This window comes from Gekko japonicus, unplaced genomic scaffold, assembly GCF_001447785.1.
Source record: "Gekko japonicus isolate JY-2015 unplaced genomic scaffold, Gekko_japonicus_V1.1 scaffold280, whole genome shotgun sequence".
Classification (NCBI taxonomy): domain Eukaryota; kingdom Metazoa; phylum Chordata; class Lepidosauria; order Squamata; family Gekkonidae; genus Gekko; species Gekko japonicus.
Window position 1 is genome coordinate 1,274,843 of NW_015173130.1, and position 102,909 is coordinate 1,377,751.

At 42.6% G+C, this 102,909-nt stretch overlaps 3 protein-coding genes across 3 annotated transcripts; 1 reads left to right on the forward strand and 2 right to left on the reverse strand.

Annotated features, from left to right (window-relative positions):
- Positions 1-14,757: 14,757 nt before the first annotated feature.
- Positions 14,758-30,235, forward strand: CHPT1 (choline phosphotransferase 1). Its single transcript, XM_015422100.1, has 8 exons — positions 14,758-15,128; positions 20,763-20,910; positions 22,611-22,752; positions 23,794-23,878; positions 26,490-26,621; positions 26,877-27,035; positions 28,709-28,834; positions 30,058-30,235. The coding sequence occupies exons 1-8, from the start codon at positions 14,886-14,888 to the stop codon at positions 30,187-30,189; spliced, it is 1,167 nt and encodes a 388-aa protein (XP_015277586.1). The 5' UTR covers positions 14,758-14,885; the 3' UTR covers positions 30,190-30,235.
- A 5,681-nt stretch (positions 30,236-35,916) lies between these two features.
- Positions 35,917-47,748, reverse strand: SYCP3 (synaptonemal complex protein 3). Its single transcript, XM_015422101.1, has 9 exons — positions 47,713-47,748; positions 45,640-45,782; positions 43,700-43,778; positions 42,566-42,600; positions 40,087-40,204; positions 38,938-39,037; positions 37,796-37,894; positions 36,811-36,915; positions 35,917-36,714 (listed from the first exon to the last, which is right to left on the reverse strand). Exons 2-9 carry the CDS (start codon positions 45,770-45,772, stop codon positions 36,661-36,663), a joined length of 723 nt encoding a protein of 240 aa, XP_015277587.1. The 5' UTR covers positions 45,773-45,782; positions 47,713-47,748; the 3' UTR covers positions 35,917-36,660.
- A 2,092-nt stretch (positions 47,749-49,840) lies between these two features.
- Positions 49,841-100,587, reverse strand: LOC107119577 (N-acetylglucosamine-1-phosphotransferase subunits alpha/beta-like; the record flags this gene model as incomplete). The annotated part of the gene is made up of 18 exons (XM_015422087.1): positions 49,841-51,222; positions 54,288-54,378; positions 54,820-54,987; positions 64,370-64,468; positions 65,843-65,928; positions 67,323-67,436; positions 69,807-70,026; positions 71,226-71,425; positions 74,153-75,282; positions 76,038-76,241; positions 78,338-78,461; positions 81,223-81,393; positions 82,546-82,725; positions 85,219-85,380; positions 95,244-95,378; positions 97,858-97,922; positions 99,195-99,400; positions 100,546-100,587. Coding segments are annotated over 18 exons (3,475 nt in total), but the record flags the coding sequence as incomplete, so codon positions are not given.
- Between the last annotated feature and the right edge of the window lie 2,322 nt (positions 100,588-102,909).

Consider the following 102,909-nt stretch of genomic DNA (forward strand, 5'->3'; position numbering starts at 1 on the left):
TGAACCACAGGAATTGTAAGTAGTTGCGGTGGTCTTCTCTGATGAGGAAGGAGTAAAACATATGCTGGATGTCTGCCATGACAGTTATAGCTTCCTTCCTGAAGCGGATGAGCACTCCAAGTAGGCTGTTCATCAAGTCTGGTCCTGTGAAGAGGGCCCTGTTCAGTGAAAGACCTTGAAACTGTGCACTGGCGTCGAAGACCACTTGGATCTGACCTGGCTTCTGTGGATGGTATACTCCAAAGAATGGGAGATACCAGCATTCCTCACCTTCCTTCAGAGGAGGTGCAAGTTTTGCATGCTTGTTCTGAAGCATTTTGTCCATGAATTCCACAAAATGCACCTTCTAGGGTCCTGCGCAAGGTGCTGAGTCGAGACAAGGCCTGTCTGCGGTTGTTGGGTAGACGCTGCCTAGGCACTCGGAAAGGAAGCGGAGCCACCCAGCTTCCAGATTGTTCTTGCCTAAGCCCTTCGTCCATCAGCCGCAGGAACTGCTTGTCTTCTAGAGATGGAGCAGGTTTGTTGTCATCCTTCATAGTCTGGAACACTGTCGGAGTCTCTTTCAATCAGGGTGAAGTGATCTGAACATGGCTTCAGGTGGGAGGGTCGCCCATTGTCTAGGATGCTTGTGGCAAAGACGCTCATCCGAATTGGCATCTGCAGGCGATCTATGCACACGTTCCCCACGATGATCCATCCCAGCTCTAGTCTCTGAGCATGCGGCATGCCAGGGGGTCCTCTGAGCAGATCGTGACTGGCCAATAGGTCAGGGATGTCTGTTCCCAACAGGAGCAGGACCTTCGCGTTGGGATCCAGGGGAGGAAGTTGGCTTGCAATAGGTGCTAAATGAGGATGGTGGAGTGCGACGTCTGGCGTGGGAATCTGATCACGGTCGTCTGGTAGAGCATCACATTCCAACAATGATGGCAGGGGGAACTGAGTTTTGCCATCGAGTGATTCTATCTGGAACCCGACGGCTGTCCTCCCCGCTGTGCGCTGAACCCCAGCACACGTCTTCAGAGTATATTGGAGTTCTTCACCCTGAATATTGAAGAGCTCAAAGAAAGCCGGACTGGCTAAGGACTGGTTGCTCTGCCCGTCTAAGATGACGTACATCTTCGCGGTCTTTTCCGGTAGGGAAAACCTTAGCGAGACATATCTGATGGCAGGACCATTGAGTCTTCGCGGCGCCACAAACCTGAGTACAATGGGTGTCAACCTGCTGAGTGGGAGTACTCGATGCTTCTGCCGAAGTTGTCGTGGTGGAGGAGTCAGGCGTGGGTTGCTGTGGTGTATCAGAGTCCGGATGCAGGGCGCCAGGGTGCTTGGGGCTGCCACACACATGACACTTGATAGCAGCTGTGCAGTCCTTAGATCTGTGCTCCTTGGACTCACAGCACCTGAAGCATAACTGGTACTCCTTGATCAAAGCCTTCCACTCCTCCAACAGCTTTGTTCTGAACTTCCTGCACTTGTTCAGAGGGTGCGGTTTCTTGTGAAACTGACAAAACGGCTCTGGCGTCTCCTTCAGCGTCGTTGCCTTCCATGGAGATATGCCCTTTTCCATATTTCTCTGGGAGGGAAAAGTCTAGAGGCTTACTTTGTTTTAAATGAAAGGTGGGAATTGAGAGAATTGACTAAGCCTATTGGTACAATGCTCTAGTGATAGATCAATATTTTAGTGCCATTAAAAAAACTCACCTTGCAGGGGGGGGGGGAGAGGGAGTCATTTGATCATGACAGTACAATCATCTAAAGGTGGGCTGGAGGTGGATGGGACAAAGAAAACTGACAGAAACATTATGCATAAAGAAAAAGGCAGCTCAAAATTGACTTCCAGGAAAACATCAGGGTAAAAGTGGTCTCAAAAGAACCAGGGAAAAAACACAGGAAAAAAGCACCCCAAGTGAAAACTAGAGGTACAAAAATGTATATGGAAACTGGGATAAGCCAAAGCAGTATGAAGCCAGAGCCCATTAAAAACCCCAAGCAGAACAGCCCATTGCCTCCAGGAACAAAGCCACAATGCCAGCTGCTCATTACAATCTGCAGACTTGGGCTGTCCATCATGCCCAGCCTCTTTTTCTCCCATACACACCCCTTCTCATTTAACCTCCAACCTGGAGAAAATTTTCCATTAATTTGAAAGCTTGCTCATTTTATGTTTTCGTTGGTTGTATTAAAGGTTATTGCCCTTCTGGTGCTTCTGGCTATAGGAGACTTTTGCACTGCCTCACCAAACAGATCCTTTCAGGAGAAGATGCAGCTCAGGCATCAGATCTTCAGTGGTGGGATGGCTGAGGAAGAACAGGCAGAAAATGAATCCAGGGACTGGATCCAGGGAGGTTCTGCGGCTGGGTGGTGGGGATTCAGGATTGGAGACCCAACTTCCCACTCTTGATGGTGCACCTCTAATACCAGCACAAGCTGTCAAGAGTTTGGGTGTGGTCTTGGATACCTCCTTGTCTATGGAGGCCCAGGTCATGAAAGTTGCCAAGCTGGCGTTCTTCCAACTGCATCAGGCAAGGCAACGGGCCCCCTTTCCTGTCTCACTCTGACCTAGCCACAGTAATCCACCCAACAGTCACCTCCAGACTGGATTACTGTAACTCGATTTACACTGGCCTACCCTTGAGACTGATCCAGAAACTCCAACTGGCTCATAATGTGGCGGCACAGGTCCTGACAAGAACACCATGGACCACACACATTCAACCTGTGCTGTACCAGCTACACTGGCTTCCAGTTGAGTACCGTGTCATATTTAAGGTCATGAGCAGTCTGGGACCCAAGTATCTCTGGGATCGCCTTCTCTGGTATGTCCCCTGAAGAGCTTTACACTCTGCTGAGAACTTACTGGTGATCCCTAGCCCTAAGGAAGTCCAGCTGTCCTTGACCAGAGCCAGGGCCTTTTCAGCCTTGGTTCCCACCTGGTGGAACTCTCCGCCAAGCAACATGCATGTCCCGCGGGGCCTTATGCAGTTCTGCAGGGCATGTAAGACAGAGATGTTCCACCAGGCCTACTGGTTGAGGACAGCAACAGGTACTATCTTACCTGGCACTCCCTTCCCCCACCTTGCCTTTCCCGCTTACTGCAAGACAGCAATGCATATTGTCTGTTTACTTGGCACCATTCTGATGTTATTTTACCTGCTTTCACTCCTGGATTTTAACTTGTATAGCTATGTTGTTAACTGCCCTGAGCTCTGAGAATTCAGAGAAGAGCAGTATATAAATCCAAACTTCTCCAGGAAATTCCTGGAGACCCAATCCAAGTTATCTACCAAGGAAGTTGGGTGGTTCTGGCTGTGCGTAAGTTCTATACCAGTCTATACAGAGGTCAGATGGCCAATGAGACGCTCGCTATATCCCAGGAAGTGAGACAACACGCTAGGATTAAGAATAAATGTTGTCTTTACTAAAGGTTTCTGCAGTCATACAAAATCAGAATCACACACACAGTTATACAAGCTCCTTAGTTACAATAGTACATCAGAACAATTACAGCATAGAAAATAACAAAAGCATCAAAATGGGGATGACACAATGGGGCACAGCTATACTCATCTGAGGTCCAGCTGAGGAAGAACTCTCCTCCTTGGAAGGATGGGCAGCCGAAAAGCAGCAGCTTGTGAACTCCAAGGCACACAGGTAGGACCAGCCAAACCACGTGTGAGCTCTCTGGGTCGCGACTCCCGGAGAACTTAGGTATTAGAGTCACTTGTAGCACCTTTGTGCACTGCTATGGGGAAGGTGGGTTAACCAGAGAGACAAAGGAGAGTTTCTCCTTAAATAAACTCTTTTTGGGGCATGTGCTATCCAGCCATAAACTATCAAATCCGTCCCCTAAACTATCACTACTGGATGAGGGGGAGGTTGACGAGGGGATGACGCTCTACTAAGGGGTGGTGGCAATATGCAGATCCTATCCCTACATCAAAGGTGCCTTTTGGCGAGGTGTGAATCTTCCGTTCCCATGGACACCTCTTGACTTGCAGATCTGGTGCCTGCTCCAAGGCCATAAATGCTATTGTCTTCAGATCTCCAAACCAGATTAGGTGCAGAGGGTTACGTGATTCCTGGCATTCCGGTGATGTCGGGGTTCGCTGGGGGATTTTCCATAACTCTCCAAGTGGGTGCAATGGCGCGGTGTCTCCTCTATCCCGATGCAGGACGGGATATCTTCTCCAGGGAAGCACATGGTCCGTATGTGCAAGGCAGCCCCAGGCCAGCCTATCGGAGCAGACAGGAAGTGCGAGGTCTCTTTTAATCAGAGAGCCCACGCCTCCGCCAGGATAAAGCTGCCGCCTGCTGCTTGCTCTGCCCTGACGGAGTGTACCGTATTCTTCTTAATAAGACATCCCCTGAAAATAAGACCTAGTGCATCTTTGGGAGCAAAAATTAATATAAGACACTGTCTTATTTTCGGGGAAACACGGTAGCTGGAAAACTTTCTGTAGGGGAAATGAAGTGCTGTGGCTGGGGAACACGGTGATTTCTGAAGAAGAAGAAGAAGAGATTGGATTTATACCCCGCCCTTCATAACCCAAAGGTGTCTCAGAGCAGCTTACAAACTCCTTTCCCTTCCCCTCCCCACAACAGACACCCTGTGAGGTAGGTGAGGCTGAGAGAGCTCTTGAAAGAAACTGCTCTTTTTCAAGAACAGCTCTTATCAGAACTACGACTTGCCCAAGGTCATCCAGCCAGGTGCAAGTGGAGGAGTGGGGAATCAAACCCGGTTCTCCCAGATTAGAGTCCACGCACTTAACCACTACACCAAACTGGCTCTGGGAGATCTCCAGGCCCCACAGGGAGATTGGCAACTCCAGTGACCAGTTAAGGGAAGGTATGGGATATGTTAGAGGCAAAGGCCAATCAGGCCACATATGCAACCTCTGTGTTCCGGCTGGCTATTGGGGGAACAGCAAACTGCTTAGAATATTGGAGGCGAGACTCAGGCAACGCAGCCAGCGGATAGGGACAGCTTCTGAGTGACAGATCAGGGAGCCAACTGATCTGGGAGCGTGTGGAATGTTCAGGAGAGTCCACGACCAAAACAGAATTATTATATAGAGAGATGTGTCAAAGGACATCTTACAAATTACTCCTACAGCCCAGTCTTGAACCTGTTACTTGATGCAAGTCCTACAGGTTTTGACAGAGTTTGTTTTCATCTCATGGTCCAATTTAGGGGGAAACAGGCTTGCCTAAAGGTCATCTGTTTGTCTCTACTGACTCAGAGAGCCAGTTTGGTGTAGTGGTTAAAAGCGCAGACTCTAATCTGGGAGAGCTGGGTTTAATTCCCCACTTCTCCACATGCAGCCAACTGGTGTGACCTTGGTTCAGTCATAAATTCTTTCAGAGCTGTTCTCTCAAGAGCAGTTCTCAAAAGAGCTCTCTCAGCCCCACCTACCTCACAGGATGTCTGTCGTGGGGAGGGGAAGGGAAAGGAGATTGTAAGCTACTCTGAGACATCTTCGGGTAGTGAAAGGTGGGGTATAAATCCAATTTCTCTTCTTCTCTACTTCCCATGACCCCAGGGATCAGGTTTGCCAGACTCCAGGTGGTGGCTGGAAACCTTCCGGAATTACAACTGATCCCCGGGTTACAGAGATCAATTTCCTTGGAGATAATGGCTGCTTTGGAAGGGGGGCTCTATGGCATTTACTGAGGTCCCTCCCCTCCCCATACCCTATCCTCCCCAGGCTCCGCCCCCCAAATCTCCAGAAATTTCCCAATACAGTCGGCAGCCCTACCAGGGCGGTATTTAAGAACATAAGAGAAGCCAATGTTGGATCAGGCCAAAGGCCCATCCAGCCCAACACTCTGTGTCACACAGTGGCCAGAAATACCAGTGCCATCAGGAGGTCCACCAGTGGGGCCAGGACATTAGAAGCCCTCCCACTGTTGATCCCCCCCAAGCACCAAGAAGACAGAGCATCACTTGCCCTAGAGTCCCTATCTATACCTTGTGGCTAATAACCAGTGATGGACCTCTGCTCCATATGCTTATCTAATTCCCTTTTGAAGCCGTCCATGCTTGTAGCTGCCACCGCTTCCTGTGGCAGTGAATTCCAAGTGTTAATCACTCTTTGGGTGAAGAAGTACTTCCTTTTATCAGTTCTAACCCGACCACTCAGCAATTTCATTGAGTGCTCATGAGTTCCTGTATTGTGAGAAAGGGAGAAAAGTACTTCTTTCTCTACCTGCTCTATCCCATGCATAATCTTATAAACCTCAATCATGTCTCCCCTCAGTCGTCGTTTCTCCAAGCTAAAGAGCCCTAAGGGCTTTTGTGTAGCAAATTTGTGTAGCAAATGCTGAAAGACACAGAACCTACATGGATTTTTCCAACTCCTGGAATCCCCCCCCCCAACAAGAAAGCAATATGTATGGCCAGCTTGGTTCATGTGGGATGGTCTCTGTATGACTATGCCCAAATATACCTTTTAGATATGTTACACAGATACACTCTGTGAAATTTGCAGCTGAATCATGTACCCAGTGTAAGTCAACCATGAATTTGCAGCTTAATCCATGACTATGCATGTTACTACTACAGCAACACCTTTCAGAAAAGAAGGGCCCTACTGGATCAGAACAGAGGCCTATCTAGTCCAGCATCCCGTTTCATACTGTTGCCTTTTGGCACTGGTATTCAGAGGTTTTCTGCCTCTGAATGTGGAAACTGCCTTTAGTCACCATGGGTCATAGCCATAGATGGACCCATCCTTCGTAAGTCCATACAACTCCACCCTTAAAGCCTTCTATACTTGTAGTACCACTACATACACTGGTAGTGAATTCAGCAATGGGAATTACTCAATGGGTAAAGAAGTATTTCTTTTTGTTTGTCCCGAATATTGCATTCTGCACATCTACAGTCAAATTGCAGTTTTCACCTTGAGAAGTTCACAGCACTCTTGCACTGCAATCTTGAAAATACATTTCAAAATCCACTGAAATCTCGTTCATGGCCTTCTACTAAGCAGTAGTATTTTATTTGGTATTAATCAAATGCCACAACAAATAAAACTACATCAATACATGCACTTTGCATTAAATATAAAAACAGTACTTCTAAGTTAACACAACACTAGCAAAGCATCAGAGAGAAAATTAACAATCACCACTGGCAACAGGACAAGCATCCAAAAACAGCAACCCAAAAAAGCTTTCATGAATTTAAACTACTGTGAGAGCTGGAGTTTCTAAGTACTGTTTCTCCATTGTTCGCTGTTAAGGTGAAGCTGCTGAGCATCCGAGCGGGAAAAATCCATGTTCAGTGGACAGATCATCAATACAAGTTAGTAAGGCACCAAAAGTTAAAAACATCAATAATTATAGACAAAAGCAGAGGTCATTTCGGGGGGGAACGCGGGGGAACGCAGTTCCCCTGGGTGAGGTACGGAGGGCGGGGCACATGATGAAGCCCCACCCCCTGCTTCCGGCCGCCCCGCTTCCGGCCCTCATTCAGCCAGGAGGAGGCAGGAGAAGAGGGAGGGTAAGTTACTTCCTCCCTGCCTCTCCCCACCCCTGCCTGCCTGGGGCCAGGGAGGGCCTTCGCGGGGCTTCCTTGCACTCCCGACCAGCCTTGCAGGTCCACCGCTGGGCCCCTCATGGGGCTTGGCAGTGGAGCTGCAAGGCCGGCACCGGCGGCCGGGACCGTTGGGGGCAGGTTGTGTGGCCTTATGACACACTTCCGGTGATGTCAGGGGGTGTGGCATATGCTAATGAGTTATGCTAATGAGTTCCCCTAGCTCTTTTTCTACGAAATGACCCCTGGACAAAAGTACACGTTTATTTCAAAAACAGATAATAACCTTGTAGGAGTCCAAGTAAAGCCTCATAATGTAATCACCTTATCAGGGCCAATGTAACATCAATATGTAGCATGTTACATGATAAGGTGATTGTACTTGTAATCTTGGGACCTAAATTGGCAATATTACTTTCTCCATTATATGTAACTGCCACTGACACAAGGCCAGATACATTTGTGGCCTCACATATCTTTTTGTGTCAATCAATTCGAAATTGAAACATTCCTGTTTGGGTCATATAGCAATTGTTTACTGCCTTACAGTGTAACAGGAGCTTTGTTGTATCTTGCATTCTGTACCATTTGACCTCTAAAAACTGCTCTTGACACGATTGAGGTTTATAAGATTATGCATGGGAAAGAGCAGGTAGAGAAAGAGGTACTTTTCTCCCTTTCTCACAATACAAGAACTCATGGGCACTCAATGAAATTGCTGAGCGGTCGGGTTAGAATGGATAAAAGGAAGTACTTCTTCACCCAAAGAGTGATTAACACTTGGAATTCACTGCCACAGGAAGTGGTGGCGGCTACAAGGGAATTAGATAAGCATATGGAGCAGAAGTCCATCAGTGGCTATTAGCCACAAGGTATAGATAGGGGCTCTGGGGCAAGTGATACTCTGTCTTCTTGGTACTTGGGGGGGGGGGTCAACAGTGGGAGGGCTTCTAATGTCCTGGCTCCACTAGTGGACCTCCTGATGGCACTGGTATTTCTGGCCACTGTGTGATACAGAATGTTGGACTGGGTGGGCCTTTGGCCTGATCCAACATTGGCATTTCTTATGTTCTTATGTTCTCTTTTGGGCCAAAACGCGTCAAGTTCCTTTTGGTTCCTTTTGTGCATTTGTCACTTTCATTACTTTATGAGGTTTCACTTGGGCCCTACAAGGGGTTTAACTGTTTTTAAATAAACACGTGTACTTTTGGCTATAATTATTGATGTTTTTAACTTTTGCCCCCTTACTAGTTTTCACTTCCTTTGGAGGTTTTGGCTCTTTCTTGCTTGGTTTAGTTTCTCTTCCCCTTTTTTTCATGCCTCAGATCATCAATACACCACAGAAGGAGGCCTCATCTATGGCCAAAGATGAGGCTGTTAGTTCTCATAGAGTATTCATAGAGTTCATACATAAACATTATGGCCACACATAGAAACGCTAACAATCTACATAACCTCTCTGAAGAGTAAGATGGGAGGCTTATCAGTGTAGGGAAACATAGGGTTGGATCCACCCAGCTTTTTTCTTTCAGTTAATATTGGTTTCATCCGGTTTCATCTGCAGCGTATTTCTACTGAGTCAGCTTTAAAATTTCTACAAGTCAGCTTTAAAATCATCAAAAGCTTTAAATGTCATTAAAAAAAAACAGTAGTAGAGTGCTGGATTAAATGGGTGATCATGAAGCTGCAGGCAAATGTTACATATCCAGCTTGAAAACCAGCATAATGGATTGCTGAGAAACACAAAGTCCCTCTACCAGCTTCTTGGGGGGGCACAATTTGAAAGGCAATGCAGTACAGAGGGTTAAAATGCTCTACCCCATAATATGCTCCCAGATGGAGCAGGACTCAGAAATGCAACAGAAGGGTGTGTGTGAGGATGCTTGCTTCCTTTTTTCCAGGGCAGGTGATATGCACGAATTCTCAGACCCTCAGAAGAGTGCATGTGCAGCAGACCTTAGCACTTGCTCCTATGCTGAAGGAGAGATGGGTACTTCAAAGGCTATCTCTTGCCTTTCCCTCCACAACTGCAGTGGTAGATTCGAGCTTATGGTCCCTTGGGTGCAAACCCAAGCTGAGTGTTGGCATATTTACAAGTTGCCTCCACTTCAGTCATTATAGAGCTAACTGTTGTTAGTAAACAGGATATTGCATATCTTAACTTAGAAGTAGACATGAGTTAGAAGTAGACATGGGAAAAATTGTGGGAGTTAGCTTAGGGAAATAAAGCAGTCTGTGACCTCTCTATGGGATGTCTATAGATTGATTAGGTGCTTTGATCTTGCATGTATCTATTTGAAATTTTTATTACAGGTCTTCCGTGGGGTTTTTTTGGAGGAGGAGCAGCAGCAGCAGCAGCCATTAAGCTTTTACCCTTTACTTTTATTTTTTCCAAAGTTCCCCTCTCTTTTGCTTTCAGTAGACTTAGAACTGTTTTACCTTTAAACCTATACATGGTGTGTGGCTCTTAAAATCATAGAATCACAGAGCTGGAAGGGACCTCCAGGGTCATCTAGTCCAACCCCTTACACAATGCAGGAAATTCACAAATACCTCCTCACACACGCACAGTGATCCTTGCTCCATGCCCAGAAGATTGGGGGGGACCCTCCAGGATCCCTGGCCAAACTGGCCTGGAGAAAAATTGCTTTCTGACCCCAAAGTGGCCATCAGCATTTCCCTGGGTGTGTAAGAAAGGGCCACAAGAACTAAGCAATGAGGCAACCCTTCCTGCCCTTCCTCTCATGATCTGCCTAAGTTCACACAATCAGCATTGCTGTCAGATGGCCATCTAGCCTCTGTTTGAGAACCTCCAATGAAGGAGAGCCTCCTGAGGAAGCCTGTTCCACTGAGGAACCACTCTAACTGTCAGGAAATTCTTCCTGAAGTTTAGGCAAAAACTCTTCTGATTTAATTTCAACCTGTTGGTTCTGGTCTGACCTTCTGGGGCCACAGAAAACAACTCCACACCATCCTCTATATGACAGCCCTTCAAGTATTTGAAGATGGTCATCATATCACCTCTCAGTTGTCTCCTCTCCAGGGTAAACATACCCAGCTCCTTCAACCTTTCCTCAGAGGACTTAGTCTCCAGACCCTTCACAATCTTTGTTGCCCTCCTCTGGACATGTTCCAGCATGTCTATATATTTCTTAAATTGTGGTGCCCAAAACTGAACACAGTACTCTAGGTGAGGTCTAACCAGAGCAGAGTAAAATGGTACCATCACTTTGCGTGATCTGTACACTATACTTCTGTTGATACAGCCCAAAATTGCATTTGCTTTTTTAGCAACCACATCACACTGCTGACTCATGTTCAGTGTATTGTTCTACTAAGACCCCTAGGTCCTTTTCACATATACTACTGCCAAGACAAGTCTCCCCCAACCTATAATTATGCATTTGATTTCTCCTACCTAAATGCATAACTTTATATTTATTCCCATTGAAATTCATTTTATTTGTTTTAGCCCATTTTTCCAGCCTGTCAAGATTATCCTGTATCCTGACTCTGTCTTCTACCATATTCGCTACCCCTCCCAATTTAGTATCATCTGCAAATTTAATAAGCATTCCCTCTATCCCTTCATCCAAATTATTGATAAAGATGTTGAACAAAACAGGTCCCAGGACAGATCTTTGAGGCACTCCACTTGTCACTCCTCTCCAAGAAGATGAGGAACCATTCACAAGCCCTCTTTGGGTGCGATCTATCAACCAGTTACTGATCCACCTAACAGTCATAACATTCAAACCACATTTTACCAATTTGTCAACAAGAATATAATGTGGAACCTTATCAAAAGTGTTGGATCGCGCTAACAAAGGATCGGAGAATGATTTCAGCTCAGTGATTCAGCTTTATTTGAAGTAGCAAGCAAACACTCAAACGCATTCCAAAACCAGAACAAGAAAACAGTGGGAGCTATGCTCCTTTTAAACATTACCGGGCTAATATAGCCACACCTATTTACATTTAACAACCAATAAGATTGATGAGTTAAAGACCAATGGGAGTCTTTCCCTCCCAGGGAATAGTACCGTTCTGATTGGTCGCTGTTACAAAGCGACCAATAGGAAGTTCGTTCAGAGGAGCCCTAGCTTGGCGCGAAGCTTAACATGGGAGTCTAATGAGGTGATTCATGTAATTGTTCCAATACATTACAAAAAGCCTTACTGAAATCAAGATAAACTATGTTTACAGCATTCCCCCGATGCAGCAAGGTAGTAACTTTCTAAAAAAAAAAAAAAAAACATAAGGTTAGTCTAACATAACTTGTTATTGAGAAACCCATGCTGGCTCTTAGTAATCACAGATGTTTTTATCCAGTTTGTATTTTAAAGGCTAAACCTAACACTGAGCTATAGACTTCTTTCTTGGGTCACTATGGAGTAGTAACTTTCTAAAAAAAAAAAAAAGACATAAGGTTAGTCTAACATAACTTGTTATTGAGAAACCCATGCTGGCTCTTAGTAATCACAGATGTTTTTATCCAGTTTGTATTTTAAAGGCTAAACCTAACACTGAGCTATAGACTTCTTTCTTGGGTCACTATGGATCAAGATGCATGGATAATGTCAACAGTGCATAACTGGAGGATGAGTCATGGCCCCACACCTCTAACTCCATCCATGTTCAGTCAAAAATCAAACCCCACTGGTTTCAACAATATCTGTTCCCAAGTAGGTTTGCATATACTGTCTTTTACTTTCTTAGATCCTTAAATAGGTAAATTCAAGTTCTACCCTTGCAGACAACTCAGAACCTCCACTGGGTGCAAAGCACCACAACTGGATCACTTTTGGGAGCAAGGCAGAGTATGCATGTGTGTGTCTGCGCACATTGCCACCAAGTTGCTTCTGACTTCCGGTGACCCTATGAATTCATGTCCACCAAAACATCCTATTGTGAACAGCCATTCCCAGGTCTTGCAAACTGAGGGCCCTGGCTTCCTTCATTGAGTCAGTCCATCTCTTGCATATGACACCTCTCTTCTGTAGTTGTTCCACTGGTTACCCTTTACTTCCCAGATTCAACATAGGTAATGCCCCTGTACAGATCTATGGTGCAGCCTCATTTCGAATACTGCGTACAGTTCTGGTCACCAAAAGGACATTGCAGAGCTGGGGAAAGTACAGAGGGCATCCAATGAAACGGAGTGATTAAAATGTGGAATTAGCTGCCAGGGGATGTAGTAATGGCCGCAGGAATAAACAGCTTTAAAGGGGGATGATAGATTCATAGATGATAATCTGTCTGGGGTTACTAGCCATAGTGACTGAAAGGGGAGCCTCCACATTCAGAGGCACTAAGCCTCTGAATCCCAGAGCCAGGAAGCAACATCACCTGAAGGCCTTGGTCTGGCCTCTATGCCCTGTTGTTGGCTCTGGCAGTCCAGAGGATCTGGTTGGCCACTGTGTGACTGAACGTCTTTTTCAACCATCCTAATGAAAAAGAAGAAAGCTTTTTACAGATTTTTTACAGATTTTTTACAAAAACCGGAATTGTTGAAGACACCTGATTACAATACAACAATAAACACAATTGTTTGAATGTACATGATATTGGATGCTGTGACTCTTTAACAGCAATAGGCACACTGTTTTGGCATGATTACACTTAGATGAATAGAGGAACAAATGCTCAAGTACTTTGGGTTTGTTGGTAAGGTGGCTCCTCCAGCATTCTATATCATGCGACTGTTTTGGAATGATTGTACTTAGATGAATAGATGAAAAATGTTCAAGTACTTTAGGTTTGCTGGTAAGGTGGCCCCTCCAGCATCCAATATCATGTGACCTGGGAGTTTGTCCTGATGATTCTTTAACAGCAAATAGGTACACTGCTTTGGCATGATTGCACTTAGATGAATAGAGGAATAATGTTCTAGTACTTTAAGTTTGTTGGTAAGGTGGCTCCTCCAGTATCCAATATCATGAGACCTGGTTAATAGGATATAAGGAACTAGTTTGAACCTGTATGTTTAAGATTTGCTATCCGAATAAAATGCTGTAAAGATTTGGGAGCTGCTCTCAGCCAGTTTAGGCAAGAGAAATTTAAATAAGTAATTTTATATGAAGGGATTGAGGTTATGCTTTAAACAAACATGTAAGCTATAATAAGGTTATGTGATTTTTGTTTGTAGATAACGTGTACCTTTAATGGAAACATGAAGTAAAGAATAGTACTACAAACTGTATGTATATTCAAACAATTGGGTTTTATTGTATGTACATTCAAACAATTGTGTTTATTGTTGTATTGTAATCAGGTGTCTTCAACAATTCCGGTTTTTGTAAAAAATCTGTAAAAAGCTTTCCTCTTTTTCATTAGGATGGTTGAAAAAGACATTCAGTCGAAACGTTCCATCCTTAACATCCTCCATCCTTAACATCCTTGGCACTGTGACTGGGCTTCTGTCTTCGGATGAAGTTCACCTAGTAAAATCAAGTAGAAATTTATATGACTTGTTAATGTGTCTTTAACAGTTTGAACTTGTACAGTAATTCTTTCCTGTGTCATTGACTTTACAAATTACTGGGTCTACTTGTGTTGTTCTGGCCACTGTGTGAGACAGGATGCTGGACTGGATGGACTATTGGTCAGATCCAGCAGGACTCTCTTCTTATGCTCTTATGACGATCTTGGCCTCGCTCTCTGCCCTGTTGTTGGCCGTCCAGAGGATCTGGTTGGCCACTGTGTGAGACAGGATGCTGGGCTAGATGGACCCTCACTGGTCTAATCCAGCAGGTCTCTCTTATGTTCTTATTCGTCATCTCACGTTGTGACGACTTCCACAGATGTGCGCCGTTGTACATCAGAAGAGCTGCTATCCACAGGAGTGTAGGCAAAACGTCCAGAGGCGCACATTCGCGAGCGTCCATCATTTCCACGCCAATTTCTCCTTCTGCAAAGAAGCTTCGTGGCTACTGCCCTCTATTCCTTACGCCTCCGTTTGCTTAGGCCGAGAGAGGGAGCCAGGGAGGACGGCAGGCGGGCGCCGCTCGGCTCTCAGCCAGTCACACGTGCGCAAAAGCGCTGCTGGTCGCCCTGCGGCGCAAGCGGAGGGAGCCACGGCGAGAGACGCCCCGCACGTCTCTTTCCCACGCCTAAGCTGGGCTGGACGGGCTGCTGCAACCGCCTCCTCCTCCTCCCCGCAGGCAGCCTCCAACTTCCTGCTTGCCTCCCTCCGGAGCAGCTTCAGCGGCTCTCGCAAGTCCTTCCCTCTTCGCCGTCCCCGCCCCGCCCAGCTCGGCCTCTCCTCTTGCCGCGCTTGCGGGCCGGCAGTGCCGGGCTCCGGAGCAGACAGGCAGGGCGAGGTCGGCCGGGGGTTGGGAGACGCGTCATGGGCTGGCGGTGGGCGCTGCCGGAGCCCCTGAGCGGGGCGCAGCTGAGGCGCCTGGAGCAGCACCGCTATAGCGCGTCGGGGCGCTCGCTGCTGGAGCCGCCGCTGCAGCTCTACTGGGCCTGGCTGGTGGAGCGCGCGCCCGCCTGGCTGGCCCCCAACGCCATCACCCTGGCCGGCTTCGTCGTCAACCTCATCCCCAACCTCCTGGTCTTCGCCTACTGCCCCAGCGCCACCGAGGAGGCTCCTTCTTGGGTACTCTTTTCGGGGGGGACGGGCCGCTGCCAAGAGCGCGTCGGGCCCTGGGCGGGCGGGCTGCTTGCTTTGTCGCTCGGGGCGGGGCTGAGCAGCTGTCGGAGCTTTCGAGAGGTGGGGCGCTTTCGAGAGGGGCAGAAACTTTGGGGAGAGAAAAGCCTTGAGTAAACCAACGCTTTCCAAACTTGCCCAGGTGGGTAGCCGTGCCACTGCACCCCAGTTGTTGGTCTTAAACGTGCCACCGGACACAAACTTTGTTCAAACTTACCCAAGTAACTTGTGCTGACTCCAGCAGGACTTAGTCCCTTCTAGTAAGAGGTTATAGGTGTTGCAGCCAGAGAGGCCTGCGGTAGAGCTGGGGCAGTAGAGTTATGGAAGACCAAATAAAAAAGGCTGGTATCTCTCTTGTGTAGTTAAGTTCTCTCTCACAGTCAGTGCGAGGAGATGTTGCAGTGGGGCACGTATTTTCCGAGCAGAAGATGCAGTTTTTGCACTTGGATGCTGGAAAGTTGACTTTTGTGTATAAACACTTGTGCCCCAAGAAGTTCGTGCGTCAATTTTGTCGATTGCTCAAGACCGTTGAAATGCAGCTAGAGGAGTGTCAGGAGGCTCTGCTGAAGAGTGCCCGCTGAGGTGAGAGGGAGGTGGCTTGCTTTGCCAGAGCTCCCTTAATGTCCTCTTTGATTGATAATCCAGTTTGATACTTGCCTGTTTTGACCTACTTTGAGGCTGAAGTGCCTGTGACATCAGGCCAGTGACACAGCACACCTTCCCTCCTCCTGCCGGGGCTGCTGGGTTAGAGTTTCTACTTTTCTTTAAAAGATACTGTTTATGGCTGTGCAAACACAGTGCTGGAGTGTTTCTGCAGGGGCAAGTTTTGTCATAGGGACTCCCACAATGTGCAGAAGGTGGAAAGAGAGGCTACAATTCCTCCTTAATCCCCCATGGTCTTCCACCCGCATGGGCTCCACCATCAACCAAAAGGGAGACTGCAACCAAGAAATCAGGAGGCAGCCATGAAGGAGGCAGCATTGCTGGTGGTGACCAAAATGATGATGAAGAAGAGATTGGATTTATACCCCGCCCTTCACTCTGAGCGGCTTACAAACTCCTTTCCCTTCCCCTCCCCACATCAGACACCCTGTGAGGTAGGTGGGGCTGAGAGAGCTCTTTCGAGGACTGCCCCTGAGAGAACAGCTCTGAGAGAACTTGTGACTGATCCAAGGTCACATCAGCAGCCGCACGTGGAGGAGCGGGGGAATCAAACCCGGTTCTCCCAGATAAGAGTCCACCACCATTACACCAAATTGGCTCTCAAGATCAAGATAATTCACCCCATAGTATTCTCCATTACTATGTATAGATGTGAAAGTCAGATAAGGAAAGAAAGCTGACAGGAAGAAAGTTGATTCATTTGAAATGTGGTGTTGGAGGAGAGTTTTATGGATAACATGGACCACCAAAAAGGCAAATAAGTGGGTTCTAGATCAAATCAAGCCTGAATTCTCCCCAGAAGCTAAAATGACTAAAGTGGTACAGCCTCATAACGGATCCACTTGTTAGTTATTTCTGGTTGCTTTCCTTTCTGTGTTTTCCTGCATTAAACAAGTTGCAGGCAGTTCAGGGAAGTGATACGTTGTTTTCAGCAATATTTGCAGTTGGGTTCCTTCCGCCTGTGAGTATCTCTTCTTTGCCTGGTTTCACTTCACTCTTCCTGTCTGTATCCATTCTCTTTCCTTCCTCCCATACATACAGGCTTATTTGCTTTGTGCACACCAGTATTTAACACTGGAGATTCTTGCAACACGCATATAATATACTCCTCTGTTGTGCTGAGTGCCAATTGGCAGCAGCCTCCCTTAGTTGAAGAGGTGTTACTTGTTAGTGGAGATGTATGTGTCAGTTTTTCATGTTTGTAAAAGGTGTGTATCAGAGGGGTGGGTTGGTCACAGGTCTGAGAATGTTAAATCCATAGCAGCTAAAGCTAGTGAAACTGAAGATTTATTGTCCTGAATCTGAAGAAACCTGCCACTTTTTTTCTTATTGGCTCTGTTTACTGTGCCACAGCTCTTAATAGCATTTAATCAACTTTTCACATGCCAGGACATGGAAGTGATCATCAGAAAGTGTGCATCACGGATCAGTTTTTTCTTATTGGTAACTGGACTGTAGATATTCAAGGATCAGGTTTTCCAAAATGTGGGTTGCAGCTCCACAGGAATTGCCAAAAGAGGTGCCATGTTCTTGGCCCTTATGGGTACATCTGAGTGCCATCAGGGGAGCCCGTCTCGGCGGGATACAAATCAAATAACTAAATAAATAAATTATAATAATGACATGATATAAGAAAGGAGAGTGCCATTTGAGAAACAGCTGTTAAAGTATTTCTTCCCAAAGTGGAAGTTGTTTGGAAAGGCTTGCTCATTGAATCTTTTGTCTTGTTTGGACTGACCACTATTCTTAATTATACTTGGTAAGTAGTTAAACATTAACTTGTTATTAAGACTGTGTCAAAGAGGCCACATGTAATTAGTCAGATAGCTAGTAGTGACCTTTGGTCATTCCTCACAGTTGTGATTGAGGAAGGAATCAAGGTAGCAAATGCTTTTGGTTTTGTTTCCAGGGTCACTACAGGCTATTTGCATAATTTTGATTGGTCCTAATAAAATGTATTAACATGGATTGTGCTTTATTTCCTCTTTGGTCAGTTAAAGACAGAGAGAGGGAACTGTTTCAGAATTGGATTATATTTCTGCCATGCTTTAAAGAGAGCCAGCATGGTGTAGTGGTTAAGAGCGGTGGACGATAATTCAAAGAACTGTGTTTGATTCACCACTATTCCATGTGAAGGCTGCTGGGTGATCTTTGGACAGTCACAGTTCTCTGAGAGCTCTCTCAGCCTCACCTACCTCACAGGATATCTGTTGTGGGGAGAGGAAGGGGAGGCAATTGCAAGCGGCTTTGAGACTTCTTAGAGTAAAGAAAAGTGGGTTATAAAAACTAACTCTTCTTCTAAAGATGAAAGTACAAGAACTGGGTACACATCTTTTTCAGGCGCTCCAGAAGATAAGTCACATTTGCACACGTGATTTTTTTATTGTTATTATTTACAGAATTTATATCCAGCCTTTCTGCCCTTACAAGGGCTGCCAAGGTGGCTAACAATTTAAAACATACATTATAAAACCATTAAAATCAACCCCTCTCCCAAACATACATTATTAAAACAATTTTAGAAACAGTTAAAATATACACAGAACAGTTAAAATACATACAAAATGGGGTGAGATGTAGCATAAACACTTAAGATGTAGGGCAATTTTATGCTCAGTTTGACCACGAGCATAGCAAAGTGTTGTGTTGGGCCCTGACCTGGATAGGCCATTCAAACCTGATCTCGTCAGATCTTGGAAGCTAAGAAGGGCTGACCCTGCCTAGTATTTGGTTGTGAGACCTCCAAAGAATACCAAGGCCAAGAGGCAGGCTATTAAGCCACTTCTCTGAACGTCCTCCATGCCCCAAGAGGAGTCGCCAGAGGTTGCCATGCCTTCCAGGCACACACAAATGCAAAAATACTAAAAAAACCGACAGTGTTGTGGGTCTCACAAATGTCCTGAAGGGACCAACAAATTGGCTATGTTCCTTGTCATTTAACATTTAGACCTTTCAGCAACTTGCTTAACAAAGTAGATTGCAGAGAGAAAATTCTCACACAGTTAACTCGGTCCTCTGTGCTAGCTGCCTCTCAAAAGAAGGAGCCTTGGCTCTCTCCTTTTCCCATCAGGAGGAGGAATGGCCCCTGACTGAGAAGGGAGAGCTGGCGACAGTTTGCTTCGGGAGTCTGATATCAGGAGCTTTATTCTCTCTCCCTTGCTGTTTACAGATTGTTACCATGTATGGGTGAGAACTTGCAGCTAGACACATGATTGTGTGAACAAGGCTTGCTTTCCTACTTTCCTCTAGGTCCAAATTTCCTCTAGGGGAGCCAAAGGTTATGGAAGAAACTGCCGTCCGGTTGTTCTTTCCCTCCTGTGCTAAAAGAGACACAAACAACTAAGGGATCATTTAACAAAGTAATGAAGATTCTAGGCCAGCCTGGAAAAAAAAGTAGTGAGAAACTGGGTATAGTGAAAACAGAGAGGTTTTGTTGAGAGCAATAGTAATATACTCATGATAATGTCAAGCGTGCTAAAATGTCACCAAACACTAAAATGCCCAAAATGCAGTGCAGATACTTCATATGCTCCCACATGCTTGTGCAGTGCACAGGGAGGCAGGGGCTAATGAGGAAGAGCGAGAGGGAAGACTTGTGGCTAGCTGTCAGCACAGATAACCAAGTAAAGGTTTCTTCAGGTGAGGGTCCTGGCCATCTAGACAGCCAATCATGTCAAAGGGAATTTTGGAACAACACAAGCTGGATTTCTGTTCAGAGCTGACCAGAGGAGTACTTGCCAGGGTAAGGGGCAGAGTTCCTTCCTAGCAAACAAATCCAAGTGTAGGTCCAAGGGGGCTGAAGATCAAGAGACACACATGTGGAGTCTGCCATGCACAGCAAAACTGAGAAGAGCAAGGGAGTTGAGACACAGGGCACAGTGGGCAGAACACAGCAGGATCTGAACACCAATGACATTTTGGGGAAGCTTTTTGGTAGCAGTGATAGGACTTGGAATTTAATCGGATGCATAATATAGGATTTTTCCTAGGCTTGGGAAAGGGGAGCAAAATCCAGATGACCTTAAAGGACGCTCCTTGATTGGCAGGTGTGACAAAGAGGCTTTCCACAATAAGGATAGTGAGGGAAGGCAGGGAGGCAGTCTTGGTTGCCTGACTGGAATGTGGAGCATCAGAGGGTAGCACTTAGTAGTTGACACTGACCATGCAAATAAAAGGCCTTATTAGCTTTTTTTATTAAAAAAAACAACAACACCCCAAACCCATGGATGTAACTGGAGTCTTTGATAGAAAGGAACACCAGTGCAAGAAGAAGTTTTGTTTAGAAATGCAGTTTAATTGTTAAATAATTCTGAATAGTGGCCTAAAACCCTTGGAGCCAAGTAGGTCCATATATCTGTGGGCTCTCATTGTGCTTCCAGTGAATTATGATAACCTCACAGTGGTTGTATCCCCCTCCTGCAAGTTCTCTTTATGTTATTAATGATCTGAAACTGTTTTCTTTTCTGGCAGAGTTAAGCTAAGCAGAGCTTAGGGTATGGTCTGAGAGCACCTGATACAGCAGGGTTTGATCTGGTCTGAATGAGAGACATCCTTGGACTCCTATGTAACCTCCCTTGAATTCTGTGATGGAAGAAAGACTATAAACGAAGTAAATAAATAACATCCCTCAAGCCTATCAACACAACTTGCATTATGTTCCAGTTAGAAAAATCAATACAGTTCAGAGTATATTGCCTCTCTGGATGATGACGGTGATTATCACTATTGCTCAACTGAATACTGCTGGCAACCTTTCAGGTTTGCCTGACCCTATGGCTCAATGAATTCAGTTGTGTGAGCTTTGTTTTCAAAGGGCTATTCTGCACATGCTGCTAGCCAAACATAGTTAACGTTTCAGCAGCTGGCTTGATAGTGCCAGAATGGATTCTCTTTTTGTATTTGTTTCAGGCTCCTTCTTGGGTACTCTTTTCGTGTGCATTAGGACTCTTTATTTACCAGTCACTGGATGCTATTGATGGGAAGCAAGCTAGAAGAACCAACAGCAGCTCTCCTTTGGGTGAACTCTTTGACCATGGCTGTGACTCTATTTCCATAGGTAATGTCAAAACAATTGTTTCTATTAATGCAGGGGGGACAGGTGTGCGGAAAATAGCCATAAGTGCACATTCGCAAAGACCATTACAAGTCAGAAGAATATTTTTAAAAATATGCTTTTTAAGGATGTTGACAAGTTTAATGCTGCATATGTAACATCAGGGGTGTTGGATAGGTTCAATTTAGTTATCTTCCCAAGTGTACTACCATAGGAAGTTTTAGCCCTTCATTTTCAGCAAATTATATATTAGCTTCTTCCAAGTTAACTGTCAAACGTTTGTTTTTCTCAGACTATCTGAAGTTGCTCTTTGCCACCTGTTGCTCTTGGGAGCCATTTTTCATACATCACTAAATAAATAAGAAATTTATTTATTTATGGGCTAAGCAATGTACTGCCATGCCCATATGCCCTTGGGACTAGAGTTGTAAAATTTTGGGACGTTTGGAAGCTATTGGAGTGGGGTTAGGGGAATAATAAAATTGGGGGGGGGGGACTGAAATATATGTAATACTTCCTTATTAAACCTAGTTATGTTTTGCTTTAATTGCATGAAGTGCACAATTTATACCTTAATTAAGATACAAAATTGTGGATTGCATATTTATGGAAATGCTTTAGTTGTCTTATATGCAGAACTGTGACTATACCCAATAGAGAGCTGTACCCTGTAGTACCTTGGCATATGTCTTTGCTGAGAGGAAGCAAAAATAATAATAATAGAAAAAATAGACAAGTAAAGAAAGAAAGTCTCATACTGTAATGGTAGGACTACCAGCACATTTGGATATCAAGTTGACAACACTGAATTCTTCAGTAGCACTATACATTTGACCAATTAAAATCTTTAAAAAATCATTGCAATAGAGAAAATACTTCATAGGAGTTTTTCGTGTGTTCCCCAATTTTCATTTTTTTTTCATAGAGAAAATGGGGGGGGGGGGACAGCAGATCCATGGGAAAATTTCCCCCAATTCCCCCCCCCAAAAAAAACCCCTTCACATTTCTTCTTGGGACCTCATGCCTAAGTATGTTTGCTAAAGTGAGACATTTGCTTTTAGCTGTCTTTCTGTTTATTGGTAGGAAATCGGCTAAATATAACCAACCACGTATCTTTCTCACAAATAGGCACAGTGGAGAGAAGCTAGAAATGTAGCAACAAGGAAAGGAGATGTTGACCAATGAGTATAGCACTACAAGTTCTTGGGAAAGGGTTATCTCACAACTGAGCCAGTTTCATAGCTAAATGGGATTTTAATCTGAGTCTCCCTGGCTGTAATCTGGTATTGAACCATGGCATCACAGCACATGCAAGAGAGTATTTGTGACTATGTCTGGCAGATACGTGTGATGTTGTCAAGGACTATCTCAGCACACAGGGTAAATACACAGTAAAGTATTTTGGATGTTACAGCCTTTGCATGGAACTACTGCCAGGCGCAAAAGCATTTCCAACAGATTCGTGTATCTGATATATGCTGTTGTGTAATTTATAGGTTTGATCTGTTAATTCAGCAGTAGTAGTGAAAGAATTCATTAAAGTATGGGCAGGGTTATTCTGGCAAAAGGGTTGCATGATTATCTCACCTTGAGCATAGCTTTCCTTTCAATCCATTTATTGCACCATCATAAAGTGGCACTTGTTTACATGTTTGCAAGTTTGGATATTTAGATAACTAACCAAAACCACTTGGATTTTTCAGTTTTAATTGGTACTGCAGCCTGCTCAGCAATTCGGCTAGGAACGAATCCAGACTGGCTGTTTTTCTGTTGCGTTATTGGAAGTTTCCTGTTTTACTGTGCTCACTGGCAAACCTATGTATCAGGCATGCTAAAGTTTGGGAAGTAAGTGGATCTTTGCATGAATTGTTTGTGAGTGATGCTTGAAAGATATTGGCTCTGGCCCTAAAACTTGAGTATTGGATTTAATTGGGACATGGGGAAATACATTTTGTTTTGTGAGCTAAGGCCCAAAACAGGCATGGTACTTGATACTGAAAGATGGAGACTGTTAGGCAGTGTTAGTGGAGAAAAAGTTAAGTGGCCAGTGCCACAGCTGCTCTTTAGTCAGCCAAGACTGACTAAACCAAGGGTCCCCAACCTTTTTGAACCTGTGGACACCCGGGAATTCTGGCATAGTGAGTGGAGTGCAGCCACAAAATGGTTGCCGCAAGAGGTGGGGCCAAGCCAACCACAAAATGTCAGGGAGTGAAGCCATACCTAAGTCCAATGGTAACTCTTCAACACTTCAGGCAGAAGCTCTGTTTAACAGGGTGCCTTTTAAAATAAACGTATTGCTTTAAAATATTTTCCTGCATACGCACAGCTTATTTTCAGTCATACAATGAACATCCTTGTGCCATGGTGGCAGCCGCTGCTCAAGCAACTTTTTTAAAAAATCTGCACAGCCAGTCAGAAGCCCTGCTGAGCAAAGGCCCCATCTGGCTTCACTCACTTTCGAAAAACTAAACCGGGAGGCCGAGGGTGAAAGTGTCCATTATTTCCTAGTACTTGATGTTTTAGGACCATAAATATTTTAATCAAGAATTCTGCAGTGCTTCACAAACTTAATTATTTTATCCAGAGTCCAATATACCCAGGTTGTAGCCCTCTAACAGTGCAATCCTTTGTAGAGTTACTCTGGTCTAAGGCCGTTGAAATCAGTGGGTTTGTTTTGGCAAGATTAAATGTATCCATAGTAGAAACATTAATGATTGCTTTTGGGGAGGGAAATGCTTTTGCTGCTTTTTGTTGTATCTGTCGAGGCCGTGCAACTTTTGCTGCCTGAAGGGGGTTGATGCTTAGTTTGAGTATGCTTTTGATGTCTCATATGTACAGGACATGAAATTATTGATATGGACCAATCGTATCTCTTTTTCACTCTAGACTTGATGTAACTGAAGTACAGATAGGCATCATGATAGTCTTTTTGTTATCCGCATTTGGTGGAACAACAATGTGGGACGCAAAGGTAACTGAATAGCAGTCTGCATTAAATACTGTACAGCATACCTATGCATAAATATTTAGTAGTTTCTTCTGATCCTTTGTATTTAGCACATATTATCCACGTACCAGGTCCTGGGCCTGTGTTTACTGTAGGGTACCTTTTCCCGTGTAGTTCTAGTACTCTTCCCTCAGTGTCGTAATGTGCCATCCTGTGCATGAGTTTAGAATTCCACAAAGGAAAAAGAACCCATCTGCCATAAGCTATCTTTGTCTTGAATCACTCAAGTCTTCTTAACCTACCACAGTCTAGGCACAGACAATTCGATTTCATAATATTCTAAATTCTGTATTTTACTGATTTATCCCATGTAACGGTGCATAACACGCTGTAATCCTACAGCAGCCCTTAAAGGTTGTATTTTTGATCAGCCAACAGAATATGGCTCTTAATTTAGCAAAATCTGAGTTATTTATACTGGTCTGTGCTGTGCCTTCAAGGCCTCACTGCTTTATGCTTGTTCTGTAGAATCCAGAATTGCACTGTAGAAGCTTCAGAACAAAGCCAGTGGCACCTTTAAGACTTAACACTGTAAACCCTTTAATGGGGTAGGAAGCCACCTGGTGTCTCAATTTTTTTGATTTTATTAATCGCTTTCCCCACAAGTGGGCTCAAAGTGATTTACAGTTACACTTTTAGACAGGGGACTAACAATGTTCATAGGGGATAGGAAAGACAACATATAATTTATTTTTAATTGCACATGCCGTAACTGCACGGTGGAAACGTCTTCTGGCTTGGATCAGTCATGTCCCGAACGGCTGCGTCAACCGGCTTGATGACGTTGGGGCTTCAGGACCCGTATGTCGTATCGCCACGCTGCCACCGCCTGGCCGGAGCATCCCACTGCAGGGATTTTAGTAGCCGAGTAGTTTCTTCCGCCTTTCCGATCCTGGAACAGGACGTCCCAACCGACAGCTAACACCTTTCCACAGGGGAGTTGGTGTGCCCACCCTCTCTAAGGAGTGGTTCCCATTTTATCTACTCGCCGAGGCTTTCGAATCGCTGGGTGGACGATGAGCTGGGGACAACAGGCTGGCTGCTCACACCAGCGCGGGGCTCAAACTGACACAGTTCGGATGTTAAGACAGTGCGATATGCAGCATTAAGCCGCCCTGAGCCTGCATTGCGGGGAGGGCGGGGTATAAATTGAATAAAATAAATAAATAAATAATACCCACTATGCCACCGCTCCTCTCACACTATGTGCCAGTTGCCTCTCTTCTGCAGCTGCTCAGATATCCAGAGTAATGGAGAAATATAACACTAAATTGAAACCACATGGTTGGAGGCTATCGGCAATCCACTCACCATCTGTTGACTGACAATTCACTATACACTCTGATTGCAGTTGCTGTGTAGTTCACAGTTGCCTGCATTGACCCTTGGAATTAAATCAAAATATTCTGCCATGCTAGAATAATTGCATACTCATGAAATTAAAATACACTGAAGTTTTTTCCAAAAGAAGGGATGAAAGGAAGAGAGTCTCCTTTGGACGTACAGTTGTCCTCTGTAATAATAAGCACTCTCTGTGTACAGATGTAGTCAGCTGTCTTGTATGCTTGGTAATCATGGCTAATAGCAGAATTGCTTGAGTTAATATTACACAGATCCCTTAAAATTCAATTTATGCAGCCTGATTGTTCTGTTCAGCTGCAGTGAAGCAAGAAAAAGCTTGAGGAGCTGCAGTTGTATTAGTGCCCTATGGTGAAGCTATTGCTTCTATGCTCCTCTTGCCTTAAGACTCCTTTACATCCCTTAATTGTGGCCTCTTCTTCCCCATCCCATCTCCAGCTTCTTGTATGGTACCACTGTACCATACAGGAACATTCTTGGAACACTCAAGTGCTGATGCCTATTATTCAGCCGTATGAGATATTGCAGCATTAAGCAAGAGGACAAAGGGTACCCTTTGTGCTATCTTTGGGCCTTGAGGGCAATAAAGCAGCAACTTTTGTTATTCTGTAGAGGGGAAAAATATCTGCTTTAATTATAACCTTTTCTTCTTGCAATACTTGTGTTCTGTTCTGGAACTACTACAGATCTTTAGGCAAGTCTGTCTTCTAAAACATAACTTGGTGGGTTACAGCCAATTCATTTTTTACTCTTCTTTTCAATCCTCTGCTGCCTTTTGGAAGTTTCCTTGAAACTGCACTTGAGTTATAAAGGTAAATAGTTTTGCTGATTAGCTGGATAATATGAATAGTGCCATTTCATAGCATGATGGAATCTCAACCAAGCAGGCAGATGGTGTTTGCATTTCCTGTCGTGCTACTGTTGTGCTGACCAGTGTATCTGGAGGAACTATCCATTTTAAGAGTTATAACTGATCGCAAATAAATTTGGAAATAAAATAATTGTTTAGAGATGCTTGACTCTGAATTGTAAATGCATTAAGCTTTTGTCCTTCTAAGATAATCAAATTACTATTTTCGTGGCATGAGTTGTTGACTGCGTTTTATCCAAGTCTAGTAAAAAAATGGATAGTTCAAAAATAAACTTAAAAACCTTTCAGTATCTTATAATTATATTAATTAGTATCTTTATCTTTACATCTTTTTTTCCTTGAAAGGTTTCTGTACTGGACATAAGACTGAAGATGATTCCTGTGGCTGCAATGGTATTTGGAGCAATAAATTCCAGTTATCACTATTTCAGAGTAATCTTTGGGGGAGGAGTTGGGAAGAATGGGTCCACAATCGCAGTAAGCTATAGAACACATCTTGTATGTTTCCCTGTTTCATTGGTTTAAATAAAAACTCGACTTGTATGCCAGATATTTTTAGCATGTCCCATCTTACAGCTGTGGTTAACCCTGAGCTGTAATAATATCTTTGTTTAAGAAATTACTGTTTCAAGTAAAATTAGTAAATAATATAGTATTGTAGAATTACTGCCATGAGCATTCAAACCTATAGTATAAGAAAGCTTTGCTGAGTATTTTCTTTATACCTTTCAGGGAACAAGTGTTTTGTCACCAGGACTCCATATAGGATTAATTATTACTTTGGCAATAATGATCTATAAGAAGTCTACAACACACATTTTTGAAAAGCATCCTTGTCTCTATGCCTTAACATTTGGATTTGTGAGTGCCAAGATCACACAAAAACTGGTGGTAAGGAGATCTCAGCATTTAATATGTACTGAATAAACTGTCATAGCAAGATAATATTGTATATGAATCACTGTGAACATTCCAAGAGTCATACAAGTGTTTAGTTATTTGGTAATTAATAAAGATCTTTGTGGGCACTGTGTAAGCGAAGGCTGTCATTTTATAATGTGAATCAAGGCTGCTGTTTAGTTCAAGATTAGTTATTGATTAAAGTGAATACCATGAACAGTTTCAGAGTACACTTTTGCTAGTGCCATTCAGAATACTAGGAAAAGATTTAAGTATGAAACTCTAGCCTTTAGACTTTTTTTAAAGCCTTCCCTGTGTATTCACCTTTTATTTCAGTACATTAATAACCAGCAATGAGTGCTTTTGAAACTACACAAATCTGCTTAACCTTAAAGTTGTTAGTAATAACATAACAGCCTTCATCTTTCCAGAGCAGAAAGTGAGATTTCTTTGAATAAATTCCTTGTGGTGGACATAAATATTGACTAAGATGAAGATGGGTAGCCGTGTTAGTCTGTAGCAGCAGAAAAGAGCAAGAGCAGTTAATACTGATGAATTGCAACTGATAACGAAGCTCAAGACAATGCATCCACCTGGACTGAATTGAGACCTAGGTTTCCTGTCTCATTACAAGTGCTGATTTCTCCACGCCTGCTACCTCTCTGCATATCACACCTAATCCAATCACTGTTATTTACATTGCCTGCTAATGTTATTTGGCATCTGAAATCATTCCATTTTCCAATATATAGGACAGATGGACTCACATTCTAGCTGTATCTGAAGAAGTGAGAAGTGATTCATGAAGGCTCATACCTTACCAGGGGTCGTTTCGTAGAAAAAGAGCTAGGGGAACTCATTAGCATAACTCATTAGCATATTCCACACACCCTGACATCACCGGAAGTGTGTCATAAGGCCACACACCCCGCCCCCAACGGTCCCGGCCGCCACTGGTGGCCTTGCAGCTCCACTGTCGAGCCCCATGAGGGGCCCGGCGGTGGACCTGCAAGGCCGGCAGGAGTGCAAGGAAGCCCCGCAAAGGCCCTCCCTGGCCCCAGGCAGGCAGGAGTGGGGAGAGGCAGGGAGGAAGCAACTTACCCTCCCTCTTCTCCTGCCTCCTCCTGGCTGAATGGGGCGGCCGGAAGCAGGGGGCGGGGCTTCGTCATGTGCCCCACCCCCCCGTACCTCACCCGGGGGAACTGCGATTCCCCGCGATCCCCCCCGAAATGACCTCTGTATCTTACCACAAATTTTGTTAGTCTTTAAGGTGCTACTGGATTCTTACTCTTTTCTATAAATATTAACTGTTAAAGTGGTGACGGAATATTTAAATTGTAAGCAACAGAATTAAAATGTTGTAGTGTTTAAGTGTGCAAACTCTAATCTGGGAGAACCAGGTTTGATTCCCCACTTCTCCATTTGCAGATGCTGGGTGACAACGGGCAAGCCATAGTTCTGTCAGAGGTGTTCTTGAAAAGAGCAGTTTCTGTCAGAGCTCTCTCAGCCCCACCTACCTCACAGGGTGTGTGTTGTGGGGAGGGGAAGGGAAAGGAGTTTGTAAGCCGCTCTGAGACTCCAAGTGAAGGGCGGGGTATAAATCCAATCTCTTCTTCTTCTTCTGAACAATGTGCATGAAACTTAGTCCAATATTTGTTTTACAGATAGCACACATGACAAAAAGTGAAATCTTCCTGCAAGACACTGCATTTATTGGACCAGGCCTCCTATTTCTAGACCAGTATTTCAACAGTTTTATTGATGAATATATAATTCTGTGGATAGCAATGGTGAGCCATTTTCTTCATATTTTACATTGGTTATATAAAACAAGGGAATTGTGATTTTCTAGAGACTTTCTCTATTTGAATCATTCCCCTCTGCTTTATGCGCTCTAGAGTAATGCTGCAATCCTCAGCACAGAACTGGAAGCACTTAACTAATTGGCTTGCTTCTGATATCATGCCCAAACTGTGGTTTGACCGTTTCAGGCTTGCGTTCTCCAGTTCCCTCTATTACTACTTATTTCATGATACAGTAACCATCATTTGCCATGATGCTAGAATAGGAAACCTATGCTTACTGTAAACCAGCAAATGTAAAGAGAGTGGAGGAAGATGTCCGAGGGACCACACTAGATAGGTTCAATTATCACAGCAGTGTTTGGTTTGTGCCATAATAAGTATACTCACAAAACCAAGCTGCTGAACATAAGCTCAATAGCCTATTTCTGAGGAGGAATATTTATCTTGTGCCTGACATAGGTAGTAGGTCACCCCCCTCCCCAAAGGAGTGGTATCCAGAGGTATTAGGTACTGTGCATTTCTAAAAAGATTTTAATGTGTTGTGTTAATGGGTTTTTGTCAGCTGTCCTGAAAGTGCCTGTACCCTTCTGTTTCCGTCTTCCACCAGGGGGTGAATAGGGGTTTTTTTTGGCTTTCCCTCATTGATCCCTCCTTCCTGCCCAATGTTTTAATTTTTTTAAAATTTAGCTCCATTTTTAATTGTTTTAATGTGTGTGTTTTGGGGAAATGACTTTAATCATGTATGCTTTAATTTTTTAGCCACCTTGATGGCCCTTATGATGGCAAAAAGGCAGGATAAAATTTTGTAAAGTAAATAAATGCTGTTAGGGTTGCCAGAATGTAAGTCAGAGATTATTCCTAGAGCTGAATTCTCCACTGAATTCCCACTCCACAATTCCCACCCATTTCATCGCTCCTCAGCCTGTAATGAGTACACTTAGAACACTGCTCATTATAGGTGTGATAAGTAGATAAAAGGAATTGGTGTGGGGAGGAGCAAAAGAGGTTTGCATCTAATTCAGCATATTTAAAAAAGGGACATGGTATCTCTAAGTTAAAATCAGACAACCTAACTTCAGTGCTAATTTCTGGTACAGAAAATTTCTAACTGTAACTACTGAGTATAAAATAGAATTTAAGCACACCAGAATTAATTTGTACAATGCTGATCTCAATTTCTCAACTTCTTTTCCCCCTACTGTCTTTAGTTCATATCTTTGCTTGATTTGCTGAGATATTCAACTGGGCTGTGCATACAGATTGCTGCTCACCTTCGCATACACGTCTTCAAAATCCCACCTCATCAAGCTCCTGAACAGGTTCAAAACCATAATGAGTGACTTGTAGCTTTTTTTTGAAATCCCCGGAGGGATATTTTTTATTATTTAAGACTACAAAACTACAAAGAAAATATAAGGGAAGGGGGCTACATCTAAGGATAAAGGATAGATAACCACACAATACTAAAAACCCAAGAGGAGGAGATACGTGTTAATCTAAGTGTTATTAATAAAAGTGTTAGTACAACAGTATACTTGTAGAGTTCTTGTTTGCCTCGGCTTCAATGTTAGTATGTTAGTTGTTGTGAGAGAACATTCTGAACATCTTCTTATTATTTGCTTCAAAAGGCAATTTTCAGAGTACTTTTGCCTTTACTTTGGTTTTCTGTCTCTGAAATCATATGTAACTTTCATTGCGCCTGCACCCGTTTCTACAGCAGAGTCCTCATCCGTTCCAGAGGTAGCGGAGTCACTTGATTTCGATTCTTCCTCTTTGGATTCTTCCTCCGGTCCCAACTGACGTCTCAAAAATTCTTTGGCTTTAAAAATGGAGTTAATCTTTTCTCTTTTGTCATTGATTTTAAAGATGACACCCTCTGGGATCGCCCACCTGTACGAAATTCCATTGGTTTGAAGAAAAGAAATTAAGTCCTTATAGCTTTTCCTCTTTTGGCAAATTTCAAATGGAATATCTTTTAAGGTTTTAATTTTTGTATTCCCCAGTTTCAGTGAAGTTGCTGAAGTCGCTTTTAAAATAGTATCTCTGGTCTGTCTTCTTGAGAATCTGTCCACAATTTCTCCAGGCAGGCTATTTTTTTTAATATAATTGGAGTATGCCCTATAAGCAGTCTCCATCTCTTTTACTACTTCATCGCTGTTGAGCCTATTGCTGGGGCAATGATCTCGCTGAGAAACTTCCTCAGATCTTCCTTTTCTGATTCAGGAACTCCCTGGAATCTGAGAATCATATTGGCTTTTTCCATTTGTAGCTGTAACAAATGGTTTTCTTGGAAGTTTTGTTTTGCTTCAACTTCCCCCATTCTTTTCTTCATTTTCTTATTTGTGGTGTCTATCTCTTTAATTCTCTCAGTCGTATGCTCCACCTTCTTCGCCGTTTCTGCCAGTTGGAGCTGCTGGGATGCGAAGTTTTGATTCAGGGAAGTCAGTTGCTGGTTAATACCATCGAGTTGCTCCATCACCGGCTTGAGCATATCTGCTAACATTTTCATGACATCTGCTCCCTCTTCCGGTTTTGGGCTCTGACTACCCACTGGTTTCGTTTTAAACTTTCTTTGCAAGGCAGCCATTTTATACGATTGTTTACCATTCCAAACCGCTTCTCGCGGACTTGAAAAATCGTTGCCTCAATTTCAGCGCTCAAGTAAGTCTCTCAAAACAAAATTGCTGCTTGTTTCCCCCTCCGCCCCTTCGTTACGTTTATCTGTCCATTCGCATAAGAGGCGTCCCTCTTTGCGCTCCACTTTTCCCACCGGGGGGGGGATAAATTCGCTTTTAAAATATTCCGTTTATTTTGAACTCACGTTAATTGTCGGTTATTTTTCTGACCTCGCTCACAGTAATTGATATTCTGCTCGATCTCCACGCTTGTCCCAGTCGAATCAGCTTGTGCCCGAGGGCCACACAGCGGCAGGACCGTCAGGGCGGAGGGAAGCCTCAATTCTCCGGCATTTAGCCGTCGAAGAGGCTGCCCCTCAAAAGCCCTCTGGCCTGGAGCCTATCACAAAGGTTCCGTGTGAGTGCTACTTGAGGTAGCACCTCCTCCATACCGCTGGTGTGCGGGCCGCTCCCCCAAGGTCCGGGGAGAACGACCGCCATCGCTGATCCACAAACCGGAAGCTCGTGTGACTTGTAGCTGAAGGTGAAGAGGAAGAGCAGTTAGGGAGAAATGTTGTATTATGGAAAGTAACTTAATTCAGGAATACAGATGTACAAACTTGTGGAAAAAATTAAATCCAAGGGAGGCCATTAAATTTGCTTCCTAAGTCAAGATTTCTTACCTGCACAATGCAGCTGTCCTATGAGGACGCAAAATAATTTAGAGGGACTTCTGCCAAGTAACTTCTCCTTGACTAACAGATTTCTTATGTCTCCTGAAGATAGAAATGCTTGAAAGCAATATATATTAGGCAGCTAACAGAACTTTAAGATACAGGTCCTTGGACAACTGTTTCTTGGAGGGTAACTCAACGCCAATTCATTATAGAAGCAGTATTGCACAACATACTGCTTAAAACATCCATTCCACAGCTTGTTTTTAGCAAAAAATGGTCAGTGAAGATAAGTGCCTCTTCCCTTTTTTGGGACTTTAATTTCCTGGGCCCGTGCACTTTTACATTACTCTAAGTAATACAGTGCACAGAACATTACATAATGGCCAATGTACCAATTACATTTAATTTTTCTCTAGTGTTTGTAACAAACTGCAGATGCTGTAATCTGTAGCAGGATACGAATGTGAGAAAGGGAGAGGGGATGATTTAGCCACTTTTCTTCTGGTGGTTTTTTAATTTCAAAATGTCTCCTAAACTGCCTCCTTCCCCGAGGAAAAATATGGATAAAAAAACCACTGGCAGGGAAACTTCTCCTAACTGTCTTCTGCTACAGGTAAGCAGCCCTTGTAGCTGCATTTTTGTACAAGAATAAGTACCAAGGAAAAATTACATGCGGTTGTCATGGGTAGTTTGGCCCTTAAATTAAACAAACCAACCAACCTAGTAATCATAAGATTACCCATTGGGTTAGATCTACCAGAGGATTTCCACAGACATAAGGTGAGGGGAATGATTTCCCCCCCCCCTGCTGATTTCTCACTCCTGTTGCAGACCTCTGGCTCCTCCTTCATGCTGTTCCTTGGTGTGTGTGTGTGTGTTCCCCCTTCTCAAGGAACAGGAGTTCAGGGGGCATTTAGAGCTGCAGCAGAATGCGGGAAGCGAGCAAGTCATGCTCTGCCGGCAGAAATCCATGCCATCCCCTGAAATCTTCCAGTGGATGCAATTCATTGTTCCGGGGGGGGTCTTTAACACTAGAATGTGAAGCCACTCAAAAAAATTAATAATGAAGTAGAATTGGGTCCTCTATACATTCCAAGTACTGGAAGGTTCTTTGTTTCATTTGCTAGAATGAAATGTAGAGATTTTATAGCTATTGTTTTTGTATAATATTTAGTGACTGTGTCCAGAAAACGTTTTGTTCAGCAAACAGTTTGCATAGAGGTGGGCCTTGGTGAGGGAAGGATAAGCGTTCTTCCTTCATTTGTTCTCCTCAGATCTTGTAATGTTTAGTGAGGCCAGAAAAAAAGAACCACAATTCTTTACTACCAATTAAGCTGCATCGTTACTTGATTTCACACTCTCCTTCTGTATAAGAAAGAAATTTGCCAACCCTCAGTGTAGGCCTACTGTGAATAAGTTGACTCCTAGTTTCATACACGGTCATACTTAATGTTTACAGCTTTTCATGAAGTATTAGTGAAGTTTTTTGTTTAAGCACCTTAAACATGAGTGGTCCAGTGACTGAGCTGACTTCATTATACAGGAAAATAACCTACATTCAGTAATCAGAACAGTTTAAGCCAAATTGAACTGCAGGGTCTAGTTGAACATCTTGCTCTTTATGTAATTAACCATTTGTAGGTACAGCCATCTGACAAGCTGGGCTGACCGCTTTCAAAGTAGTCAAGAGAGAATGTGTTTTGTCTTGTGATTACTTAAAGCTGTTTCACAAAAAATTAGTTCCCTCATGCAAGTAAACCTTTGTAGTTCTTGGTAATGCATTTGCATGGATGGAGTATGAACTATGTGATCATGAATAAAGGCAGCATCAGTTTCCCATAACTGTGGTGGATGGGAAGAAATTGCTGCAATGAACTTGAATTTATGACAGCTCTGTTTAGCCCAGTATATGCTTATTGTTTGTACACACTGATGTGTGCCAAAGACTCCTTTGGCTAAAACCACTTGTGTGAACTGACCCTAGAGACCATGAAATGTACTTGAAGAATGAACTCTGTGTTTGAAGTTGATAGTCACCAAAGATTCATATGGTTTGGGAATTTGGCATTCTGACATTTAAGTCAAGTACTATTTGTGCTAATATTTAAGTACTGACAAGGTGACTTTGACTCAAGCTCAATCATGGCTGTCTTCCCAGAAGTTCTATGTAAAGAACCTGTCAGGTTTTCGCCATTAAATAGGAGATCAAGGGTTATTTTTAACCATTTCGCTCTGATCTCAATTTTTAAAAGACCAAGAACTACTTCAATCATGTTTCCATAGCTGAAAATAGTGCAACAATACATAGCTAAAATGATATCCTTCAGAATACAACAGTCAGAAAAGTAAGGACTTCTAAATCATGTAATTGCATTCTAAGATAAATGCTGATTAATAACTAATCTGATGCAGAAAATCTTCTTGAAGTGGCATTAGGACAGTTAATGGTGGCAAACTTAAATGAACAGAATTTTGTATCTCAAGAGCATATCTAGAAAAACTGGAAGAAAACCAAACACATAAATGTCCTTTTTTGGTCTGCAGCAGTTATGATTATTTTTAAAGCATATAACTGTACTTTAAAAAGTCTTAAAAGGGATGGATGCCAGAATGTAATGACCAAATGAATTTTTGTTGCCTTTCAACAGTTAAGTAATTCAGTAATTGTAAGATGCTGTTACAAAGATGGTGTGTTTCATAGACATGAAAATGTTATTACATTTGTAATGTTTGAATTTATTTGTATTAAATATATGACCATTTAGAGCATTTTTAAAAGCCTACCCAAACTGATGCTTTGCTGTTTCAGAAAAATCTAGGCTAATCTTCCAGTTGCAGTTTTTGGAGAGAGGTCCTTAATTATTGTTGTTGTTCAGTCGCACAGTCGAGTCCGACTCTTTGCGACCCCATGGACAAGATCACGCCAGGCCCTCCTGTCTTCCGCCATCCGTTGTATCTGACACTGTCTAACCATCTCATCCTTTGCCGTCCCCGTCTTCAGTCTTTCCCAGCATCAGGGTCTTCTCCAGTGAGTGCTCCCTTCTCATTTGGTGGCCAAAGTATTTGAGCTTCAGTTTCATTATTTGGCCTTCCAGGGAACAGTCAGGGTTGATTTCTTTTAGGATTGACTGATTTGATCTTCTTGCAGTCCAAGGGACTCTCAAGAGTCTTCTCCAGCACCATAGTTCAAAAGAATCTATTCTTCGGCGCTCAGCCTTCCTTATAGTCCAACTCTCGCAGCCATGCATGACTACTGGGAATACCATTGCCTTGACCATGCGGACTTTTGTTGGCAGGGTGATGTCTCTACTTTTTATCATGCTGTTTAGGTTCGCCATCGCTTTCCTCCCAAGGAGCAGGTGTCTTTTAATTTCATGGCTGCTGTCACAGTCTGCGGTGATCTGGGATCCCAGGAACGCGATGTCTGTCACTACTTCCACGACTTCCCCTTCTATTTGCCAAGGAGTGATGGGGTCGGATGCTATGATCTTAGTTCTATTGATGTTGAGCTTCAAGCCTACTTTTGCACTCTCCTCTTTTACTCTGAGCAAGAGGCTCTTTAGGTCCTCTTCACTTTCTGCCATTAGAGTGGTATCATCTGCATATCTGAGGTTGATCTTTTCCCCAGCAATCTTAATTCCCACTTGTGATTCATCCAGGCCAGCATTTTGCATGATGTACTCTGCATATATATTAAATAAGCAAGGTGACAGTATACATCCTTGTACTCCTTTTCCTATGCTAAACCAATCAGTTGTTCCATATCCGGTTCTAACTGTCGCTTCTTGACCCTTATACAGGTTTCTCAAGAGACATGTGAGGTGGTCCATGAGGGGGTCCTTAATTATAGCAGGTGGCATTTTCATTAGGAGCTTTTAAATTAAATTACACAACATATTGCATGAAAAGTATAATTCCTTGTTTAATTTTGATTTACTGGTCTGTCAAGAAAGTGGAACATTCTACTTAAGAAAAGATTCTGAAATTATAGTGCCTTGCAATACAAGAAATACGTCAGTAAAAGGTACAGTGTAAAGTATGGCAGTTAAGGTAATGCCCTCTCAGATTAAAGGATATTCTCCTGATACATACAAAAGTGAGAATGTTTCTACTTAATAACTTAAAAATCTAAAACCTGTAAAAGTTCTAGTGAAGACATACAATTTTTTTTGTGTGTTCTGAATTACAGTTCTTATAGTAGAATACTGTGAGTTACTGAGTCAGTACACCATCTCAGATTAATCTGCATTTAAATGGCCACCATGCTGAAGGAATCTGAATCCCAAAATACAGATTTTTAATTCTGAAGGGGGATTGGTACAGATGTACCAACACTGAAGAAGAATTAACTAACTTTAGTCACTTTGTAGCAAAGGCTTGGTGATATCACCATTCATGTTACTGAGTATTCAAACAATGCATGTAACTTTCAATATGGAGTTTTAAACAGTGGCTCTTTTCCTCATGGCTAATGTATATATCATGTTACTTAGGTTCAAGTTGTTTCTCCACTGAGCCATCAGAATAACATGGATTGAAGAGACTTGCGAACAGTTGCCATCTCTTGCTGTTGCTGTCATAAGAAAAGAAAAAATATTTAATTTTGTATTTAAATGTTCCATTTTAAAATATGTAACTGAACTTTTCATAAATCATTGTTAACACTTACAGTGTCCATCATAATTTTCTTTTGCAACATAGCCATTTCTTTGCGAAGTTCATTTTGTGCTCCTGTTAAAAGGCTTTCATGAGTCTTCTCCATGTCTTCCATACTCTAAAAGCAGATGTCAGCTTATCATTCTTTTATACTGAGAAATTTGCTTGTCTTTAAGTCAAGTGGGACATCTAAACCAGCATAGTAGCTACCAAGAATTTTTATGTTGGTAGGCAGTAGTCTTAACATGTGCCACTACTTGGGATGCATCATCCTGTCACTTATTATACTGGTAGTTCAGCATCCTATTAATAGAATTGGGCAACTACTTCAGGAGGACAGGCCAAAAAGACAGTCTACATGCAGTAGTCCATGCAACATACAGGAAATAGTGGACATTATGTCAACATTTTGTGCAATTAACAAAACTCAAAAATACCCCACTGGCACCGTAGAGAGGGTCAGCGTTCAGTTGCTAGTGTGAAGTCATCATGCAGAAATTGTAGGGGACACAGGAATAAGTTGAAACTGGTAAAACAGGCAGAGGATATCCTACCTATAACTTAGAGTCCAATAGCACCTTAGAGACCAGCATGAGTTTCAGGTTATAAGCCTTTGTGAATCAAAGCTCCCTTCATCAGACACCTCAAATCTAGCTGTTCAGCTGCAGACCAGCACAGCTACCCTCTTGAACGTACTTATAAGGACACTCTGGCCATTGATGTTGGCAAATGCATTTGCTATATAGTAGTAGTGATTCGTTAGTACAAGTGAAGATGTGGTTTAGACCAGAGGCTATTAAAAATGGCAGTATATGCCATGCATATCTTCAGCACCAGGTTGTCAGGACCTTACTGCTGTCCTTCCAGGGCTGAAATCTGATCCGAAGATGTATGCATTACACTGACAATAATAGTGTGTCCTTAAGGAATGGACATAGTCAAGAGTGGCTTGTGTTATACCATTTGCTGCTAAAGGAAACAAAATGCATATACTTGACCTTCAAGAATTGTTCATACAGCTGTTTAATGGTTTTCAGCCTCTGACTCTGAACTATTCTTGCCTGTTGGAATACCTTTTGCTGTTGGCGAAACATGTTCTAAAGCAAAAAAACAACAACCCTGCAATCATTATGGAGCTGATAATGTGCAATATGTTAACTTATACTGTTGACAGTCTGGCCAGATTACAGATCAAAGCTATTTTTGGTCTTTTGCATTAAAAACGAATTTGTAAGATTTTGCTTTATATTAAGATATACTTTTGCTTTGGCAATGACGCATGCTCCAGTGCCTTATTGTAAAATTAACCTCAGCCAGTGTGAAGTCGCTGTAAAGGAAAACACTTGAGGATTCCTTTATATGCCTTGAAAGTAAAATGTAACTGTAATTTTAGAAGGCAGTTTGGTTTTGCTATAAACGTTTCCAAGCTGATTGGAAGTCACTGCTTAAGAATTATTGGTTTATCTTTTGAACCGTTAAGTCCCATGCATCAGGACCAATTTAAAATTAATTAAGATGTATAATTGCCTCTGAACCTCTGAGATCATTAACAAGCCTTTGAGAAAAGGCTTTCAGAGATGTAGCAATGACTAAGCACAACCTAACAGTTCTAGAAACTGATGTGTTTTTCTCATAAAATGAAACTTTACTTTCTGATACATTTCAATACTTACCTTCCACAAAAACTGTTGTGGAGCAGTTTAAATGTTCCTGAAAATTATTAATACTGAAAATCTGTCCAGGTCTTATGCTTCTGAGAAGCTGAAACATAGCATAGCTGTATTTATTGCCATGCCTCATGATCTGAGAAGTTAATGGAACTTAATTTGTGAATAGATTGACTCTGCTGACTTTTGCCTAGAGCTCCTAGTTTTTCACACACGGTTTGATCTATATTGTTTTGAACATTATTTTAATAGAAGGCATTGGAGCAGGCATCATTACTAAGACAAATTTTGAAGTAAATCATAAAGTACAGCAAAATCAAGCCAGGGTAAATATAGTAATTGTACACGAGTCAACATAATCTTTCTCGCCTCTTTGGTTTGTGAATAATGTATAGTTTATCACACTGCAAAAGAAAGATGGTGTCAGACCCAGGGACTCCAAACATTGAAAAATGAATGTAAGAGAAACAAACCGCTAGTTTTTCTTCCTGTTCCTCTGCTTTCTGTAGGTCAGCATCCCACTGCTGAAATACATGTAGGAACTGTTGGGAGTATTCATGGTTGATCTTCTGCCTAAGAAAAAAAATTGTCATAGCCCAATATGATGCATTTGTGAATGTAACATAAAAATGCTTTATGAAATGCCAGTTAGTTTAGGAGATGAAAGGTAATCACCTGCAGTTTTTCGATAACCCCCCAAAAACTTTAAAAACTGTAAAATTATGTGTTTCAAGTAGCAAAATCATGACACTTGTTCTGAAGATATGCATTTTATTTAACTTAACTGCTACTTTAAAGAGGGCACATTTCTTACCCAAGAAAGCTCTTGAAGATAGACTGGTTTGATAAATTATAATAAAATAGTCATATTTTATTTGGAAATGATATATGCCACCTCTACAGAGCAACTGTTGTGAAGGCTCACAATTAAAATCCGTTGAAAAAACCAACTTACCTGTTAGAGTTATCAGTTAAATCTAAGTGTTAAAAGATATTTTAGCATGTCTGACTAAGTTCAAAAGATATCAGCGATTTAAGGAATGATTTTGTATTTAAGCTGTTTTAATGATCTCCTTCTCTTGGGTTTTTAGTCAGTAGTAGTTATATTTACTTTCTCCTTAATTGTAGTTCCCTTCCCCTATTTCTTTGTAGTATGTAGTCTAATTAAAAAAGCAATAAAAAAAACCCCCTGGGGGGGGGGGGGGGCAAAAAGAAAAAAACCAACTTAAATAAGCTAGTCAGGAAAAACCTCTTGATCCAGCAGCCATAAAATCAGCAGCACAAGTACAACACTGAATCGTATAAAAACAGGCTAAATTGCATAAAACAGCTACTTAGAGGTAGTATAAGTATATGCAAACAAGCTTTATCTGGCCTGAAGTACGCAAACCAGACACCAGGGTGACTTCTAAGGGGAACATATTCCAAAGATAATGGCCTCACTTGTTCCGTGTCCCCTCTGTGGGTGTGGACACAGAGAGCAGGGCTGTAGAAGAACATCTTAAATGATAAGCAGAAAAGTACAAGAGGAAGTGCTCCTTCACCTGTGTAGGACTTTAAAGGTAAGCACAGCACAAAGCTTGCACTGATTTCCCCCGAGAAATATAAAATATAAATCTTACCTTTGTTCTTGTTGCGTTTTCCAAACACATTCTATTTTCTGGTTACTTGTTTTGAGAGAGGCTTTAGTGTACATTTCTAATCTTTTCCTCTTAGCTAGAAGTGCCTTGTTAATATCCGCTATATTGAGACAATGACCAGGCATTGTGTTATATATTTTAACAAACTATTTTTTTTTTAAATACAGAGTTTTTCTTTTCAAGGAACATTCCCATAATGTCTCACATAGGATGTTTTAGGTTTACTGTCTTATATATTTGGAAAGTTGTGTTATCTTACATTATAGAATATATTCAACAATACTTTTTCAACTGTTTTAAAACAGCATAAGCTCTAGCAGATTGGTGTAGTGGTTAAGTGCACGGACTCTAATCTGGGAGAACCCGGTTAGATTCCCCACTCCTCCACTTGCAGCTGCTGGATGACCTTGGGCAAGCCATAATTCTGTCAGAGCTGTTCTCTCAAGGACAGTTCTGTCAAGAGCTCTCTCAGCCCCACCTACCTCACAGGGTGTCTGTTGTGGGGAGGGGAAGGGAAAGGAGTTTGTAAACTGCTCTGAGACTCTGAGTGCAGGGCGGGATATAAATCCAATCTCTTCTTCTTCTTCTAGGTTCGTCAGAGGCAGATGTTACTATTACCCAATGTAAACAATGCTATCAAATAAAACCCCTAATCATTGTATTCCTACAAAAGCCTAATACTCAGTGGCTTGTGAACCACATGTGGCTCTGTGATATACCACCCATGGCTCTTCTAAGTAGCATTCTCCAGTGTGGCATCCACCCTATGTTTCAGAAAAGTAGGGAAGGCCCTTGCTCAGTGGGGTGTGTGGTTGTTGGTTTTCACCTTGAAACAGGTGCAGCTGGAAGAATGGGAAAGCTGTGAATCTTACTGAAATGCAGGCCTCACACTAGGGATGGGAGTAAATATGGCTCTTTGATGGTAATTCTGAATGTGGTTTTCCACAACCTGCAGAGCAAGTACAATGACTTAAATAGATTCCTGCCTAAATAAAAACTGCTTACACATTATCTAAAAAAAAACCCATTGTAAATGCAGGTGAGTTTCTTTTTTTTACTTAAATTCTACAGTTGTGGTGACTAAGGATTTTTTACTTTCCTTTTTAAATTCTGTATTATATTTTCATTGGAGGAAAAGGAATCTAAGCCTGTATGGTATTCTAATGGGCTAGTACAGACTATTTCTCCATAACTGTTGCTAACAAGCTGTTAAAGCCCATGTTGATGCTGCTTTAAGGCTTGGGATAACGCTTGTCTTGTAGGGATTTGAGGGTTTTTTGCTATTGTCATTTTAAAGAGCATGAGACACATTCTTACATATGTATGCAAGATTTAATAGCTAAAATTCTTATAACTTTATTATAGAGAATAACTGGGCAGAAAGAATTGCTGGATTACATCTCAGTGATAGTTTGACCATTTCCCTCCATGGTGTTTCTGAGTAGTTAAAAGAAAGCTGACCCGGTAATGGAAGGAGGGGATTAGAACTAAGAAGAGAAGAAGAAGAGATTGGATTTATACCCCGCCCTTCACTACCTAAAGGTGTCTCAGAGCGGCTTACAAACTCCTTTCCATTCCCCTCCCCACAACAGACACCCTGTGAGGTAGGTGGGGCTGAGAGAGCTCTTGACAGAAACTGCTCTTTTTCAAGAAGAGCTCTTATCAGAACTATGGCTTGCCCGAGGTCATCCAGCCGAGGTGCCAGTGGAGGAGTGGGGAATCAAACCCGGTTCTCCCAGATGAGAGTCCGCACACTTAACCACTACACCAAACTGGCTCTCTGGTATCTGGTGATAACAAGGACTCTTGCCGTTCCAAAATGGAAATAACATCAGGTTGGCCAATACATTGTGTTTATTACAGAGGCATTTCAGAGGAACTCCCATCCTATGCCCCTGCAAATTTAACTTCACTTACAAGTGGAACCCTGAGTAAGGACATGCAGACACATTTTCAGTAATATTTTTCTGATCTTGTATAGACGACTGGTGTGCTAATTTACATAATTACAATGGCAATATCATTGCAGAATTTAATCCACAACTGCAGTATCATGTTTTATAAAACACAACAGCACAATCTCATGGCACAGCTATTCTTAGAGCTGAATTATAGATAATTTGTTCCTGTGAATCTAAACAGAAGTCTCATTTACTACCAAGACACTGGCTACAGTTCTGCTACATACTTTTTAGTGTTGCTGTATAGCATAGTATAGGTTACTGTAATATAGTATAAACCACTGCACTACCAAGATGTAGAAATATGAAAAAGGAAACATTTAACTGAACATCTACTTATATTTTAACAAAACTGTGATATTTCTCTGCTTTCCACACTTGCTCGATTATTTCTTGTAATTCTAACATTAACAATCAAGATTGTTTGTGTATTGTATTTCATACTTGCTGTGTTACAAGAGTGTTTAACTGACAGTGTATAAGCATTTTCAAATACATACCTCCAAATCGTTCCAACATATTCTGTACTTCTCCCCTATAAAAGGTATATTTTAAGACTATTTTTGTACAGTATGAAAAATAAAACTTATATTTTTCAATTTATGTTATTCGTAAGTGATAACAAGCAACAATATAAAAAGGAAGAAATAATACCAGTACAAGCTAATCAATTCAAATTGACAGAACAATGCAGGGAAAAATTGGGATACTTTACTGAAACTGAATGCATAATCCATTGTATAGAACAATATGTACCATAATCAGGACAACGTAACCTTATGTTCAGGGGATAATTGAAAAATATTTGTAAAGTGGAGTAGCAGAAGATATAAAAATAATCCAAGACAGACTTTGTCAAGAAATATATAATCTGTTGAGACTATATTCAAGATCATACATGCTTAATTTCACTAGTTTTAGTGGAATCTCAGAAAATTTGAGATCAAATGGTTTGAGGGGCTGAATCTGGAACCTCTTGTGTTCAAAACTAGTGCTGCTTCCAACTAAACTACAGTACCATATAGTACACACTTAATTTCAGGCTATACAGTTGAAATAATCCCATGCATGGAACTGGGGCAGCATGCATTCCCTTGGCAAAGATCTCAAAGGTGCTATCATAAGCTTTGCTCTTGGGCCATGCAGTTACTGCATGGGTAGGTGAGATAGGATCTATTCAGCTTGCATCATTCTTTTCCATCCCAGAACACTGTTGCTGACCAGATCCCCAAGGGATTAGCAGAAACTGGATTACTGTCTCCTATTCTGGGGCTCAAACCTATGTGGGCTTGTGATACACTATGCTGAAGACACACTGGGTGCTGTGAACATATATTAATCTGTGCTTAGCTGACTCTCCTTACATACCTGTGATTAAAAAACTGAAAAATAAGTGTACCATTAATTTTAGTATCTGCAAACAACTGTCTTAGTGATGTTCCTATCTAAAACACAAGACTTTAGTTCTTTAACAAACATTTGTTTAACAAACTAAACAGACATAAATTATAGATACTTTTGACTATGATGAGCATATCAAAATTGCAAAGCAAACCTACTGATAGGTCATCAATAATTTAACTTTAATTAGACATGTATCAGATTTTTTAAAATATAAACATTAAGCAATTTACCCAACATCTTCTTCAACTACAGTATGAGGAGTTGCTGAAGATCTTTTTTTCCCATGTTTATCAATGATTGGTGTTTCATCTTGTTTTTCAGGGGGAAACATAAAACACAAATTAATTATCTATATATTTATACCATTTTTATCCTATCCTCCTAAGAAGTTCACAGCAGTGAATTACACATGCAACATCATTACCTACTAAGACTCTGGGCCTTTTCCAGCCTTTGCCCACAAGAAAGCATAAATCTGCTTGGAAGTAAGCATTTAACAGATCATGACACAGAATGACAACCACAGGGAAAGGGAGAACTCACTGGAAGGCCATGGAATGATGGAGGGGGGAAGGACGGGGTCGCCAGCTCCAGGTTGGGAAATACCTGGAGATTTGGGGGGGTGGAGCCTGAGGAGGGCAGGGTTTGGGGAATGGAGGGATATCAATGGGGGTATAATGCCATAGTGTCCAAAGTGTCCATTTTCTCCAGGTGATTTGATCTCTGTTGCCTGGGAATCAGTTGTTAATAGCAGATTTCCAGCCACTACCTGGAGACTGGCAACCAGTGTTCCCTCTAAGCTGAATTGGTGTGAGTTAGCTCACAGTTTTTTAGCCTCCAGCTGACACGTTTTTGTCTTAGCTCAGGAAGGATGGCTCCAGAGCAAACTAATTTATGCAGTAGCCAAATCACTCGCTCACAACTTTAATGCCAGTAGCTCACAAAGTAGAATTTTTGCTCACAAGACTTCACGTCTTAAGAGTGAGCATTGTTGGCAACCCTGATGGATGAACTAGTCCACGATATTCCTAAGAACCGCTGAATTCCAGTGTTGTCATAATGACTATGCTGGCTTCCAATGTTTCACCACTTGCATGGATTTGTTCAGGTGAGCTATGAACATAACACAGCAGATGATCCATCTAGCCCAGTATTTTCTAGTTCCTACTCTGACTGGCTGCAGCTCTCCGAGGTCTCCGACAGTCTTTCCCTGCTCTTCCGCCCATTTTGTTTGTTTTTACTGGAGATATTAAAGATGCTTCTCTTCAATGTTACTGCATGCCTGCTGTCTCCTTCCAGGCCCAAGGAATGGTGACAGCAGGGAAGAACATAAAGAGGAATAGTAGCTACAGGTCACAGCCATCCCATTGGGTCCGGCAGGAATAAGAGAACAAGGAGATAAATGAATGAGCACAGTGATGACAACTACTCTTAATTTGCCTAAGCACTGCTGTCATCGGACAGGCTCAGTGAAAAGGGGAGCTTGCAATGAGGAAAGGCTGAAGAGTCTGGGACTTTTCAGTTTAGAAAAGAGATCACTAAGGGGGGACATGATAGACTGAGATTTATAAAATTATGCATGGGAAAAGAACTTTTTCTCCGTCTCCCAAAATACTAGGACTCAGGATATCCAATGAAGCTGATGGGCAGTACGTTCAGGACGGACAAAAGGAAATACTACTTTACACAGAGTGATTAAAATGTTGAATTCGCTGCCAGAGGATGTAGTGATGGCCACAGGAATAAACAGATTTAAAAGGGAATTAGATAGCCTTATCCTCCATGAATCTATCAATGGCTACTAGCCATGGTGACTGAGAAGAACCTCCACATTCAGAAGCACTAACCCTCTGAATCCCAGAGCCAGGAGGAAACATGGGGGAAGCCTCGGCCTCTATGCCCTGTTGATGGCCGTCCAGAGGAGCTGGATGGCCACTGTGTGAGACAGGATGCTGGACTAGATGGACCCCTGGTCTGATCCAGTAGGGCTCTTCTAATGTGCTTAACTGCCACAACCCAGCAGCAGTTTCGTGGCCCACAGGAAAGACTGCGACCCCTACCAGTGCAAGGCTCCTAGTAACTGCTTGGTGATGTTTACCTTGACACCAGGCCTCTTCCTTATTCAAAGACAAAACTGAAGGAAAATAGTTTTATATTGATTCTACTGCACCTTCTCTAAGGTCCTCTTCTGAGCCACTCAGATGTTTCTTTTGATTTTCTTCAAAGCTGTAAGCATGTACAACTGGATCCTCCTGTGCTGGTTTGGCTGTTTTCCCCGTAGTTTTTCTTCCTGATGGTGCCATAATCAGAGTTCTTCTAAGTGGTATAAAACATTTAATTATTTCTGTTTTATACAATTCACCATCCAAACTTTGTTCAGATAACTGTAGGGTTAAGATAAGGAAGATAAGGCACTGTTTGCTCTTATTCATAACGTAATGGGTCTTGCCTGAAGAACTGTTGTCAGAAGTTTTCCCATCATTTAGTTACAAAGCAAGAGTCTGTCTGTAGTTGTGTGTGTGGAATATATTCCTTAATTAAAGTCATTTATTACCCAACATCTGACTAAAAGTATGAAGGCCCAAAAATTAATAGCCCACTGAACTATAACTTCTTCTACTGTTCAGAGGCTTTCACTAGTATATAATATTTCCTGAGTCCTGATGGCAGAGTGTGTATTGTATTCTAAGCAGAATTAGACATACATGGGGTGTGGGGTGTGTGTAGAGTGCCATCAAGTCACAGCTGACTCATGGTGACCCCAGCAAGGGGCTTCCAAGGCAAGTGAGAAGCAGAGGTGGTGTGCCATTGCCTTCCTCTGCAGGGTCTTCCTTGGTGGTCTCCCTTCCAAGTACCGACCTTGCTTAGCTTTTAAGATCTGATGAGACTTGGCAATACCATTCCATCTTCCTTCCTTGATAGGCATGTTAAAATCCATAAAACCCTAAAGAAATTGGGCTGTACCATGATCTACACTTGTGTTGCATCATAATCTTATCTCAAAAAAGATATTATCCATATGCTGTGATCAGACTGGTAAATTGCATACCGTATGAAACTGAATGGTTCAGAGAATCCTTTTTTCTTTAAAAAAATCCAGTTGATGGCTGTCACATAGTTATGGGATTTCTACCCTTTAGAACAGGGGTCCCCAACGTGGTGGCCATGGGCACCATGGCACCCGCCGACACCCTTCCTGGTGCCCACCAAATGTTTTTAGGAGGTGGGTGGGGCTAGGTAGGGCTTTTGACCAGCAAGGCTTATGATTGGCTGCTGGAGATTTGATTAGCTGTTGCTTTAGCAGCAGTTGCTACCACAGCACAAGGATTTACACGGTGTTACTGAAGTCAAGGTGCAGCAATCATTTTGTGGCGCGATGTCGACCACGTTGGGGGGGTGGCCCGGATCGTCAGAGGGAAAACCATAGAGTTTTCCCTCCGACGATCCGGGCCATGCCCCCAACGTGATCGACGTGGTTGCGTCACCTCTGGTGACGCTTCGGGGGGCAGAGTTCCCCTCAGGGCCCGTTCCACTGCGGTGGAAATCGGGCCTCCAAAGCGGGGGTTTACCCACCACCCGCTCCCACTTAGCAGCCCTATTCACAAAAGAACTAATGGTGTGAAAGACCACACTTAAAATTTCCTGCAACTTTGGACAGTGAGGAGAGCAAAACCAGTTCATGGTTATGTAGGATTTTATTTTTTAATTAAAATTTGGGAGCCTCCTTTAGACACGGGGACAGTGAGGTATAACTACACAAATAACTTAAACTGGTTTTGATAGGGAATTAAGGTTATATCTCCCTAAGGAGATTTAGTTGCATTTTAATGGAACTTTAAAAAAATACCCTAATCTGTTGTCACCCTGGGTTGGTTTATCAAGTCAAGAGGAGGAGGCTGCAAATTATGCAGTCCAGCTTTCCCGCATTTGGGGGAATCCCGAGGGCCAGCGCACCCAATGTAACTTAATGCTGTTATTACGCTGTGCGCATGTTTATTTTGTTACTAAATACCCCCCATACACACAGTACAAGAAAAACCCGACACAGAAGCTGCCACTGAGCCCTTAAAAAGGGCTTCCACACGACCACACGCGCAGGCTTCGCTCCACGAAGGTTGCCTATCTTCCCAGCGCCGCAGCCGCCTCTCCTCTCGCCTCACAAATTTTGGCAGCGCAAGATCAGCCTCCCGCCACCAACGGACCCAGCGTTTCCCTCAGGCTGTACTTTCCCCGCCTCAGTTACCTCAGACCGGAGGCTGCATCCTCCCGCTCCTCTTTTATTGGCTACCCCGCCCTTCCCCGCCCCAAAGCCGCCGTTAACGTTGCTACTCCCCGCCCCCCTTCCGTGAAAACCTGTTCACAACCCCGTTAAGAATATATTGTAGGAAGCCGAACAATTTAGGGGCTGAGCCTGAACCCAGAAAATGGAAACGCACACGCCGCTTGCGCTTTCTCCCTCAGCACCCGGGAGCTGCCTGAAGCGAAATATGTTTTAAAAAAGGTTGCCGCTCCGAGTAAATTTGTTCAAGCCCAGGTCAGCTAATTATTTCCCGCCTAAATTACCTTGCCTTTTAAACGCCCAGCCCCTTGGTTTGTAAGCTAGTCGCGCGCTCTTTTAGCCTTTCCACAAGTTCCACACTCCACTCTTATTTAGACACCAGAGACCTTCACTCCCTCCACCTCATGGAGGATGAGGGTGGCCAGACCTTCCTGCCAACGTCTCTAAGGCTGACTCTGCATCGGCTTTTCCCTGTTTTATCAAACCCAGGCTGGAGCACAAATTCCCTTCTGCATTGCATGCTCCTTTCGCTTCCTTTGATCATCGGATTTTATTGTACCTTCTGCATAGATTTATGGCTGTTTTATGGCAGTTCAGGGGTGACTTTGCAGTCAGTATGGAGTTGCCTGAGGTATTTGAATGTGGTGGTGAGCTGGACCGCTGCGCTGGGGTCGTGCCCAGTGTTCCCTTTAAGCTGAGTTAGTGTGAGCTAGCTCACATTTTTTTAGCCTCCGGCTCACACATTTTTCGTCTTAGCTCAGGAAGGATGGCTACAGAGCAAACTAATTTACGCAGTAGCTAAATTGCTTGCTCACAATTTTAATGCCAGTAGCTCACAAAGTAGAATTTCTGCTCACAAGACTCGACAGCTTAGGAAGGTTGGTCGTGCCTCCCTTTGCCCCGCTTCTATTAATTTCCCACTGGAAGCCCCACAGCTGCATTTTGACCCGCAGCTTCGTCCGATTTTCCCTGCGGTTTCGTGATCCTCAAAAAACAGGATCACAAAACCGCGGGAAAAATAGGGTGAAGCCGCGGGTCAAAATGTGGCGCACAGCTTCGTGGGAAACTGACCAACAGAAGCGGGGCAAAGGGAGGGCGACCCCTGCGCAGCTCTTGTGTGAAATCGGTACTGCACTTTTCCCTCCCAGTTGAGAAAATGTGGAGCAAATGCTAGATGCAGAATCACCCTAAATCACTCCACAATCACTTTACAGTGGACATCTTAACCAGAGAGGACTACTCTTCAGAGAGAAAGGGGGGAGGGGAATTTGCTGTCCTCTTTAAAAAGGGTTCCTACTTACCATTACCCTTGCAGAAAGTAGAAAAGAGCAAGAGTCCAGTAGCACCTCAAAGTCTAACAAAATATGTGGCAGGGTATGAGCGTTCGTGAGTCACTGCTCACATCTTCAGATACCTCTTGCAGGAAGAAAAGTGCTGGCTCAGTCTACTCCCTGATGTTTTGGCTTTCTTCTTGCAGCAAATTATGTAATGCAATGGGGGCATTCAAATGTGGGATTTCTCCCCTCCCCTGCCAAATTAGCACAACCTCTCTAATTCAGAACAGGCAGGGTCTAATATCAATGGCCTGTTCTAGTCAGCTGTATAACACAAGAGAAAATAAGACCAGAAAAGAGAGGAGTCAACTGGAGAGCATGTTCCTTATGTCCATTTTAGTATGGCAGTCATATGTGATGGCTTCCCTAGTTGCATATTAGTTCAAAAGATAAGGCAGAAATATCTGTAGTTCTATTGAACTGACCCAGTATTCTGACCCAGAATACAACTGTTGCTTTAGGAAACTTTTTCTTTAAAAAGACAAAAAACTGCTATTTTAAAACAAGTTTATTTAATTTAGAAGTAGGTTGATACACTGGATAATAAAGAATAAGGTGCCTTTTCCAATTTAAAAATATTTAGCACTTCTCAGAGCATTTAACAGCTGATCATTTTTCTTCTCTCACAAACATGCAAAATAAGTCACATAATTTTTAAATCATGGACATTATTAAATGAAAATGTACATTTTACAGCACATATACACTGAAAATCTCATGTCTTTATTATAAAACAATCCATGTGATATTTAGAAGGCTTGTTAATATCATGATTGAAGGTGTTCTTTCAAAAAATATCTGCTTGAAGTTTTCCTGTGGGTATCCCTCTTGACAAAATAGGGCAAACAGCCAATTTTAGAAAATGCTTGATATGAGAAATTACTGCATATAATACATCAGTACCAGTAAAACAGTACACATATTGACAAGTTATAATGGTGAGGCACTTTTGCTGCCTAATACACAATGCTTGTAAAAATCATAGTTACATTACAATTTCTTTACCTGATTATACCCCTGACTTTTACTTAGGCATCCAAATATTAAACTAATTTACATTTTGTTCAATAGAGAAATGACACTCTGGCATCACAGACTGGAATTCAATTTCTCTAGATATCAGTTTCATTACTGAATAAGCAAATAGGGCATTAGGACTTCAGTTCTTCAGAGGACACTCTGCAGTAATAATTCTTTCTATATTTAAATTATATATACACACAACTTAATGTAGGTGGCACTCATATTGGGGGGGGACACGTTAGAATCATGTCCTTTGTGCTCGAAGAATAGGGTACAAAGCTGCTCTTAAAAACATACATTAGGACTATCTGCTGCCCAAGTCAAGTTGCTGCTGCTATGCATGGCTCTTCCCCTGTTTTTCCTGGTAACAGTTTGTAGGCCAGGAACACGAAGAAGAAAGAGCTGCCACCAGATATGTTAGGTAAGCTGGGGAAACTCTCCTGGTGACATGACTTGTTTGGTTGCCAATGCGAAGTACCTGACATAGTAATGCCGTCCCATGAACAGCAGTGGAATGATGGGAGGAAATAATTCCAAAGGACTTCCTACAACAACCATTCTGAATCCTGCTCTCAATGCATGTAGGTTGTGACTAAAGCAGATTGTTCTTCTAAAGGTGGGAGGGAGGCAAGATATTGATTTGAATGGTCAGTAACTTACAGAATGCTTTGGGATGCAACATCAGAAACACACTTTACCAGAGGCTGAACTTAACTGTCCAACATTATTCTTTGTTTGCAATGCGTACTGCAATAAATGCAGCTATGTTTCTTTCAGTAACCCTTTTTATAAAAAGGATAATGTGCTCAGGACATAATGCTTGAGAACCACTTGGGAGCTGGCAACACACCCTTTCCACACTGTCCTCACACTCTCTGTAAGCTCAGTAGCAGGGGTGTAATACACAGTGTTACAAAGGCTATAATGACATGGGCGGTTTTGTTCACACCCAGGACATGACAATCAAGACACTTCTGAAACAAAACATTTCACATGTTCATCACATGTTGAGGTAGACTGATTCATGATCAAAATTCTTCTACACCTTCAATCGTTCATGACAAACTTCTTTTTGAATCCTCCTCCTTGGAAAAAATTTTCGTTTGAGAGTGATTAGCTGAAAAGTTAACAGAAAAAGGAATTCAGATCTTCCAACTGTTTGCTCACAGAAACCATTACAATGCTCTGCTCCATTACACTGTACTCCTTTCATGTGTACTTTTGCCCACCACCAAGAGAATAGCACAATTCACACTTAACAGCAAACTGCAGAAACAATCCATGGAAATCCCTGAATATGTACACTCGCCACTGTTCTCTTGGAAATTACTTGCAGCTTGGGAATCTATCACTTATGCTTTTGTGATGATCCACAGTTTGTTGTTTCATCCTATACACAAACTCAATTGTTGTATTCGCTCCATTCAACGATTTAGTCTTGGCTTGGAGGCAAAAGAATAAATAACATTTGGGATTCTTATATAGCAAGCCATGGTTTGCTGCAAAAACAGAAAAGATTATTTTCTGAGCCATTCACGAGTGAAAGTGAACACATACTCCCAAGGATTTCTGAGAAGAAGAAAAACAGGTTGCTTACCTGTAACTGATGATCTTCGAGTGGTCATCTGTGCATTCACACCCTGGGATATAGTGCGCCTGCATGGAGAATTCTGTGGCAGCACTCAGAGACCAAATAGAATATGTGCTCTCTAATTGTCGTAAGCCTTTGACTAGAGCCTCCTAGTTAAAGTGGAAGACCTTCTTGTCGTACCTATATCTGTTGGGGCTACCCCCCCCCCCCACACACACTGATCTAGTTACAGTGTTTGGTTTTTTGTTATCACGTTTGGATTTAGGCCTGTTTTTCGTCATTGCGGGTGTACTTGGCAGCCATCTCAACTAATCACCCTGAGTTGGATGGTCATTCCGTCTTCTCACACCCAAGGACCAAGCAGTTTCTCAAAGGGCTCAGGCACCTGTTTCCTCCGTCCCGGGGCCCTTTGCCAGCTTGGGATCTTCCCCTGGTACTTACAAGTTGATGGGCAGACCTTTCGAGCCTATGGCTACCTGTAACCTACAGCTCCTCTCCTGGAAGACTGCCTTCCTGGTAGTGATTAACTCGGCCAGGAGGGTGAGTGAACTGTCAGCACTCAGGTGTGACTCTCCGTACCTGACGTTTCATAATGATAGTGTTACCTTGGCCCCAGATGTCTCCTTTCTGCCCAAGGTAGTTTCGGAATTCCATCTCCAAGCAGACATTGTTCTCCCTGTGTTTTTCCCAACGCTGCAGAGTGATGAAGAACATCGTCTTCACTCCCTAGTTGTCAAGAGGGCTCTGCTATTCTACCTGGACAGAATGCGGCCTTTCAGAAAGACCCCAGCTCTGTTTGTCTCTCATGCGTTACCTTCACAGGGGAAGAAGTTATCCTCTCAGCTCGTGGAGACGATCAAACTTGGCTATCTGCTCGCTAAGAAGCCGCTCCCGGGTCTGCTACGAGCACATCCCACCCAGGCAATTGTGACATCCACGGCCTTCCTGCGAGGTGCGTCACTTGGTGACATCTGCAATGCGGCGACCTGGGCTACTCCTCACACGTTTGTGAAGCACTACGCCCTAGACGTTCGTCTTCATCAGCATATGATGGTGGGACAGGCTGTGTTGCAGGCGGTGCATGTCTAGGACCTTCAGCACCCTCCTCCAGGTAGGTGGTTATTGCTTTCTAGTCTCCCAGAGGTGTGATGCACAGAGACCACGAAGAAGATAAACAGGTTGCTTACCTGTAACTGATGATCTTCGAGTGGTCATCTGTGCATTCACACCACCCGCCCTCCCTCCCCTCTGCTTTTGGTCCTTTCCTTTTGCTTTGTGACTGAGGGCAGCGGTCAGAAGGAACTGGCGGGATGGTTGTGCCCCTCCCCTAGTCATGTGCTCTGAGCCCGGCACGTGACAGGGGAGCGGGCGTGAAAATCCCTTTAGCTTTCGACAATACCGATCGGGGTTGGCGCAGGCGCACTATATCCCAGGGTGTGATGCACAGAGACCACGAAGAAGATGAGTTGGTTTTTATACTACACTTTTCTCTACATTAAGTAGTCTCAAAGCTGCTTACAATCGCCTTCCTCTCCCCATAACAGGCACCTTGTGAGGTAGGTCACCAAACAGGCTTCATGGGGAGAAGTGGGGAATCAAAACCCAGTTCTCCAGATTAGAGCCCCCCACTCTTAACCACTACACCACAAGAGTGTTTTTGTAATTACAAACCGTGATTTGCTGTTGTATGAGAAGACTGTTTCCCTTCTACAAAGTATAAAACATAGCACAATGATACACCTTATCAATAAAAAAAACCCTGAAAGATGCACATACACAAAAACAGATTTAGCAGTACATGCGTGCAGCAGTTGGCCCTTGTGTACATGCATGCTTCCCAAGATGAAAAATGTAATGCAGAAACTGGGGCAATCTATCAGTGAGGTTACTGGCAAAAGGGCTGATTATCCGGGGAGGGGGAAGGAGAGTGGAAGAGATGGTGCATATGATTCAGTCCTTCCTATCCCTGAATAACTGTTTGGTGCTTTCAAGGATGATTTAATATTCAGCTCCAGTTCCTAGACTGGGATTTTCAGCTTGGGGAAACGTGCAAACAACAGCTGTTTATTTGTACTATATTCCTTATCCAACCCTATATACACCAAAGTCTGTCTAAACTAGATCGGAGCAAGAATGGCATCCTAATAATGTTTAATGTATGCCTTTCTTTATGTGACTGATGGCTCAACCTCTCACTCCCCAGTCACCTTCTCAGCCATTACGTCATCACTTTTGCTGAGCATTTTCCAGTGATTTCTTTATATTCCAGTAGCTGTGCACCCACTCAACAGAACAGCAGTCTTGGCTTTATACCATACTATGGGTTGGATCCAGCACAGAATTCTTATGGTCACAAGGATTTCTCTTGGTTGTTTTCCACTAAGTCCCACTGCAGCCTTAAAACAGCCCCTGACTCCTGTTCCTCCAGGAACAAAAGCGGCAGAGGGGGCATTTTGGCTGCTGTGGGAAGGGCAAACTGTGAAAGTCATGTTCCACAAGAGCAAGCCCTTGTGCTTGCAGAAATGCTGCACTGGATCCAACACATTTCAACAACAAGAAAAATTTTACATTTAGAAAGTTACAGCTTTTACCTGCTCCGCAAAAAATGATGTGACTGTGAACACAATCAGTGTCACTAGAACGCAATGTGTCCAGAATTTCAGCTTGTCTCTGTAAGCCCTCCTACATACAAGCAGGATAAAAACAGATAACATTAATAAATATTCCACAAAAATGATCTTGACAAACTGCAGAAGCACACATTATCCAGAAGTGGATCTGAGAGCATACACCGGTTAAAGCCTTGCATGGAGATGGATTTTCTCTTGTGTTAATAAAAACAAAAAACTTAAAAGCAGAGTTACAAATACTAAGTTATGTGAGAAACTGTATTAGAACACAAAGTATTTATAACAAATCTGAAGGGCAATCATAGTATTTTGAATAATTTCCCACAACAATTCTGTCCAGTTTTTTTTTTAGTTTTAGTGCATTCACCGCACAGTTTAAAACTAAATCCAGACTTCAGAAGGAAAATCGCTGTGTTCTGCTCACAAGCCTTTACTACAAATGTGGATACAAACCAATACTTCAAGTCAAACTTCAAAGGATGGAATCACTTACCATTCCTGAAGCTCGTGCACATGAAGAAAGCGGTTTCGATACTCTCTTGGTAGCTCAAATTGGGATGGGATGGGAAACATTGATTCATAAAAATCCCTTAGCACTGCCTTTACAGTCTGAGCATCTTTATGACTGTGATCAATGTTGTCATTTAGACAAACAAATTTTCTGAAAGAAAAATAATCAATAATATATTCTTACTGCCTGTATTAAGAAGCAAATAACGTTTTAGAAAGCAATTTTTTTTTTTAAAAAAAAGAGCTACATAATCCTATAAATTGGTTCGTAATTCGGCTCTCTTATTCAGCAAACAGAGTAAGAAAATTTCAGAGTATTTATTCACATAAACAATGTCTGGATAGTCCAGGCTAGCTCAGTCTCTTCAGAGATTAGCCCTGGTTGAAAACGATGTATTACCAGCACATACTAGCTATGCAGAATGGCTACATCTATGAGAATTTTGATGGTCGGAGCACTCTCACAAAATACTATTGAGGTCCTTCTAAAATATATCTGGATTTATATACGTTAATATTATAGCAATTTTAGAATAATTGGAAAATCACAAGAAAGTGACAAGGATATGGTCATACGAAGATCCTGCTGACAAGTTAATAGACGGCATTGTGATATATGTATCTGCACTCACAGTTTGTATTAATGTATTAATGTTTATACAGTAATCTTGAGACATAATGGGTTTATTTATGTATACTTGACTTATCTTTTAATAAAATAAAAAATTATTTAACGAAAAAAGAGAGATTAGCCCTGGTTAGTATTTGGAAAGGAGACCACCAAGGAACGGAAGGTTTCTTTCACTTACCGTGAATCTTCCTTTCTCAGTGGTTTGGAGTGGTACATTCCTCACTTCTGGGATAAGCTCCTCCCTCTTCCTGTAGGGTCGGCTCCAGGCTTTGATCCAGGCGGGGAGGGGCTTATCCCCTTGCAGGCTCTCCAGTCATCATGAAGCCCGGTATAAACCCCGCCGTAAAGGAACTGGAAGAAAGATTATCTCCCCCAAACATAGAGAGACTAACACCATAACAGACCATAAATGTATTAGGGTTCTAAAGCCCCCAAACGGAGAACCAGCTCCGTACTGTAACATCCCCGTCTTCCCACACTCTTGTAAGGACGGAGAGAGGTACACCCAAAAAACGGGTGGGCAGGAATGTACCACTCCAAACCACTGAGAAAGGAAGATTCACGGTAAGTGAAAGAAACCTTCCGTTCTCCAGTGGTTATGTCGTGGTACATTCCTCACTTCTGGGACGTACAGAAGCCAAAAATTCCAGGGTGGGAATCCGCCTCTCTCCCTTCAGAGTGTGTTGGAGCACCCTATGGCCTAAGGATGCTTCCGCCGATGCCAATTTATCCACTCTGTAATGTTTGGTAAAGGAGTGTACGGTTTCCCAGTGGCTGCCTGACATATAGTTTCTAATGAGGGAAAGGGCCTGTAGGCCGCAGTCGTGGCTGCTCCCCTAAGAGAGTGTGCCACTATCCCTTCTGGAGGTTGTAACCCATTCTCCTTATATGCCACAATGATGCAGCCTTTAATCCACCTACTCAGAGTGGAGGTGGAAATCTGTTTTCCCCAAGAAGGTTTTCTAAAGGACATGAAAGCGCCTCAGATTTTCTCCAACCCTTAGTTTTTTCAATGTAGAAACTAAGCACCCTTCTAACATCCATTCACGTTCCTTATCGTGCTTAGGATTGGGGCAGAAAGAAGGCAGTACTATTTCCTCTGACCTATGGAAAACTGAATTCACTTTCGGGACAAATGTTGGATCTGGGCGAAGGACTACTTTGTCCCTATGAAAAATGCAAAGTTCCCTGTTAATGGACAGTGCCCTCAGTTCTGACACCCTACGTGCCGAGGTAATTCCCACCAAGAACAAGGTTTTGAAAGTCAGTTCTTTGCGAAGACATGATGCCATAGGTTCAAGCAGGTGCTTGCAAAGAGCCCTCAAACTGTATTAAGACTCCATGTGGGACATCTATGGATCAAGGGGGGATTAATGATAGAAACCCCTTTTAAAATCTCTTAACATGTGAGTGTCCAATTGTAGACCCCCCATGTTTAGTTTCTAGAATGGCTGATATGGCGGATACCTGCCTTCTGAGAGTGCTTGTGCTAAGACCTTTCTCTAGACCATCTTGTAGGAAGGAAAGAACCGTCTTAACTGATGCCTTAAGGGGGTCCTGCTTTCTTGCCCCACTCCATTCACAAAACACTCGCTAGGTGTAATCGTACGATCTTTTAGTGGAGGCTTTCCTAGATGCCAGCATTGTATCTACTACTTTGTCTTGGTACCCCGCACCAACTAGCATTTTCCACTCAATCTCCATGCTGCTAGCCTGAGTAACCCCGGTTGTGGGTGCCTTGTAGGCCCTTGGGACAGCAAATCCTCCCTTAGTGGCAGGCTCCACGGTTTCGCCAATGACATGCTCTGTAAGTCCTGGAACCACGATTGACGTGGCCAGAAGGGCGCAATCAGCACCACTTCTGCTTTCAGCTGTTTCACCCTGTGCAGTACCCTGTGCATGATTGGCAATGGTGGATAGGCATAAAGAAGGCCTTGAGGCCATGGGCAGTTCAGAGCGTCTGTCCCGTGAGCTAATGCATTCCTCCCCCGGGAGAAGAATGCTGGGAGTTGACGGTTTGTCTCTGTTGCACACAGGTCGAGGTCCATCTGACCAAACCTATTGCAGATCTGTTGGAAAACTTCCGTGTTTAGCTTCCATTCTGACTGGTCCAGTCGTTCGCGACTTAGTCAGTCCACCAACGCATTGTCCTTTCCTGCCACGTGAGTGGCCTTTAGAGACAACGGGTGACGTTCTGCCCAGGAAGTCAGTGTGGTGGCTTCCGTATTTAAAGATCGAACTCTGGTTCCCCCTTGTCTGTTCACGTAGGCTTTTGCCGTGGTGTTGTCCGTCTGGACAAGTACATGATGTCCCGACAAGGAGTCTGCCAGATTCAGGAACCCCAAGCGGATCGCTCTCAGTTCCAGTAGGTTGGTACTCTCCATCGCCTCTGTGGCTGACCATTCCCCCTGAGCCATCTTGTTGCCCGAATGTGCCCCCCCCCAACCAAACAGACTTGCATCTGTCATCATGACTGTCCTCGGTGGATCCCTGAGAGGGGATCCCTCCTTGTAACGTGTTGATGACAGTCACCACGTCAGTTGATGTTGTACCGCTGAGGGGAGCTGAATAAGCTTGTAACTTTTGTGCATAATCTCCCCCTGGTACGGGAGAAGAAGCCTTTGCAGGGGCCTGGCGTGAAAACGGGCCCACTATACTATCTCCTGAAATGAGACTAGAATTCCTAGCAGTTTAGTCAGAGTCATGAGTTCCGACTTGGGGTCTCCCAGTGCACGCTCCACCAGGAGTCTGATTTACTGCTCCTGTGACAGGAAAACCCTGTCTTGGATTGTGTCAGTTTCCACCCCTAAGTGTAACAGTCTCTGTGTGGGGACCAAGTGACTTTTTTGAAAATTCCCCACAAACCCGTGACCGGTCAGGGTCTGGACTGTGAGGTTCAGGGCCTTTGTGCCCTCCGTGGCTGATGGGGGTTTTATGAGGATATCGTCCCAGCATGGAAACAGCCCCACCCCTTTTAGTCGTAAGTGTGCCACCAGCATCACTAGGACCTCCGTGAACAGTCTGGGCGATGATTTGAGGTCAAACGGGAGTGCTTTGTACTGGAAGTGAGAGCCCGCGTAACTGGACCTCAGAAATTTCAGTGCATGCTGTTTCTGGGCACGTGCAGGTAGGTTTTGGATAGATCCTAAGACGTCATAAAATCCCCCTGTTGAATAGTCAACAGGATGGATTTTAATGTCTCCATCCAGAACCTCCTGTCCCGAATATGTTGATTCAGTCCTTTTAAGTCTAGGGTGGCCCTCGTGGTCCTGTTTTTCTTTGGAACCACAAGGAAAAAAGGAGTACACGCCCTGTTCCCATTGGGACGAGGGCACTCTCTCTATAGCCCCTATCTCCGGAAGGTGGAGGATGGCCTTTTTTAACTCTAGTGTTTCGATTGGTTTTGGAACTTTGGCATTCTGACGCAGCGTTGGCGGGGGATGGAGAGAAACTCTAGCTTCTAGCCATGTGTTACTATCTCTAACACCCACTGGTCCGAAATCGTCAGATGCCACTGATCCGAGAATGACTGCAGCCTTCCTCCAATCTCCTGCTGCCCTAGGTGATGTAGGTAGTCACGCCGAAGCTCCCTTCTTAGGAGCTTTGGTCGCTGACTGTTCACCCTTGTTGTTTGGGAAGGACTTCCCGCTTTGAGGTATGACCTGCCATTTTCCTTTGAGGGTCTTGAGAAAGATTGCTTCTGTCCCCTTTTTGTTCACGAAAGGGCTGGAAGCATTTTCTAAATTTGTTTTCTCTCTTCTTAAAGGGAAGGACTTTCTTTTTGTCCTTATCCTCAATTAGGTATCTATCTAGTCCCTCACCGAACAGATAGTTCCTTTAAAGGGAACCGCCGCCACTTTAGCCTGTGCGGATGAGTCAACATCCCAGTGTCGAAGCCAGGTATTTCGCCTCGCTGTCACACTGCACGCTAAGGCTCTAGCTGAAAGTTGTATGGTGTCCAGCGTGGCATCCGCCGTAAAGGCCAACACTAGAGAGATCTTTAGGTATCCCGCTATCTGCCGCAGCCAGTTTGTCTGTCCATTCGTAGGCTGCCCTGGTGAATAGAGAACCCGCTGTGGATGCCTTAATCACTGCCACTGAGGCCTCAAAATTATTACGGAGAGCGCGTTCTATCCGTCTGTCAGTGTGATCCTTGGGCATCCCATCGGTGTCTGTCTGAAGCACCAAGTTGGAATACAGGTTGTTTACTGGATCATCTACTACAGGTAACTTTAATTTCTGTGAGGCCTCAGGCATCAGTGTATATAGCTTTGAGAAAGGGGGATGATTGGTCTTTGGTTTAGCTGGTTGGTCCCATTCAGCCTTCATTATGTGGTAAAATGAGGCTGGGAGAGGCAGACCTAACTGAGAGACTGATACCTTAGGCATCAGTTTACCCACACCTTTCTGAAACTCAGAGTCCTGTTCATTCTCCTCCCTGGGCCTAGCCGAGAGATCTAAAGTCCTCAATACTTTAGGCAAGATACGCGGGCAAATTTCCTGTGGGAAAAGTCTGGATTGCACCGTCTGTACAGCCATTTCTTATTCCTCAGTGGAACGTTTACCTTCCTCCTTGTCTGAAGAGGAGGAAACTTCTGGTTCAGATTCATCATGCCTCATCAGAGGGCTCCTCTCTCTAGAGTCAGACTTATGTCTGCTGTGCTTTGGGGTTACAGGGGATCTAGAGACGCTAGCTCTGTCTTTGGCTCTCTTAAGGCTCCTACCCCTTTCCATCGGAGCATCCTGAGATTTGGAGCCTTGTATGGTCTCCAGTATCAGGTCTTTGAACTCCCTTTTCATTTCCCCTCTGAACCAATTCATTATGTCCAGGTTAATGGCCTCCCTGGGCCCCATACCCTCGGTGGTCAGAGTCTTGGTGGCTCTGGGATGTTGAAGGCCTTGCCTACATGATGTCCCCGGTGGAACTGTCTTGGGCTGAACACAAGCGCTCAATCTATTCTTCCAAGTTTGTCCCCCTGCGTTTTGCTTAACAAGGGGAGGATTCCCCTCCCCTGCCTGCTCTTTCTCTCTCTGAGGCCCTGGACACTATCCAGTACCTTCCCCCCCCCCGTGGAAGGGTACTCGGAGGGACGTCTATAGGGCTGGGAAAAACACTCCCCCCTTCCCCCGGCTCCCAAGGCCAAACGGAGGTTTCAGCTCCCTCCCCTTTCCCGGGAGCCCTCCGGCGTTTTCCTCCCTCCTGCCTTTTAGGAGGGGTGGATTTATAGCCGGTATCAGCTTACCGCGTTTCAGGTGGGATGTAAGGAGTCAGCGTTTCTCCGCTCCGTGTCCCACTCATCTGCCCACTGCCGGTTATGGAGAGCTTTGTCTCCTTACCGCCACGTGCAATCGCCTCTGCACTCCTGGGCTATCGGAGCAGGCCCTCCGCCCCAGGGACGGGTAAGGCCAGCAGAGACCCTCGTTGCAGGCTGCCAAGGCGTCTGGATTGTAATCCGACGCCGTCAGCCCGTCCGGCTGTAAATGAAACCAGCCGGTTTCTCTTTCTTCTTTCTTCCGTCTTCTCTCTTTTCCAAGTGTGCGCTTTCAAAAAGCGCGGCCTGGGCACGTCCTGCTAGGAGCAGGGCCGGCAAAGAAACTGGAGAGCCTGCAAGGGGATAAGCCCCTCCCCGCCTGGATCAAAGCCTGGAGCCGACCCTACAGGAAGAGGGAGGAGCTTATCCCAGAAGTGAGGAATGTACCACGACATAACCACTGGAGAATACCAGAGTCATGACAAGGAGGCAGGCAATGGCAAACTACCTCTGAATGTCTCTTGCCCCACAAAACCCCATGGGGTAACCATAAGTCAGCTGTCACTTGATGACAAAAAACAATGTATTATAAAATATTACTATTCCCATATACAAATGTAAGAGGCCCATATTCTTTTAAAACTTTTATCTCCAAAAAAGCAACACCCTAATTTTTCTACAAAATGGGTTGGACCCAAACAGCTTTTCTGCTGGTGAAGAAAACACTGAGGGGTAGGGGGTCCTTGGACCATCAAAAAGGCCATGCTGGTGATTATGGGTATGCGCTCGGTATATACCAAGCCAAATAAATACTTTATTTGTATTTTTAATGAATAGTCACACCCAAATAAAAGCCCACAATCTCTTTAAATGCCTTCTGAGTTCACTCGTGGAGTCAATGAGTGAACTCAGAAGGAATTTAAACTTTAAACGCTTGCTGAGTTCACTTGCAGTGTCACGTTGCCCATGCGAGTGAACTCAGCAAGCATTTAAAGTTTAAATCCTTTGTCCATGATATCCTATGGGGACAGTCCATGTAGGGTATAATAGAGCCATACAAACTCGGGTTTCCTGAATATTTACCTGAATCCCAGTACAAAACCAATATTGGTATTTGGGAATACCATTATTTTTGGGATCCAAAAGACCAGAAGTGGGAAAAATACTTTTTTTTTTGCACACTCCTACTGGTGATCATGGGACCTGCATGGAAAAAAGGTCCTGTAGGAACTGTAGAAAGGAGAATTAGGCAAGACTGACTAGAAAAGCTGTCTGGATCTAATCCTGTGTAGTTACATTTCATGGGCATTTAAGAATGCATGTTTTATCATAGTAGATTTTCAAGGATGTCCCTAGTGGGTAATGTTATTACATAATCATCAATGCAACCTTAATTTAATGTGCTCCAATATTCATAACTGCACCTGCAATCCCCAATTTGTGATACAATTTGATCAAGTCCTTTAGTGTACAGTAGTTTAATAATTATTATTCATATTTTGATGACCTTGAGGCCAACTGAGGTAACACACAGCATGGCTGCCATCAGTAACCTTTGCGAAACTTCAGCAACACAAAACATCGCCCTGCTTAGATAATATACCCAAAATATAGTACTCAGTACAAATATACCACATACACAATATAAAGGATTAAATTTCTACCAGTGTAAGATATAATAATGTGAGATAATTTCTGTTAACATATGCCTTGCGTTTACTGAGACTCACAAAGAAAAGGCTGTGTGTGTATTCTCATCAAGCTGAGTCTGACTTATGGTGACCCCATGAATTAATGACATCCAAAATACCCTATCATTAACAGCCTTGTTCAGGTCTTGCAGACTGAGGACCATGGCTTCCTTGATTGAGTCAATCCATCTCACGTTGAGTTGTTGTCTTTTCTTACTGCACACAACACACAACACATCCTTAAGGATCGTTTCTAGCTGCTTCATGGCTGCCCTTCCCAGTCTCAGTCTTCTTCTGCTTTCTTGGGTGCAGACTCCCTTTTGCTTGATGATGGAGCCAAGGAATAGAAAATCTTGAACAACTGCAATATCTTCATTCAGGTGGGTAGCCATTTTGGTCTGAAGCAGCAGAACAAAGTTTGAGTCCAGTGGCATGTACACATGAAAGTTTATACCCAGAATATAACTTTGTTGCTCTTAAAGGTGCCACTAAGACTCAAAATATCTTCACTGTCAATTCCCCAGTAGTCATTACTTTTGTCTTCTTGATGTTCAGCTGTAATCCTGCTTTGGCACTTTCTGCTTTAACCATCAGTAGTTGTTTCAAGTCTTCACTACTTTCTGCCAGTAATGTGTCACTTGCATATCTTAGATTGTTAACGTTCCTTCCTCCAGTTTTCACTCCACCTTCATCTAAATCTTATCCAGCTTTCTTTATGATATGCTCTGCATATAGACTGAAGAGATGGGGAGACAAAATACATCCTTGTCTGACACCTTTGCTAATTGGAAACCATTCTGTTTCTCCATATTCTGTCCTAACAGTAGCCTCTTGTCCAGAGTATAGGTTTCGTGTGTCTAAACAATCAGATATGGTGACACACTGTTTCTTTTAAAACCAACCATAGCTTTTCACAATTCACACATTCAAAAGCTTTACTGTAATGTCTGAAATTCTCTTGTATGTTCCAGTAACCAACATAAATTTGCAGTATGTTCTCTAGGGCCTCTTCCTTTTCTGAATCCAGCTTTACACATCTGTCATTCCTTGTTCCATATATGGTAACAGTTTTTGTTGTAAAATTTTGAGCACCACTTTACTCACATGAGAAATTAACGTGAAGGTCTGACAGCTGCTGTAGTCTTTGACATCTCCTTTTTTCAGAATTGGAATGTAGACTGAGCATTTCCAGTCTGTGGACCACTGTTTTGTTTTGCAAAGGTTACCTATGCCCATTTCTGTACACTGTCATATAGTTGTAATACTTTTCCTGAATATTTCATTTCTATCAAAACAGTGGCCATGATCCAAAGGGGCATGGTGAGATTCCATACACATACTGGCAGTCCACAATGTCCTCATTGGCACAGACAGCCATTAAGTGTCCTTCAAAAACAGTTCCTGAAGGCCAGAATTATTTTTAAAGCTTCTGAATATACTAACTACTGTAGAAAGATGCTGCTCCAGATGCCTGTGTCCTTTCATCTGAGACAGCATGAGGACTACAGCGGGTAGAAGGTATGCACAAGGGCTCTTCTGATCCTGGCCCATGAAAAGAACATGGCAGGAAAACAATAGTAAGTACATACATTACCCAGGAGATTTTTGGTTAGATCCAAAGACTGTTGGCAGAATTCTGCTTATGAAACAGATCTTTCCCTATAATAACTCCCTAAAAAGCCCTTTCTGAAACTCAAACCCTCAGGAATGTTATACAGTACATTAAGCAGGGGAAATGGATGGAAACTGCCCTCATTTTAGCAAGCAGAAGACCTATTCCACTGACAGAACCAATCCAATGACTACAAGCAACCTTTAAAAAACAAAAAACTATTTGTATTTATCTTGCATTCACATCAAATCTTCTTTCACAGCATCCTATAATGGAAATGAGTATTGCATTTTACAGATCAGAATTTAGAGTAATTTCAAAATCAAACACTCATCAGAAGTACATACCTGGGATTTTTTCGAATATCATCAAGCTGGCCAACTACATGAGAAACATTGGTGCGGATCATTTTGAAAGCAACTTCTTCCTCTCCCATGATTTCAAACCTTAGTATGATAAAGATAATAAAAAAGAGTAATGTAACATGAAATAAGAATTTGTGAAGTCACAGGCATTATTAAAGTGAATTTCTGCCACATGTCTGTCTATATAACTGTTTTTCTTATGACTACTCGGTAAAATCTACATTAAAAAAATCAATATTCTTTCTATATGCAGCTTAGAAACAGAGCTTGAAACACAATTTAGAAATTGACAATTCTATCAAGGGCTGAATTCTTCTACCTGCTCAGCCCCATGGCCTGGTGGCAGCTATTCCTCTTTTATTGCTGGATTGTGATTTTAAGACTGTAGTTAATTTTTAGTGTTTTGTAAACTGCTTTGAGTCCTCCTTTTCTGGGGAAAAGCAGGATAAAAATACTGAATTACATAATTTTTTCCTAGTGCAAGTGTAGAACTCACTCTGAATGATCCACAATAGGACCCAATGGAATCCCAATCCCAGTACACCACGAAGGCAACCTACTAGGATAAGTCCTGTGCTCCAGTTCTGTACTGCACAAATTACTCTAGTCCCAAAGCTCAAGTACTTTGTATCAGGCAGAAATGGAGAAGCTGGATGGGGACATGGAAAGGATTCACAGGCCTGTCCCCTCCATGCCCTGGACTACTGAGCCAGCATGGTGCAGTGGTTAGAGCATCAGACTAGTATCTGGGAGACCCAAGTCTGAATATCCACTCCCGCCACAGAAGCTCTGCTGGGTGACCTTGGGCCAGTCACATATTCTCAGCCTAACCTATTTCAAAGAGGAGGGGAGAACAATGTAAGCTGCTATGCATCCACACTGGGGAGAAAGGCGGGGTATAAATGCAGTAAATAAATAGAAATATTTCCCATATGTGCACTGAAGGTGTGTGCTAAAACAGGGCTCTCTATACAACTACTGGGGGATCAGTCCTCACACTGGTATTGCACCCACATTTAGGAGGATTGTACTGCTTGTGCCACCATGTGTAGGCAGGGATGCATAGCTCAAAACTACTTGTCAAGGGAAAGCAATACTATGTATATTAGGAGATACAATTGTGCGTCTAGCTAATTGCCAAATAAATTCCAGTGGTGAAAGCAGCCAAAATGCTCTGGGAATTACCTATGACGTTATCAGCCTTGTCTCTTGCATCCTTCCTGCTGTTAGAAACCACATCTCCCCTTTTTGTGTTTCACCCTAACATTATGTGACTCAACCCAATCAAGTTGAGTATCACCATACCATTTGCCACCAGGTGTGTCCAGTGGTTGACATGAAGATATTCAGTGTGTCTCATTTTAAAAAATACACACAGTTTATTCTTTGGGTCCTTCTTATCTTCTCTACTCTTTTTTGTTTGCTTTGCAACATCAATAAAGAAGAATGAGATACCTGTACTTGTTTTTGTCCTTGTATGTTTTACGAATTCTATCAGTCACAAGCTTACAGTTGGTTAGCAGGTTTTTAGTCACTGGAGGCTGAAAATGGGAAAAACATTAGCTGAAGAGAGTAGTAATTAATTTTCATGTCCCTCTTTCATAGTGTTTTCATAGATTCCTAATGATCTTAGTGCTCCTACAAAGAAACTAATCACTAGCTGAAAAGCAAAAAATTTAAAAAGTGTGTGCACACACACAGATGCATATTATTCACCATTCTGCAACAGAGGAGAAAAATGCTTTGGTGGAAGGCAATCAATGCCAACCACAAAAACAAACGCAGTTTAAACACCTGACAATTCCTAATCTAGCATAAGCCTTGTGGCAAAACCACAAACAATTCTTGGGGGAAATGTCTGTATTCTCAATAGGAGTCTTTGGCCCCTGCCACATGGGGGGGGGGGGAAACACGGGCAAAGTGCGGCTTTTTAAAGCCGCACCAAAAGAGACATGCAGCGGCGGGATCACATAGATCCCCTGAGCCGCCGCGCACTTCCTCCCCGGCACGATCAGATGCCGGGGGGAAGCCACTGACCGGGAAGTGAGGCAGCCAAACTGCGCATGTGTGAGCATGCGCAGTTCGGCCGGGAGCTGGGATTGCTACAAACGAAGAGCGCGCCGGCGATCCCATGGCCGCGCTTGATGCGGTGTCCCAGGTAAGTCCTCCTCTGGGGGTGGTTCTTTTTTACAGCGCGTTATTGGCCTGAAGGGACGAATCGGGGACGGGTGTGAGCCGATTCCCAGATGTTGCAGTGTGCTCGCGCCCGTTTGCTGCACCCCCGATCCGTCCCTCTCCCGGGCCAAACTCTCCGGTGTGACCGGGGCCTTTTATAAGTTTAGCCTAGCTGGAAGTTCAGCAACTGAAACAATAAAAAAATAAATTCTGTCCTGGTGATAGCAACAAAAGATATGATGGTTTTGATTTCTGAGTGCTTTAAAAAAAAAAAAAAAGCTGCCACATATCTTTATAAGAAAAGTATATCAAAGAGATCAAAGGAGAGCACAAACATATAACTGGACTGAGGTAATCTAACCAGAAAGCACATTCAGCTACAATTTGCTTTCTAAAGAGATGTTGCTATCATCTCTTAGTTCTTCATGTTAACCTCAGTTTGGGCCAAGAACCAAGGAGGTTTTGGGTTTGTGGTTCCTGAATTACAAGTGTTTGTACCATATGGCTAATGACTTTTCAAACTAGCAGAGCATTCAGAGTTGTTCATAAATGAAATTATTGTAGCTTCCTTCACTTAACAGCTTTTTTGGGAAGAGATACACATCTAGAGTCTACTGAATCAAGGAATTTTACAATAATTTCCTGTTTAAAAATCTGAATTCTTAAATATATAATGTGCAACACATTTTTGTAAATTGTTTTTTAAATGCCAGTATGTAAAACTAGAAGAGGACAAAAGCCATTGTTAACAAGTCCTTACCAGGTTAGGATCATAATATGCTTCCTGTGTTGGTGGTATGATATTAATATGAGTAATGTTGACTGGAAGGGATTTAGAACAGTTTATTAACATTTGCTCCAGACCAGTCAAATCCTGGCAAGAAAAAGAGAGAAAAAAGATGATGCATTTTCTTTTTCTGCACTCGCAAACATTATACAATCTAAAACTGATTGAATGAACTGGACTTTTTCTTATAAAAGCATGTTCATTTCTACAAACCAGATGTAAGCTTTGTTATCAACACAGTGGGAAGGTTGATTCTGAGCTGTACCACTTGGGACTGTGGGTGGGGGCCTGCATGACTGAATTACAAGTAATAAAAGGCTGTAACTGGGGGAGGATATGGGATAAAAATGTTTTAAATAAAAATTAAATTAACAATTAATTAATTAAAATGTCTCACTTAGAAAACAAGATGTCAAAGAGAATCTTAGGCAGGAACCCTTGGTTGAATCCTACAGGAGTTTTGCTGATGGAAGAGAGGAAAGGAGAGATCTACTCCAGTGCCCCTCCTCATTGAAATACCCTCCCCACGGACTTTCTATCTGCAAAAATCACAGGAGGTCGCAGGGGGGGAAGGGGGTAAATGTCCCATCCGTAGCATCCAACCCCATTTCTCCTGGCGTCTAGTTTGCTTTAAGGAGAGGTATTCAACCATCTGAGTGCAAATTTGTGGTCTGTAGTGGTAGAGCCCACTCATAGACCACCACAGAGAAAAACTTTAACTTAGAACTACATACTGAAATGTATTAATAGTGTCAATGAAAAACTAATGAGGCTTAAAGCTTTAAACAACCCAAGCAGTATTGATTTCATTCAGGTTTCATTTATTTATTATTAGGTTATATTAATTAATATGTTTGCACTTAAAACTTGCTTGAATCTAGAATGAGGAATGACAACGTCAAATGAACTGGAACCCAAAACGAAGTCAATTCCTTTACAAGTCACCTGAACAGGGACTGGCTATTTGCTATCAGTGACTGCTACTAGCAGTTTTAGATGTGCACTTACAGAATAATGGGAATTCAAGCACCTCTCTATCTCACCTCTCCCTGAAGGACCTTCAAAGCAGGATTTAAGCTTCAGATCTTGAGCTTTGTTATAGATTGTGCCAACAGACATCAACCTATCCAGCTGCCCTGTGAATGTCTTTATCACACACACAGATAACCTGGGACGAAAAATGCCATTACAGCCTACAGGATGCAGATTAAAATCCTATTCTGAGCAATATTTATTTGAAAGTAAATTTAATTATAATTCAGTGAGGTTTATTCCTAGCTAAATGTCCATTCGACTGTAGTAATCTGGTTAACTGTTCCACAGAAACACAACTCTTATGAATACCCTTTATTATGCCTAAAAAACCTACTATCACAGCTGGAGAACTTGCCACTGGATTAAAATTTAGTTCTCACATCTGCTGTTAACTCTTTTATTTGTATGCTAATTTGCTGCTATTCACAGGTCTTACCAATTGCTTTAATCCAAGCTTAGCTATACTTAACTATACTCAGTTACTTATGCATCTTGACTCTAACTAGCCCCGCCTGGCAACTACGCCCCACCCTCTCTCTCCCTATACGTAAGGCTTGAGGAAGACTGTATCTGAGGAAGTGTGCATGCACACAAAAGCTTAAACCCAGAATTAAACTTTGTTGGTCTTAAAGGTGCCACTGGACTCAAACTTTGTTCTATTGCTTCAGATCAACATGGCTACCCACCTGAATCTTCCTTATACCTCTCAAGTTTTAACTCAGACATTCCACACCTGTTTGTGATGTTTGAATTCAGTGTGCTGTCACACTTTCTCACTGCCTTCCTAACACCATCTCTTGCATATAAATTACAAATGAAGGCTGCAGTCACACACACTAAATAATCCACTCAGTGCACTTTCCGACTGGGTTTTACTGTGTGAACTGGCAAAATCCAGTTGGAAAGTGGATTGAATGTGTGTGTGTGTGTGTGACTACAGCCAATGACTCCTAGTTTAGGAAGTCTCTGAACTATCCCCCGTTTCCTGTGATTTGTGAATGCAGACATCTGGACTAAGTGGAGTGAGTTTGCTCCCCCAAAAACCAGTGGTTTAGAACTCTGGTTTGTGGAGAAGAAAATAAACTCTAATTTGTCCAAGTGCCTATATTTGAACATCACAACAAACTGGAGTTTGACAGGAAACTTCCAAAGGCTGGAAGTCTTCACATTCTGAGCACAGAGGGGAGTAAGGAGAGAGAGAGAGATCACACAGGAGGTTAGGTCTCAAACAACCTCTGTTTCTCCATGACTTCTGAACCCAGCAATAATGTTATTAATACCATAGTGTTATTAATATCATTACTGAACATCTCCAGTGTTTACTTTCCATTTACTTTTTTCTTTTGTAAGTACAAAAGAAAAAAGTAAATGGAAAGTAAACACTGGAGATGAAGTTTTCTGGATATATTAAAAAAAAAGTACCTGCAAGCTTAAAGGTAATTCATGAATTCTCGTGGCCAATGTCCGTATCTCCCTGTCAGATAAAATTCCAGACATATCCGTATCAACTTCATCAAAAACCTGGGAAACGTTCAGTGGCTGAACTGCACTCATGAGATAGTAGAAATACGAAAAGGCAAACTGCATATCTTCAGAGTGGCGTACTTTGTGAAATGAAGTTTTGTCAAATTCCTCAGGAAATCTGTCCAGAAAGGAAGAGAGTAAACTCAGTCTGTTTTACAGTCTGGATAAACTGATGAAATAAATTAACCTACACTATAGATCATTGGATGCTGAATGCAACTGGATGTGTGGGGTGACACCCTTTGGGAAAACAGCCCCTTCACAATAAAGTCATCCCAAAGTAGGAGATGCTGATGTTAACTAAGACAGGCAGTTTTCCTATAATTTAAATGTCTGAAAAACTGATTATTTACTTTAAAGCATAATTTGCCCAAGACTTGCCAGACAATCCAGTAAAACAATTTTTATTGGACCTAGATCTTCATCCTAAGAGATGACTGTCTAACGTGTACCAAATCCCTAGACTTGAATATGCATTCAAGTCTGGCTTGAATATGCATTCAAGAACCCAATCTGACTGAAGCTTTGAGGCATGGAGACTAGAACTCCTCTCTGTAGATTCAACGAATGTTCTAAGTGGAAGGGTACCAGAGGGTTAGGGAGGGTACCAGAGGAGCAGAGAAACAGCAAGTGGGGGCACCTCCCATAGGGGATCTAGGGGACAGGGCTTTGGACACAATAGTTGGCAAACGTCTGCTAGCCCTTAGGATATCCAGTAGTGATTGCAGACAAGAGTGTTTTAAAGTATTTCTTTAAAAGAGAATACCAGGTTTGATTCCCCACTCCCCCACTTGCAGCTGCTGGATGACCTTGGGCAAGCCATAGTTCTGTCAGAGCTGTTCTTGAAAGAGCAGTTTCTGTCAGAGCTCTCAGCCTCACCTACCTCACAGGGTGTCTGTTGTGGGGAGGGGAAGGGAAAGGAGTTTGTAAGCCACTCTGAGTGAAGGGTGGGGTATACATCCAATCTCTTCTTCTTCTTCTCTACTTATTATTATAAGGCAAAAGTCTAGTTCTCACAAACAACAGATGAGAAGAGAAATCTGTTTTTGGAATTATCACCTGATACCACAGGGAGGGATTCTCATGATTAAACACTGCTCGTGTCCCCAAAAATCCACAGCATATAGAAAACTAGAAGTCAGAAAGACAGTTTTAGCACACTGTTCTCCCTGACATGTTCACTTTTCCAGTCAAGAAATTTTAGGGGTGTCGAAGTAAGTCCAACTTTATCCACAGTTCAAACAACACTTTTGACAAGCAGCAAGATATTACATCTGTACTTGGTTATTTGCTCCTTTAATAAAAGTTAAGACTCACAAATCCTGTAATTCTTGCATCACTTTTCGGTCAATCATATGAGGCATGTGAGCAGGGACTTTCCGAGATGTGAATCCAAATTTGCTGTTCAGAAGTTTATTTACATATCTGAGAGAATCAGCAAATGTGTCTTTCAGCTGCCTCCCAATCAGTTTACTATCTGTAAAGTAAGCCATCTCCTTCTTTAATGCCTCTTCTTCCTGGAGGGAGTGGGGGAGGAAGCATACATAGGCAGTTCATGCTTACGTTAATCACAAAATGTCAGTTGTTTTCATTACTACCAGATGTGAAAGACTAGTTTTAAAAGATGCCTACTTCATATAACCATTTAAAGACTCTGGAGGCCTAAAATTGTACTTGGATGGAATACGGCATAAGAACTCTAATATAATTTGCTATCAATTACTAAGAAAATATGCCACAAAACCCCAATCAATACGACTACTGACCATTTGGTTTACATCGAGCACTCATACAGACAGTTCTCTGAGATCTATAAATTATGTTTGATCACCACCTTGTTTGCTGTAGCCGGGGTTAGGGGCCCCACTTCCGCCCTTCGGTGGGGCGCCGTTGGTGCCAGCGCCGAGGGTCAGGAGTTTGGGAGTGCTCCTGGATCCTTCCCTGACAATGGAGGCCCAGGTAGCAGCCCGTGCCAAGGCAGCCTTTTACCATCTTCGGCTGATTAGGCAGTTGGTCCCCTTCCTCGAACGCAATGATCTGGAATCAGTGATCCATGCTATGGTCACCTCGAGGCTAGACTACTGCAATGCTCTCTACATGGGGCTGCCCTTGGAGCAACTCCGGAAGCTGCAGCTGGTACAGAACGTGGCGGCCAGGCTGTTGATGGGCCTCCCCAGGTGGGAGCACATCCAGCCTGTGCTGAAGTTCTTGCACTGGCTTCCAATAGCGTTCCGGATTCGCTTCAAGGTGCTGGTTTTGACCTTTAAAGCCCTTAATGGTCTGGGGCCTGCATACCTGAGGGACCGCCTTTCCCCATATGTTCCCCCAAGGGCACTGCGATCGGGAACACAAAACCGTCTGCCCCCCCCCCCGGGCCTAGGGACGCTAGGTTAGCGGTAACTAGGACCAGGGCATTCTCCCTGGCGACGCCAACACTGTGGAACGAGCTCCCTCAGAAGATCAGAGCTCTACTAGACCACCAGCAGTTCCATAGAGCAGTTAAAACGGAGCTATTCCACCAAGCATTTCAATAGAACTGACTATGCCGGTGGTGTCGCACTATTTATTTATTTATTTATTGGTAAATTTATACCCCACCCTCCCCAGATGGGCTCAGGGCGGCTAACAGAAGGGCACATATGCCAAAATTCAACAGTTAAAAACAGAATAAAACACAAATAAAATGATCATTCCTATAGATAGAAATCTAAATAAATAAATAAATAAAATACAAGTGCTCTAGATGTCACAATAACAGATGGGGTCACACATAACAAAGTGGTCCCAGAGCGACACGATAGACTCCAGATGGTACAACGATCCATCCTTCCTCCCAGGGCTGTCTCGTTCCCCGATGACACCCACTCCATTTAGTGGTGGTGGTACGGTGATGGTATAGTGATGGTGGCGGCCCCTACTCAAAAGCCTGGCGGAAGAGCTCCGTCTTACAGGCCCTGCAGAACTAGCACTTTATCACAGGATGTATTAGCTGGGATTTTATGGAATTGTATTTTGTAATCGTTGGTTTTAACTGTATGTTGGTTTTAAATGGTTTGTAAGCCGCCCTGAGTCGCTTCGGCGGGAGGGCGGGGTAGAAATTTAATAAATAAACAAATAAAATTATTAATTGAATTATGTTTTTAACAGTTCAAATTATGATATAATTATTGTTTATAATTACTGTTGCAATCTGCCCTGAGCCCTGCTAAGCAGGGGAGGGTGGACTAGAAATCTGATAATGTAAAATAAAAATGTATTGCATTTGCAAGTGAAATGTGACAACTAAATGTGACTGCCATTATATCATATTTTTTAAAAAAATCCGAATGCAGAAACTTTCTGTTTAGACACATTAGTCCCAATCTATCTAAGGCTTGGAAGTTTACACCTTAGTCATCTTGTGACTTTTCGTTTAGCAAGATTTAAAGTAGGAAGCCAACTAAAAGTTGAGTTCTGAATTTTAACTGCCCTTTGAATGTAATTCCAGAAACAATTAACAACAGCCTCTTCCAAACTGCCCTCCTGATTTTAAAAATTTATGAACAGTAGCCAAATTAGTTTACACTTGTAATCTATGTCTTCCTCTCCTAGCAGTGCCATCCTAAACTGAGAAGCTCAATGGCTTAGAAGAGGGTAACTTTGCATAGGATGGCACTGTAGGTGCCTTAATAGCAGACACTATTTTTGGTCTGTATCTTGTGATTCAGTAATTAAACTATGACCCTAGTCCAGTTATATGTCGGCTACAGCAAGGTTACCAAGACTTGTCAAACCTCATTCACCTGTCATAGATGCACTAGGATTCCCTACTTTTTAATTTAGGTTTAAGGCCTAAAACAGGCAATGAAAAATATAAACATTACTCCTGAACTAAGCCATGTTATCAATTTCACAGAGGTGTATTTGCAATCATTGTCATCATTAATACAGTTCTTTTGAGGGGTCAAGGACTCATCTCCATGTTCTTCTAAGCAGTCCCTATAACAATCCTGTGAGGTAGGTCCATATTATCCTCTCCCAATATTGGGGAGGTGGTAAAGCCACAAGAGGCTATCATCAAGGCTACCTATTAATTTACGTTAGTTGCTTGTCTAATATATACATCCTCTCTACCTAGTCAACTTGTGCCATAAAGTGAAATTTGAACGAGTGGTGTCCTGTTAGCTACTGCGTGGCATTAGCTCTTCAAAATTACTTTAATACATTCTTCTCTCAACACTACCCCAGTTCTCTGAGACACTCACATCAAGAAGATCCTGGAAATATTTATGCTTCTCCCAGGGCAAAAAGCCTGGGTAATTTCCAGCGTAATACTGTAGCTTCCTTCCTGGTACGGCTCGACTTCCTGCTGTACCTTCCTCGGCACGTGCTCGATCGACATCCCATTTTTCTTTCTTTTCTTCTGCCACTTTCTCTTTTGTAATTTCTTTTGGCTTTTGAGTCTCATTCTGCTGGGAAACATTAAGGATTTTCTCCCGAGACTCATTTTTTTCACCCACATTCTGGACGACAGGTATAAGCTCCGATTTTATCACTGAGCTGTGTTTTAGAGGGAAATAGCTGTTCACCTTCATTGCCACAAGAGTGCTACCAAGAGGTCCCAGTGGAAGCACTTCATGCCTTTTTCTTTCAATGTCTGTTTTGCCAACTTCATTGCTTTTGTAAGAGTTGCGCCTGGTTGTGAGATATTTCCGAGCTCCTAAGCCAATGTACGTTTCCCTCCTCCTTGTGTTCTGGAAATTGTTTCCTGCCATTGTGAGCAACAACTGGAAGGGCTTCAGAAGAGCAGCCTTTGACAGGTTGTACCCTTTCTGGGTGATGTCCCCCCCTTCCAGCTGCAAATCTAAGTTCTGCAGAGCTAGCCTCACGTCTTCAGGAAGGACGGACATGTCAACTTGTGGAATCACTATGCCTCTATCCAAACTCTCCACTGTGCCATTTGGACGTTTTTTAATTCTTGGGAAACGTTCTTCCTCGGGGATATCCTCAAATATCATTTCCACTTCTGGCGCTGCTGTTGTAGTTTTCACATTATCTTCAGGCTTCCGGCTGGAAGTGACGTTCATTTTTGGTCCCTCTCTTGTATCAACCTCCAGTGTTACCTGCATCCTAAACTCTTTGTCCTCTTTATTTTGAAATGTGAGATTAAAATGGATCACAGTTGCATTCATCCCACTGTGCATTATCAAGTGGATTGTCTTCCATTTGTTAGCAATAGAAGCGTGACGGATTATTGGGTTATCGCTATAGGCACCCTCAAGGCCTTTCTTGGCTATTTCAGCAAAGCTGAAGTAAGGTAGGTTTTCACCTTTTGGAATGACATAGTGAGTCACATTCTTCTGAAGGGTCACTTTGTACAACTCATCTAAGTGATCTGGAAGAACAGAGAAATACTTCTTTTTATTTATATTATTCATATGGCAATGATCAGATAAAAGGTATAGGAATGGGAACTACTAATTTAAAAGTAGCCCACCCTACCCCCACGTTTCAAGGTGGGTTATACAAAGTTTCACACACACACACACACACGTGACGAACTGGCACTTCCTGAAGAGCTCACTTAAGACTAAACATACAATGGAACAAAACCAATGTGCATTCTGCAGTCAAAGAAAGTTAAATGCATCAGCAAGGCACAACCTTCACCCTCCAGCTCACATTTCTTTGCTCTGTTGCACCCTTTCACCTAAGTTTGTTTACACCACAAGCAAATGGGGAAATGGAAACGAAGAGCAAAAAGGCAGAAATCGTAGAAAAGACCCCCTAACATTTTACCTCTCTTCACGCTATTCTTTAACTGCTGCTAGGAAAATCAGCATGACATGGACTAGATCAGCAGCAGAGAACAGTTTAGAGGGACTAGTCCATCAGAATGATAGTGGACTTCCCTGACCATTAATTTCCCTTTTCTCCAAAGAAATACCCTTCACATGTTATTTACTGGATTAATGTGTACGCAAACCCATGAAAACAAACTTCACAAGTCTCTATTGATAAACAAACATGATCAGAGGACAGCTAAACTGAGCTACTGTGCTTGCATACACCCAGATGAAAAGAATGCATGAAATATACATTAAAAAGTAACAAAGACATTCTACTAAAAAGGACACATGTTGACATTACCTTGTCCGCAGTCACCAGCATCAAACCCACAGGAAAGGACATTGCAAGCTTGATCACAGAATTTATCAGCCAGCCAGGAATTCGCACAGCCTTGGTTACAGTAAGAAACACCACTTATTCCTCCACCAAACTGCCAGGGCGGAACGTTCCCTACTCCTACACCAGCGCCAGCACCACCACCATACCGGTTGCCCACATGGCTGCCTAAACAAGAAAGAGGAAAACAGAGAACCTTTAAAAGACTAGAGTAGACAAGTTAGATGTGAGGACCTAGCCGAATTCGCTTTCCGATATCTGATCCTGGCATTGGCTTGGATTCTCTATTATGAACAGGGCTGTGCTCCCTCAAGTGAACTTTCTCACCCCTCCCTCCCTTCCCTAAAAATTATTACTCTGAGGGTCCCAGGATCCTTTGAGGCTGACAGGGCCCTTGGGGACAAAGTGAGAGTCTGTAAGGAAGGGTGGAATCAGTGAAAATCTCTCACAGCATCTCTCACAGCAGAAAACGTGGTAAGGATCCACCCCATGGTTTTTAATCTACTACTACTTTTTAAAATGTTTAAATGAAAGGATAGCTTAAAGTAGGAAAAAACAAGCATTCCTAAGGTTGTGGGAACATTTCACTTTACATCACACTGTCATAAATTATAACTGAACTAAGAGCAAAACTATAAAGTTGTCTTTCAGATCCACTCTCAAGAAGGCAGAGAAGTTTGGCCTTAGCAATAACCTAAGTAACAATACAACACCAACAACACCAGAACGGGGGGGGGGGGGGGGAGAGAATCAGACCAAAATTATGACAATAATAACGCCCATCAGTCATCACCAAAACAGCTACCTCAAAAATTATGGGAGAAGAATATATTCAAATGAGAGAAGCTGACCATCTGCTTGGAATTAGAAGTAAGGATTAAGAGATATGTTTTTGATTGGTTCAAATCGTTCCATAGGGGCAGGACTCAAGGAGGTTACTGTTGGAGACAAGTTTTCTATGGTGTGAAACCGGCCGCATAGGGTTCCAACAAGTCCCAGTCTTGTCCCCCAACCTATTCCATCCCTATGTAAAGTCCTTTGAAGAAGCCATTCATGGTTTTGGAGCACGGTGCTATCAACATGCTGGCAACACCCAGTACTATATTTCTTTATCCAAATTGCCAGTGACACAGTTGTTACCCTGAACCACTGTCTGTAGTTGAATGGCTGTGTGAACAAAACAAAACTGAATCCTAACAAGACAGAGGTAATGCTGGTTGTGAAGGTTGAGGTCCTGAAGGACATGGTGCTCCCTGCTTTTGAATGGGGGTCCAGCTGACCGTCACTGACTTGGTTAAGAGCCTAGGGATGATACCTGATCCGGCTTTATTGCTGGAGAGGGTAAGCTGATGCAGCTGCAGAAGGTGGCATTCTACCAACTCCATTTGACTTAGGAAATGGCCCCCTACCTACACTCAGTTTATCTGACCACACAGAGCCATGCTATGATTACTGCAAGGCTAGACTACTGTAGTGCACTATATGTAGGTCTGCCCTTATAGGCAACCTGGAGACTACAACTGGTACAGAATGCTATGGCCTGGCTATCAGGTACCAAGCTGAATATGCAAATCACTCCCTTTCTGAAGATACTCCATTGGGTACTGATCAGTTTCCAGGTTCAATTTAAGGTTCTATCACCTACACAGCCCTTAAAAGTCGTTACATCCACATACCTGCAGGACTTCCTCTCCTGCTATGTCCACTTCTATCATTTCATTAAATGCACAAAACAGAGTTGTTCAAGAGGATAATTCTTGTAGAGAGAGGCAAAGCTGTGGTGTAATGGATCAGACCAGGAAGTGACTTATTAGGGATAAAGTTTTTCCTACACTTATTGCCTTGGTGCCTTAAACAGACATGTTTGCATGGGCTGGTCAACTAACTGCACTATTTTGTCTTACTGGTAATCTTTGCTATGATAACATTTAATCTAACATTTTGTAATCTGATCACTAAAAGTTTTTTATCATACTTTTAATCCACCTTGAATCCCAAAGAGAAAGGCATACTATAATTGAAAACAACAACAACATCATCAACACCAATAATAATATCTATTCATGTAAAGCATAATCAGATATGATATAACTCCTCAAGATACAAAGAATCTTGTGAAGGCAAGTGGCCCCTTTGTATTCCCTGTCGACAAAGACGATGCATCCTAGAAAGGAAAAATATTCTTTTACATCTACACAATAGCCTACCAGTTAGCAAATTTCTTACATTGAACAGGCCATCTTTCAAAGTGTCCCTTTTCTTACCAATGCAATCCCCTCCATCCCAATCACAAGCAGAATTATTACAGGCTTTATCGCAGTAGCCGTCCTTAATCCATGAACCGGGACATCCCTCAGCACAGTTTGGCACTGGCCAAGTCAAATACACCTGTTGAGAGGAGACAAAAACACATTGTTCTCGCACTCAGGAACTGAATTATTTATTCAGATCTTCATCCGGGCAAATAATTTCTCCAGAGCACAAAGAAAAGCTATGAGAAAACCAGGGCCTCCCAACTTTTGAACTCTCAGAAGAAATTGAAATGTGTAAAGCAACTGACCTGAAGTTCCTGCAGACCAGAACGGTGACTTACTTTGTTTTAGTTATTTTAAATTCTGCCTCAATTGTCTCCCAGAGTGGGTGAACCCATGTTGTTCATTCTAAACTAACTTGCAGTTATATCTGACCATCTGCACTTCCAAGTATTTTAACCTGCTACAGCATTTAATAAATTGATACTCTATCGTCTTCTTTTTGTTATCAAACGTATTTAGTTTATGCCATTCTAATGTAGGAACAGTGTGCAACATTCCTTTATTCAAATAAGCACCCCAGCATTTATCTCTTTTTTAGCCACGCCGTGTGGGTGACATCAATCTGTGAATGCACAAAAGAGGAAACAGAGACATTAAATTCCTTTCTGTTCTGCTTGCTGGACTGATTCTATGGATTACTTCAATGTGATGTTAATGTTCAAATGTGATATATGATACAAGTAATTTTCACATGGCCATGCTGTCTTCTCAAGCTTGAAATACCAGATAATGCATCAGTATTCATGATAGAGTTCAATAAGCAGGAAGACCAAGGAAGAGCCACATCTTATGGTTCTGGTAGAGAAGTACAAAATACATCATATCACGTTATCCTTAAGGGTATGTGCAAGCGTAATGAAGAACATAAAAGGAGCCCTCCTGGATCACACCAGTGATCCATCTGGTCCAACATCTGTCGAGTTCAGACTGGCAGTTTGCCCTGATATAGGCACTTTTCAGAAACATTCCACAACCGAATTAAAGGGGCCGTTCACACAGGCACAACTGTCTGGTGTTCCCCAGCCGTACTCAACCCGTCTCATAACGCTTCCGAGTTTAAAAGATTCCAGGTGAAAGTGGTATCGTAAGAACATAAGAGATGCCAATGTTGGATCAGGCCAAAGGCCCATCCAGTCGAACACTCTGTATCACACAGTGGCCAGAAATACCAGTGCCATCAGGAGGTCCACCAGTGGGGCCAGGACATTAGAAGCCCTCCCACTGTTGACCCCCCCCCCAAGCATCAAGAAGACAAAGCATCACTTGCCTCAGAGCCCCTATCTATACCTTGTGGCTAATAGCCACTGATGGACCTCTGCTCCATATGCTTATCTAATTCCCTTTTGAAGCCGTCCATGCTTGTAGCCGCCACCACTTCCTGTGACAGTGAATTCCAAGTGTTAATCACTCTTTGGGTGAAGAAGTACTTCCTTTTATCCGTTCTAACCCGACCGCTCAGCAATTTCATGGAGTGTCCACGAGTTCTTGTATTGTGAGAAAGGGAGAAAAGTACCTCTTTCTCCACCTGCTCTTTCCCATGCATAATCTTATAAACCTCAATCATGTCATCCCTCAGTCGTCTTTTCTCCAAGCTAAAGAGCCCTAAGCCCTGCAAACCCTGGAAAGCGCAATTATCCCGTGTCCATCCCGCACCAACAAAGTGTGAACGCCGAAAGCCACGTTTTTCTTATGCGCTTATGCGCACGAGCGCTTATGTGCATAAGCGCATATCTCCAAACTACCAAAAAGAAAGCCGCGCCTTAGAGCCGTGCCTCCGGGCCAACAGTGTGAATGCTCCCTTTCGCCTCCTCCTGGTATGCTCCCGCATCAGTCGCTGCAGTGTGAACGGGAAAATCCAGAACAGTTTGTTCTGGGTCTTTTTTGCCACGACTCCCTCCCACTTCAAACTGCCAGTCTGAATTCGGTCATCCTGTTTCATACAGCCACAAACCAGTTGCCCTAGAGGTGTGGCTTTAATGTTCTAAATGCTCTCTAGTTGCAAGGCTTGAAGCAGTTCTTAGAAATATGTATGTCTTCTGTACTTAGGTGGCAGAAGAGGAAGACTCGACATGAGATAGGTTAATTCAGAAAAGAAGGAAGCCACGAGGGCCTTCAGTTTGCAAGACCTGAGCAAGGCTGTTAAGGATCGGGTGCTGTGGAGGTAATTCATTCATAGGGCCACCATAAGTCAAAAGCAACTGCACAGCACAAAACAAACACACACACCAGAATTCAAGCAGAAAATCATAATTAAATCCTTAACTAACTGCTCATTTCAACACATGCACTTTGTGCTTTAAGAGGTACCATAAAGATTACTTGTTTACAGAGGTGGGTTTTCAACTCTCTCTACAGCCTGAACTAATGTTTTAAGTGCTCTGGTTTCCGAGGCGGGGGGATTGCCCCTGGAATTTGAATGAATAAATGAATGAACACAACACACTGAAAGATATTATAATATCACATGAAACCATACCACTGAATTGAGTCTAACATTCCCGGGATGCCATGGAATTGGGACTACCATCCCCAGGATACCATCTTGCGATTGAAGCCCTTTATGCTGTTTTAAATGTTGGTTTTATCTTGTTTTATTGATTAACTATTGGCATTTTTTGCCCTATTTGTGTTTTAACTATTGGCACATGTTGCCCTATTTGTGAGCCGCCCTGAGCCCGTTGCGGGGAGGGTGGGCTATAAATTTGAACAAATAAATAGAACCCTTCTCACACTTGCCATCTCTGTCATGTTCAAATTTAATGGGAAGCAGCTTCTTTGCTGTACTCAGGAGGCAGAGCAACTGGAGGACTCCTATTATTTAGTGGTGACTTTACCTTTTGACCTTTGGAGTGACTGAAGAAGTCATCAGGCCAGACGTCCTTCCCAAACATCACATCGTCATTTAGATAAATGAACTTCTGGGACAGGCCTGGGATGTGGTGAATGTGGCTTTCAATGGCAGGAGAACTGAAGGTAGGCAAGTGGCTCACATTCTGAAATATTTCCTAGAATGGTAACGTTAAGAAGAGAGTCAGGCTTAATGATAATCTTATGACAGGCTTCAAGTCACTTTCCAAACATCATTTAAAGACGATCTCTTAATTTTCTACATACTGTACAAAAAACAATTTTTGTCTGAACGAATGAATAAGCAGAAAGATAAGCATGCACAATAAATTTTTAAGGCTATCAGATACCACATGTGCCGGTAGGCAATGTTTAAGCTGCATCAATGCCATTTGGGAAGGCAGATCTCAAAGTGAGAGGCAGACCTTCCTACCAGAATGCATGAAGCATTTTGCAAAATCCTTCCATTATATCCCCAGCTCAGTTTTGGTTCTCTGTTAGACCAAAAGGCAGAGTGCTAATCTAGCCCACAGCGAATCACATGTCTCCTCATGTCACATATATGCATGCACCCACTCTGAAGCATATTAATTTGGTATGATGGGGATCAATACCCCAACCTTTACTTTTCATTAGGTCTCTCTCCCTTGGGGTCCTTTTCTTTGGAAATGCTATATGACCCTGTGTCATCCCTTTTCCCTGCAGCGCTCTTTTGTTGCAGATCCACAACACATTTAACTGGAATGGAACAGCATTGGCTCCATTTACATGTCCTCCACATGTGCTCTTTCTGATACCAGTATTTTCTAGCATTCAAAAACAAAACAAAGCAATGAATGTTCCCCAAGGAAAAAGTGCAACAAAGAACTAGGTTTTACTAGGAGCTAGATTATACTTCTCATTGCTTTTGGAAAAGGCATTTTAAACTATTTTCCTACAAAACAATGCCACCAAAATAGTTTTACAGGAAGCTTTGAATTACTTTTGCAATTGTTAATTAGATTTAATTTCAAAGGCCTTGAGAAATACAGTATGGTCCAACACTGAAAATGTACTTAATAAGTTTGTTTTCAAAAATCCTACTGCTGATGAATTCAGGTTAGAATCAGAAAAAAGGGGAAACGGCTGCAATCTCAGTTACGCTGGAAGGCAGCAGTTTAAAAATCAAAAGAAAATAAATGTGTTTTTACAAACAGACAAAAGTAAATCAGTTGCAGCTCTTGCATGGAAAACGTTTCTCCCCATCAACTCAGTATAAATATTTGTTTCAGTCACCCAAGGGCAGAGTGGATGTTTCAGAAAGTTTTTACCTGATGTGTTATGATTGTTATCCGAGGATTATCCAAATTAAGCCAGGAAGGAATCTGCCCATTCGTAACTATGAAAATGTGCCGCACCCATGGTGCATGCCTCTCTATGGAACGCAGTGAATATCGTAGTTCTTCGTTGTCTTCAAAACGACTGGCGGAAATATCTTCATCCTGCTTCGACTATAAGAAACAGCAACATGCGCTACACTTATCAATGACAGAACAACACCATAAATTTAGTTAATATTATTATTATTATATTATATTATATTATATTATTATGTTATGTTATGTTATGTTATGTTATGTTATGTTATGTTATGTTATGTTATATTATATTATATTATATATCCAAGTTCAAATCATTGCTCTGGTCATTACTGTGTGGGTTTGGTATATCTTTTTGTTGCCTTGACTTTATTACTTGGAAAAACATCTCAGAAGAGAACAATCTCAGAACCTGTCAGAGCAGACCCTGCCCTGGTGTGGTACTGTAAATAAGAAACAGCAACATGCGCTACACTTATCAATGACAGAACAACACCATAAATTTAGTTAAAACTATTATTATTATATTATATTATATTATATTATTATTATTATTATTATAACCATTTCTATGCCAACTTTCCACCCAACTCAGGCTCCTCAAAACAGCATATATTAAAACATTTCATACATTAAAACAATGTTTAGAACACAGATATAAAATGTTTAAAACAATTAAATAAAACATATAAACACAAACAGGAATGAAGGCTAATAAGAGTTAGTGAGGAAATGCTGAACGAGACAAAAAAAGTCTTCACTTGCTGATAGAAGACAATGGAGTGAGTTAGATGAATCTCTCTGGGGAGGGAGTTCCAAAGGTTTTGTGCCATGATGAGCGAGAAGGCCCTTTCTTTACTTGCCACCTGTCCAAAACCAGATGGTGGGGACACCTGATGCTGGACCTCTGAAGTTAGGTTCATATGGGAGTACAAGGCCCTTAAGGTACACTGGCCCCAAGCAGTAGAGGACTTGAACTGAGCCCAGAAGCAAATTCCACATTATTCCAATTATGAACATAAGGACTTTTTCACAGATAACCTCAGAGCAGGGGGGGAAACTCATGTACAAACATATCTATGGCCTGTTTGGAATGTGGTAAAAGGTAAATGTTTCCCTTGCTCAAAAGCTAGTCGAATCCAACTCTAAGGGGTGGTGCTCATCTCTGTTTCCAAGCCAAAGAGTCAGCGCTTTCCGAAGATGTTTCCATGGTCATGTGGCCATTCATGTGGCCAATATGACTAAACACCGAGGCACACAGAATGCTGTTACCTTCCCACTGAAGCGGTACCTATTTATCTACTTGCAATTTCTTGCTTTCGAACAGCTATGTAGGCAGGACCTGGGGCCAGAGACGGGAGCTCACTCCATCACGCGGCACTCGGGTCTCAAACTGCCAAGCTACCGACCTTCCAGTCTGCAGCTCAGCGTCTTAACCTCTGAGCCACCGCGGCCCCATGGAATGTGGTACATACATTTATTTTGACACTAGGAGGGCAGAGGCTTTCCAACCTGTGTCCTTGGGGAAGAACAAACCTTTGTGGCTGGTTTTTCTGTGCACAGGACAAAAGGCACACTGAATTAACAAGGTTTTAAGATATATTCTTGCGTACCAAAACATGCCTTAGAAGTGATGATATACCATATATATCTGCCCGGGAGAGCCCTACTAATCCTTTTTAAACTCTAAATAATGTGTTCACAGAGCTGGGTTTGAGAGCCTATTCCGAAAAAAGAAAACAAAACCACCAGCCACTAAACATTAATAATGGGATTACTCTAGGGATCATTCCTACCCCTATCCCTTCATGATAGTCCACTGAGCTGATACTGTTGCATGGAAACATTTCCAGAGACACAAGTTATCTAAATGCAGAAACCCCTCTGAGGAACAACATATCGTCCAGTTTCCAAATCCACACCATTCCCACAACCCATTTTCCTAGCAATATATTCCTTGATGGGAAAGCTGTGTTAGGTGAATGGACTCCAAAACAGAATACCAAGGAGTGATTGTGTGAAAGTGTGCATGTGTGTGTGCGGGCCTATAAGCTGCCTCCTCAAGTAAAATACAGGAACAAATAGCTCCTTAATTCTTCTGAAAATAAATTAGTCATCTCGACTTACAACCATTAAAGAAGAGGAAGAAGAAGAGTTGGATTTATACCCTGCCCTTCACTTGGAGTCTCAGAGCAGTTTATAGTCTCCTTCCCTTCCTCTCCCCACAACAGACACCCTGTGAGGTAGGTGGGGCTGAAAGAGCTCTTTGAGAACTGCTCGTGAGAGAACAGCTCCAAGAGAACGTGTGACTGACCCAAGGTCACCCAGCAGTTGCATGTGGAGGAGTGTGGAATCAAACCCAGTTTTCCCAGAATTAGAATCCACACTCCGAACCATTACACCAAACTTCTTCAATTGATAGTGATAATGAAATTCATGCCTATGCATGCATAGTATGCACTCTGTGAAATCCATTTACTTATCTCTTTACATTAGGCAGTACTGATGACTGAACTACTATCCATCCTGTACATTATGCTGTAAAATTTATTCATCACCATCAGTTATTTAAAGAGTCAAGTTTTACCCCAATTGCCTCTCCGTACATTAGAGAACACTGCCTACCTGGCTGATGGCACTGAGATCCCATAATAAATATGCAGGATTGAGTGTCAGTTCTTTGCCATCTATGGTCATGTTCTTCTTCGCTTGTTTGTTCAGCTCTTGGAAATCCTTAGCGTTATTGAGTTGAAAGAGAGCTACACTGGCTTCTGAATAAAGCTGCAACTATACAAAGAAATAAAAACTTTCAATCCCTGGCATGGATCTACAAATGAACTTTCCCCCTCCTTGCTTGATTCATCAGTTTTGCAACATACCACAGCAAAGAGAAAGTGGAAAGGTAAATCAGCAGAAATCAACATAGAAGTATTGCCATGCAGTGAAGCATTGAAGAGAAGAAGAGAGATTGAATTTATACCCCACCCTTCACTCGGAGTCTCAGAGCAGCTTACAAACTCCTTTCCCTTCCCCTCCCCACAACAGACACCCTGTGAGGTAGGTGGGGCTGAGAGAGCTCTGGCATAAACTGCTCTTTCAAGGACAGCTGTGCCAGAACTATGGCTTGCCCAAGGTCATCCAGCAGCTGCAAGTAGAGGAGTGGGGAATCCAACCCGGTTCTCACAGATTAGAGTCCGTACACTTAACCACTACACCAAACTGGTTCTTATTAAAAGGTAAACTAAGCCTAATAGACTGGAGTGTTTTTCACAGAAACAGATACATAATATGATTTGCAAAGCATAATCCAGAGGATTCCAAGGTGGGCAGCGGTTGTGGTTTTGGTTTACTTACTGCCCCATTCATATTACTACCATCACTACACCCCTTCCTCCAGTAGCTCTGAATGACAGGCTCAAAGCACTCCTTCGCATATGAACTCCCTTCCCTGCTGAAAATTGCTCCAAAGGCTGCCCCCCACCCCATCTTCAGAAATGAAGCAGATGGGGGAGACTAAGGAGAAGGGCTTTTTGGTGGTGGCATCCAACATGAATAATACCCTTTTTGCCAAACAGATGTATTTTTTTTAAAAAAAATATCTTATAAATACAGAAATTTACTAAATACAAACGCACAATACAAAAGCCCCACATTCATCACCTCACATTTTCCTTTTCTTTATAACATTCCATACAATAAATAATTTGTTTCCCTATATCGGCATCTCATAGCACTTCACAAACCCAAACAGATCTGTGAATTACCAACATTCTGCACCAAGATTAAGTCCTTTATATTCATTCACACTTTAAAATGAGCGAGTTGTCACCAGCTGCCTTTTAAATATGCCGATTTCCGCAGTTTTAACAGGTTTGTATCCATTTTTTGCTGCCAGTTTTTGATCTTCTCTTCTGCTGATCTAGCTTGCTGTATTGTGTTTCTGACCTCTAGTCTCTTTCACAGTATTGTATATTTAAACAATTTATTTATTTAAACAATTGTTTATTTTAAAAAACACCTGACATTTTTAACCTTATAAAAATTCTTCAAAGAAAGGTAGCCTGAGGTATCAAAACTGGTCACCCGGAGACTTTCATGGCAAAGCAGAATTTGAAACCAGGCCTCCTCAAGTCCATCAAAACACTCTCAATGATACCACAAGGGCTCTCTTTAGAAGATGACAGCTTCCTGCTTGCTCCAGGACATCCCTAACCTCCTGGTACAGAATGGGCCAGAAACTGACCAATGTTTTCCCATAATTTGTCTCAATTAAGTCAGTTTCAGCTCTCATTCTTTAAATCTGGGCACAAAGAAGTCACTGGAAATCCTTTATAAGGCAACCCAAGGACTAAGAGTATCCAGCTGATTTTTGCATTTGCTGTTTTTTAACGCTTCAGGATCCTGTAAGTTTTTATTTAGTTCGTTCATTAACTTAACAATGGGGACCCAAGGTGGCGTACGTCATTCTTCTCTCCTCCATTTTATCCCCGCAATAACCCTGTGAGATAAATTAAGCTGAGAGTGTGTCAGTGGCCCAAGGTTACCTTGTAAGGCTGCACAGCAGAGAGGTGATTTGAAGCTGGGTCTCCCAGACCCAGATCATTGTCCAGCACTCTTAAGTACTATACCACACTGGCTCTCCTTGAGTAAAGAGTTACAGCACATTCAATTTAAGATACCATGCCATATTCTGAAATGAAGTTTGCAAAAGGTGGCCAGTTTAGCCATGCATCCGCAGCCAATGCAGTTTTAGGCCAGGTTTAAAAGATCAACCAGACATCTAGAAATCTGAGACACAAAAAGCTTTCAGAATGAATCCATTTGTGGCTCTTCTCTTGAGTCCTCAGCCAAGATTTACAATCCACAGCTAAGGTCATTTGTTACTGGGGAACTGTTTGATCTGCCTGCTATTTTTATCGCCTGTCACCAGTTATTCTATATATCGGCTTTCATAATGGGCAAGATGAAAAGAAGTTTATCCTCAGCAGAAATTCTAACAGCACACACGGCTTGTAAAGTGCAAGGCACGGGCATTTTTCCACTCAGGGAAAAGTTACATTTTAAATGGATTTATGGTGATCAAGTGTTTCGGTTTTTTTAAAAGTTGCACTTAACATTAGTTTGTTGTAGATTTTCTGGGCTGTATGGCCATGGTCTTGGCATTGTAGTACCTTTCGCCAGCGGCTGTGACTGGCATCCTCAGAGGTATAACACAGAAAGATGGAGTACTCTCTGTGTCAAGGTGAGAAGAAAAATGGTAGGCAGGTAATTTATATCTACTTAGGAAGGTGGGGTAGGGCTGAGTCATTATCTTGTAGGCGTTTCCCAGGCTGTGACATGCTAATGGAGCTTTCCTGAGGAGGTTCTTTTGCACATAGATTGGCTGTTGAAATTCTAAACTTATCTGTAGTGCTGTTGTGAGATGTAGAGCATTTTGTGTTTTTCAGGACTGGAAACCATGCCCTATTTATTTTTAAACTCTCGTCCTTCCTGTTGAAATTGTGTTTGTGTTTATGAACTTAAATGGTTTCCCTGTGTAATCTGACATGGTAATTGGATGTGTTGTCCAGCATTTCAGTGCCTTGAAATAAGATACTGTGCCCTGTTTGAGTTAGGCTATGCTCGGCCACTGCTAATTTTTCAGGTCGGCAAAGTCTTTCCCAACAGAAAAGGAAGAAGATGGATTATATAACCACTTGTTCAGCAGAGAGATTAATACATAGGGGGCTTGGCTCCCCTTCTTCCCACCCATGGACTTGCTAAATGGGGATTACAAAGGCGCAGGAAAGGGAGAGGAAAGAGATACGGCAGCAACAGTGGGAAGAACAGGGGCAGTGACAGCTCCCTATATATTATAATGTCCAAAGCAATATTGCCATCCACACACTAAAGACACTGAATAATTGTTAATCAGCACATAGAACCACCTTTTGCTGTTTGATTCCTTGTATGTAAAAGTTGAAGGCAGCGGGGAAAAGAGGAAGGCCAACCATGAGATGGATTGACTCAGTCAAGGAAGCCACGGCCATCAGTTTGCAAGATCAGAGCAAGGCTGCTGTCATGATCTGGGCTGTGCCACCAGAGGCCTACTTGGCCCAGGGAGCCTGGCTAGCAGTAGGGGAGGCTGGGCCTACAAACCCCAGAAGGCCTTGGGAAGTTTTGGCACTGATTTTGACCAACAGGGAAGAAGAGGGCTGGGAATTAAAAGAACTGGTACAAGAGGAAAAGCTGTTCTTCTTCTCAGGAAACAGGGCCAGAAGAAAGAGGCTGCTGTGGGGAAGAAACATACTGTAGGGACAGTATATTCAGACACGTCAGGGCATTTGATTTCTTTTCTTTTCACCCACTTACTTTTATTATTCCTGCACCTTGTTTGACCTCCTATAAAATAAACCTTTTCCTTGTTGTTTACTCTGCCTGGTCCTCATGCCTATTATTCGGCCAAAAGGGAGGTCTGAAGGTCTTGGGAGGGTGCTCTGGGCCTTCTCAAGGGATCCTAATTCCAGAGTGGCGGCAGCGTCAGGTGACACCCCACCTGAGCCATGACAGCTGCTAACAACAGAATGTTTGGGAGGACATTAATTCATATGGTCATCCTAAGTCAGAAGCGACTTGATGGCATTAACACCCCCCCCCCAAACTAGCACTACACTGAACATTAGAAATGTGTGAATACAAATATTGACCTGTAGAGGGCATACCACCCTCAACCCAAGCGTACTTTTTTGTTTTTAGCTCTTTACAGCCTTGCCACCATTTTTTTCAAGGGTTGTCCTCCTTCACTGCATGATCACAGACAACCAGGGAATCACTCAAGTGAGCGTAGCAATGTAACACCACTGCTCAACCAATCAGATCTGCTATGTTGAAACATCACTGAGGGCAAGTTCGGCCCTGCAAGGGACAAAAGGGCTTGATACAAAGCGCCTCCTTGTCCTCCAATTCGGTTTTCACAAAAACCATTTAAAACTGCCAAACCACGTGCTGGCAGATAAAAAACCCAGCCTAGTTATAAAAGCAAATGAATCCCGAGACAACGTTTTTATTATTTTAAAGACTGAATTTTCCCGTCTACTTTTTGGCAATATTCATCCGGTTCGCCCCACAGCAAACAGAAGCCCAGCTGTCACACTTGTGACATTTTGAAGCTGCTGATGGTATGAATTCACGTGTTACCTGATAGCTCTAAATATGACTCATCAGAAAAATCTGATAAATCCCAGTCCTTCAAGAGCATCATCTGGACAAACTGAAGAAAGAGTGGCCTTGGTGGCTGCTAGGGCTGAAGTAGCGCTACGGAGAGCAGCAAAGAAATCTCCAAAAATAATGCTGTGGACATGCTAGAGATTACAAAGCTTCCATTGGCAGCCTCATATTTATTTAGCAGTAGTAGTACAATGTCGTGCTGTCCCTTCCACAGCTCATCCTCTTATACACACGCACATGCGCGCGCGCACACACAGGGTGTTTTTTGAAGGAAAAAAAAGAGGTGCTGGAACTCTCAAGAGGGAAATGACGTTTTCAACCTGTATACTGAAAACTCATGAACATTTAAACATTTTAAAAAGAATTTTGTTGAAGAGGTTCCAGAACGCCATTCTGGCGCATTCCCCCAGGAAAAAAAGCCCTGTACACACACACACACCTATGTAATCATCTAAAGATCTTTCCATTCCATTCAAGAACAGCATATTAAGGACAGGGGATTTCCATTTGTCTCAACTTCCCCGCTTCTAGGTAAAGGTAAAGTTTCCCTTGCTCGAAAGCCAGTCAAATCTGACTCTAGGGTTGCGGTGCTCATCTCCGTTTCAAAGCCGAAGAGCTTTCCATGGTCATGTGCACCAAGGCGCATGGACCACTGTTACCTTCCCACTGAAGTGGAACCTATTTATCTACTTGCAATTTCTTGCTTTCAAACTGCTAGGTTGGCAGGAGCTGGAACTAGAGACGGGAGCTCGGGTCTCGAACTGCTGAACTACCAACCTTCCACAGCCTGCAGTTCAGCGTCTTAACCACTTGAGCCACCACAGCTCCCCACTTCTAGAGAAACACTAATTATTAGAGCAATTGTTCCTGACTTTGAAGAAAAGTCAGTATTTTCCCCCTCCAAGTCAAGTGCAAGCAGTGGGCACAGAGGGGAACTCCCCAAAAAAGTTTAAAAAAGTAAAATGGTGTCACAAAATTAAAACAGATAAGGATAGGGGATTGTAACATTATGAGGAGCAGCGTTCTTCTGCTAGGACCCACACAATGATGCCAGCTGGCACTGAGCTCAGGGTGGACAAAGCAAAGTCCTCCACACTATGCATAATTAACAAGAGTTACACAATTGTGGAAGAGAGACCTATCAGCTGTTAGCTCTCTGAGAACTAAATGTAAATTCTGCACATAGTGACAGTATACCTTTGAACGGGAGTTGCTAGGACAATTGACAGGGGTGGACTGTCACCTTCCAGACCTGGTTACCTGGATGACCTGGCCAGCCACCAGTAAATACAGAACAACCCAGGAGCTCACAAGGAATTTCAGAGCAGGAAGAACCATTTGGAAATCCAATCCCATGCTCCCCCTCACAGAATCTCTCCCTCCCAAGAACACATAGGCTTGAACAGATTGATTTCCCCTCACTGACTCTCAACAGCCCTCAGTTTGTACCTCTTGGGAGCGTATTCAGGCCTCCCTACATTTGCAGTGCTTTGGGGAGGTGTTTATTACAAAAATCATATTTTTCTGCAGACCTGAAGAATCGCCTTCATTGTCTGGTTTTGCTGCTTAAGTGACTAGTACCCATCTCTCATGTTTCCGATTAGATACAACACTGTTGGACAAGATGGAACTTGGTTTGATTCGGCAAAGCAGTTGCTATAATTTTGCTCAAAACCTGAATACCTGAAGTTCTCAACTGTTCTTCTTTACAGAATCCAGCTGAGGTTCTATCTAGTACAATCTAAGTGAGTAGGATATTCTTTTAACAGAGAAAAATTCCTTCTACCTCTGGGACTATCCGAGAAAACCTCCCCTCTTCCCTTTCCTAGCTCTGAACAATTCCATTCATTTTACTGACAACTGACCAGATGTATTCCTATTCTAATTCCAGCTGCAAACCATCTATTACCCCCTCCCTTTTCCTGAACCTTTCAAAGAAACAGATTTAAGGGGACAGCTTGGCAGTCTGCCTATGCCATGACCCTTCCTGGTGTGGCAACACAAACAGTTTACATCAAAGACAATAACACACTGGAAACATACTAACCCGATCAATGTCCTCCCCAATATACTTAAAAGAGGTTGCCTTTATTTATTTCTTAAACCGAAGACACAAAATCAAAAACCATCAAATTCTCTTACAATGTCAGTCGCTGCACAAGGCTGCTTTGGACAAGGTTCTAGTGTTCAGCCTGTACATAGTAGGGTCCATTTACCAGATGTAATTTTTGCATAGCATCTTTCCCTGGGCTTGAAATGCACTGCTCTTCCTGGATTTTACATGGGTTAAAGGTTGCAAGGTTTGGGACCATATACATACACCAACCCGTGTTTCTCTGAGCCAGGAGGTAGAACGGGTAGGCCTACCTATGCCCCATTTCTTCATAGCCGCTCTCAACATTTTGATCCTGCCCTTAAGGAGGCTGTACAATACTTAGTGAAAGAAATCTGGGAGATTATTACAGATAAAAATAAGGAGTTGGATCCTGCCAGATTTTCTGCTGGCAAAAGTGGCCTCCAAGAAGGTTGTGACGGAAATCGCGGTACCCACATGGGCAAAAGCAGTCTGGGAGATTGGGGGGGGCCTGCACTGAGGAGGGGAGCTGACAGAGTCAATTGGAAAAGTGGGCAGGATCCAACACTTGATAATACAAAAAGCAGCTGCAATCTAGGGACGGACATAATACAGATTCCCAACCAATCTGAACAGAGACGTTGAAAGCAGAGCCACATCAGACTAAATGGGCAAAATCAACGGCTCATACACATACTTTCTCCACTGTGGCTCCTACTTTGTGGAATAGCCAATCCAAGGTCAGGAAAGCTCCCATTCCCTTGGCCTCCTGCAAAAAGAGGGCTTTTCTGCACAGGTAATAATGCTGCACAGTATAAAATGGTTTCACAAACTTACTTGGGTAAATGATTGGGACTTGATAGTCTTTACTGCTGTCTACAGTGTACTATAAGAAGGATCCTATTTTGTAATTTCTGTACTGCTTAATGTGTCACGTTAATACTTCTGCCATGCTTCTGCTTCTTTCTGGTGGTTCCAGACTTCTAATATCCAGATGCATTAGTTATCAAATGTCCCATTTTGCTGATTGTACTTTCACTATCTGTAATCCCACTTAAGTCTATGTGAGAAAGGTAGACTATAAATAATGTTAACAAATAAAAGAGTGCAACTGGTACATGGAAATCAATGATACCTAACATGAGTACACACCCGTTAAAATCCCTAACACAGGTGTTCCTCTCCAAGGTGGTGGGTGCAACGTTTTCACACACTATGCGCACGATGAATGAAGAAAGAAGTAACGTTTTCTAGAAATAACATCACTGCCACAAGCTTCAGCTCAGCTCTCAAATTAAATATGGCTGTGGAAAAAAGGATGTGGTCTCATTCGTACTGCTCAGAGCCAGTCTCATCGCATGTGTACTCTGTAAGCCTTTAATAATCAATATTCAGCTCTGCTTAGCCTTGTCATAAGTCTGACAAATTCAGAAAGACTAAAATGGAAAGCCCTCTTTTTAAAATATTATACTTGCAACAGGCAATTTCCACTCTAGTTAGATACAGGCTAGTTCTGAATTGCTCTCCCGGCTGGAAACCATTGGATAGACTATGGGCTTCCTGAATCCACAACAGGAAGCACTTTCCAACTTTATGCAAAATTTAAGAATGTGCCACATAGTTTGCTTCATCAACACCAACACAGCTTACTTCATTCACTGCCTAACCTATGTTGGTAATTCAGACATCATACGTCTTGGCCCAAGAAGAGCAGAAACTCAGCATGCACAAGGTCACCTTTGCAAACCTTTGGAGGCAAGCATTAACATAGATTTGATAAGAGCACAGCAACACCTAGTGGCCAAATACCCATTTCCATGCAAAGTTATCACTTTGGACCATAAATGGACTATAGTGTGAAGCATAAGGTTTAAGCATTGGAGAGAAGGCTAGAATGGGGGTAGACGTAGCAAAAGCTGACTGAGGCATCTTAAGAATGGGACAAAAGCAAGGATCCATGGAACTGCAGCACGATACACTGACTCTTAAATGAGGGGACCGTGCAAAATGAAAGTGCTCTTCTAAATATTAAAAAATCCCACTAAGCCTACCCAAGAACATCAGCATACTTTAAGTGGCTCTTGTGATCCCAGTCAAATGGGGACTTACCACCCTTTGAGAGTATTTATATGGAGACCTGCAGCAAGTAATCTCTGCTTAATATGTTTTCAATTTGAAAGATGGAAAAAGCAATAGTGGGTTGGATCCTGTATAGAAATATTAATTCCTGTAGGCCTCATGTCTCCCTTTGAATGTTATGTAGGATCATGTTTCCCCTTGGAATGCCTTTTGCTCTTACCCCCTGTTGGGCTAACTTCCTATAGAGGCCAAATGGGCTCAATTGCCATCATAAACCTTTGCTGGTAGAAGACCAGAGGCATAGCTGACATGCTACTACACACATAGCAGGGATCATCTTACTGCAGGAGGATGATCCCCTGACCCAACCTTTCCCCACCCATTTACCATGACAACCCCATATTTGGAAATTACCTGTCTCATGTGGTTGGCTAACTGGCCAGGGCCGTATAATGGGATTGGAGTTCAAATTGTCTAACCCAGAGAGAGAGAGCTCAGAACTTTCTGGCTTCTTGTCTGTTATGTGAATCTGTGCCTGTCTATCTGAGGCTTCAGCCATGTGGCCTCAGACAAAGGACTCCATGTGAAGCACATGGCGAGGTGCTTGCATAATGGAGCTGTTGTTTCTAAAGATACTTGGACTATTCCAATGGACTGTATACTTGGACATCCTTGCCTAGGGATCATCCTGGTAATTATGTAGATCTTTAATGTTTAGTAAGGGCCACAGAGGGCCATAGGTGTTTTCTTGTGTTCAGTACTTCCTGTTGTCTGTGTTAGTTCTGTGCTAAATAAAACTATTTCTTGTTTAAATACTGTCTGATTGATGGGTAACTGATCTCCAAGGCTGAATTCTTGTGCCTAGCTGGCTATGCTACCATTAAATCTTAAGAGTGCATCTCTAAGGAGGTGTTGGAGCTGGGCATGGTGGTTATTGTTTGTTAATATAGGAGTCCTTCCCTTATTCCTAGTGAGGCGTGGGGGCCGGATCCTATACAGATCCCACAGTTTCATTCTGCTAATGGTGATGCTTTCTTCCAGCACAAAGGGCCTCCCCTACTTATGCAGGAAAGCAAGAGGCTTTCCTGCCAAGAGAAGACCATGTTGCATCAGTGGAACACTTCTTGCACCAGAGGAGGGCACCACCATTCATAAAATGGATTTACAAAAGATGCAACCCAGTGATCTGTAGCAGAAGACACAAGCCAAAAATCATGATTCTCTGCTCCATTCTGCTGCCCTGCTTGCCTGCAGATGCTTTGTTTCTGTTTCACCCTCTTGAAAATCTTACCATCTTTATTTTAGAAGAAAGGTTTTCTGGTAGTTTAGCTTTTAGTTGATTTGTCTCTTTGAAGGTTGGTGGAAATCCTTTGAGGAAAGCCAAATCTTGCATTAGCACCAAACCAGGAACTTCTTTGTCTGTAGTCTGCAGAAACAAAACAATCCTATAACTTTTTTTTCTTTTTTAAAGCAAGGATGAGTATTTATTTATCGGCCATTCCCCAGAAGGAAAACCTATCACATTCTTAGTGCTAAATACAAGCTGTTATAGCACAGCATTGACATAAATTCTCCATAGAAGCTTTTTATGATTTTTATTATATTTGTTTTTACTTTGTGAGCCATCTCGAGCAAGTGTCTGGGAGTATATAAAGAATCTAAATAAATGAAGTATCAAAGGAATTCATAAGAACATAACACACATTGGATCAGGCCAATGGCTCATCCAGTCCAACACTCTGTCACACAGTGGCCAAAACTCAGGTGCCATTAGGAGGTCCACCAGTGGGGGCAGAACTCCAAAAAGCCCTCCCACTGTGGCCCCCCAAGCACCAAAAAAATAGAGCATCACCACCCCAGCGTGTTCCATCTATACCTTGTGGCTAATAGCCACCGGTGGACCTCTGCTCCGCATGTTTATACAGTCCCCTCTTGAAATTGTCTATGCTTGTAGCCACCACTACTTCTTGCAGCAGTGAATTCTACATGTTAATTACTCTTTGGGTGAAGACCTACTTCCTTTTATCTGTTCTAAGCTTACTGCTCATTAATTTCACTGAGTACCCACTAATCCTTGTATTGTGAGAGAGAAAAGTACTTCTTTACCTTCTGTATCTCATGCATAATTTTGTAAACCTCTACATGTCACCCCTCAGTCATTGTTTCTCCAAGCTAAAGAGCCCTAAGCACTTTAACCTTTCTTCATAGGGAAGGTGTTCCATTCCCTTAATCATTCTAGTTGCCCTTTTCTGCACCTTTTCCAATGGTATATCTTTTTTGAGGCGCAGTGACCAGAACTATACACACTATTCCAAATGAGGCTGCACCCTAGATTTATACAGGGGCATTATGATACTGGCTGATTTGTTTTCAATCCTCTTCCTAATAATCCGCAGCATAGCATTTGCCTTTCTTATTGCAGTTGTACAAAGAGTTGACATTTTCAGTGAGTTATCTACCACGACTCTTGAGATCTCTCTCTTGCTCAGTCTCTGCCAGTTCAGACCCCATCAATGTGTATTTATATTTAGGATTTTTGGCTCCAATGTGCATCACCTTGCACTTGGCCACATTGAACCCCATTTGCCATGTTGACGCCCACTCGCCCATCCTTGACAGATCCCCTTGGAGTGCCTCACAATCCTCACTGGTTTTCACCACCCTGAACAACTTTGTATCATCCGCAAATTTAGCCACTTCACTGCTTACTCCCATCTCCAAATCATTAATGAACAAGTTAAAAAGCAGTGGACCAAGTACTGATCCCTGCGGTACCCCACTGCTTACCACCCTCCACTGAGAAAATTGCCCACCTACACTCACTCTCTGGTTCCTGTTAATTAACCAGTTTTTAATCCACAAGTGGACTTGTCCTCTTATCCCATAATAAGTTTACTTAGGAGTCATTGATGAGGAACTTTATCAAAAGCTTTCTGGAAGTCTAGGTAAATCTAGGTACTGGGTCACCCTTGTCCACGTTTGTTCACTCTCTCAAAGAACTCTAAAGGTTAGTGAGACAAAATCTTCCCTTACAGAATTGATACTGATTCTTCCTCAATAGCTTTTGTTCATCTATGTGCCTAAGAATTCTATCTTTAATAATGCATTCCACTAACCTATCCAGAATGGATGTTAGGCTGACTGGCCTGTAATTTCCCATATCTCCTCTGGAACCTTTGTTTATTTATTAGTTAAATTTATATCGCGCCCTTCCCAAAACAACAAAGTGCATGAACAATTAAAACCAGGTAATATAATTAATTATTAAAACAGCTAAAACCATTAAACAGTTAAAAGATGGCAAATCAATTATAACAGTTCAGACCCCCTATAAGCTGGACTGATGCTAACTGGAGTCACACCAAGCTCATATAATACCAGGACTCCGTGTACGGAAAATAGTCAGGGCAACTTCTAAACAGGGAGGGCAACTAATTGGGTGTCCACCACCTCAGCTGAAAGCCTGAGAGAACAGCTCCATTTTACAGGCCCTGCAGAACTGTAGTAGATAGGGGTTATAGTTGCTACCTTCCAGTCATTGGGAATGGAGGCAGATTTTTCTATATCCCGCCCTCCCCGAAGGCTCAGGGCGGCTAACAAAGAGGCACAAGTGCCAAAGTTAAAACAGATAAAAACAGAATAAAACAATACAGTACAAAACACTAAAATATCGGTGCTCTAGATGGCACAGAATCAGTGGTTGCAAGATGGGGGTCTGGTAAAAGTTATTAATTCCAGGCCAACAACGTACCTCCTAGCAACACAATCACTTCATCTTCATCCAGGAATGTCTCGCACCCCATTGATTGCAGAAGATATCCCAGCAGACATAGATTGCAGAAGATATCCCAGCAGACACAGAGATTTAAAAAATGGGAATTCTAAAAAGCTGACCTCATACATACCAAATAGCCCCTCCACGTGGCCTGTTTGCTGCTCTCCTTTAACATTCCAGAATGAGCATCCTCAGCTGGAAGAGGCAGAAATTCAAATCACGGGTTGGCACTTCAATACACTGTGAAGTTTTTGTTTTCTTTTTTAAACTTTAAATATTTTACATATCCTTGAAATATATGAAATATTAGGATTTTCCCCTAATAAAAAGATTTTCAGAGTGCAGCAGCAACTTCAGTAATTGTACCAGTCCACACCACAAGAGCAGGTTAACGCCAATTTTAATTGTAAAATGCATCATCCTTTAGATGGTGGAAATAACCTGAAGAGAGCAGATTGTGAACGGTTCCGCTGCCCTGCCCCACCACTGGTCACCAGCACAACGAGAGATGCTGCATTTGATACTTAGTATTAATAATTAGTGGGAATAAATAAATTATTTATTTAATTTATTTGCCCCATCTGTATATTTCTGACTTCAGGTCCTCACACTGTATCTTCACAACCACCTAATGAGGTGTACTCAGTTGAAAAACAGCCAAAGAATATGTAGTCAGCTTCACAATGAAGGGAAGATACGAACCAAAGATTCCCATTACCCAACTGAATACTGTAGCTGATGCCACCGCCATACTGGGTCACAATTTAGTTCAGTTTTAATATGTAGCATTCATGACTACATAAAAGGAGCTCAAACAACCTCTCATATCTGTAAACATCACTAGTGCTATATTTCCACCACTGAGTTATACGGGTACCTTGTAATACCTTAAACATGGGATCAAATGTATCAAAAGACTTAGTACTCTGCAGTTTAGAGTCCTTCTTGGAAGAGGGTAAAATAAATACAACTAGCACCTCTGAGTGTAAAGACAGAGAGCAATCGATGCCTTTGCATCACCATATGCCAGCACCCACACCTCCGGATAAATGTTGCAAGGGACCATTTTGATTTGAATTATGGGAGAGGAAACAGAATGCACCCAATGGCCCCCATCTAAGCAAAAATAAGTGTGCGTAATTAAGAACAAGAGGATACCTCCCATCTTGCCCATCTTCAAAATTAACTCTCTGCTGAATTTAAGCAACTGTAACCAACTGGCCTTCAAACTGACAAATAATCTCTGTGTAACTAGATATTTTTATTAAGCAATGATATTTTTTCATATAAAGATTGGACACCTAATCGCTGTACATATATATTCACAACAATTAAGAAACCATATTCACAACAATTAAGAAACCCCACATGAAAGAATCCAAAATATTAATTAAAACAATGTTCTTATACTACACTAAAACCTTAGTGCTTTTGTCTCACTGAGAGAAGCCTAAAGCAGATTCTTACCTTCTTTAGGACTGTCAAAAACAACTACTGTAACGTTGATAGAAGGATTTTTTGGCTTTGCAACTGAGAAGATATTGCTGGCAGATCGTAAGAGGGGATAGACAGATGACAGGTCCTTAACAGTGACATTGCTTGGCAAAGCAGGATCCAAAACAAGCATTGGCACTTTGATGCAGTGTGTCAATAAACACTCCAGGTGCTTCTCACTAGAACAAGATATCAAAGCCGAGTTTACTCTTGGGTTCAAAACGGAAGGTGATCATATATCTACTTTTACTTATTTAAAAGCTTTTCTACCTCCCCACCAAGCTGCTAGGGCACCCAATGCAGCTAACAAGATATAGCACAGAAACGATAACTGCTGCATCAAAAAAAAAAAAAAAATCCCACCCGCAGACCTAGAAGGAAAAAACAACAGAAAGGCATTAAACAAAGCAGCATCAACAAAATAACGCCCTTCTGAAAACCCTGAAAACAGAACCATCTTTGTCATGTGCCAGAAGAGATGGAGGCAACCAAAGGAAGTTCCAAAGCCTGGAAGCTTCTATCATAAAAGCCCTCTCCCAAGCAGATACCCACTTCACCTTGAATTGCAGGGGGATACCAAGGAGAACCACATGTGAAGAACAGTGCAAACTGGTAGGTATTATAGTAGGCAGTTCCTTAAATATCCTGATCCTAAGCTGACTGGTGCTTTAAGGGGTCAGCACCAGCAGTTTGAACTGGGGCCCCAAACCAAAATGGAACCCAGTGCAGGTGGTACTGGACTTAATATGCTCCATGCAAGAAGACCCAAGATGCTTGCCACTGCATGTCTGTGTCGACATCCTAATCAATTACATAATCTATAACGGAATGATCTAGAAAGCAGTTCAAGCATTCCATTACAATGCTCTGCTCAGACTGTGCCACCCATATCTTCCATCCATTTGGGCTGGGCATTTGCTGACCCATTAACTCTTGCTGTATTATGTAACCAGTAGATTGTTTCAAGATGGCTGCCATTTGACAGCTGCTTAATTGTATTTACGTAGGCCTTGAGGGCCATTCCATTTATCGTCTTTAACGTTTAGAGGTTAAAAAAACAACAACAAATTGTGGCAATATTTACAGTTCTATACAGAGGGCAAGATTTGTATTGCTTTAGACATTTATATATAGTAATTCAGAGGAATCAGACATGCATTTTAGTACATCAGCATACTTACTTTTAGACAAAAGGGAAATTATACCAGTATTTGCTTTTATGTTGGCTATTTTTAGATACAGACATTTGACTTGTTCAAAATTACACATAAGATACGTTAGAACAAGAAAGGTTAATATATTCTTTTTCAAAAATTCATCTTACCTTTTCTTAGTTGGTTCAGTTGTATTCTTTCCAAGAATTTCTCTAAAGTAACGGCAAACACAATGCCATTAAGCATCCCCAAAACTAGGAAAACTAAGATCCCAACACTGAAAAAATATTTTGTTAAAAATCTTCTGTAGAAACACCAATGTTTAAGAGGATTATGTCATTACACCAATATGATAAAATCAGTTTTTTAAAAAACCTCAACTCTACATTCATTAGTACCATTTGATCACAAGTTCAAACTGTAAAATGCCACAAAAGATAAAGTAATTGAATGACAACTGAAACAGGTTTCAAACTTCTTGAAATTATATTTTATATTCATTAATAAAAATTAACTGGTGCCTTCACTGCTGAAGGTAGACAACCATCAAAAAGTGAGAAAACTTGGCCATCAAAAAGCAAGAAAACTAGGTAGACTGACTTAAGCAAGGCTGTGAGTGCTAAATAAAACCAGGAAGGGAGATAACCAGCAATCCTTCAGCAAAAGTTCTCAAATGTGTCACAGAACTGTGCACCCTCTTCATTTTGCTCATCAATTTTTGTTGCTGCTTCATCTACTTAGCTTCAGTGAACTGTCATGTGCTTCAGAATGTCACCTGACAATTACAGAACAACCTTCCTAATGCCCTCTCTGTTATAATTTTGAAGGGCGTGTAACACCTGGATCTTCCTGGATATCTATTTAGATACTTACACCTCACTTTTCTCCCCAATGGGGACCCACGGCAGCTTACAACATTATTCTCCCCTCTTCCATTTTACCCTGTGAGGTAGGTAAGGACAAGATAAGTAACTGGCCCAAGGTTACCCAGTGAACTTCCATGGCAGAGTGAGGATTTGAATCTGGGTCTCTCAGATCCTCCTCTGAAACTCTAACCAGTACACCAACCTGGTTTCATTTTAAAAAAAATCAAAGTGGAGGACCAAAGTTACTGATCACAGGCAATGATGATACTGAATTGATTTTTGTTATGGGCTGAGTTCTAGTAGTATTTTAATGAATTGTGTTTTGGCTTTAGACTGTTTATGTTCTTAATCTGTTGCTAGCTGCTCTGAGCCTTGGAAGGAAGGGATAAAAATGCCCCCAAATACATGTTCTCTCCAAGTCAAAGGAAAAAAAACCCCACTTTACCCTTAATACCCTCTGAACAACAGCACAATTTCCTTACTGCTCCCACCTACCTGCTGATCAGGATCTAAATGAGTAAAAATGCTTTGTGGCTATGAAAGAAGAGTCCACACTAGTTCGGAATATTTCTTCCGTATCCAGAGTGTGCATATGACTGGACAAAATATTGAAGAGAAATGCTTTCTATAGTCCAGGAGTTGCGGTGGCATCGTCAGGGAAACACAGGCACCTCCTTCGCCTGGGAGCCCCATCTCCTGCCCAGGGACACAGGAACCCCATCATATGGGCTTCCACATCCCACTCTTGGCTGCGTGACTAATGGAGGCTGAACACTCAGACACAGAGCACATCTAGAACTATGGTGATCAGGAGCACTGCAATGGCACTCTTGGTTCCCATGAATATTTGTGTATGTTGCCAGCCTGCCAGACAAGAGGAATTTATTCATTACTATATTTTCCTCCTGCCCCTGGAGCTGCCACTAACTGAGAGTGCTACTAAATGAGACTGCTTCATCTGCCTTTCCTACAGGCTGGTGTGGCTGAGACACTCCTAACCTCTCATGGGAAGCCATTCTGTATGACTGGAACTATTACTGAAAGGGCTCATAGAAGAGCCGAGGCTCTTCTGGCTTCCCTTGGCGATGGAACAACAGGTGTTGCTGAGAGGAGCACAACTGGTGCACGGCTTCATACATGGAGAGACACACCCATAGGTATATGTGTCTAAAGTTGTAACAAGCTTTAAAAACTCCCACACTGAGTTAAGCCCAGGAAGAGTTAGACCACCAATGGAAATGTCTTAAAATTGGTTTAATATGTTCAAAGAAGCTTTCTCCAGCCAAAAGGGAAAACTGACGGAAGCATTTTGAACCAAGTGATGTTTGCGTGGCCTGTGAGGACAGACCGAGGTAGAGTGCATTATAGCAGACAAGCCTTCAGAGTATAGCAATATACAATAATGTGGCCAGAAATCAGGGGATGCTTACTTTTTCTTTCATGAGAGTTACTTCTGAGTAATCAAAAATATCCCGTGGCACCCCACCACCACCATGTTAACAAGTTCTGTTCTGTACCAGAAACGGAATGTGGGCTAGGAACAGCACCAGAAATAAAGCTATCAGCTAAGCGGCACAGAGAAAAATCCTATTTTTTAAAAAAATGCCTAAGTAGATTGTTTTGCGATCTTTCCCTGGGGTCTTCTGTAACTATATGAGCTTATGTTTG

Coding starts and splice junctions, on each gene's coding strand:
- CHPT1 (XM_015422100.1), top strand. CDS start 14,886: ATGGGCTGGCGGTGGGCGCTGCCGGAGCCCCTGAGCGGGGCGCAGCTG. Junction 22,753..23,793: donor GGCATGCTAAAGTTTGGGAA/GTAAGTGGATCT, acceptor TTTTCACTCTAG/ACTTGATGTAACTGAAGTAC. Junction 26,622..26,876: donor AGAATGGGTCCACAATCGCA/GTAAGCTATAGA, acceptor TATACCTTTCAG/GGAACAAGTGTTTTGTCACC.
- SYCP3 (XM_015422101.1), bottom strand. CDS start 45,772: ATGGCACCATCAGGAAGAAAAACTACGGGGAAAACAGCCAAACCAGCA. Junction 43,779..45,639: donor AGAAGAGGACCTTAGAGAAG/GTGCAGTAGAAT, acceptor CTGAAAAACAAG/ATGAAACACCAATCATTGAT. Junction 37,895..38,937: donor AACAGGAAGAAAAACTAGCG/GTTTGTTTCTCT, acceptor TTTTTGCTTTAG/AACATGTTTCGCCAACAGCA.